General features: G+C 53.4%; 7 protein-coding genes and 1 long non-coding RNA gene across 12 annotated transcripts in view; 3 read left to right on the top strand and 5 right to left on the bottom strand.

The window, feature by feature from the left end:
* Positions 1-32,305, bottom strand: part of Gng7 (G protein subunit gamma 7) — a 60,513-nt gene extending 28,208 nt beyond the window's left edge. For 2 of the 3 annotated variants that reach the window (XM_032907438.1, XM_032907437.1), the window contains exons 1-2: positions 18,869-18,998; positions 15,705-15,759 (exon numbers count right to left, since the gene is read on the bottom strand). The gene's annotated coding sequence lies outside the window, so the exon portion shown is untranslated. Of the gene's footprint in view, positions 1-15,704; positions 15,760-18,868; positions 18,999-32,227 lie in introns of those variants that run through there. The other variant, XM_032907436.1, reaches the window with a different exon arrangement.
* On the top strand, positions 12,587-17,856 carry LOC116904674. Its single transcript, XR_004388376.1, has 2 exons — positions 12,587-12,737; positions 17,365-17,856. It is a non-coding gene; the product is annotated as an uncharacterized LOC116904674 (long non-coding RNA).
* A 5,612-nt stretch (positions 32,306-37,917) lies between the features above and the next one.
* Diras1 (DIRAS family GTPase 1) lies at positions 37,918-41,793 on the bottom strand. The gene is made up of 2 exons (XM_032907428.1): positions 41,729-41,793; positions 37,918-38,637 (listed from the first exon to the last, which is right to left on the bottom strand). The coding sequence occupies exon 2, from the start codon at positions 38,580-38,582 to the stop codon at positions 37,986-37,988; it is 597 nt and encodes a 198-aa protein (XP_032763319.1). The 5' UTR covers positions 38,583-38,637; positions 41,729-41,793; the 3' UTR covers positions 37,918-37,985.
* A 2,569-nt stretch (positions 41,794-44,362) lies between these two features.
* On the bottom strand, positions 44,363-50,627 carry Slc39a3 (solute carrier family 39 member 3). Its single transcript, XM_032907415.1, has 3 exons — positions 50,467-50,627; positions 49,216-49,547; positions 44,363-47,476 (listed from the first exon to the last, which is right to left on the bottom strand). The coding sequence occupies exons 2-3, from the start codon at positions 49,423-49,425 to the stop codon at positions 46,733-46,735; spliced, it is 954 nt and encodes a 317-aa protein (XP_032763306.1). The 5' UTR covers positions 49,426-49,547; positions 50,467-50,627; the 3' UTR covers positions 44,363-46,732.
* A 7,817-nt stretch (positions 50,628-58,444) lies between these two features.
* On the bottom strand, positions 58,445-75,220 carry Sgta (small glutamine rich tetratricopeptide repeat containing alpha). 2 transcript variants are annotated; one of them, XM_032907402.1, is made up of 12 exons: positions 75,157-75,220; positions 66,861-66,992; positions 65,507-65,613; positions 65,253-65,340; positions 63,867-63,966; positions 63,316-63,420; positions 63,003-63,141; positions 62,577-62,639; positions 61,893-61,930; positions 60,668-60,757; positions 60,345-60,467; positions 58,445-59,392 (listed from the first exon to the last, which is right to left on the bottom strand). In XM_032907402.1, the coding sequence occupies exons 2-11, from the start codon at positions 66,958-66,960 to the stop codon at positions 60,350-60,352; spliced, it is 948 nt and encodes a 315-aa protein (XP_032763293.1). In that variant the 5' UTR covers positions 66,961-66,992; positions 75,157-75,220; the 3' UTR covers positions 58,445-59,392; positions 60,345-60,349. The 2 variants fall into 2 exon arrangements, with proteins under 2 accessions (XP_032763293.1, XP_032763296.1); XM_032907405.1 differs by having other exon boundaries at positions 65,253-65,337.
* Positions 75,221-83,778: 8,558 nt separating this feature from the next.
* Positions 83,779-96,028, top strand: Thop1 (thimet oligopeptidase 1). The gene is made up of 13 exons (XM_032907391.1): positions 83,779-83,794; positions 86,565-86,777; positions 88,805-88,953; positions 90,128-90,235; positions 91,444-91,546; positions 92,062-92,222; positions 93,051-93,186; positions 93,402-93,768; positions 93,967-94,168; positions 94,778-94,964; positions 95,059-95,187; positions 95,369-95,505; positions 95,645-96,028. Exons 1-13 carry the CDS (start codon positions 83,779-83,781, stop codon positions 95,798-95,800), a joined length of 2,064 nt encoding a protein of 687 aa, XP_032763282.1. The 3' UTR covers positions 95,801-96,028.
* A 1,839-nt stretch (positions 96,029-97,867) lies between these two features.
* Creb3l3 (cAMP responsive element binding protein 3 like 3) lies at positions 97,868-106,718 on the bottom strand. Its single transcript, XM_032890686.1, has 10 exons — positions 106,612-106,718; positions 105,834-105,965; positions 105,127-105,424; positions 104,074-104,180; positions 103,142-103,279; positions 102,265-102,371; positions 100,412-100,480; positions 99,901-99,985; positions 99,299-99,395; positions 97,868-98,669 (listed from the first exon to the last, which is right to left on the bottom strand). Exons 1-10 carry the CDS (start codon positions 106,636-106,638, stop codon positions 98,296-98,298), a joined length of 1,434 nt encoding a protein of 477 aa, XP_032746577.1. The 5' UTR covers positions 106,639-106,718; the 3' UTR covers positions 97,868-98,295.
* A 12,177-nt stretch (positions 106,719-118,895) lies between these two features.
* Map2k2 (mitogen-activated protein kinase kinase 2) lies at positions 118,896-138,772 on the top strand. 2 transcript variants are annotated; one of them, XM_032907375.1, is made up of 11 exons: positions 118,896-119,203; positions 121,405-121,615; positions 129,642-129,788; positions 132,885-132,962; positions 133,898-133,949; positions 134,020-134,144; positions 134,256-134,469; positions 135,879-135,946; positions 136,726-136,787; positions 137,391-137,436; positions 138,507-138,772. In XM_032907375.1, exons 1-11 carry the CDS (start codon positions 119,112-119,114, stop codon positions 138,615-138,617), a joined length of 1,206 nt encoding a protein of 401 aa, XP_032763266.1. In that variant the 5' UTR covers positions 118,896-119,111; the 3' UTR covers positions 138,618-138,772. The 2 variants fall into 2 exon arrangements, with proteins under 2 accessions (XP_032763266.1, XP_032763272.1); XM_032907381.1 differs by having other exon boundaries at positions 135,882-135,946; positions 138,507-138,755.
* Positions 138,773-139,058: the final 286 nt, after the last annotated feature.

The raw sequence follows: 139,058 nt of genomic DNA, 5'->3' as shown, positions 1-139,058 counted from the left end.
CTACCTCTGTCACTGAGGGTGTCACCCAGTTTCTGCCACAGTGTGGAGGGGTCCTGAGGACATCTGGGTCAGACACCCAAACACGAGGGCCACACCATGTGGACTCCAAGATAGGAACGCCGAGACGGGAAGTAGCTTTCAGAGTGTTGGAATGGAAGTGGCCGGGGACAAAGCGGGAACTTTGGGCTAGCTTAATAGTCTGGGAATGGACCGGAAGGACAGGCATGCAAGACTGTATAAAGTCTTTTTTTGTTTTTCTTTTTTTTTTTTTTTTTTGGTTTTTTTTTCGGAGCTGGGGACCGAACCCAGGGGCCTTTGCGCTTCCTAGGCAAACGCTCTACCACTGAGCTAAATCCCCAACCCCTAAAGTCTTTATCTTAATAAAGCTGCTAGAAGTAGACTCGGGGGCATAGCCTTCAATCCCAGGACTCGGGGGCAGAGCAGGCAAATCTCTGTGAGTTCTAGAGATCGAGTACAAGCCGCACAGAGAGAACTGGGCTGTCTATATAAACAAGACACGCCCACCCGAGTCTTCCATTCTCTCTTCCTCAAGACCTTGGATCATCCTATTTCCCCTTTCAGACTGCTGACCCAGGTGCCCTGGCTGTGCCTCAGAACTCTTGGCTGCAAAGGAATCTGGAGACTTGAATTTGATTCCTGAACCCTATGAACTGTCCATCAACCTGTCTGGCCACCCATCCATCCATCCACTCACCCACCCATCCATCCATCCATCCATCCACCCATCCATCCATCCACCCACCCATCCATCTATCCATCCTCCCAACCCTCCATCCATCCATCCACCCATCCACCATCTACCCATCCACCTGACCATCCACCATCCATCCATCCACCCATCCATCCATCCATCCATCCATCCATCCACCCATCCATCCATCCATCCACCCCTCCATCCATCCATCCACCCTTCCACATATCTGTCCATCCATCCACCCATCCATCCATCTATCCACACCCATCCACCCACCCATCCACCAATCCACCCATCCATCTATCTATCCACCCACCCACCCGTCCGTCCATCTATCCATCCATCCATCCACCCACCATCTGTCCATTCATCCACCCACCTACCCACCCACCCACCCACCCACCCACACTTACACACATGAACACCCCATTTGTGTAGCACTGATTCTTATTGTTTCTGGACTTTGATCCCTAGTTTCTCTTTCTGAGCTGAGTGAGATCACAAGAACTCTGACGCCTTAAGTCACCTAGCAACCGCACACATATCCTGAGAACAGTCAGGAAGCTTCTCGAACAAAGTGTAACTCACACTCCCACACTCACTGCCAAGGCAAGGAGAAGATAAAAACCAACCTTCCCTCCGGTCTGACTGAGTCTCCCCCCCCCCCGCCCCCACCCGGCCAGGGCAGGCTGAAGAGTGACCTGCAGGCTGCATGGCAGGTGCAGGATTGGGGACCTACTAGGGTACAGGAAGCTGTGGTTTCAGCATCTCTGAGGACCAACTGAGGGAGCACTGTGTCAGGGCCAACTTGACCTCTGTGTCACTTAAAAAAGTCTGACCCTGAGCTGCTCTGAGGATTTCCCACTGTCTTTGTGGAAAAGTTTTGAATATTTTTTTCTTTTTAAATCAGCCAGGTGTGTGATGGCCATGAGGGTTATTCCAGAACTCAGGGAATATATGTGAGACCATCTCAGAAACGTGTGTGTGTGTTCGTGTGTGTATGGTTATGTGCAGTGTGCATGCGCTTGTGTGTGTGCACTTGCAAAGGTTAGACGATGACTCACAGAGTCACAGCTGCCCTTCCCCAGGCACTGATCTCAGGGGCCTGGCACGGGGAAGCCACCTACCCACTGAGCTGCCCATCTTCACATCTCACAAAAGTTATTATTTTTTTTAGGGAGAAATTATGCGAAAACTATGACCTTGAGTTTGTCTCTCTCCCTCAACTCCTTGCTAAAGATTTTCACCTAAAGAAGCAATGAAGGAGAACATTCTATCCCCAGGATTCAGACAGGAGGGACACAGATGAGTCGTAGAAGGAGCTAGACCGGTAAAAAGCTAGAAGAAAACCATCAATCACAGTGTCGTTTGCCTGTCAAATGTAAAAATGTAAAAATCACAACAAATCAATAACAAAAATCCTAAGGAAATATATTTACAGAGTTCTTAGGAAACCTGCTGAGGCAGTTAAGTGTGATAGACACACACTCCTCATTCGAATACTCCGGAGGCAGAGGCTGAAGGATTAGAAGTTCATGTTCATTCATCAGACAAACAGTGATTTTACAGGCCAGCCTGGGCTACATGAGACACTGTGACCAAAAACTCAAAAGTAAAACAAACTCACTTAAATACAAGCCAGGGACTTCCTTCTGTGAGGACTGTTTCTGAGGGCAAAGATGGAGGCTGCCCTAAGCAGACTTAGGTGAGCCTACCATCCAGCCACCCAACACACGCACCTGCACACGCGTGCGCGCGCGCACACACAGACGCACGCACCCATGCACGCACACACACACGCACCCATGTACGCACACGCACGCACACACACACGCACCCATGCACGCACACGCACCTGCACACGCGCGCGCGCGCACACACACACACAGACACACGCACGCACACACGCACCCATGCACGCACGCACGCAGCAAGTGTGGCTGCAGAGTCATGGAGTGGGACCTTATTCCTTAGACTGTGGAGTCTTACGGGGATATGACTTGGCCGGAGGGACGCCGACATTTATTTATGTACTCGGCAAGGTCTGATGTAAGAGAAAGTTCTAGAAGCCGAGCAGGATGCAGCCATCCTAGCGCTTAAACTGAGGCAGTGAGCTCCCCATTTGCTGCAGATTGGGGTATACAGCAAAACGCTGCCCTAGAAGCACAAACCTAGGGGCCGGGGTGACGGCTCTGTGGAAGCCCTGCCCTGCAAGGATGAGGGTCTGTTAGAGGCACCAACCTTAATTTTCAAAGCTGGGTTTGGGGTCGTTGAGGTGGCTCAGCGGGTTAAGGGCGCTTGCAGGGCCAAGGCTCAAAACTCTGGGCATCAGGACCCACGTGGTGGGACTCCAATAGGTTGTCCTCTGACCTCCATAACACATTAAAAAATAATGGTGAAGGGGGTTGGGGATTTAGCTCAGTGGTAGAGCGCTTGCCTAGGAAGCGCAAGGCCCTGGGTTTGGTCCTCAGCTCCGAAAAAAAGAATCAAAAAAAAAAAAAAAAAAAGGTGTAATTTAGGGTGTTTAAAAAATATTTTTGTATATATGTGTGTCTTTGTGCACACGGGTGTGACAGCCCAGCCCCCACAGGGGTCGGATCCCGTAGAGCTAGAGTCACACGCAGTTCTCAGACCCCCAACCCGCGACCTGGGTGCTTGGAATTGAACTCAGGTACTTTGCAAGCAAGGCTGGCTCGCTCAACCGTTGACGGGAGCATTACCAGGAGGGTGACAGAGGGCTTGGGCTGCGCGCGGCGGGGTGGGGGGAACCCCTAGTCAGGTTGGGTGGGGCGGTACTCGTTCATCATTTCTTCCCTTTAAATGTCAGCCACAAGCTGTTAGAGCGAGGGCCCGCAGGCCCAGCACAAAGAGACCCGGGGCAGCCCCAGGCTGTAGGAGCTGTGGCAGGGGCTACTGTCATTTGCGGAGAGGTGGCGGGTCCAGGCTCTGGGGTGCAGGGGTGGTGGGGAACAGAAAAGGCTGGCGGAGCCTTCCGGCTGCCACCGGTAACAAGCACCTGGCAGGAAGGCCTCGGTTTTGAAATCTGGAAAAGGGTAACCAGGTTCTCGGGTGCCCCGAGGTGGAGCCTGAGCCGGGAAAAACCCGGAGTCCCCAGTGACGCAGCACATTCCAATCCGCACCCCAGCCGGGTCAGGTGACCCCCCACTCCGCTCTTCCCCGCGGGATTCGGCATCTGGGGCCACGGCGAGGCCTCCCGGTGCTCACCGGGACCCTGCCAGCCCGGGAGCGACCTGTTACTCTCCCCCGAGTGACGCAAGTGCTTAATCCAGCAGCGGCTGGCTCACGCGTCCCTGAGCAGGTGCACCTGTGACAGCTTTGGTGCTGTCCCACGCTACCTCACGGGACAAGGGACACCCGCAGGGCTGGACACTGCCGCCCTAGGGAGAGTCAGAGAGAGTCTCAGGGTCCCTGCAGGGTCCCAGCCAGCCCAGACTCATAATCTCAGGTACCGCCCTCCGGGCAAACCCTGAACAGTTTCTTTCGTGTGAGTTTTTTGTTTCGGTTTTGGTTTAAGTTTGCAGAGTACAAACGAGCCATTTGTAGGCGCATGAGCCAGTGGTATTTAAGTTCACTCCCAACACTGTGCAAGCTCCAGTCCTAAAATACCACCCCCAACGCCCCCCCCCAAAAAAAACTGTTCGTCCTGGCTTTCACTCCGCCTCTATCCAGCCCCCGGCCCCACCCCTGGCGTCCACCAATCCACTTTCTGTGTCTAAGTTCCCCAGTGTGGGGCTTTGGTGTCTTGAGCATTGTGTCCTTAAGGTCCCCCAACATTGTGTAGTTATCAGAGGGTTGCGTGTTTTTATCAGAGCGTTGCTCCTGTTTATGGCTGCATAATACTGCATGAAGTGAACGCTGGGAGCTGGCCTTTCCCACTTTTGCCTGTTGTGAATCTCTGTGTGAGCACGCAGGCAGGGTTGAGCCTCCCAGGACCCTGGCCCTCCCAAGGTCAGGCAGAGAGTGTAAGGGGATCCCTGCGTCATTCACTAAGGGAGATGTATCTTATTGAAGTCTGCTGTTATTTTAGTACATTTGTTGTTGTTTTTGTCGTTGATGTTATTTCATGGACCCATGTAGCCCAGGCTGACCTAAAATTCCCCACATAGCTTAGGCTATCCCTGAGCTCTGATCCTCTGGCCTGTGTATTTTCATTACTAAGACCACACATGTGAACATGACTAGGGAGGACAGGAAGGTAGGGTGACCCTTTTTTTTTTTTTTTTTTTTTTTGGTTCTTTTTTTTCGGAGCTGGGGTCCGCACCCAAGGCCTTGCGCTTCCTAGGTAAGCGCTCTACCGCTGAGCTAAATCCCCAGCCCCTGGTAGGGTGACCCTTGAAGAATTTCTGACCTTGCAGTGTTCCCATGAAGCTTTGGGAGCCTGCCAAGGCCTCCTTAGGACACTGTCAGCTTCGAAGACAGCACCAGTGAGCACTTCCTGCTCTGGCCAAGGGCCACAGCCTGTCCAGCTGCCCGTGTGACCTGGACTGTATGTGCCCTGTACCTCCCTGTCAGGGGTCAGAACAGGAGTAGGGTACAGGGCTCAGGCTCAGGGACTAGAGGCTGAAGTCTGTCCCATGTGAGTGCTTTGACTCTCAGGTCCTTAGGACGTGCTACAAAGGGAAGACAGGCAGGACTGGCTACCCAGGCTCTCTGAGGGCTAAGAGCGCGCAGGACGTGAGTCCCAGTGAGCTCCAAAGTAAGACTTTGTCTCCCCTGTGGTGGTGCGCACACCTTTAATGTCAGCACTCAGGAGGCAGAGGCAGGAGGATGGCTGCAAGTTCGAGGCAGCCTGATCTACAGGAGAGAGTTCCGGGACAGCCAGGGCTACACAGAGAAACCCTGCCTCAAAAAAATAAATAAAAGACTGTCTCAAAAAAGTAAAGAGGGGGGGCTGGGGATTTAGCTCAGTGGTAGAGCGCTTACCTAGGAAGCGCAAGGCCCTGTTGGGTCCCCAGCTCTGAAAAAAAAAAAAAAAAAAAAAAAAAAAAAAAAAAAAAAAAAAAAGTAAAGAGATCTTGCCTAGGAAGCGCAAGGCCCTGGGTTCTATCCCCAGCTCCGAAAAAAAAAAAAAAGTAAAGAGATGGCTCAGTGGTTATAAGCGCTATCCTGAGTTCAATTCCCTGCAAGCACATGGTTGCTCACAACCATCCAGAAGGGGATCTGATGCCCTCCTCTGCCATGCAGGCATACGTGCAAACAAAGTCTCATATACATAAATAAGGGAATCTTTAAAAAAATATAAAGTAAAAAGAGGGCTGGGGTGTGGTCAGTGTGAGTCCCGCCTAGAATCTCCTCCTCCCCTGTGAGGGTCTGGGGGCGTGGTCAGCAGTACTGTGTGTCCTAATGCAAGGTCCCAGTCATCTCCTGGGCCCGTAAAAGTGTCCCTTTCCCTTTCTTCATTGTTTTGGATTTCAAGGTGCTGTGGTTGAAGTCCAGCACCTCACCTCCTGCACTAGGCAGCAGTCACTATGAAGCCACATCACAGCTCCAAGACACCTTTTCCTATTTGCATGGCCCAGGCCCCAAGGGAGCTGTGAGATTTGTCTCGAAGGCTTGGTTTCTGTCTGGCTAGGGCGCCCACAAACACCTGCTTCTAAACTATAAACCTGAGTCAGGACAGGACAGAAACTCAGCCTGTCCCCAGCCCTGTGGCCAATGAGGGAGCCTGAGAGTCCACCTAGCCCTCCATCCAGGGACCTCTTGGTCCTCCTGTCGCACAGGACCTTGCAGAAGGCGGGGCACCTCTGTCCTGAAGTCTCCCCAAAGGCTCCCCAGCCCTCCTGAGCCCATGCATGGCCAGACAGCAGACTGGGGAGGGATGACAGGGCTGACTTCAGGGGAGAGGAATTCCGCCCAGCCAGTGTCTAGACTGTGGGACGCAGGCTGCAGGGACCCGGCGGGAGCAAGGCCAGCGGCGGGATGTGCTGCCACCTGGTGGCCACACCACGCACAACCTTCGGATTCAACACTGATCACTGTCAGGGGGCCCAGGCTGTACGGAGCCCACGGAGAGTTTTTGAAAACCTTCAGGTATTTCACAATTTAATGATGCAACTGATGAACGAAATTTTGGGGTCGCTGCTCCGTGGGTGGAGCGCGGGCTCGTCCAGAGCGCAAGAAGCCCTGAGTTCCACCCCCAGCATTGCAAAAACCAGGAGTGGCAGGTCACATGCCTGTCATCTTAGCATCCCAGATCCTCAGGCAGGAGGATAAGGAGGATAAGGAGTTCAAGCTTAGCAGGATGCTGAGCCCAGTCTCTGATGCCTACCCGTTCCGTGCAAAGAGCTCCTGAATGGGACAGCCACATGTGTCCCCAGACATCACCCACAGTCCCCCCAAAACTGAATTAACCCTTTAGCCAGAGGATTCCATTGCTCTAAGGGAATCTGTGGCCCACAGTCACCTAATCTAGCTCCTGAAGATCAAGCCACACTTCTCTGTGTGGGACTGGTCAGGACCACACCTGCCCCTCTGAGATCTCAGAACCCCAGGTCTGCAAACCAAGGCCTGTCTGTCTGTCTGTCTGTCTGTCTGTCTGTCTGTCTGTTGTTGTTGTTGTTGTTGTTGTTGTTGTTCTTCTTCTTCTTCTTCTTCTTCTTCCTCCTCCTCCTCCTTCTTCTCCTCTTCCTCCTCCTCTTCTTCCTCCTCCTCCTCCTCCTCCTCCTCCTCCTCCTCCTCCTCTTCCTCCTCCTCTTCCTCCTCTTCTCCTCTTCCTCCTCCTCTTTTTCTTCCTCCTCCTCCTTCTCCTCCTCCTCCTTTTCTTCTTCCTCTTTTTTTTTTTTTCCGGTTTCTTGAGCCAGAATGTTCCTGGCTGTCTGGAATCACTTTGTAAACCAGGCTGGACTTGAACTCAGATGACTGCCTCCTTCTGCTTCCCAAGTGTGCTGGTACTAAAAGCGAGTACCACTACTGCCCAGTTCTGTTTGTGCACTGATACAGGGTCTCATGTAGCTGAGGCTACCCCTCCTGCCTCCAGACTCCCAAGTGCTGGGACAACGAGTGTGTCTGTCCTACTACATCCAGTTTTCACGGCTCTGGAAACAGAAACCAGGGCCTTGGGCATGCTCGGGGGCACTCTGCCCTCTGACATGGAGGAGGGGGACAGATACCAGGAGTCAGGCTTGGGGTTATCTAAAGTTAAGTTTCAGAAGGAAATCTGCCGTGTACACAACCAGCTGCAATAGGGGAGCCCTGGACCCCTTGCTCAGCCCTGGGCTCCCATGTGGCTGTCCACACAGACTAAGAAGTCCAGCTGCTGCGGGACCTCTGTCCACCCGGCTCTCTTTTGAGACAGGGTCTCATGTAGCCCAGGCTGGATTTGAACTCCCCATTCAGCCCAGGATGACTCTGAGCTGACCTCCCTAGTGCCCTGATTCCTGTGGAGATGGGGGTGAAGCCCAGGTCCCCTGCCTGCCTGGCAGGTGCTCTGCCCTCCGAGTCCCACCCACATCCCTCTAATTTGCATCATTTTCTCAATTATCTTTTTTTTTTTTTTTGACATCCTGTTGATCTGGTGGCTTGAGTAATTCCCACAGTTGACACTGTCCTGATGTGGTCTGAGGTTGGCTCAGGTTTGTGGTCACAGAGCATCACAGAAGAGGAGGTGAGGATACACCCGGCACAGGGACAGGATGGGGGTGATGTTCTGTAGGAACCGTGCCCAGAGGTTGGGTTTCATTTTTTTTTTTTTTTTTTTTTTCCGGAGCTGGGGACCGAACCCAGGGCCTTGCGCTTGCTAGGCAAACGCTCTACCACTGAGCTAAATCCCCAACCCCTGGGTTTCATTTTCTTAAAATCATTTATTGATCTTTAATTCCACACATCATAAAGTGGACTCGCAGTGGGTAACGTCACTTAACGGAATTGAACCCACTTCTCCCAAGACAGTTCAAGCTGGTCCTCCCAATACTCGGGAAACAGAGGCAGGAGTTCAACTTCATCTGTGCCTCGGAGAGGGTGTGGGGGGCGATGGATTCTGGGAGGGGAGCCGAGCGCCGGGCTGTGGCTGGGAGGGTGACTGGGTCCCTGGTTACACGTGCATCCGAGGCTTCACACGCCAGGTGCAGCTACTGAAGTGTGCAGTTCGCCGCTCTTCACACAGCTGCGGGGGCGGCGGGGGTGGCAGGCGGCAGCTTGGTCTACCGATGTGTTCTCAGGCTCAGCCACTCCCACACAGGGTCCAATGCCTGGGGACGCAGGTATTGAGATGAGCCAGGAGTGGTGATCAGGAAGGGCCCTGGGAACAGGGGCTTGCACTGGCGTTTCCATAGCAACGTGGTTCCCGGAAACCAGAAACCAGAGCCAAAAGTGTCCATCAACAGACATAGTCCATCCCCTCCGGACTCCTTGGTCATGAGAAAAAAGTCACATGACACTTGTTCGTGGAGGGATTTCAAGGCTCAGTGGCAGGAGCCGGACACACAGCAACACACCTGGATCCACTCCCAGGATGCCGCGGGAGCCCTGGGACGCAGAGACAGAACCGGGGAGAAGAACGGGCCTACGAGAGGAGGGCGGAGCTTCAGTCTGGGTATGGTAAGTTCCAGAGATGACGGCAGCGAGGGCAGATGTATCCTTATAAATGATCTTCACGCTGCTGATCTAAGACGGCGGGCGGGCATGAGAGATTTTATGCGTTGTGTGTATTACCATGGATTTAAAAAGAGAAATATTGGGCTGGAGAGAAATAACCTCTGAGAGATGGCTCAGAGGTTAAGAACACCTGCTACTCTTCCAGAGGTCCTGAGTTCAATTCCCAGCAACCTTATAATGAGATCTGGTGCCCTCTTCTGGCCTACAGACATATATGCAAGCAGACCGTTGTACACATTATAAATAAATCAAAAAGATTTGCTGACACACAACTTTAATCCCACCACTCGGGAGGCAGGTGGATCTCTGTGAGTTCGAGGCTAGCCTGGTCTAGAGCTAGTTCCAGGATAGCCCGAGCTACACAGAGAAACTGTCTTGAAAAAATAAAAAAATAAAAGATAACATGGATCCTATATCCTCCACCTCACCCCGTTATCCAGCACGCTTAGCCAACACCTGTGGGTTCAAGGTGACTCGATGTCAGGGCTAAGGGAGAGCACATTCTGTCCTCAGTAATCTGAGAACCTGGGACAAGGGCACCCTTTAACCACTATGAGCCCCCATTTCCTTGTTTTTCAGTCAGGAATGTTAGATTTCTCTCACCATAAGACTAGAATATCAATGTCACTTCCTCTAGGAAAGTCACCTTGAAGCTCTGGGGTCTGACCCAGGTTGTCTCTGCCTACCAGGGGACTCCAGATGGACTTCTAGGGACATTGTGGCTGTCACACTGGTGGAGTATCTACTTGGAGCTGCTCAGCACCCTGCAGGGCTCAAGACGTCCTGCCCTTGAGACCAAGTGGGTCCCCTACACCAGGAGCAATAGGAGTCCCCATGCCTCTGGCATGGTGTCCCAGGACACAAGGGTGTGCTAGGAGTGCCATAGCTGCATCTCTCCCCATCTTCTCCGAGCAAAGCCAGAGTCTCTGACTTCAAGGATCCATGTCCACCCCTACCCTGTTCTCTGTCCCTCCTGCTCTTGCTGGACTCCTGGGCTCCCCGGGGTCATGGGGGCTGTGTGCCCAGCACAGTTCTGACTCAGCACAATGTGTCAGGGCGATGGGGACAGCATGTGGCATTCCAGGAAGCCGTGGGATCCTTACTCCTCCTTGGGGTGTGACAGGCAGGCTGCCCAGAGGCTCCATTCACTCCCTGTTCTTAACACATCAGGTGTGGTCCTGCCCAGGGCCATGGGAGGCTCCTCAACCTCTCCTTCACCTCAGCCGTCAACTTCAGTTGCTCTGTGCCTTGCTTCTTTTTTTTTTTTTTTTTTTTTTTTTTTTTCGGAGCTGGGGACCGAACCCAGGGCCTTGCGCTTTCTAGGCAAGCGCTCTACCACTGAGCTAAATCCCCAACCCCTGTGCCGTGCTTCTTAAGACAGGGTCTCAGCCAACCTGGGGCTCACCTGTTAGGCTGGACTGTCCGGCCAGGATCCCAGGCATCCTCCTGCCTCCATCTCTCCAGTGCTGACTAGGACTACCACAGGTTCTGGCTGTAGCCAGCTGTTTTGCATTCACGCTGGAGATTTGAACTCAAGTCTTCATAGTAGCCCAGCCAGCAAAGACTACACACTGGGTCACCTCCCCATTCCCAGCTAGTAACCAGAACTCGTTCATGGGTAACTTGGGATAAAAATCAGGCAACTAGAGGGCAGAGGCCCAGCACACGCACGCACACACACACACACACACACACACACACACACACACACACACACGCACGCACACACGCACACACGTACACACATATGCATGCATGCACACATGCATGCACGCTGGGATGAAGCAGACACCCATGCAGGCTGCAGGCTGGGCTCTCTGCGCTCAGCTGCTTGGAGCTTAGGATGTCCCTGAGCCATAGGGCAATGAGGGGAGGGTAAGAGGGTGGTGACACATCAGGATGTGTTATCCAGGTGGGGACCCAGCAGCCGCTGTGAACTAACTCCAAGAGCACAGTGGGGGCAGCGATGCAGGGCACCTTGGCTGGGGACCCTGGATGGGGACAGATGGCTGGAGATGGAAGAACCCTGACTGCTCTTTCAGAGGGTCCCACACGGCCACTCACGCCACTTCTGGCCGCTGCCGGTACTGCATGCCCCTCCCACACACGAGTAAGAATGACCTTAAACCAAGGCAAGGGTCTAGCTCTGCAGACGCTGTCGTGGACCTGGGGTGCTGTGGGATGCCTAACACCCACTTCGGGTGAGCTGTGTCCAGCTCTGCTGGCTCCCCTGTGTCCCTACCACCCCTGCCACATCACATACACGCCTGTCACCCCCATGGGTACTGAGTCAGCAGAGGCTAGGGCCCAGCAAATCCAGGAATGACCGACTCCTGCATCAGCACCACTCTGGGGGAAGCTGATGCTTCAGGTGGTTGCTTAGCAACAGCATCCACCACAGAGGAAACTTCTAGCTCTTTCTGTGCAGACTTCTCTGGGTCTCCATTTTCAAAGGGTAAATTGGGTGCATGGGGTTTCAAGGAGGGAGCTGTTTGCTGGGGCTTGGGAGGGGACCAGAGGGCACTGCAGAAAATAAGAACAGTGATCCCGAGATGGGGGCGCAGCTCGGCCAGCAGGGTGATGGCAGCTCGGTTGATAGGTGTTTGTAGCTCAGATGCCTGGCATCCATGAAGCCCTGAGCTCTGTCCCTAGCACATGGTGGCATACACCTGTCACAAAGCACTCGGGAGTTACAGACAGGAGGATCAGGAGCCTGGGTCATCATCAGCTACATAAAGAGTATCAGAAGCTAGCCTAGGCTACAGGAGACCAAGTCTCAAACAACAAAGAGGCTTCCTCCATGGCTAGGTGAGATGTCAGTACAATAGGGGCAGTCCCCACCCCCAGAACTGTGGGTGTCTGGGGCTGGGCCATTCTTTGTCAGCGTCTTCATTAGCCACTCTCTCTCTGTCAGTGCTCTCCCCCAGTTCTGCCGGGCAGCCTGTCCTCGGCACAGATGCTCTGGCTCAGGGGTTCCCAGGAACCCTGGAGACTGTGCCACCCAGGCACCTGCTTCTACTGAAGTCCTGCTCACATGGAAATGCACACGCTGAGCCATGAGGGAAGGAGCCTCCCCCACCCCGTGACCACCCTTGAAGTCCTCAATGCTCTGAGAAGTTTCTGGAATTCTGAGTTGCAGACTGTGCAAGGAGTCAGTTCTAGGCACTATGGGCGACATCAGGGGACACTCCTGGTGGGTCACAATGTGAACACACGGTGACACAGCACTGTCTGTGTTTGTTGTTCTGGCAGCTGCTGTGACCGTGTGAGCCAAGCACTGCATGCGGACCTGTATCGCGGTAGCGCGTTCCCAGGACTCCCGATAACAGCACAATTTTAACGTGCCTGGGACAGACCCGGAGGGCGACCAGCCTTGAGCCACCTGCACCAAGGCAGCTCCTGACAAAAGGTACCAGTTCCCACATAATTGCCCCCAAATCGCAAGAAAAAATGGGAACCTGAATAAAAAACACCTCGTGCTGGGGCCACTCTAGGGCTCTGAGCTCATGTGGATCCCTGAGCGTCAGGGTTTTATGGAGAAGGGTTCCCGTGAGGCTTCCAGGCCATGCCATTTTCTCATGTCATCCCCGGCCCCGCAAGGTGCTGAGCTGACTGTGTCCGCCTTTGTGACTCTGTGACAGGAGCTTCCCGCCCACCCGCTGTTGCCTTGGGTGGCCACATGTTCTCGAGCTTCGTTTTGTCCATGGCGTTGGGGCACATGGAGTGGTAATTGTCACCCCAGCCTTCTCCTTTCCTTTTCCAAGCTCTGTCTGAGAGCCACACCCATTGACGCCTTCCCTGCGTGCTGCGGTGCAGAAGCGCACGGATCTCTCCTGCCTCTTAGTGGCCACATGTGGTAACAGCAGATATTGTTTACTATCCCCGCCAAACTTGCACAAAATGATGAGGGAGATGGCTCAGCAATAAAAACGCTGAGGGCTGGAGAGTTGGCTCACTGGTTAAGAGCACTGACTGCTCTTCCAGATGGTCCTGAGTTCAAGTCCCAGTAACCATGTGGTGGCTCACAACCATCTTGTAATGGGACAGCTACAGTGTACTTATATATAATAAATGTTTAAAAAAAAAATATGATTGGGGTTGGGGATTTAGCTCAGTGGTAGAGCACTTGCCTAGCAAGTGCAAGGCCCTGGGTTCGGTCCCCAGCTCCGAAAAAGAAAAAAAAAAAAAAAAAAAAAAAAAAAACTGGCCACCAAGCCTGAAGGCCTGAGTTCGACTCCCCATTGAAAGGAGAGGCCCGGTTTCAGTAAACTGTCCTGTAAATTTCCACGTGTTCCAGGACATGCACACACGCCCGAATAAGAACATGTAGTGCTTTATTTTGTAAAGTGCCATACTGGACTGAACTCAGTAGTTAGAGCACCAGCTGCTCTCATAGTGTATGCTGGTTAGTCACCAGGACCCACATGACAGCTCACAAACACCCATAAATCCAGTTCTAGGGGAGCAGACACCCTCACTCAGACATGAATGTAGGCAAAACAGCAGTTCACATAAAATAAAAAAAAAAAATTTAGGGTTGGGGATTTAGCTCAGTGGTAGAGCGCTTGCCTAGGAAGCGCAAGGCCCTGGGTTCGGTCCCCAGCTCCTGAAAAAAAAGAACCAAAAAAAAAATTTAAAGATGCTTGGGTGTGGTTGTACATAACCCAATCCCAGCACTTGGGAAGCAGAGGCAGGCAGATCTCTGCACTTGATCTTAGCCAAAAGGCCGAGAAGCGATGCAGGCAGGTCTCTGAATTGAGAGGCCAGCCTGGTCTACAGAGCAAGTTCCAGTACAGCCAGGACTACAGAGAAACCCTGTCTTGAAAAACTTAAAAAAAAAGAAAAGAAAAGAAAAGAAAGAGCAAAAAACCAAAATTTAGGAGTTATCTGGCATCCCACTCTGTGAGGGGACCCTGAGAGAGAGACTGCTTCTTCTGCAACAGAAAAGTCATGTCAGGGGCCCCTTGATAGGTCCCAAAGGTCAGGGCCTCAGACCTGGATAGAGGGTTCTCTGTGGGGTACACTGAACCCCGAGTGCCACCCACAGCCTCCTGTCTGCCCCACATCAGAGGCTCCCCAGTTATGCCCGCCACAATGTGCCCTGATGTTACACAGGGTTCCCTGACAACGTAAAAGCCAAATTTAATCTTTCATTTTTTTGAGATAGGATCTTACTGTGTAGCCCAGGCTGGCCTCAAACTTACAGAGATCCTCCTGCCTCTGCCTCCTAGTGCTGGGACTAAAGGTGCATGCCACCATGCTGGGCTGACTTTTTAAATTTTACTTTATATTTTAGAAAGAAAGGTGGCCCTGGCTGGTTCCAAATTCAAATTCACTTTGTAGCTTGAATTCCTGATTGTCCTGCTCCCACCTACAGGTGTCAGGAGACAGGAGCACATGATTGTGCCTTATCCCATTTCTCTAGCCCGGCGGTAGGAATTTGTTTAATTCCACACTCAAGGGTCCCCAAGAAAGAATTAGTGGCTGCAGATCAAGGAAGGCTGTACCGGGTAGTAGCACATGCCCTAGTACTCAAGAGGCAGAGGCAGGAGGATTTCTGCAAGTTCCAGGCCAGCCTGTTCTACATAATGAGCCACTGTCTCAACACAAAACAAGAAAAGTCCGGCCTGGCTTCAGTCTCCTGCCATGTGATCTTTCCAACAGGACACACTGCCCTCCCTCCCGAACCTTCCCTCTAGAACTGAGAGTCCGAACAAATGTTTTCTTTATAAAGGTTCCAGCCTTAGGTAGTTTGTAACAGTTCCAGGAATCAGATTAAGACGAAGTATCTCATACACAAGCGTGAGCCTCAACAACCCTTTTTCCTCCTAAAGCAGCTGCAGCCTTGGGTGCTCGGACACAGGCACAGAAACAGACTAACTGCAAGTTTTCAACCGCACCATTAGCCAGAGCGAAACTTTCTACAAAGTATCAGTCTTGGATGTTTCCTCACAGGCACAGAAAACAAAGCCAAATTTCAAATGCATGTAGGGACCGAACACATCCAGTTAGGTCTAAGAACGAGCCTCACAACCTGTGAGGTCGGGAAATGGGGTGCAGGAAACAGAGGATGTGGGAAACGGGGTGAGCAAAACAGGTTGTGGGAAACGCGATGCAGGACCAAAGAATCTTGGGATGGAGCCAAGACAGCTGGACAGGCTGACTGCATGACTGCGACCTTTGCACCCTGACCCTGACTGGGGTCAAGGTCACCCTACACAGCACCACGGCCTCCCTCAGAATATCTTGATGTTGCCAGACATCAAGACCCATCCCCTTCCCCGTCTCTGCACGATCCTGACAGCCCGATGCCCCCTCAGCCACCTTGACGCCCAGTCTTCAAAGCTGCGAGCGAAGCGCGGAGCACAGCACCTACCTGCTCTGAGTCCCACCGTCCCAGCACCGAGGTTCCAATAGGAAGGCTTCACACCCTGGAAGAGAAATACTGTGCATTAATTTGGCACCGCAGGGTGCCAGGCTGGTGTCTGGGTCTGTGTGGACGGGAGGTCACACCCGGCCCAGGCAGCGACAGGAACCCTCAGCCAGCTGCTCCGGAGGCCCCGGCAAACTAGGGTTTGGTGCCTGCGTGGGCGACTTGATGGGAACAGCAATCTGCTAAAAGGATGAGGCGGAATTCATAATTAATCTCCCGCGCATTTGAAAGGGAAATCACGGGTGGGAGTGGGCGAGCATGAGACATGTGTCTGCAGAACTGGAGAGAGGATCAGGGGAACAGAGGCTGCCCATCTTGGCACTGCAGGGTCAGAAGTCTGGCCTCTGCCTGGGCGCTCAGGTTCACGGTGTGCCTCTTCTGCCGCTGTTGCAGGGACACGCGTGAAAATTCCCAGTTGCAGGCACGCTCAGCACTCACAACCTCTTTGAGGATTAAACCAATTCATTTCTACAAAGCAGGTTGTATACAGTGGGAGCTCAATAAATGCTGGGTTTGCCCAACATGATTCAAATCCCTGTATCCCCAAGACTGTTTTCGAGTTTGTTTTTTTGTACATTTATCCGTCCGTCTATCTATCTATCTATCTATCTATCTATCTATCTATCTATCTATCTATCGAGAGGGTTAGTGGTTCTGGGACTCAACCTCATGACCTCAGGCTTGACAGCAAGACCCTTTTATCTGTTAAGCCCTCTAGCCAGCCCTTATTTTATTTTAATTTTATTGAGACAAGATTTCATTATGTAGTGACTATGTATAACTGGCCTTAGACTCACTATCCTCCTGCCTCAGATTCTTCGGTGATGAAATCACATGTTGTTTTTGTTTTGTTTTGTTTTGTCCTCACTAGGCTGGTTTATATGGTGCTGGGGCTACCCGGGGCCTGGTGCATTCTGGGAGAGCGCTCTACCCTGAGTTTTTGCATGGTGTCACAGACAGCTGTGATGCCGGCCACTGCCTGCAGATGGCAGCGTCGCTGCAGGAAGCGGCCAGAACGTTGCAGGCGCCGAGGCTAGTTCAGGCAGAGACTGGATGGGTGATGAACGTGCCAGAGCCGGGCCCTGGGTGTCTGCCATCCAGCTGTCCCGCAGTCACACTTCAGGAAACTGAGTTTCACACGTGCTTAGACACAGACTGGACAGCGTCATTTAGGTGGAGTTGGGGTGCGTTTTGTGTGGAGAAGGAGTTTATCTCAGAAGCTGGGGTTCCCGGAGAGATACTACCTGTCCACACGGAGTGTGTGCAGGGGCCTATGCTGAGCAGAGAAAATGTTCCTAAATAATTAACTCAGGGTCCCTCCTAAGCGCCGTGGCTTTGGCCTGGTTCCCTGTGGGGCGTGAAGCAGCCCCACTCTGCCAAGAACTCCCGGGTGTACCCAGACACCGCTGCGCGTCGCCAAGCTGCCCTGGTGCCCTGGATATCTTGTCTCTGCCCTCTTTTAGAACCTTCGGGTGGTCTCCCTTGCCCGCGCTTATTCTCAGCAGTCTCAGACGACTCCAGGTCCCCTTGGACGACACCAGACTGACAACCCTCCTTGTTCCCTAGACTCTGACTCATGATCCCTTCCCGCCCTTGTCTGCAGTGGGCAGAGAGTATCGCCTTGGAGAATGAGGGCTGTTGGAAGGGACATGAGAAGACACCCAGCAGCGACACGGAGACACACCCTCAGCCCTGTATCCTCCAGACCGGATCTAGGGAGCATCCCCAGGGTGGTCACCCTGGCCGCAGCATCACGGACTTCCACCCACTCCGCACCTAGGGTAACAGCCACGCGTGTCCCCGACATCCCAGGGTCCCGTCGTGGAGACTGAGCAGGAACAGCCATGAGGAGGTGACCGTGAGAAAACTTACATACACATGCTCACGCACAGACATGCGCATATACTGGCCAAGTGCATGCAATCCCCTCAAAGTCCAGAAGGGGCATCAGAGCCCCAGGGAATGACGTCACAGACGTTAGGGATCCTTGTGGGAGCCAGATACCAAACTTCAGGTCAGAAGCAAAAACATATGTTTTTAAATCCTGCGCATTGCCACCATTCCCAGTCAGACCCACTAAATTTTTTTAAGTACATTTTTAGCTCGTATAAGTCCCAACAGCCGTGGTCCCAAATTTCATCTTCCCATTAACCTACTGTGATACCTAAATGGACAAGATGCTTGAAAGACTCGAACAACCAGGTGGTGGTGGCAGCAGTGGCGGATGAGGCGCACGCCTTTCATCCCAGCACTCAGGAGGCAGAGGCGGGAGGATCTCTGGCCTATAGAAGCTAACCTGGTCTACAGAGCGAGTTCCAGGACCGCCAGGGTTACACAGAGAAACCCTGTCCCAAACAAACAAACAAACAAACAAACAAACAGCCTGCCCAGTGCACCCTGGGAATAGACTTAAAGAAACTTAAATAACTGTTCATGCTTAGGAAGGCCCATCGATCACGCATCTGCTGGTTTATTGGAACCAGGGTTCCCACTATGCAGTCCAGGCTAGCCTCGAATTCAGTTATCTTCCTGTCTCAGTGTGATTTTGGTGATAATCTTCACTGTCACCTTGAGAGTGGCAGTGAATCAACAAGGAGACAAGCCCGTCTGAGAGGAAGTCTACATCTGGTTAACTGATGTGGGACCCAATCTGACTGGTGGCGCATCGCACAAGCTAAGGTCCTGGCCTGGCTGAGTAGGAACGAGACAGAACACAAGCTGAGCCCCAGTGGTCGGTCACCTCTCTGCTTCCTGACTGAGGACCCCGCCCACCTCCGCCGCCACGCCCACCTCCCGCCGCCACGCCCTCCCTGCCAAGGTGGACGTCAGTAACTCCCCTCCCTCTCTTAAGTTCCTTGTGTCACAGCGACAACGGGAGCGGAATCTAGGAGTCTCAGTTTCCCAATGATTAGCCCATGGGCGCTGTGCACACGGTCCTGGGTCTTCTTCCGTGGGTGCTGTGGGTCCCGAAGATGCTTAACAGAAGCCCCCACCCCCTACATGCCAGGTACTTCCTGAACTGGGGCAGGCCAGTGTCCCCTGGAAGACATAGTCACCGGCAGGTGAGACCGTTCTTCCCTGCACATCTCTCAAGGTGACAGGCATACCTCTGAAGCAGGTCGCGGCTCCTCCGCAGGGAGTGAGTGGGTGGGTTGGGCTGTCTGAGCCCCCTTCCCTTCCCACGCTGACATGGGCACGTGGCTCAGGCACCGGTCTCCTGCAGGCTCGATATAGCAAAGCAGGGCCCTTCTTTTGTGCCACATGAAGCTGTCAACATCATCACCATAGCAACCATCTAAATATGTCACCCAGGAACACTGATTGCCGAGGCAGGGAGCAGAGGGTGACGGTTCCACTCTGGATGGGGTGCGGGGTGCAGGCAAGAGAGCATTGACGCACCAGAGATCAGGGTGTCAGGTGACCAGGACCCAGAGCTGGCTGTGTCATGGCCATGAGTGGACAGGGCAGAAGGACAGTTGAACTTAAGGACTGAATGCCCCCCATTCAAAGTATTTTATGGGTTGGGCACCATGGTCAGGTTGAAGTCCTCCTGCCTCAGCTCCCAGGGTGCTGGAGTGACACATCCACGTCCACAGTGCCCAGTTTCCTGTTTGTTCTTGAACATTCCTGTCCCCACCCTCCAGCCGGCAGCTGGCAGGGCCCTTGCAGCCCGCTCCACTTAGCTGGAGCCCTGCGAAGTCAAGATGAGGTCTCCCTAGGGTACCAGGCACTCTTCAGGTGCGTGGGGGTATCCTGGACCCTGCCAGTGCCAGGCAAGTCCCTGGCTTCTGCTAACTCCATGCCAGGAGCTCCCCGAGCGTGACATGGCCTGGGATCCGGAGGGAAGAGCCACCCCACAGTGACAGTGTGTAGAGACAGACACTGGATAAGAAAAGAATTCAATTCTATCCCAAATGAAAAAGAGCTGGGGCCGGCAAGGTGGTGGGGTCGCCAGGCCTGATGAATGACTCAGGACTCACATGGTGGGGAGAGAATCGACACCAAGAATCACCTCTGAGTCAGGCACTCACCATGGCGTGAGCAGACATACTGCAGAAGCAGGAGACAACTGAATGTAAAGAAAAGCTGTATCCAAAGAAAGATGCCTGATGGTAAACACTCACACACACACACACACACACACACACACACACACCACACACACATGACACACACACCATAAACATCACACATACACCACACACACACATACCACACACACATGACACACACACCATAAACATCACACACACACCACACACACATGACACACACATCATACATATCACAATATCACACACACACACACCACACACACATACCACATACACATGACACACACACCATACATATCACAATATCACACACCACACACACTATACACACATGACACACAAGCTACACACCACACACATATATGACACATACCACACACACACCACACACATGACACATCACAGACACCCACACCCACACATATCACACATCACACACATATCACACATCACACACATCATACACACATCACACACACACACACACACACACACACACACTCCAGCTTATAATCAGGGCGGCAGTGGCTGTGGGCTCCTACAACAACAGTGTTTCCTTTGGTTTTCCCTCATAGTGCTGGGGTTGAACTAACCCCATGCACAGCAGAACTCACAGCAGAGAGTGACCCAGCCCCTCATTGGGGGATTCTGGGTAGAGACCTCTCTGGACAAGATCAGTAACAGAATATCGGGCAGCTCCCAGAGCTACTCTGGCCTCCTTAGCACAGGCTATGACCTTGCCTCAGGCCAACATCAAGACTGTCAAGAGAGGGTCTCATCAGACCCTGACCTGCTCTACTGTCCGAGGAGAGCAGACAGGGCTATCCTAAGACCTGAGTCGTGGAGACACCTTTGCCCTGGGCTCAATTAGCTTATTCTCAATCTATTCCAAAATGTAAAATTCATTTTAACAAAAAGCAGAAAAAGAAGATGTGCAATTAGCTTCCAGAAGAGACTCTGAAATGGGAGTGTTCGGTTCCCATGACAGCTTTAATGACAGGATTATATAAAATCCAGAGAGGCTAAAAACAGAATATGCAAATTAAGAGGGGTGGGTCCAGGGAGGAGACAGCTAGGGGAGATGATCCCCCCATGCAGGGGGGCTGTGCTGGAGGAAGCTTCCTGAGCACTGAGGGTGGATCAGGGCAGCCCGGCACCCTCACCCATGAGCCAGACACTCCTGGGCCTTGTACAGGGCGCAGCTGGGACTAGACAGCAGCCGCTGTATGGGTGGAAAGAGCTAGAAAACCAGAGCCGATCTGAATTATTGAAAGAAAGAAGGTTCTGGAATGGTGGCCGTGCAAGCCCGTCATCTTAGCACGAAGGAGTGGGGAGGCTAAGGCAGGAGGATTGCTGTGAGTATGAGGCAGCTTGGGCAACATAGCGAGACTCTGTTTAAAGAAAACGAAGCAAGCGACAATAACTGAGCCTCGTGATACAGACGGAAGCCGACTTCTTAAATAAGAGGGTGACAAGGCTAGCCTCAGCCACAGAGCAAGTTCAGAACCAGCCTTTGTGTCCGAAATAAAAAGCAAAAGGGGCCAGCGAGAGGGCTCAGTACTTAAAGGAGCTTGCTGCCACAGCTGATGACAAAGGTTCAGCTCAGTCTCCAAGACAGGTCTTACTCTGTAGCCCTGACTGTCCTAGAACTCGCTGTATAGACCAGGTTGGACTCCAAGTCACAGTGATCCTCCTTCCTCTGCCTCCTGAGGTGGGAGAGTGCCTGCCTGGTATGCATGAGGCCCTGGGTTCAAACCCTAATATTGGAAACAAACCCACCAGAGCCACTGTATTCAATAGTGCAGATTTGGTCAGAACTCAGACCAGGTCACATGTGGCCTTCAGTTTGCTCCTGCCATAGCCCCCAAGGCACAATGGCACTAGGTCCTTCACCGCTGTCTTGGGCAGGTGTGGGCAGCATCGGGAGAGCTGAGAAATAGGGACCTGGCCAGCAAAGCCACAAGTGTCTCCTCTGAGGCCCTGCGGAGTGTAGTGTGGCCTCCTTGTACGTCAGAGCACCGTTTCACAGAGCAGCTTCAGCCGGAGTTCACCAGCGACGGCACAGCCCTCAGCGCGTGAAACACAAAGCCATATGCACATAGACCAGGTATGATGGCACTCGCCTGCCTGTCACCCTGCACTCAGGGGCTGGGCTGTCAGCCCCTCATACCCTCGTCCAGTCCCCGGGGAGCTAATGACATGTGCCTGCGCTGGGGACCCACAGGAGTGACTCTGCAAGGTCACCCTCTGAGCCTGCTGAGCTGTTGGCCCTGGCTCTCTCCGCATGGCTGGTTTTCCACAAAAGGCTCTCTCAGGGCAGAGTCACTGTCCCCTGGGGCCCCTCCTCCACCTGGGCTCGGCAGGGAGCTGAACACAGTTCCTAGCCCCCACTTAGTCCAGGACGATGACGCCTGCCCCATCCTCCCTCTGTGGCAATCCGAGTCTGTCTGCGGCTGAGGCTTCAGCACTCGGCATTAAGTTACCAAGCCTTCCAGGGCCTGACACACAGTCCTGATGGCCACCGTGATTTGTGGAGAAAGGAAGGGCTGTCAAGCCACCCCAGAGGCTGTGGACTCTAACCTCCAGCAGCAGGGACCACGTGTGCACGTGGGCGTGTGCTTCACGTCCAGCCTGCAAGCTGACTGTGTTCCACACTATCCAGCACTCCTCTAAGCTCTAGAAGATGCCGTCAGAGGGGTGCCTGTCTGGCAAGGACAGGGTGGCTTGGCCTCAGGGCCATGAACTTGAGGACAGCCCCAAGCAGAGCTGGAGAGACGACTCAGTGGTTCAGGGCACTGATGGTTCCTGAAGAGGACTCAGTTCCCAGCACCAACATAGCAACTGACTGACTCCGTTCCAGGGGACCCAGTGCCTCCTGGCCGCTACAGGTACTGTATGCAGCATGGCACCCAGACAGACAGACATGCAGGCAAACACCCACGCACAGGAAATAAAAAGAAGTGTATGTTACATCCTGTGTACTTACACATATGTATGTAAAGGTATATTTACTATTAAAGAAGGGTTGAGGCTGGGGCCCAGTGGATGGAACACTGACTTAACCTATGTGTCGCCTGGGGTTCCGTTCCCCGCATGAGGACCAAAGCACCTCGTTCTTTTTTTTTTTTTCGGAGCTGAGGACCAAACCCAGGGCCTTGTGCTTGCTAGGCAAGCGCTCTACCACTGAGCTAAATCCTCAACCCCGCACCTCGTTCTTTTTCTCATGGGACATTTGAGGTTCAGGGATGTCATGGTTCATCACGATGACACGCACCACCAAGAGGTGCTATCCAGGTGGCTGTCCTTTCTTGTCCTATCTGAAGGCTTCCCACCCCCATCTCTCACTCTGCTCCAGAGCACAGGTAACTGGAGGTAAGAGACACAGAGTACAATGCATCACCCAGGCCCGAGGAGGCTTAAGCAGGAGGAGCAGGAACTCAAGGCCAGCCTACAAAGGACATCTCGACTTCCTATATGCCCATCCCCAAAGCTAGCAACTGGTGAACTTCCCTGTAAATAGTCACCTTGAGCAACCCTTTCTCAGTGAACACCGTCATGTGACATCTCTGGAAGCAACAGAGGACACTGGTCACGCACAATAGCCCAATTGTGCAGCCCAGCTACACAGAAAATTGGCCCAGCATCAGCGGGGCACCTGAAGAAGAGCTAATTCTAAATCCAGGCCTTTCAAAACCTTTTCAGATCAGTGTTTTGCAAGGGTAGATTTGGCTCTCAGACTTGTACGAGTACAAGCCAGCTAACACCCTGTAACACACAGCACCAGTGTTGTGGATTGAGAGGGCCTGCTGTCTGTCGTATCACAGCTCCCTAGGGTGGGACTCTTCCAGGGGTCCCTGGGTTACATGTCCACAGCCTCTCCAGTGATACCCCCAGATATCCATAACATCCCACTTATGGATGACCCCAAAGAGTCCCAAAGAGCCCAAACAGAAGATCGGCTAAACTGCTCCTGGAGAGCACCCTACAATAAGCATCAAATGTTTGAATTGTGGGAAGCTGGTGCTGCTTGTTACACAGTGTTGGCTGACTGATACAGCCCCTGAGATTCAGATCCACCCTTGTGAGACTCCCATCCTTAATGGCAATCCGGAATACACAAAGAGCTGCTCACATGTCCTTACTGTAGTATCCTCACTCCTCAGAGTTTCTCTACTTAGCCAGGCTTGAAAATTGAGCATTTTTGAGAACTCTGTTGGTTAGAAAATGACACCAGGCTGTTATATATACTGTGACACTTCTCTTAAAACAGAAGTACGCTAACACCTCCCCATCTGGTTGAGATGAGAATAAGCTTTTTAAAAATCTGGAGCTTTACACACTTGGGGACAGTCACACTATCACACGTAGAAAGTGCCATAGAGACTACGTCAGACTATGCGCAGCTGCAAACCGTCTACACAGTCTTCAATGAACCATTCTCAGACACAGTCACAAGCGCGAAGAAAACACATCATCCCCTCCCCCAAAATACAACCAACGCATCCATACCCTTCTGGAGCACAGCGCGCCCAATTTAGCTGTGGCATCACCCATTCAAGCACCTGGGCTGTGGGAATCTTGGCTTTGTGCAATCACTGAGCTCAAGAAAACCCTCGCAAGGGACCCCAAGTCCACGTGGGTCTCATGTAGCTCAGGTTGGTCTCAAGCTGGCTACGGAGCTGAGGATGACCTTGAACTTCTGATCCTCCTGCCTCCATGCCCCATGTGCTGGAATGGCAGATGGACACCACGAAATACAGCCACAAAGAAGGACTTGGAACAGTATAGTGTCTACAGTGCCCAGGGCAGAGACAGCGGGTTAATTTAGCTATTAAATATCCTGAGAATATTCTGGGAGACACCTCAGAGGTCAGCACGCTTGGAAAAAGGGTCTTCAGAAGACAACATGGCAGATTGGGAAGAGTCCTAAACTAACTGGCAGCGATCGGTCTAACAAGACAGACAAGACTGACACACAGGAACAGTAGCAGAGGCTGTGAACCCACAGAAATTACAGCAGCCATAACCTGAAGACCCCGAGGCTTGCTAGGCCGGTGCTTCACCCTGACCACGCCCCAAGCCTCTCACTGTGGGGATTCTAGGTAGGGGCTTCACCCTGACCACGCCCCCAGCCCCTCACTGTGGGGATTCTAGGCGGGGCTCCACCATGACCACGCCCCCAGCACCTCACTGTGGGGATTCTAGGCGGGGCTCCACCATGACCACGCCCCAACCCCCACTGTTGGGGATTCTAGGCGGGGCTCCACCCTGACCACGCCCCCCATCTGCTCACTGCGGGATCCTAAACTAGGGCTCCAACCCTTACCAAGCATCCAGCCCTGGACTTTCAAACTGAGGAAATAAATTTCTGCAGTTTTGAGTGCCCTCAGACTGTGCTCCTGAACAGGGCATCTGCTGTGGTTTGGAGATGTGGCTTCCGTTTCACCCACTGCGACTCATGTGTGGATGGCTTGTTCTCAAACTGATGGTACTGAGGGTAGGTAACGGGATCACGGCAGCACTCGTTTCATCCGTGGGTGAACCCATCGATCAATCATAGGCGAATGGGCTGTCGGAGGCAGAGCCTGGATGGAGGAAGTGGGCTGTGGAGGAAGTATCTGGCTCGCCTTACACTCCATCACAGTAGAAGCCAATGGGCCTAGAGTCCTGAAGCCACGAGGAAACCTAGCTGCCTGTCTTGGCTTGGCACAGTGGCCAATCCACACTAAGCACCCTGTATAACCCCTCCATCGACGGCCTTTCCCGATGCCTCTCCTGGGTAGATTCCCATAGCCCCTCACAACCTGTGGGGCCCAAAGAGCCTTGACAGCACTGATCCTGCACCCCGAGTTCCAGGCTCTGCAGCTGGAGGGGGTGATTTTCACGAGGGACACAAGGGAGACACACTCAGACATAGAGATCTCACATTGATGTCCCCAAAGCTCCCTCCCCCGTCTCTCACTCTTGAATCACTGTCAGTTCTGAAGGGAGGGACAGATCTGTGTCACTGCCCCAGAGGAAACAGAGCCACTTAATTACTTCTCTAGCCATGCTGCCCGCCCGGGACCCTGGTCCATGTCCCCAGTCAGGGGAGGACCTGGCCTGAGTCCAGGTCTGTGCCTCTGAGTCAAAGGTGACCAGAGATATTGTCACTCTAGGGAGCTCCTGGCACGGAGTGGGTCTTGAAGGCAGAGACAGTGAGTGCTCAGGACCCTGCAGGACCTGAGATGCCACAGCCTTAGGAGGTTTGCACGCCACAGTCCAGGCCTTCCCTCAGCCTTCACCAGGCCACCTTCCCCATCCCAGAACCGACAGCATCACTAATGGCCCCTCCGGTTTCTAAAGGAGTCCTGCTGCAGCTTCTACCTGTGGGTCCCTTAATCCTGTCACTGGTTTAATAAGTATTAACATATTAGATATACAGGGGCTGGAGAGATGGCTCAGTGGTTAGGAGCACTGACTGTTCTTCCAGAGGTCCTGAGTTCAAATCCCAGCAACCACATGGTGGCTCACAACCATCTGTAATGGGATCTGATGCCTTCTTCTGGTGTGTCTGAGGACAGCAACAGTGTACCCATATATAATAAGTAAATAAATAAACAAACCTTTAAAAAGCATATTAGATATACAATAGTCATATTAACTTATTACAGGGGCACAGTTTCAATCTGTGAGAGTAGCCCAGGCTGGCCTCGAACTCAGAGACCCGCCTACCTCTGCCTCCCGAATGCTGGGACTAAAGGTGTGTACCACGAAACCCATCTTATATTTTACTTCCTTTATATCTTGCCCTCTTGAGTTCCATTTCCTGAGAGCACAGTAGTCATCCCCTCAGACCACGTCTTCACTTCTCTGTCAACTTCCTTCCAATGATCCCGATGTTCCCTGGAGTCTCCCGCTTGGACATTTCTTCTCATGGAATTGCATAGTCAAGTAGCCTGGGTCTCTCCAGCGAGCTGGCCAGTGAGCCCAGTGATCACCCGTGTCTGCCCTTCTAATGCTGGGATCGCAGACATGTGAATTCACACCCAGCCTCTACATGGGTGCTGGGGTTTGAACCCCAGCAACCTGTGCAACTCAGGTGCCTTAAGCACTTGGGGTGGCCCCCAGGACCTGCTTCGCCAGTGCTGCAAAGGTTCCATCAAGACAAACTGACGGGGGCACATAGCCACTCCCATCGTGGGGACAAAACACAAGCAGAGGCAAATGTCTGGAACTGGCTGGTTCCACAGGAGTAGGGGCACAGAGGACAGAGAGGGGAATTCGAGCCCGAGGTTGAGAATTGGGTGGAAAGACAGGGCTACAATGGTCTCATCTTTACAGAGACCCCAAAGCTGCAAGCCACCTCAAAAGACCCACTGATGTACAAAGAAAACTCCAGGGGTTAAAGATGACACAATCTGTGGCTAATGGCCCCACTGGGCACTTCCTTCTGTGTTCTCAGACCAAGTAAGATAAAAACACTCACCCTCAAACAATAAACAAAAACAATCTTGTATCCATGGCCCCAGCGAGGGGTATGGAGAATGGCCTGCAGGAAGAAACGGCCCTTTAAAAAACTTCAAATGCATGAGCGAACCCACACAACCAGGGCTCCACTCACAATGGAAGAGCATCAGGCTGGAAAGCAACGGCCCCAAGACGCACTCTTAGCCTTTGGAAGGGATCCTGTGGATCAACTGGGAAAGCTCTTGGCACAGACCAGCGGAGTCCAGGGACTCAGCACCAATGAGGCCCAGGAAAGTCCCCCAGACACCCCAACTCAGGATGCTAGTACTATACCCAACCACTGTGGGTTGACATGAAGGAGACTGGGAAACTGAAGGGGCTCTGGCCACACCTTTTATCTGGCCAAGTAGTACTCCCTCTCAAACTCCTGCTTGGAGTTCTAGGCCCCAGACCCACCTCTCTGCCCCAAAGCGATTATCCTGTTAGGTTAAATACTGTTCTGCATGCGTGTAGATGGTCTATACTCAGTGCCCTGCACACATTTGGAGGCTGGAGGATGATGCTGGGTATCTTCCTCTATCGCTCTCTGCCTTGTTTCCTTGCTTCCTCACTGAACCCAAAGTGAGGCTGGACTTCAGCAAGCTCCCCTGTCTGGAGTGCCACAGTGCTGGGGTCACTGGGGTCTGTGTGGCCATGCATGGCTTATATGAGGGTCCCTGAGATTTGAACTTGCATGCTCATGCTGGTGCAGTAAGCAAGACGGAGCCTCCCTCAGCCCTATTTTAGATTTTAGACAGGATCTCATCATTGTAGCTCAAGCTGGAACTCACAATCCCCCTGCCTCAGAGACCCAGTGTTGGGATGACAGGCAAGTCAATGCCCCATTCCTAGTGTGACCCTTAGGCACACTTGCACACACACACACACACACACACACACACACATCACACATGTATGGGCACCACACACACACATGCACACCACACACACATGGGTACCACACACACCACATACACTACATAGACATAGGCACCACACACACACACACACACACACACACATGCACACACACACACACACACACAGACACACACACACACACACACACACACACACACACACGTGCGGCGTGGTCACTCGTCCAATCACATGATCTGGGACTTGGCATGGGTTCTGAGAACAGAACAGGCTGACAAGGCGCCTTTGTTGGACTGGGAAGGAAAGAACGTTCGCAGAGCAGAGGGCAGCAGGAGCAGGAAGCTCCACTTGGCTGGGGGTGGGGTATGGAGGAGGCAGTAGGGTCAGGGTCCTCAGGCGGACCGACCGCCGAGGTCCTAGTGAGACTAGGAAGCTGATCTCCGATCTGCGTATTAGCCGCCATCGACTAAACCCAGCAAGAGGCTGTGGCTCTGAGCTCCGGGGCTTTGGGATGAAAAGGACCAGCACAGGGAAATGGATAAATTCACACCTTCACCTCAGAAAGAAAAGAGAGAAAGGCCTCAGGCCAGTATAGTAAGTTATTATGACCAGGACAAGCTCACTTCAGAACAAGTCAGAAGCAGTCCAGGTGTCTACGAATGTATGGTGGAAATACAGCATGGTTGGTCCACACAGCAGAGCGCCATAGTGAGCTGGAGCTCAGCTCTGAGGAATCTGAGGAACGCAAGGACATGGAACTCAGTGAGATAGAGACCAGGGCAGAAGGCCGCACAGCCTGCGACTCCATGATGGAAATGTCCAAACCAGGAGAAAGCGGAGCCTGGAACTGTGTCTGTGGGTGCTGGGCTGGGGCGGTGCAGGGTTGCCGGTAGAAGACATCTTCCTGGGGTGAGAACGTGGTATTAGCCTGTCATGTACAGATCATGGCTGCACCTGGAGACGAGCCCAGGAAAACCCTGAATTATTATGCTTAAAATGTTGAATTTTAAAATATGCAAATCAGACACGAATTTAAAATAGGAAAAGTGATCAGATCATCCACTTTCCAGAGTCCTCAGGAAGAAGTTGGCAGGTGTTTTAAAAGGCTCTCCGATGTCCCATCCCCAGCCACCAGAGGAGACTAAGACAGGACCGGTCCTTCCAGGAGCCAGGGAGAAAGCGGCCAGATCACAGGGAGGGGGAGACCCGAGGGAGCAGGTTGAGGTGTCTCCTACTCAGTCACAAATGGTGGCTTTCACCTCCCAGTGTGGGAGCGGGAAGGAGGCAACATCCAGGCCTCGTTGCCACAAGCACCTGGAATTGCCAAGGTGACACAATAAAGGACTCAGGCGTGGGACAATCTTCCACGGAAGAGAAGCAAGCAAGGGGTGACTTGCCAAGCCCCTGTCATATAGTCACAGCAGCCAGAGAGAAAACAAAAGGGTCTGGACTTTCAGCCCGCGTCAACCACAATGGATGCTGCAGTGGCCAGTGGCTGTGGCAGCCATTCTTTCTAGAAAGTTCTAAGGTCTCACTGTGTAGCCCAGGATGGCCTGGAACCCACTAAGTAGTCCAAGCTGGCCTCAAAGTCACAGAAATCCACCTGCTTCTGGGATTATGTTATATTTGTGAGGTACTGGGGACAACACCGGGGGCCTGGTGCATGCTGAGCTGTGTCCCCAACCCAGTGAGCATCATTTCAGTCGCTATTTCTAGACACAAAGAAAAAAACCTGTGACAACGTCTTGCGGGGGCAGCTTTCTTTCCTGTTACTACTTGGTGTGCCAGAGCAAACGACAGTTCTGTGCCGTGTGGACAAAGATGAGCCACCCCACTGGGCGTCCCTCGCCTGGGCACAACGGACTCACCAGGGGACCCCAAGGATCCTTCACGAAAGAAGCTGTGGGTGTGGGCAGACTTGGCTCAATCACTCACAATTTCAAAGCCACACAGAACTGGGTGTGATGACCACTCCATTAAAGTCCAACACTCAGGAAGCAGAGGCAGGGGGATCTCATTGAGCTCCAGGCCAGTCTGGGCTACACAGTGAGACCCTGTCTCAAAAAAGGAAGGAAGGAAGGAAGGAAGGAAGGAAGGAAGGAAGGAAAGCAAAATGAAAGAAATCAGAGAGTAGGGGTTGGGGATTTAGCTCAGTGGTAGAGCGCTTGCCTAGCAAGCACAAGGCCCTGGGTTCGGTCCCCAGCTCCAAAAAAAAAAAAAAAAAAAAAAAAAAAAAAAAAAAAAAAAAAAAAGAAAAAAAAAAAAATCAGAGTGTGGGCAATCTACACAGGGCCAAGTGTGGTGACCTCTACCTACCCTGTCACTCAAGAGAGAGACAGGAGGAACAGGAGAGAGAGGTAGCCTAGGCTACAAGGAGAGCTTGTTTCAAAAACAAAACTGGACAGGCCACCTGGAAGAACTAGGTGTCATAACAAATGCCTTGTAATCCCAGCAGTGGCGAGCCTGAAGCAGGAGGATGGACATGGCTTTCAGCCCCAGTGCCTCCCTGGGGGATTCTAGGCAGGTGCTCTCCACCCCTGGGCTCTGCCCCAGTCCACACACTGCCAACCTGGCTGCATAGATCACAGGTAGATTTCCTTGTCTCTGGGCTACGGGGTCTGGGCCTATTCATTCTCTGTGGGACGCTCTGGGCCCCTCGAGGCGCTGTGCAGTCTTAGGCTATACCCTGCGCACCAGGACCTCCCGGATTTAAAGCAGCTACACATGTCCCTGGATGTTACCCAGTGTTCCCTGCACAACGGAGTCACCCAAGCTTGGAGACAATCTTACACTAAACTGCAGGCTGACTGTGGCGATTTTGAGACAGCATCTCACTATGCATTTGTGGCTATCCTGGAACTCACAATGTAGCCTAAGCTAGCCTCAAACTTTCCATTTCTCGGACTCAGTTTCTTAAGGACTGGGAGACCATGACTGCCGCCACCAGGGTGGAGGGCACCCCAAGACGATATGGTGGGGGTCGAGGGGGATTTCCTGTAGTCTTTCTATGACAGCTTGCACTAGAATGGGCTTATCACACACCTTCTCTGGCCAGTACTGCAGGGAACCTACCTAGGGCTAGCTGCCATTTCCCTCACTGGGGTGGGGTGGGTTGGGGGAACTGAAGAACAGCAGGTGACAGACAGAAGCAGAGTCCCAAAGCCACTGAGAGCACTAGACCTGTCTGCAGCTGCAAACCGTGAGCTTGGTGCCTGGTTCCCTGACACTTGGTCACAGTTTCAGTATAACAGGAGATCCCCAGCCCTGTCACCCTCTCTCCCACCTCATCCCCCATCCTTACCCCAAACCCCACAGTGGAGAGCCACCCACACACCTTAACACTATTGCCCCTAACACTCCCACAGGAAGTTTCTGAAACAACCAGTCAGCTATGAGATTGTGCACCCCAAGATCTAAACCTATGTACCCTGAGTCCCTGAGAGGGACACACAGGTACCTCCCCTGCTCCATGTTCTTGTTTCCAAGGTGTTCGTACCATGTGCAAACAGACAGCAGACAAGTAGTGCCACACTCCTCCCGGACTGCACCCCACCCTTCCCGAATTGCACCCCACCCCTCCTGGACTGTACCCCACTCCTCTCTCACTGCATCCCACTCGACTGTACCCCACTCCCCCCTGACTTCACTCCATTCCTCTCTGACTGCACCTCATGCCTCCCCTACCGCACCCCACTCCTCTCTACACCTCATTTCTCGCTAATTGTACCCCACTTCTCCTGACTGCACCCCACTCCCTTGACTGCACCCCACTTCTGTCACCTCACCCCATACCTATCTGACTGCACCCAACTCTTGTCTGTCTGTACCCCACTCCTCCCTAGCTGACTGCACCCCACTCCTCCATAACTGACTGTAACCCATTCCTCCCTGATTGCACCCCACTCCTCTCTGCGACCCAACTCTCTCTGACTGCACCCCACTCTTGTCTGACTTCGCCCCACTTCTCTAGACTGCCCCCACCCTCTCTGAGGCAGCCCACTCATCTCCTACAGACCCGGACTCTCTTCAGCACGCCGAGCTCACCTGCCTCCAGCCAGTGTCTCAGTAGCCGCGCTGCCAAACGCACCGCGGGGCCTAAAGAGGGCTCTTCCATGGGGCGGGGTTTCCCGTGATGAGGGCGGAGCCTCTGTAGCATTCGGACCAATCAGAAGCCAAGATGGCGGAGGTTGGTCCAGAGGAGGAGCCTTGGGCCGAAAGTCTGGTAGGCTTAGCTTTGCGGGAGCAGGGCGGGGCTTTGGGCACGAGTGGGCGGGGCAAAACCAGCAATGGCACCTCCACGGGCCATTCACAAGCTGGAGGGCGGGGTTATGTTTCTAAAGACTGGCAAGCAATGGCGCAGTGGGAGGGGCCTCTCTGAGGAGACTGCCTAATCTTAGGCCTGTGTTATGTCAGGCGTTTTGTTTTGGCTTTTCAGTTTATTTTATTGGCGTGTATTCATTGTACAGCATAATGGGTTTCATTATGACATTTGCATACATTTATATCCCATATTCATCCTCCGCGCATCATTTTAGCAATAAGAAAACACCAACTAAACTCCACATCTCAGCCCACATCTAACAAGACAGCAGGGGCCAGTTAGAAAACCCAGGAGAGGGGTTGGGGATTTAGCTCAGCGGTAGAGCGCTTGCCTAGCGAGCGCAAGGCCCTGGGTTCGGTCCCCAGCTCCGAAAAAAAAAAAAAAAAAAAAAAAAAAAAAAAAAAAAAAAGAAAACCCAGGAGAGCCAGGACTGGGAAGCTCACTTGCGGTTTTCCCCAAGTAGGGACCCAGGATAGAAAGGAACTATTAATTTTTCATTTGCTTGTTTATTTATTTTTTTCTGCATTCCGATGTTTATCTCCAGTTTTTTCTATTTTCTCTGTTACTTGGGTTTTTTGGGTCTTGCAGTACTGGGCTTGGGTTATACCTTCAGCCATCTTTTTTTGTCTTTTTTTTTTTCCAGGGCTGGGGACCGAACCCAGGACCTTGTGCTTCCTAGGTAAGCGCTCTACCACTGAGCCAAATCCCCAACCCCCCTTTTTTTGTCTTTTATTGTCAGACAGGGTCACAGTATACCCGGGCTGGCCTTGAATTCACTGTGTAGCTTAGGATGACTTTGAACCTCCAGTGGGTGCAGGGGCACCAGGGAATCATTCTGGGAGCCCCAGTCCATGGGTCTGCATTCTCCACAAGTTCTCTTGGTGACCTCAGAGACATCTGGAACATTCCTGCAGATAGCAGTTGTCCCAGGGAAAGACCAGGGCAGCCCCTCGGTGGGTGACCTCAAGATTCTGGTCTGGAGAGACATTCTATGACAGGCAGTCTGCTGGCTTGGCTCCCTGGGCTCATGTCATACACACACACACATGCACATGCATACATGCACACACATACATGTACACACATACATACACGCACATGCACACACACATGAGTGCCCCCACCACACACATGCATGAACACATGCACAGACAGGCACACACATGCACATGCACACATGCACACATGCACACACACACACACACATACATGCACAAACACTGCACTTCGTGTTGTACAGAGAAAGCCCAGGACCTTCCTGCAGCTCTCTTCCTTCCCAGACTGGCACATTGCATCCAGGCTGTGTCTGGACCCTACTACTGTAGAAACTGGAGTCATGGTTTGTAGTCTGCCTGGTAATGTTGGAACTCCATATCCTCTAAATAACTCAGATGCAGACTTGGGCTATGTTCCAGCACTTGAGAGAATGAGGCAGAAGGATTGCTCTAAGTTTGAGGTCAGGTTGGGCTACATGGTGAGTTTGAATTCCCTGTAAGCTACATGAGACCCTGTTTCAAAAACTAATGTTGGACAGTTCGCTCAATGGTTAAGAGCACTAGCTGATCTTCCAGAGGTCCTGAGTTCAATTCTCAGCACCCACATGGTGCCTCACAACTGTCTCCAGTTCCAGGGGATCTGACACCTTCACAGAGACACGCACACAAGCAAAACAGTAGTGCACATAAAATTTACATAAGTAAATAAATAAATACAAACATTAAGAGGGGCAGGCGAGGTACCGCAATAGGAAAAGTATCTGCCGCGAAGTCTGAGAGCCGGAGTTCCATCTCCGGGAAGACCAAACCATTACGTCATTACGTCCTCTCATCAGCACACACATACTGGATCGTGTGTACATGAGCGCGCGGGCACACGCATACACAAATTTCCCAAATGTAATTCAAAACAAGATCCACAAAAACTATGCTTTTACGACATGCCATGCGATTGACTCTAAGTCGATCCAGAAGGCCGCACTGCGCCCAATGGCCACCAGGGGGAGCGCTGGAGCTGCCCGCCATGGACACACCCCCTTCCTCTCTGTCCAGAGTTCATCATGCTGCCCCAGACTAGTCCAGTTATTCACTTTATGTGTAAGGATGTTGTGCGTGCGTGCACGTGTCTGTGCGCGCACCGTGTGTGTGTGTGTGTGTGTGTGTGTGTGTGTGTGTGTGTGTGTGTGTGTGTGTGTGTGTGTACACGAGACACCATATGCAGATTATACAGAACTGGAAATGGCATCCAGGGCTTCATCCACAGCAGGAGAGCACGGCCAAACTTCATATTATTATATGAAAGATAAACACACCATTGCTTTTCCGGCCTCCCACTGGAGGATTCTCGACTGAGGCTCCACCCCTGAACACGCCCCCAGCCCCTCACTGGGGATTTTAGGCTGGGGCCCCACCCTGAGCACGTCCCAGCCCCTCAATGGGAGATTTTAAGCGGGACTCTACCCACGACCACACCCCCAGTCCTTGGTACGTATGATTTGTTTTTTTTTTCCTTTGTTTTGTTTTCTCTCATTCTGGTCTTTATTTCTCTGGTTCTGTGAGGCTTATATTTTGGGGTTTTTGTTGTTGTTGTTGTTTGTTTGTGTCTGCGTAGGCACTGGTGGATATGCCCGTGGCAGAGGCCAGGGGAGGGTGTCGGTGTCCTCCTCTTTGACTCTATGCCTATATCTTCCAGTCAGGGTCTCTCCCTGAACCTGGGTCTCATGTTTTCTATCCTAGGCTAAAAGTGGAGTGATGCCTTTTCCTCAGCTTCCTTGGCTAGGGTTACAAGGAATCCTGGCTTGTTACAGGGAGCTAGGAAGTGAACTTTGGTTCTCTACAAGAGCTGCAAGCATTTTTAATCACTGAGCCACCCCTCCAGCCCTTGTTGTTTCTGTTGGATTCCTGGCAATGTGCCTCCCTATTTGGCCTCCCGTGCTGGGATTAGAGGCAGGGGCGGGCAGCCATGCTCAGTTGTATGTGGTGACTGAAGGTGAGGGGCTGAAAGGCAGGCGCCCTGCCTGTGCATGCTGTGGCTGTGCCTGGTATCCAGGTCAGAGCCAGGTATACAGTGGTGCCATTACACCCAGTGAATGGGCGAATGCATGAATTAGTGAACGAATGAGCTCACCCAATCTGTCCTTCAAATGGCAGAGGGGAGCTTGGGGAGGGGAAGGACTGGGCAGAAGACATGGAGAGATATCAAGTGAAAAGCTGAGCTACTGAGACAGAATCCAGGCAGCCTTGCAAGGCCCAGAGGAGGACCAGACACTGCTTTCATGGCCCAGGAAGCTTATTCCTGACCTTGGCTGTGACATCCGCTGCATCCCACCCCATCCCCTCCCCCCATGCCCATCCTCCATTTCCAGCCCTCACCTGCAGCGGGCAACTCACAACCCCACAGAAGCCACGAGGCACAGGGGAGGCAGGATCCACATGTTTATTGCAGGAAGACAAGGTCTACAAGAGAACGTACACAGACCCCACATGGGACGGGGCTCCCACATGCGGGGGGCAGGGGTGGGTCACAGCAAGCGAGGCCTGGCGGGGTCCCCAGCACCAGAGATGCCTGGGCAGGTTGGCCAGCAGCCAGGGTGGGCTCCAGCCTCCCCTGCCACCCAGCCCAATTCTCCCCAGGATGGGCAAGGCTGGCCAGGAGAGGCCTGGGGTGGCCCAGAGATTGTGCTATCAGGGTGTGTCCCTGAGAAAGGGCTGTGACCCCCTGTCCAGCCAGGAGCCACTCCCGAGGCTTGGGAGCAGGTGGCAGCTATGGGGGCCCTGGACTGGCTGGGGGTCAGGGCTCAGCTAAGCTCAGGCTCAGGCTTCAGGCTGTGACCTCCCTGTGCCTGACACAGAGAAAGGAGCACAGTGAGGTCTGGCCCACTTGGTCATCTGGCTTCGGCCTTCTTTCTGCCTCTCTGTCTCTTAGAGTCCATGTCTCTGTCTCTCTCTTCTCTCTCTCTCTGTCTCTCTCTCTCTCTCTCTCTCTCTCTCTCTCTGTCTCTCTCTCTCTCTCTCTCTCTCTCTCTCTCTCTCTCTCTCTCTCTCTCTCTCTGTCACACACACATCAGGACTCCGCTCGCCTGCCCAGGCCACTGACTGGTCTGCAGCCGCTGTGAAGTGATGACCTCGCATTGAGGCCTCTGTACTACATCCTTGTCACTTCTGAGCCAGGAGCCAGCTCACCACAGCCTGGAACAGGACCCGTTGACCGTCGGACAGGCCTGTGTCACCCACCCCTGAAAACACAGAGCCACACAGACATACCACAATGTCTAGGTGCCCTCCACAGCCACATACACTGTGGTCTCACTAAGAACACCAAGTGGTGCAAGAACACCCCATCCCCAGACAGACACACACCCATCCACACACACGGTCACAGAAACACACACTTCTAAGTCACCCTCATGTGGGTGGGACACAGGCCCAGGAGCCGCTCGGGGTCCCAGACAGTCTCGCAGATACCATGGGGGCTCCGTAACTCAGGGCGGACGTGGGGAGCAGGCTCTGGAGTACACGTGACCAGCAGAGGGGCTCAGGTACTGTCAGAGCCCTGGGGCAGCAGCCACTGTTCCATCACCTCCCACAGAGGGGCTGATAGTCCCTCACCTGGGCACCCCATCACCAACGCCCCAAACCCCCAGTCGGGGTGGCCGTGGAGGCACCACTGTGCCAAGGTCTCTGTCTCAGCAGAAGGCAGTGTCCAGGCAGCCGCTCCACACTCCAGGCTCAGGGTCCCCATGCACCTCCCCTGAAGGGCAGTCCTGGGCTTGTGCTGTGGGTGTCCGCCATTCCAGAGGCGGTGCTCTGGGCGGGCATTGCTGCAGGCCCTGTGTTTATTGCCTGGGGCCTGAGGCCCCGCCCGCGGGCCCATCCACCCTGGTGTGCAGACAGGAGAGGACAGGGGTGTTCTGGACCCAGGGAAGGACACAGGTCAGAGGTCATGGGGAAAGGACAGGATCGGGTGAGAGAAATAAGATATTAGTGAGGGAAGATGAGGTCAACGGGAACTCCCCGGAGGTCACAGTGATAGAATGTGAGGGGCAGGGACAGTGGACATGGCTGGGAACACCCGGGGAAAGGGACAGAGATGGAGAGGCAATATGGCCTCTCTGGTCCTGACTGGGACAAGCAGTTCCTTAGCCGGGTCCCTGTTTTCAAATCTGCAGGGATCAAACCCCCAGTGTGTGGTTGTGGGGTACAGATAGAACGGGGGTGGGGGGGAGCAGAGAGAGACACAGAGGGAGAGGTCGGCAAAGGATGAAGCCATGGAGGTGTGAAGGGCGGGGATGGAGCCCGACCCTACTGTAGGCTGGTGGGGATGGGAAGAGGGAGGAGAGATGGCGGGAGTGGGAGGAGGGATGGGCAAAACGAACTAAGGAAGGAGGAGCAGGAGCAAAGAAGGGAGGGACAGAGAAGAGAGAGGAGGGGGAGGGAGGAGGGAGGGGAGCAGGAGCCCGGGAGGCCCAAGCCGGCTCTGGCGGGCTCACATAAGCGCGCACTTGCCCTTGATGCGGTCGGCCCTCTTCTGCTTGTTGGAGCGTTTGCCGTCCACGCTGAGGCTGACGCTGCGGCGCGTCTCGAGCGTCAGCAGCTCCTGGAACAGCTCCTTCACGTTGTAGTTCATCTTGGCCGAGGTCTCCATGAAGGCGCACTTCCACTCCTGCGCCACGGCCTGCGCCTCGCGGGTGTGCACCTCCCGCTGCGTCTCGTCACACTTGTTCCCCACCAGCATGATGGGGATGTCCTCCACGCTGCCCTTGATCTGCACGATCAGCTTGTAGATGGGGCTCAGCTCGTCCAGCGACTGCTTGCTGGTCACCGAGAACACCAGGATGAAGGCGTGGCCCTTGGAGATGGACAGCCGCTGCATGGCCGGGAACTGGTGGCTGCCGGTGGTGTCCGTGATCTGCAGTGTGCACACGCTCTTGTCACAGCTGATCACCTGCCGGTACGTGTCCTCTATGGTGGGGATGTAAGTGTCACGAAACGTCCCCTTCACAAAGCGGAGCACCAGGGAGCTCTTGCCCACGCCGCCTGCGCCAAATACGACCACACGGTAGTCATTGCTCTGTTCTGGCATCTTCTCTGAAGCCGGCTGGGAGGACAGGGCCGGCTGCTAGAACCCCAGACCGACCCTGTTGGAGAAGGGACAGTAAAATATGTCAGACCACATGAGCCCAGGATAGCCCCCTGACCCGGTGGCCGGGTCACGGCGGTGCTGGTCTTTCCTCAGCCAAGTGTCTCCCAAGTGGCCCTCACAGCCACTCTGGCTGACTGCAACTTCAGGAGGGCTCCCTGTCAACCTCTCAGCTTCTTTCTCTCCGAGATCTGTAAAGCCCGGAGCTCTCCGAGCCGGGCGGCATAGGGAGCTGCTGAAGATGGTGCAGCTGATGAGGCCAGGATGCAAAGATGCCCACGTCAGCAATGGGTCCCACCTCAGGCCTGACTTCCACGGAGCCCCCAGGTCTGCACCGGTGTATGTGCCTCACTCGGAGCTTCACCATCTTCCTGCCCCATCCTCACCCCGTCTCAAAACGAAACAGAACAAAAAACCAAGATGGTGTTGGAGAGCCGGCTGCCCGGTGACAGCATGGGCTGCTCTCACAAAGGACCTGATTCTGTTCCCAGCACCCGCTCACAGCCACCAGGGGATCTTATGCCTTCTTCTGGCCTCCGAAGGTACACACATGTAGTGCCCAGACGCACATACACAGAAGGAAAAAATAAATAGAAAAGAATGCAATGAGCTGGAGAGATGGCTCAGTGGCTAAGAGCACCGGCTGCTCTTCCAGAGTCCTGAGTTCAAATCCCAGCAACCACATGGTGGCTCACAACCATCTGTAATGAGATCTGGTGCCCTCTTCTGGTGTGTCTGAAGAAAGACAGCCACAGTGTACTTATATATAGTAACTAAATCTTTTTTTTTTTTTCTTTTCTTTTTTTCGGAGCTGGGGACCGAACCCAGGGCCTTGCGCTTGCTAGGCAAGCGCTCTACCACTGAGCTAAATCCCCCAACCCCAATAACTAAATCTTAACAACAACAACAACAAAAAAAAAAAAGGAACCCCATTGTGAAAAATCAGACGTGGCAGTACACAGCCATAGTCCCGGAACTGGGGAGGCTGAGGCAAGGGCATAGTGAATTGTGGGCAACTCTGGGTTACAGAGCGAGACTCTGACTAACACATCCTCCGGTCACTGAGGTGGCCCACACCTTTGGTGCAGTGCAGAGGAAGAGGCAGGAGTGTCTCTGTGAGTTTGAAGCCAGCCTGGGCAAACTGGGCTGAATATCGAGACCATGTCTCCAAAAAACAAACAAACAAAAAAGCAAAGAGAAAAACAAGACAGTAAGCAGGTATCAGACCTGCGGCAACTGACACAACAAACACGCCCAAAGAGCAGCCCAGGGCCTCAGCCTCAGCCCTTCATGTCCTGAAGACTGGCTTCCAGCCTGGCTCCGGGAGCCTGCCACATGAAATAGCCTCCTAAAAGACTCTGACACTGACACTGACACTGGGGACATCCAGGAATCGAATGTGTAAATCCCGAGTCTCTAGAAGCAGTTCCTGGGACAAGGGGACTCTCAGCTCAGCCTTGAAGCTGAGTGGGGCCTCCCTGTCCCTTCGCCCGTGCCTTGGCTTCCTTCTCAGGCCGCCGTGTGCTCAACAGAATTCCTGGCAGGGATTCCTTGGGTTTCTCTCCTGTTTTTGCTCAGAGAGGTTCATGGGTCTCAGAGGGTCACACAGCATGAGGACTCCTAAAGTAGCAGAGGTGGGGAAGACGTGTGTGGAGGGGAGATTAAGGAGGCCTGTCCCTACTACTGTCGTCCCTCAGAGTCCTTTCCCCACCTCTTTCCCCCTCAGGCACATACAGAGAAGGTTCAGAGGACTGCCCTGGAGTCAGTGAAGGGGCAGCTGTGTCCTTGGGGTTCAATTTTGTCTTCTATGGGATGACAGGCACCCAGGCCTAGCCTGGGAGAGGGGACCAGAAATACGGTTAGAGGTGAGTGCTTCTAACCCAGCCTGCAATGAGCCCCAAAGCTATGGCAACCTGTGGTTCTGGGGTGAGGAGGAGCGCCCTCCATGGGGTCTGAAGGTATATTCGGAATTATCGAATGTGCCTAAATAAAAGGAAAATGCAACAACTGGAGCCAATGCTAGTGACACCCAGAACTCTCAAGCTGGACACTTACCCGAAGCGTCCCTGGATTCTACACAGGGGACTTCTTGGCCTGGGGAAGAGCTGGGGGTGCTGGCATGGCGCTACTGTCCAGCCCAGCACTCTTAGTGTTTCTCTTGGAGGGTAATGGGAGGGGATACCCAGAGATAGCACCCCACTGCTCTGGGGGGATCTAAGGCGGCACATGGAGGTGGGATGTGTGCCCCTCAACGTGACCCCATCTTGGTGGTGGGCACGGGGGTTGCAGTGCCCACTTAGATGGGTGCTGAGGTTTGGGCCCCTGACTAAGAGAGTCCTGTGCAATCCAGGTCTCCTTCCTCTGGGGATCAGGGAGAGGGCCCTGAACTTGCAGTGAGAAGAGCTTTGCTCAAGGTCATATCTAAGAGGTGGCATGACTCAGAGGGACTTAAAACTGGGCCCTGCTCAGCTGCTGTGTCCAGGGGGCTCAGAGGTGCTCGGCCACCCCGTCTGAGTCACCCCAGCCCTGGGCCAGCCTGGCCAAAGCCTCTCAATCCACAGAGCAGCACAGGGCAGGGCCCTGGGACCATGAAGCCACCTCAGCTGCAAAGAGCCAGGATGGCCTTGGCCAGGGGGAGTCTGGGGGCAGGGGCACTGACTAGTGTGGGTGGCTGATCTAGGGGCTGCAGACTAGGGGCTATGATGAAGAACGGGCAGCTTTAGGGACTCAAGGGAATGGTGGGGCTCCCCAGGAGTCAGGAGTGGTCTCAGAGGAAAGAAGGAGTCCTGAGAGAGGGGCTTGGTCACGAGGGTGCAGGGCTCTATGGGTGGCAGTGAGGGACCCGGGCCTTAGCAGGCAGTTCGCAGAGGGCATGTATGAGGGGACCAGGGCCCAGAAGGTCCCGAGTGATGCTCTGCGTGGCCAGGCAGGGGTGGGGCGACCGGGAGCTGTCCATGGTGACCGCTGGACTCCCGGGGACAAGCAAAGCCTGGCGTGGTGGCCCGGGAGGGTGGGGCCGGAACAAAGGGATCATGGTGGCTTGGGGACCCCTCCCCACCCTTTATGGCCGCGGCTGCCCCGCCGCCTACCTGGGCCGCTGTGGTCCCCGCCGCTGCGCTGCTGTCCGCGCCGCCGCAGTCCCGATGTCCCCGCCCCAGCTGCGCTCCGCCCCGCCCGCCCCGCCCGCCCCGCCCGCCGGACCCGGGCCCAGGCAGCTGCAGCCCCAGGTCACGGCCAAGCCCGCCCTGGGTGTCCATCAGCAACCCGCGGCATGCAGAGCTCTGGGCATCGGGACACCCACACCCACGCGCACCACGTGGCCACCTGCACCGCAGGGAACGCGGGTGGGTGACAGGACCCGTCATGTGAGGTCCTGGAGACACAGTGACCGATAGTCAGGGGTCGCACTGAGAAAAAAGAGAACTGGGAATTGGGGGAAGTGTGACACAGGTCAGATTAGCGAGGGGCAGAGGAGGTGGTGGGGAGGGTGTGAGTTGGGTACATAGATCTTCATAAAGTGTCAGCCACACCAGGGAGTCGGAGGCAGGGGAATGGCTGTGAGTTTAAAGCCATTCTGGGATACAGTGCAGAGACCTCTGTGGGAGATAGAAGGAAGGGTTCTGGGAGAAAGGGAGGGAGAGAGAAATAAAAGACAAAATAACAAAAGAACTCCATTATTGGGGTTGTAGCTTGGAGGGTCAATGGATCCGCTGCAGAGGCCCAGTCTGATGGGGTTGGCCTGCCATCCCAACATTGGAGGCAGAGGCAGGAGGACCAGGAGTTCGAGGTCAGCCTCCGCTACATATTTTCTGGAAAATATGAGACCTTGCCACAAACAAACAAACAGAAGGAAGAACGGAAGAAAAGATAAAAGCCCGCTGTTCTGGTGTGTGTGTGTGCCCTTGCCCAGCTGAGGCCCTGGATCCACCCACACACTGGAAGGAACACGTGACAAAAGTTTACTTTGTATCTTTAAAGATTCTGCCCAGCCTGACAGCCTAGGGCGGATCCCTGAGACCCACTTGGAAGACAGCAGGACAGCTCCAACAACTTGTACTCTGATTTCCACACGGAGAAGCTGATAAAGAAAATGTTATTTAAATTTCATTTTAATTATTAGATTTATTTATTTGGATTTTGTGTATGAATGCTTTGTCTGCATGCCAGATGCACTCCGACACCAGAAGAGGGCATTGGGTCCCCTGGAGCTGGAGTTACAAACAGTTGTTAGCCACCATGCAGGTGCTGGGAATTGAACCTGGGTCCTCTGGAACAGTTGTTGACTACTGAGCCAGCTATCTGAACCCTACCTAATTTTACAGTGTTTTTGCTGTTGTTGTTTGTGGTAGGGTCTCCCTCTACAGACACCCAGGCTCACCGGCTCCTTCCCTGCTCACTTCCAACATGGCACTTCTCCCTGGGTCACAGCACATCTTCCTGGCTTGGACTTAAGGATCTCCACGGTTGGCCTGGCTCTTTCTTGGCTATTCATGCCCACTCATCCTAGGCTGCCTCAAGCTGCCACCTGAAGAATTTACCTCCTTCTTACCCTGGCCCTGGGAGTGCCTCAGAAAGTGGCTCCATCCTCCTACCCTGCCTCAAGATGGAGTCAGCCTAGTGGGAAGCCAGAGCTCTGCTCTGGAATACCCTGTCCTACAGAAGCCCCAGCTTACAGTTTCACCTCACCCTTGGAGTAGCTGGAAACAAACCCATAGGGTGGCCCCCTTTCTTGGGTGCTGAGGATTGGGGTGGGGGGCTTGGGACTAGCGGGCAGCTTCCTCAGTCTGTGACAGCTGCCTGGGTCTCCTGAGAGATGGGGTGGGGACCTCTCAGCCCAGCTCTGACCAGCTTCTTGGCTTTCCTTCGGGCACTGGCCCAGGCTGACTCACTGGAAGGAGCCTGGCCACACGAGGATGCTATTTATAGATGCCAGGCCAGGCTCTGGGCGTCAGGAGTCACTGAAGACAACCTTAGTTGCTGCCTCCCTCCTGCAGTAGCTCCTGTGTGGGGACGCTGTACTCTGCCCTGCCATACGGAGCTGTATCAGGCAGATGCACTGGAGTTGGGACTTAGGAAGCTGAGACCGGCCAGCCTGCACTGCGTTTTGAAGTTCAAGCCTGTCCATCACGTCCTACCCCCATCACTTCTTTTAAAAGCCATGCCATGTCCCCAGCAGCAGGGTGGGCGAGGAAAGACCTGGGGGAGGGCAGATCTGCCTGTAAAGTACCTGCCTGCACACACAGGTGGCTTGATCCAGCTGTGGGAACATGGGGAGCGGGTGGGACAGGAGGATTCCTGTGGTGTGCTGACCTGGTGAACTAGATAAATCTGCCACTCCATGATACTGACACCGTGTCTTAAAAACCAAGGTGAGGAGTCGGGGTAGCTCAGCAGTTGCAATACCAGCTGCTCTTGCAGAGGACCTGGGTTTAATTCGCAGCACCCACATGGTGGCTCCCAAACTACCTGTAACACCAGTCCCAGAGGATCTGATGCCCTCTTCTGCCTTCCATAGGCACTGTGTGCTCACTCACATGCTCATGTAGACACACACACACACACACACACACACACACACACACACACACACACACTGTGTCACCATACAGCCCTCGGCAAGCAGCCTGGACTCTATGGAGACCAGATATGCTGCTGTCTTCTGGTCTCCTTGAGAACAAGGGACCATGTGGTGTAAGACATCTATTCACAAAAAAACAAAATAGTTTAAATCTCCATTTGTTTATTTATTTTGCAATAGGGCTCACTCATAACCCTGGCTGGCCTGGAACTCACAGAAATCCTTCTGCCTCTGGGGTGCATGGATTAAAGGTGTGGACAGCCATGCCTAGTTTAAAAACTGTTATTACATACATTGGGGGTGTGGGACGAGCACACACAAGTGTGTGCATGTGTGCCACTGAGCACCTGTGGAGATCAGAACAGTGAGGAGGCAGCTCTGTTAGCACACGGGTCCCTGGAATTGCACTAAGGTCTGCCACTCGTGGTGGCGAGCACCTTCGCCCACTGAGCCCCTCACCGGCAGTGTCTCTGGGTTTTTCTTTCTTCTGTGGGAGCACTCACTAATGATGCCTGGGCGTTCTGATGTCACTTTTCTCATCACTGGGGGGTGACTTACAGGTGGGACTCCTCCCCAGGAGGACTGCGCATGACATCTGGGCACACGCAATTGTCCTCAGCCATGGAGCTCCTGGCTCAGAGCAGGTGGACTCCAGAGACAACCTGGGGGGTGGAGGGACGCCCCACAGAAAATACCCTAGCCCTGTGGGACAATACCAGGCTTGAAAAGCTTCCTTGGGCAGGTGGGATGCAGGGCAAAGATCGGTCAGGTCCCTCCCATCCCATCCCACAGGGCAGGATGCCAGGAGCTGGCTGTGCCTGGTCCCGCCTGCACTAATAACTTGTTAGGGGAACACAAACAAGCCATAGGAGACGCTGACATGCTGTTATTACAAACACAGAGCAGCAGTGAAGCTGGGCCACCCGCACCACCCTCTCTCTCCTGCCTAGCTGGGTCCCTGCTGTGTCCCCCACAGGAGACAGTGCGTGGGGGCGGCCTGGGCCCTGCAGCACCCTGGGCCTCCTCTTCCATATCCATTCATGACAGCTGCATCTGTCCTAGCATGGCCCAGGGTCTCCTGGTGGCTGGGGGCAGGGGCTGTCAGCTAAACTGACACTCAGTAAGAGATACAGAGGCCCCCCAGTGGCCGGTGAGTTGGCACTTAGGATGACTCTCAGAGACCCGGAGGTCTAATGGGGAGGGTCCAGGTCCTCAAGTTGCTGTCCCCAGGGGCAGAGCAGCTGGTGCTGGGAAGGAGAGATTTTATGCCATTTTATGCACCCATGGGGAAGGTGCAGACTCCCTGTTGGGATGGTCAGACAAGGTACCTGGCTCTTCTTACCCTGGACTAGTCTTTGTCACCTGAACCCATACCTACAGGGTCTTGGTGGCCCCAAGGGAAGCTGGAGAACCCTTTGGATGCCCCGCCCCCAACCCCATAGTTAAGTCGGGGTGGAAGAGAAGTACAGTAGGCCAAGTGGCATTGTGGGCAGGTCTCCTGCATGGTCAGGGTTTGACGTCATGGGGCTCAGCAGTGGCTCCTCAGGAAAGAACCCCAGAAACTGCTAGGAGAGGCTTCAGCCATCGGCAGAGTGGGCCCCTCACTGGGAGCCCTAGTTCCTGATGTCTGCAAGTAGAGTGTGAACTCAGGTTTATTACAGCACTAAGACATGGGGTCTGAGGACAGTGCCCAAACCCCAGCTGTCCCCAAGGCCCTGTCTCTTTGTGCCTTGTATCATCTGAATGTAGCTGGGTAGGGGCACACTGGACAAGTCATTTTGGTAACCTGGCCATGGTGACAGGGCACTAGGGAGGAGTCTGACATCCGGCATCCATGTGTTGAGGTGAAGCCTGGTAAACAGACCCCAGGCTAGGGGAGGTGGTAAGCTGTGGCAGGCTTCTGTCCCCAGAGAGTCCTCACTCAGGCTGTCCCAAGATGCTGGCGTTACCACGGTGACACGCACCATCCTCGTTGCCAGGTGCTGAGTCTCCCCGGCTCCTGCCTTTCCCTGTGTGCGGGGGAGGCCCCCCCACTCTGGTGATCACAACAGAGCAAGAGAACAAGAGGGGCCATTCCTGAGGGCCAGGCAAGCATCTGGGCTGTCCCCTTGCTCATATGACCCACATGTACTGTTCCTTTCATAAACTGTCACCTGTCACACAGGAGCAACCAGAAAAACTCAGGGTGATGGGGGTGAGCAGGGCCTTGGCTCCAGGGAGAACATGGCAGGACCCCTGGGGTTGTTGCTCCCCATCTGCAGTCCCCACCCCTGGCTCCATAATTGATGGCTCAGGAGCAACAACAAAAACGGGAAGGGTGACGGGATATGAGGTAACATGGCCACACAGGCTTTGGTAAAGAACTTTTAAGACGTTTTTAAAAGCAATGTCTGTAGAGCCAGGTTCTGGAGGAGGGCAGAGAACGGTGACAGCCCAGGAGGCCCCTGTGTGTGAACCGCGGCCCTTGAGCATGGCTGGCTAGGGACGCGCTCTGTGTCCTTTGGGGATTCAGGGCTCACCACTTGAGAAAGACCATGCCGGCCAGAACTGCGTAGCCCAGCACCAGGAACAGCACCTTCAGCAGTTGCTCGCTCCTCTCCTCCAGTTCCTTGGCCAGGATCTCCAGGAAGGTGACGAACAGGAAGGTGCCACCAGCCAAGCCCTGCAGCAGCGCCGATGCCACGCTGCTGGCCACGCTGCGGGCACTCTCGATGCCCAGGCCCAGCCCAATGCCCACCGGGATCATGGCGCTCACGGTCACCGCCAACTTGGCCGCGTCCCTCAGGGGTACTGCACTTCGGGCCATGCTGATGCCCAGGGCCACAGCCACCAGCGTCTCATGGACCGCCACACCAACGAACAGGCTGACCACACGCTCACCCTCCTCCTGCAGCCCCAGCGCCAGGCCCTCAAACACCGAGTGTGCAGACAGCGCGAAGACCAGGCTGAGCAGCCGCAGCGGCCCAGGGCGGCCCAGCTCCCTCAGCCGCAGCCCTGCGCCATGGCTGTGCGCAGTGGGCTCAGGGTACAGGCCGTGGCTACGGCCGCCCACACCCACAAATGGGCTCTCGTACTCCGAGTCGCTGCCGGCATCTGAGCCAGCGTTGAAGGTCTCCAGGTCTATAAAGGGAGGCCGCTCCCGGCGGAAGGTCAGCACCAGCTGCTCCACGAACACAGTGAGGAAGAACCCCACCATCATGAGGGTCTCGGCCAGCGGGTAGTCAGTGCTGATGTGGCCCAGGCTCAGTACCTGCTGCAGCTGTGGACACAAGGCCGGGTGAGCTGCAGGCCTCCCTTTCAGGCAAGGACACTCAGGAGGCTAAGGCAGTTGGATGGCAAGCTCCAGGGTACCCGGGCCCCAAGGAGACCCCACCTCAAGCAATCAGACAGCACAGAGAACAGGACATACTGATGCATGATTCTGATCCCAGCACTCAGAAGCAGGCCATGGCCACACAGAGAGACTCTGCTTCAACTGGACAACAAAAAGACACTGCCCAAGTCATACCAAGGTTAAGCAGAGAGGGCCAGAGTGTGACACAACTGTCTCGCATGGCTTCCATTCCCAGCATTGGAAAACCACGTTTATAACCTGGAAAAAAACCTCCAAACCCCCTTGGTACTGACTTGATGGAAGGCAGAAACCAACTCAGAAACCCTCTGCTGTCTGCATGAGCAAACCCCACACACGCATTAATATTTATAAAAGGGAAAACAGTGCTGAGCGAGAAACACCAGACAAGGCTGCTGGCTGGCCTTGCCCGGGCTGTCCCCAGAGAGGACTCCAGCTGTGAAAGACAGCACTGGATGCCTGGAGGCCAGCCCTACAAGGGGGAGCTGTCACGTGTGCACCTGAGGCCACCGAACAAGTTCAGGCCCAGGAGATGAGAAGCTAGATGCTGGGTACATCACAGCAGCATGGGGGACTCGGGCCCAGGGTCCCAGCATGAGGAAGCTGTGACAAGAAGCTACAGAGCAAGACCTGGTCCCCTCGGACTCCTAACTAGCACAGACAGTAAGCACTGTAGCCCGTGGTGGGCTGGGCTCTCACCAAGGGTCCCAGGAACAGGAATCTTGCTCACTTCTGGCCACGGATGCCCCGGCCCCAGGTCTTCCGTGCTCACTGCAGCCTTGGCAGAGGCTTTCTCGGGCTACAGGACTGAGGTACCCAAGTCCCTAATGGCCAGGGCAGCTGCTGGGAGGCCAGGCTCACCCAGGTCTCATATGACTCCCTTCATAGTTGCAGAGCTGGCAGCCCTCACTAACTCTGCAGTCTCAGTCACAACTGTGACTGGAAGGAGGTTCTGCTGCCTTCCAAGCTGCTCATGACCCATGCAGGCACATTCATGGTGACAGGCTGGGGCTCTGACCACAGCCACTGAGAAACGGGTCCCAAGGCTGGATTACAAGGGGCCAGGATGTGAACCTGGCCACCTCCAGCTGCACAGTGAGATGGGGCCATAGGCCAGGAAGTGTCCTGGGTCCAGAGAGGATCCGACAGGAGTAATTGCACATGGCCTGTGTACTCCAGAGTGGGCGACTGCTCTGTCTGAAATGCACCGCCCACTAGGCTCACCTGTGGAAAAGGCCCAGTGCCCAGGTGAGTAGATAAGGCTCAGAAAGGGAAGCCCTGACATAAGGTCACACAACAATTTGCTTTCTCCCCCGTCTTCCTTGAGCATCTGTGTTGAAACGCATTGGAGCTTGGGATGCACTGATGCGCTTTGCCACACAAGCATGAAGACCTGAGCTGCAGCCCCAGAACCCCCTGGGAACCTGGGTGTGGTAGCCGTTCAGCCTGAAGCACAGGCTGGGCCAGGGCAGGGCAGGGCAGGGCAGAGGAATCCCTGGGGCTCACTGGCCCCCTCTGCCTCAGCAAACTCCTGTCCCAGAAAACTGAGGTGAACAGGACTACAGAAGACACCGACCTCTGGCCTTCACACTCACTCGCATGCACAGCACTCGAGCCCCCCTCCCGGCTCCCCACCCAGGCCTCACCTTGTCCCTCACTGCAGGCAGCAGTGCATTAAAGCATGTAGCCAGGAAGACGCCACCCCCAAAGGTGTTACAGAGGGAGAGGACCTTCTTGGAGCGGTGTGCCTTCTCGAAGTCGGCCTCGATGACCTTCACTGGCAGCAGAGAGCCCAGCAGCATGAAGAAGAACACACCCACCATGCAGAGGACCTTAGCCACCAGGAGCTGTGACATGGTGGCCGCCTGGGTCGCACTGGTCTCCACAGGGCCAAAGCACAAATAGAGTCACACACCAAAGCCTGTGGGGGCTACCGGCCCCAGTTGCAGGACCGGATTCTCATAGCTCTGCTCAGCAGCTGTGGGGACAGGGCAGACATGTCGGCTGTGTGGTCACTAAGTAGTGGTGGTGACAGTCGGCCTGCTATTCTACTCTAGAACTCATGGACATGGACACACACTTGTCTAACTGAAGGTGAGGACAGAGGGCTGGGGAGGTGGTGGAGACAGGGACGGGCATGTGCTACAAGTGTGAGAACCTCAGACAGGAGGCTGCCTGGGGCCTGCTGACAGCCAGCCACAACCAACCAGTGAGCTCCAGGCTCATGAGACCCTGACTCCAGAACTGAGGTGAAGAGCAACTGAGGAAGACACTGGATGTTGACCTCTGGCTTTCAGTACACGCACGGTCACACACATGCACACACTCACACACATGCACACACTCACAAACATGTACACACATATATACACTCACACACATGTACACACACTCACACATGCACACATTCACACACACACACACTGTTACATACTCACATACATCCATGCACATGCAAATTCACACACATGCCCACACTCAAACGCACACACGCATACACACATTCACACTTACATGCACACAGATACACATGCATGCAGGGCACAGGAAATTGAATCCTATTTAGCACCTGACTCCCTGCTGCTAGGTGCTTGGTAACCACCTGAGCCGAGTGGCTTCCAAGTAAAGTACGGAACACTCGTGGGGTATTGCTGCTCAACCTGCTACCCCAAGGTTAGGCCTTACACAGCTGGTGTGAACTCAACTCAACTCACACCAGCCTGCCAGTATCTTGATTGCCAAGATGGTGTCAGCCCCAGGGTTTTTGCACAGAGCACTCCCCACCCCATCCCACACCCCTGGACCCCCCAACATGTACCCTTATACTCTGTCACTAGAAAGGCCTCCTGCAGACCTCCTGACTCCTGCTCCCAGCTGCATCCCTCCCCAGCACCCACCTTGAGGCTTGGTGCAGAGCAGGTGCAGGGCGACAGCTGGCTCAGTGGATGTGGTGGCCAAAATGTGAGGTTGTTCTTACGTATTCTCCTGCGTCAAGAAGCATGGGTCATTAGGAGCCGAGCTGCTTCCTGCTTGCTGCTGACCGCACCCCCACTCACCCTCAGCAGTCAAAACCATCTTGTCCCTGCCCCAGCCCTGCCCCTTCTACTGCATCAAGAGGAACTGTATGGGCTGGAGAGATGGCTCAGGGGTTAAGAGCACTGACTGCTCTTCCCAAGGTCCTGAGTTCAAATCCCAGCAACCACATGGTGGCTCACAACCATCTGTAATGGGATCAATGCCCTCTTCTGGTGTGTCTGAAGATAGCTACAGTGTACTCATGCATGAAATAAATAGATAAACCTTAAAAAAAAAAAAGGAACTGTATATATCTGAGTTGTCCTGGAACTTTGGAGGTGGAGACATGGGACCCCTGGCCCCGTCAGCAGCTCTAGGCTCAAGTGGCAGACCCTGCCTCACTATGTAAGTGGAGGCTGAGGTGACAATGGTTAAAACACTGGGGGCCTTTTCAGAGGAACTGGGAACTTTGGTTCCCAGCACCCATGTGAAGGACCACGACTACCTGTGACTCCAGCTCCTGTGGGTCCAATGTCCCTTCTGGCCTCTGCAGGCACCAGGCACATATGTAGTGCACAGCCATGAAAACACACATATATGTAAAGTTTTAAATTATGGGAGTGATCAAGGAAGACACTGACATTAATGTCTGGGCTCCCGTGTGTGCGCGCACACTGTCTGAAGGGATGCTCCTATCATCTTAGTATATAGAAGGGTAAGGCGGGATTAGCTTGGACAGTGAGGAAGATCCTACCTCAGAATAAAGTAATACAGCAAAAATTAAAAATAAAATTCAATTAAAAATGGAACAAAAGAATGAAACCAAGCTCATAAGGTGCTGGTGCCAAGCACCAGGACCTAAGGAAGAGAGAGAATGGATTCCCACATGTTGTCCTCTGACTTACCCCCACCACACCACCCTCCCCAATAAACACACAGACTTTTAACCCCAGCACTAGGGAGGCAGAGGCAGGTGGATCTCTGCATTTGATGCTAGCCTGGCCTACAGAGTGAGTTCCAGGACAGCCAAGCTTACAAAGAGTAACCCTGACTTGAAGAGAAATATAAGTAAATAATAAAATAATAAAATAAAATTATAGCAGCGGAACAGCTCAGTAGTTGAGAGCACTGGATGTTTTTTCATAAGACCTGGATTTCATTCCAGCCCAAAGGGATCTATTCCCCTCTCCTGGCCGCTTTGGGCACTGCACACATGTGCATAAACACATACAGACTCATAAAATAAACTTAAAAAATAAATTTTAAAAATGAAAATAAAAGACGAAAGAAAATTAAGTTCATTAGGATGAAATAAATAAGGCTAAAATTAAGTTAAACTTTAAAATTAAAATACTACAGTAAACAGCTTCGAAAAAATACTATAAAAAAGAAACATTATAAAGAACATAATACAATTTTTAAAAATTGAAAACAAAAATAATTTCCTTAAAGTCCTGCCCTCCGCTTCGGTGAACACAAGGCAAAGTGCATACAATAGGCGTCCAGTTGATGCCAGAAGACCGGATGGGGTAGGGATACCTCGGGTGCTCTCAAAATCGCGCCAGTCGGGGCAGGGCTGGCGGGGCGACAAGCTCGGTCTTTCCTTAAGCATTTATTGAGCGCCTACTGTGTGTTTCACGCAGACTCACACTGGAGCAAGGACTCTGTGAACAGGCAGGCACTGTCCGCCAGGCTCCTTGGCTCCGCCACGCCCCTGCTCAGCCATGCCCAGGCCACGCCCAGACCCCTCTTGTACCTCTGACAGTCCCTCAGGCCTCCAGCCAGTGCCACCTGCCGCCAACTGCCCCGCGGTCCAGACCCCGCCGCAGCGGACCAGCCGAGACCCCCGGGCTGCGAGCCGCTGCCTACGCCCCGCCCACGTCGGCGTCTATTGGACACTGTCAGTGCCATTCGACTGCACCCATAGTCTATTGGCAGGAACTACTGCCAATCATTCTGCAACGCCTACCGGCTCCGGAAAGCAGTTTCCTCCTTTCTAAACTTGAAAGCAGCTACCAAATGGTTCCGATAGGAAACATGTACTTGGTGACATAGTTCCGGAAGGAGGGCCTACATCCCGGAGCTGTCCAGGGTCGCGTGGTACTGAATGAGTGTGGATGGAGGCTTGGCAGGAAGCGATTTCCTCCAGCGAATGGAACATCCCTTCCTCGTGGCTTAAGAAGAAGATACAGGCATCCATCAAATATTTGTTGATAGCCAGGACAAATTCAAGCTCAAGGGGTCTACTGTGCTCCTCAATCACTAGTTACTAACATTGTAATTTACCTACAGCCCAGGAAGTGTCTCCTGAAGTAACATGACACCTGAGTAGAACCTACAGACACCACACAGTATGCCTTATTTTTATATTTATTCATTGGTTTGAGCTACGGTCTTGCTGGGAAGCCCAGGCTGAATGGCAATGCAGGTAGCTTAGAATCCATCTGCATCAACTTCCCAAGTGCTTGGCCACCGTACCTGGCCTCCTGCTGTATCTAGAGCACCTCATGCAATGTAAGTGCTATGTAAACAGTGGTTTTACCGTGCTACAGAACAAAAATGGTGAAGAAGCTTCTTCTTCTCTGCAGATCAAAGCTTTACAGAACATTTTATTTTTACACATGGTGATGTATGTTGGTCATCCCAACACTCAGGAGGCTGAGGCAGAAGACCTACATATTTCAGGACTGGCCGAAAGAGTGAGACACTGTATCAAAACAATCATGTGTTAGTTAGCAAGGCACACTAACACATGAGCTTACCCTGATGTACCTGGCCTGAGCTTCTAATATTTTCATTTATTTAAGTATTTATTTAATTCTTGAGACAGGGTGCCTAGCTGCCCTAGAACTCACTCTGTATACCAAGCTGGCTTCAAGCTTAGAGATCTACCTGTGTCTGTCTTCCAGAGAGTTCAGAACAGAAACATGTGCCACAGTTACCCATCTTAGTTACTTACTTGTTTTAAAGATTTATTTGGTTTGATTTTCTGTGTATGAGTGCTTTGACTGAAAGTCTATGTGCTGTGTGTGTCCCTGGTGCCCAGAGAGGTCAGAGGAGAGTGTTGCATGGCCTTGGAGCAGAGTCACAGGTGGTCCTGAGTCACAATGTGGGAACCAAACGTTCATTCTCTGCAGGAGCAGCCAGTCCTCTTAACTGCTGAGTTATGTGTCCAGCCCTGGATTCTTTCTAATTGCTAAATAATATTCCATTGTCCAGATTAATTCGATCTGCTTGAATGTTGCTGGAGGTCCGGGTGTTTCCAGATAAAAGTCATTTCTAAACTAGCATATTTAAAGCCATTGCGTGAAGAACAATGAAGTCTGGGGACTTTCTCCTTCCTGGCTCCCAGACAGTACAGATGGGGTCCAATGTTTACTCGTTCTATGGCACAGCCACACCCCTGTGAAGCAAATACAATACGGCTGGCAGCACCATGTGACTAATGGTCTGAGTTCATCAACTGCCATTATAACATCCCGAACCGATTTGTTTGTCCACCAGTTTCGTTTTATTCAGACAGGGTTTCTCTGTGTAGCCCTAGCTGTCATAGAACTTGCTTTATAGACCAGGCTAGCCTCAAATTCAGAGATCTTCCTGCTTCTGCCTCCCAAGTCCTGGGATAACATACCTAAATTATCTTTTTTTTAAAGGCCTAGAAGAAATAATGGCATATGCCTGCCATCCTAGCACTTGGAAAATTGAGGCAGCCTCAGTTAATTCCTAAGATCAAGTTCAGGCAAGGCCATGTGATGCCCTACAGGGAAGGGCTAGGGAGATGTTGAGATGTGTCAGTATGTCAAAGGAATTTGGCTCACAAGACTAGTGAAGTGAGTGCAATACCTGGAACCATCCAGGGTTGGAAGAGGAGAGACTCTGACCTCCAAACACATGCCACATGCCACACATGTGCCTGCGCCCTCACTGTGCAAGCCTACACAGAATGATAACAATTTCAACATTTACTTCATAAGTGTACGATTAGCCAGGCATAGTAGTGCAAACCTTTGTTTGCTCCCAGCATTGAAGACAGAGTACAGGCAGGTAAATCTGAGTTCAATACCAGCCTGATTTACATAGCGAGTTTCAGGACATTCAGGGTTACATAGAAAGATTGTAATAGTTTGAGTACGTATGGCCCACATACATTCATGTGTTTGAATGCTTGGCCATAGGGAGTGGCACTACTGGAAGGTATGGCCTTGTTGGTGGAAGTGTGTCATGTGCAGGTGGGCTTTTGAGGTTTCCTATGCTCAAGCTCTGCTCAGTGTGGAATCAGTGTGTCCTCCTGGCGCCTTCAGATATAGAACTCTGGGCTCCTCCAGCACCATGCCTGCCTGCATGCTGCCATGCTTCCAGCCATGATAATGGACTGAACCTCTGCTCTGTAACCAGTCCCAATTAAATGTCCTTTACAAGAGTTACCTTGTTCATGGCATCTCTTCACAGCAGTGAAACCCTAAGACAGAAAAACTGGTCTCAAAATGGGTTGGGAGTGAGTGGTTCCCAGCTGAAGCTCTGGCATTTGAGATGTTGAGGCTATCCTGGGCTACAAGATGAGACCTATCTAAAGATTTTTAAAAGATACAAACTGGCAGCTCACAACACACAACTCGAGATCCAGGGGATCTGATGGCAGATGGTGACCTCCAGGCTACCAGGCATACATGCAGACAAAATACCCATACACTCAACTAATAAAATCACGTTTATAGATATAATTGGTTCTGGGAGACAGCTCAGTGGTTAACAGCACTGTCTTCTCTTGCAGAGGAATTGGACTCAATTCCCAGCAACCACATGGTGCCTCACCACAGTCATAAGTTCTATCTGACATCCTCTCACAGCCTCTGTGGCTCCAAGCAGAAGTGATATGCAGACAAAATCACTATATATATATATATATATATATATATATATATATATATATATATATATATATATAAAAAAGAGAAATGTGCAGGGACAAAGGAACGCAGTCCATCGGTTGGCTGGGGCTGCAGAGGAGTTCAACTGTAAGTACTGTGAAAGTCTGTGGCTAAGGTCACATGACTGTTTATCAGGAAGGAAGGAGGCTTCGTCTAGCTATGAGCAAGCATGCAAACTGTTGACGTATTTTGTTTGAATTTTGAGACAAGGCCTAGGTCTGTAGTCCAGTTTGACCTTTGGTCCTCCTGCCTTAGCCTCCCTAGTGCTGAGATGGCAAGAGTGGAGATGGTTCAGTAGTTTGGACGTTGAATGGAAAGGGAGGGTAGGAACCAGCCTCCTAAAGGAGCTCACAGCCCTACGAATGACCTTTTCGGCTGCACTGCACACGTTCATATGCAGGCCCCAGCTACCATAGGCAAAGTTTGTTGTCTGTAAGTCTGCACCAGCCAGGTCCTGTCACGGTCACTCTGTGACTTATGAATGGGTGGCCAGCTGAGCCACTTCAGGCTGGAGGGTCTTTTTTTTTTTTCCCCCACTGTCGATGCCCAGAAGAGGGCATCAGGCCCCATTACAGATGGTTGTGAGCCACTATGTGGTTGCTGGGAATTGAACGCAGGATCTCTGGCAGAGCAGTCAGTGCTCTTAACCACTGAGCCATCTCTCCAGCCTGAGGGACATTCTCTTGTTCCTGCAAGGACGACCTGCTCCAAGAGTGCAAGGCTCGGGGCTGGGGATTTAGCTCAGTGGTAGAGGGCTTGCCTGGCAAGCACAAGGCCCTGGGCTCGGTCCCCAGCTCCGAAAAAAAAAAAAAAAAAAAAAAAAAAAAGATTGCAAGGCTCAATCTACGATGCAGGCCTGATGGCTAAGCTGTTTTCTGATGCTGCAAGAATAGATGGGGTGTCAGGAGGCCTGGAGGCTGATGCGCAGAGAGCCCCCTGCTGGCCACACTTGGAACAACCCCAACTTCTCTAGGTGGAGTTCTTGAAATATTTTGTCAGTGACATTCGGAGGCCCAGATATCCATCGACTTTCCTTTCCTTTGAGCCAAGGTCTCACTATGTAGCCTGGCTACCCTAGAACTCACTATGTAGGCAGGCTGGTGCTGGAATCCAGAGATGTACCAGCCGGGTGTCTCCCCAATGCTGGATTCATTTCCTTCTGTGTGTGGATGTTTTGTTTGTGCACTCTTTGCAGCGCTACAGGGGGCCAGAGGGGGCAGCACACCCACTGAACCACAGCTATGGTTGTGAAGAGCCACTTAGGCACTGGGAACAAAACCGGAGTCCTCTGAAAAGATGGTTCTGGGGTTGGGGATTTGGCTCAGTGGTAGAGCACTTGCCTAGGAAGCACAAGGTCCTGGGTTCGGTCCCCAGCCCCGGAAAAAAAAAAAAAAAAAAAAAAAAATGAAAAGATGGTTCAGTAGTTAAAAGCTCTTCCAGAGGTCGTGAGTTCAATTCCCAGTAGCCACGTGGTAGCTCACCACCATCTGTAAAGGGATCTGACACCCTCAAGACTAGACTGCAGCTGTTGATTCCTATTTGAACGGAACTGCTGATATTCTGACAACAAAGAGTGAACTCCTGCCCAAACAACTATTTCTAAACATGTCCACTTCACCCATTTTTTCTTCTACTACCTCTGGTGGGTAGTTGGCTAAAGAGAGGGTGGGGAAAGATATGGACAGTGACCTCAGAAGAGGTTAGGCACTATAGGGACCCTCAAGGGGCCAGCAGAGATGTACCTGCTGTGAACATCAGAGAGCTGTTAGAATTCAGAAGCACAGGCTGAATGAGCTGATCTTGGCTAAGGGTGGCCTTGAACTCTGATTCCCTAAGTCCTCTGAGCCCCTGACCTGTTGTTGAGCCTTCTTTTGAGTGCAATGTTGAACTTCAGATGGGCATGGAAAACTTGGGCCTCTCATGCCAGCACTCAGGTTGAAGCAAGGCCCTGAGCTCATGACTTAGCCTGAGCAGTACCTAAGAGCATGTCTCAGGAAACCCAACTACTATGGGGCTGCAAGGCTCTAAGCAGAGGCCAAACTGCAGTCAACTTGGCTTCTGTTGACAATTCTTGGAGCCAAGATGCTCTGAAATGAGGATCTTCACACAGGTAGGACAAAGTCCTCAAGGGTGGGCCAACCGGAGGTAAAGGGGGCTTACCATTGCCTGATGACCTTAGTGCCACCACTGGGAGAGGACCAACCATACACACCCTGTAGCACAGGTTTTCTCCCCACAACTTATTTTTTTTTTTTGTTTTTTCCGAGCTGGGGACCAACCCAGGGCCTTGTGCTTGCTAGGCAAGCGCTCTACCACTGAGCTAAATCCCCAACCCCCCAACAACTTATTTTTAAAACAGGGTTTCTCTGTCACCCTGATGGCCTGCCTCTGCCTCCACAGTGCTGGGTTAAGGGCATGCACCTTGCCCAGCCAATTAAAAAAGTCATCATGGTTTCTGATTCAGGGCACAGAGTATATCTGGTTGGGTATGTGACAGGTACATAGATGAAGGCCAATGCCCTCAAGTTCTGGGGTGCCCGTCACAATTCTCACTACTACACCCCAGCTTGGCCAGCCAAGTATCTGCATTGCCAACAAGGAGGATGGCTTAACACTGTGGACTGACTGTAGTTACACCCAGGCTGAGGTCTTTCTGGCCACACTGCCTGCCCCAGTAAGCCTGTCATCTATGGAAACTTGACCGCAGGTACCCACTGAGTCCCAAATGCTCCCTGCAGTGTGGTCCTCAGCAGGGAACAGGCAGGCGGCTGGCTTCTTGGTTGCATGGCTAGGCCCCAGGCCTCTTTTCCCACAGTGTGCAGGCCAAACACTCAAGAGCCCATGCCAACTGCATCTGAGGTCTGCTGTTCCCTGCCCCTCCATGTTGTGTGTTAGCTCTCAGGGCATTGGGGCTCAGAGGCAGACACAGGAGCAGAGCGTCGTCACTGTCTTTATTCCCGAGGTGGGCTGTGCCCACAGGGCCCATCTTCCTACTGGCTACCTACGACACACTCTGCTCTGACACTCCCTGCCACAGCCTGGTGCCATCATGGCCCCTACCAGGTCAGCTCTCTTTCGATCTCACCACCTGTTCCCAGGGCCAAGAAGGGGCGTGGGAATACCCATGTCCACTGGACAGGCTGACCCTTAACAGAAATGGTGCTGGTGGCTGTTTCAGGGTTGATGGCACAGTCCGAGGGCCAATACTCCAAACTCCCTGTAACCCCACACACTGAATCCCCATGAAATCGAGAACAGGACGGGCACAGATGGGTCAACGTCCGTGTCTGCTGCCTAGGCGAGGATGGAGCAGGACTGGACACAAAATAGGACTGGCTGATGGCTGTGAAGACGGAGGGAAGCTGGAAGAGGAGACATGGATCGTCGGTCCACACGCTGGGCACAAGTCACAGGCCTCAGTCCTATGTGGCACAGGCCACTGGAATAAGGCAGGCAGGGGCACCTGCTGGGACCTGCAATCCAAGCGTGGGTGGGCATGGGATGCTGGCGCCCTGCTGGGCTGGCAGTGGATGCTTGGAGGGTTGGAAGGAGGGGGATGAGAGTCAGCTACTCAAGTCCCTCTAGGAGGAACCTGCAGTGTGGGGCTCAGTGACCCCACACACCCACCACAACCCCTCCCCCTGCAGCCTCCCTAGTGGCTGGAGGAACTGTGCTGGTTCGTAGTCAAATGCAGACTCTTCCAGGAAGTGTGGAGCCAGTTACGAGTACAAAAGACAAAGGGGCGGGATGAAGAGAACACAGGGCGGGGGGATGCGTCCGTCTTAACATGCAGGTCCAGTTTCTCTCTTGAGCAGCCCGATGGAGAAATTGCTAAAATACCAGGAGGCCGCGCGCGGAGCAGAGGGGCCACTCGGGTCAGCTGCAGACAGAAGACGGACAGTGAGAGTCACAGCCAGACAAGGAGTCCATCGAGGGACAGCCAGGGACTCCATGGCTTCAGCAAAACTTTTGATATGCAGCACTCTAGTGGAGGAGGCAGGGGCATGCACTTTTGGCAGCTCGAGACCAAACACCAAAATGACACAAAGCTAACCACCAGAACTGGGGAACCATATAACTAGTCAAGCAGTGGAATAGGAGGCAGGGACCACAGACGGGGCACCCCTGGAAACCGCCAGTCACACAAGCAGCTTGGAGAACTTAAAGCTCCAGGCCAGGCAGTTCCAAAGGTGCTGAAGCTGACACCTGAGAACGGCCATGACCATACATGTCCACGCACACAAACACATGAATAAAAGAATACAAACAGGGGTTGGGGATTTAGCTCAGTGGTAGAGCGTTTGCCTAGGAAGTGCAAGGCCCTGGGTTCGGTCCCCAGCTCCGAAAAAAAGAACCAAAAAAAAAAAAAAAAAGAAAAGAAAAAAAGAATACAAACAGAGCTGGGGCACAAGCAGGGGTACAGCCCCGCCCCGGAATCCCCCACCTAGACCTTCCCCCCCTGTAAGGGGCTGGGGGTGTGGTCAGGGAGGAGCACCCGCACATATGAAGCCCTAGGTTCACCTGCACTACTACTGAGATTAAAAAAATGACAGAAAGGGGCTGGAGAGATGGCTCCATGGTTAAAAGCACTGACTGCTCTTCCAGAGGTCCCGAGTTCAAATCCTAGCAACCACATGGTGGCTCACAACCATCTGTAATGGGATCCGATATCCTCTTCTGGTGTGTCTGGAGACAGCTACAGTGTGCTCATACACATAGAATAAATAAAAATATTTACTAAAATGATGGAATGGTAAAAGTGGGGTCACCACTCCGTTCTGGACAGAAAATCCCCGGGTCCTCACAGGAAGGACCCAGCACAGGGGTCTCACCGTTGTCACTCTTGCTGCTCCTCGTGGCTGGCACTGGGTGTCCGGCTGCGCACCACCTGGCTCCGGATTTGCTCCACGAACTCTGGGTTCTGCTGCTGCATCTGCTGTGCAAACTGCTGGCCCCTGCGATACCCAGGACACAGACTGTGCTTCCCCACTCCTGCTGGGCCCTCCTTACTAGGCCACCCTCCTGCACCCTGCCTTCCTTGCTCAGGCTGTCTCTCCCATTCTCACACACACACCCTCCTGCTGACTCCCTCACACACCCGAGTCGTGAGTGCCAGCCCCTTCCCAGCCATCAGAGCCATCCAAGTAGTACTCACGCCTGGATGAGACTGGCCAGGTCACTGTGCTGTGGGCTGCTGCCTGGGGTGCCCAGAGGGTTATGGCCTCCAGAGATCATTCCCGACATGCTGCAGGGGAAGAAACTGAGCACAGGGCCACAGCCACTGCCCGCTGCCCCCCGTAACTCCCGGTCCAGCCCCACTGCCACGCCCCCCTTCTTTCTCAGGTTCTAAGCTGGGTCGACACGTGGTGGCCATGGCTGACACTGTGGGGAGCTGCCAGGAAGTGAAGTACAACTTGGACACCCCATGGAGAACAAGCCAGGAACACCAACAGTGAGTGGTGGTGAGAGAATCCTGTATGGCTGGAGAGGAAAACCTGCCCCGCTACTCTTCTCCAAGGCAGAGCTGCCCCAGGGATCCCAATCTGGGAACAAGACTAACATCACCATGTTCACAGTGGTCAGAACGAGACACACTGAACAGGAGCATGGCTCTGACTCACACTGTAGCACAAAGGGACACCAAGAATGCTGTGTCAGTGTGAGAGCCAGGCCCGAGGCCTGCATTCGATGAGGGTCAACGGAGAGACAACATACAACTGCTGGGGTTGGGATGTGGGGAGAAGCTGGACAGTGGTTCATGGGGACAGAAGGCTCTCCGAGTAAGACAGTAGTAGCAGCTGAGTGACACTGTGGCAGCCCACCATGCCAGTCTCATTCGACGTAAATGCTGGGCTAGTCCACTTCATCCAACAGGCTAGTTCAAGGTCAGCTTAGCCTACGGAGTTCCAGGCAAGCTGGAAAACTCAGGCTTTCTCTCATCAAAATACATTAAAAAATAAGGATTAACTAACTAACTAACTAACTAACTAACTAAATAAATAAATAAATAAATAGGGAATGGTTCTGCAGTTGGAGCTCTGGCTACTCTCATTAAAAAAAAAAGATGAGGGGGTTGGGATTTAGCTCAGTGGTAGAGCGCTTGCCTAGGAAGCGCAAGGCCCTGGGTTCGGTCCCCAGCTCCGGAAAAAAGAAAAAAGAAAGGAAAAAAAAAAAAAATGAGGTTCACATGCCCCGCGCAGTGGTCACAACCATCTAACTCCAGCACCAGGGCACCTGATGCCCCATCTGGCCGCATTGGGCACTGCACACATAGTACACAGACTTACACACATCCACACACATAAAGTAACGTTAAAACACCAGAGACACACTGCTGTCACTGTGTTGTAGTGCAGAAGCACCAGGGCAGGGTCACTTACAGCTGCTGGAGCTGGGGGCTGTTCATTAAGCTCGAAGCCTAAGAAGAACAGAAGGCATGGGAGTCAGCAACCTCGGAGGCAGGCAGGCAGACAGACAGACAGACTCCCTGGGCAGTCTCTCACAGACACTAATTCCTTTCTCTGCAATGCTGAGGAGGGCTCTGGTCCGCACACCTCCCACATGCAGGACACCAGAGCTGTGCCCAAGCTCCTGCGGGGTCACACCCAAGCTGGTCTGAACTGGTCATCCTGTCTCCGTGCCCCAGTGGCTCTCAGTCCTGTAGCACCATGCCGAGCTGAAGTCAGCCTAGAAACAGCTATGTGTGCTCCCGAGAAGCCCTGGACTATGCGGATGCTGCTTCAGTCACACACAGCAGCAGGCAGAGGCCACACCCCTCCTAGGGGCATGCCCACCCCCTTCTCCCAAGAGCCCTGCTCCAGACAGAACACATTCAGCAAGGATGCACAACAGCTCCTCCTAGCTGATGCGGCGGCCACAGTGCTGGTATAGAGAGCACGGTGAGACCACAGCTGTGGCCTTGCAGGAACCCAGCAGGCATACTGTGCCGCAGGCTTGCTCTTCCTGCAGTGAGGCTCCCGATGCACTCCCCGTGGGCCCCGGATGTCCTCAGATACCTCACCAGGAGGCAGGCCTGTGGCAGGGAGCTAAAGGTGCGTGCCTACCATAGTGATGAAGTGCGGGTTGTTCAGCAGGCCGGCAATGTCTAAGCTGCCCACGCCGCCCGTCTGCAGGAGAAGCATCAGTCAGTGATCTAGTCTGGAGCCAGGCTGGCCACTCTGGTCCCAACAAGGCCGCCCATCACTGTGAACACAGGGCAGGCTGCACCGTGTCTGTGGCCATCGCACCTATTACCACCTCACAGACCAAAAGGTCCCTGCTGCATGGGCCCGGCTCCATGACCCACCAACCCAGCGTCCTGCCCTGTGTCTGAGGACCCATGAGGAATGTCTGAATGTCATCCTTGCAGATATGTCTACCCACAGTATCCCAGGTATCCTCACCAGCCTCAGCACTACCCTTCCCACGCCCAGAGCAGGGGCTCCAGCCTGGCCCCCGCCCCCGTCATCCCCCTCAAGGGATAGGCTCACAGGGCTCGGCGCCTCCCGTAACTTCAGCTCTGCGATCTTGAGGTTGGACTTGTACGTGTCGTTGTCAGGGTCCAGCTCCAGGGCCTTCTTGTAGTACGCCACAGCCTCTGCATGCTTGTTCAGGCTGGACAGCGCAAGGCTGGGAAAAAAAGAGCTCCAGGTGAGCCATGATGGGGGCCAGATGGGACCTAGTGCCAACCCACCCTGTCTAGGTTGGGGAAAACAATGACTTCACACGGGAGGACAGAGAGCCACACAGGGAAGGGCTCTACACTGGTGTGGGGGGACCTGGACCACAGCTCGCTGCACTCACCCCATGCGGCCGTAGGCCTTGCTGTACCCGGGATCAATGCCAATGGCACGCTCGCAGTCCTGTACCGCCCCCACGTAGTTCCCCAGCTTGCTGTAGGCCGCAGCTCTGGAGAGAGGAAGCCGTCAGTAGCCCCAGGGCCTCCATAGCAGGCCTTGCTAGGCGCTGGTCTGTGGCAGGAAGGTGGGTGCTGTAGCCCACCACACTGGGACCACAGAGGCTCAAAGCCCACACAGGACTCGGCAGGTGTGCAGGGCTCCGTGACACCCTGCCTCACACTAAACCGAGCTGGAGGAGATCACAGCAGCTGAAGGGTAGCCTGCCTGTCAACCAGAGCCACAAGGACAGGCACATCTGCGCCGTCCATCTGTCTGCTGGACTAGACTGGCTACACAGCTCAGGATCCCGTGTGAGCGTCATGTCACCTCAAAATGATGTCACTCCTGACCTCTGCTCTCAGCGCTGAGCTGTGGCTCTGCAGTCGGAACCCCACACCCACTGCTCACCCCATCGCTCCCCCATCGCTCCCCCGAGCCCTCTGGCCCCACCCACACCTGTTACAGAAGTAAACGGCGTTGGCAGGGTTGAGCTCAATGGCTTTGCCATAGAGGTGCACTGCTGCCTCAAAGTTTTCCAACTTCATCTGCTCGTTACCTGCAGGGAGAGACAGGAGCCCAGGCTGGCCCATGCTGCCCATACAGCACCTATCTCCTCTGGTCTAAGAGTCCCAAAGGGAGATTCAATCCTCAGGTGACACTGGGACTATTTTCAGGTGCGGGGTCGTGCATCCTAGGCTGTCCTCAAACTTATGATGCAACCAGCTTCTGATCCTCCCCACCCCCACACCCCTATGTGGAGATGACAGATATGACACTAAGCCCGGTGAATGTGGTACTGGGGACAGACACCAGCTTCGTGTGTGTCGGGTACATGGTGGTAGTGCCGGGTGCATGGTAGTTCCCTGCAGCATCTGGTGACGACAAAAATCCAGCTTACGCAAGCTTGTTTTCCAGCCAAACACATCCCATGCAGAGCCATGGATAGGGAGGGCCAGCCTGGGTTAAATGCCAAGCCCCCCTGCTCTGGGGGTCATTCCTGGCCTTCAATAAAAGAACTGCTTGGGGTCTGCCTGAGCATGTGATTGGGGTCTCCTGAGACCCACTAGCCACAGGCCATGGGGCTTTCTCTGTTCCTTCTGGGTTGCCTGAGACAGGGTCTCTGTGTAGTCCTGCCTGTCCTGGGACTGCTCTGTAGACCAGGCTGGCCTCGATCTCACAGAGATACTCCTAAGTGCTCTGGTTAAAGGTGTGAGCCACCACACCACGCTCTTTCTTAATTTTTTTTTTTTTTTTTTTTTTTGTTTTCCGGAGCTGGGGGATCGAACCCAGGGCCCAAGCGCTCTACCACTGAGCCAAATCCCCAACCCCTTTCTTAATTTTTTTAAAAATATCTTTTCTGTTTTGTTTTGTGGATAAAGTCTTATGTAATTCTGGGTGGCCTAAATGCACCATGTGGATTGGGCTTGTCTTGAACTTAAGAGATTTGCCTAAGTCTGGCACTTTAAAGCTAGCTATACATATATTTTTCTGAGTGGGGTGTGTGTGTGTGTGTGTGTGTGTGTGTGTGTGTGTGTGTGTGATGTATGCAGGTGCAGTGAGTGTGTGTGTGTGTGGGGGGGTATATGCAGGTGCAATGCCCACAGACACTCCTGACCCCAAAGCTGGGTTTAGCACCAACTGTGAGCTAGCTGCCCAAGAGAGTACTGGGAAGCCACCCAAGACCCCCGCAGGAACAATGCATGTTTCTAACTGCCACACCATCTCTCCAGCTCCCCCCGACCCCACGCACTTCTAAAAGCAGCCCCACCCCCGCCACTGGGACCTCGATGACCTTGGCTATATCCCTTCAGCACTTTGCACAGGCCCCATGGCCTCCCTCACCTTCTGTTTTAAGGCGCTCTGCCTCAGCTGAGTCTTCCTCAGAGGGTGGTGTCCTGTCAGGGCCCCTCGGGTCCTGTGGCATCTCCTGCTAGGGGTAAAACAATCCCACTGTGCCCTGCCACACCTGCCCTTGCAGGATGCCACACAGCCCAGAGCACTGTCAAGCCTCAGCACAGGATGGCTGGTGACCTGGTCAAGTCCAAACACCCACGCACGTTGTCATCGTGACCACAGTCAAGGGAAGCCGGGCTCACCTTGCTGGCAGTGGCTGCTTCAAATATCTCTGGCAGGGTCTGCGGGAGAGCAAGGTCACTGTCCTCCAGCGTCACCCCAAAGGCTGTTTCCAGACACTGGATGGCAACTGTGTGGGATATGAGATAAGCCAGCCTCACTGGAGCCCACAGGAGGTTCTGGCATCTTCCATTTTCCTTGAGATAGACGCTCATGTAGCCTAGGGTGCCCTTGAACTCTCTACGTAACAAGCAGGTCCCAGAAACCCTGATGCACTTGCACCCATTTCTGAGTGCTGGGATAACAGGTGCACGCCCTTACCTGGCTTGAGCCAGGACTTCACATAAGCTGGGTCACTGCTCTCCCCACCAAGCCCCAGCCTGGCTGTCCTGTGTCTCCAAACAGGCCTTAAGCACCTGGCCGTGTACCTCAGTCCTTCTCAGTCACCCCCAGTCAGTCTCTCAAGACACACAGGCCCACTAGTCTGCTCCTGTCGCGTTCCTGAAGGCAGAGGCCTGAGCGGGGTGTACCCTCTGTAGGGTCACAATGCTGGGGCTTGGTGTGACCTCAACTATCAGCAAAGGTCTGTCTTTGGGAACAGTGCAAGGGACTGTGGAGAGGTTAATGTCCCTATGGCCTGGGGCAGCCACCCTTCTCAGAACTGGCATCCATGCTGTGGATATGCAGTTCTTGGAGACAAACTGTCATGCTGCAGGGAAGTTGGCTAAGACAAGAAGTGAGTAACTCAAGTTTCTGGAGCTTCTAAACAGAGCAGATGTAGGAGGCCCTATCATACACATAAGCAGGAAGGCTGCCCTGAGCTTCAGAGAGGGAGTTTCAAGAAAGGCCTGCCCCAAGCCTGCAGTCTGTGGCTTGGGGAGCTGCCACCCACGCTGGGATGGTCTCTGGGGTCACAGTGGTCTGGAGTGGTTTCTGCTCCTGTAAGTGACTTACTGGGCTTTTCGGTGCTGTCTATGTTTGGTTTATCCCCATCAGAGGCAAATGCATGTCACATCTCCCCAGGAATATGCTGACAATGGGGGAAGTACAAGCCATGCCCTCAACAAAGGAGGCCCATACCGGGGCCCACCGGCTACTGAGGCTGCCCCCAGGAACCACTGTCCTGTGAGACATGGGTCACGTGCACATTAGGGGCCGAGGAGCACGGACACGTACCTCCGCTGCCCACAGAGAACTGGGGACTCAGTCTGCCAGAGAGGAGAGCAAGGAGAGCCAGGGCACCAGCGAGGTGTCAGGTACCCACCACTCTCACCGTGAGCCAAGGAAGGGTACAGGTGCCCAGGCTGGAGCCCACAGGCAGGCTGGCTGTGGTGTCTGAGCCCTGGCAGAGGCTGGCAGGGCAGCAGCCCAACTTACCCTCTAGGCTCTCCTGGGCGTCGGACGAGAGCCCACCGTGCCGCAGCTGGCCATGTAGGAACTGGATGATGGCATAGGCCAGGCGCTTCCTGTTGTCCATCTCGAGGCTGGTGAGGTGGCACTGCTCAGGATCTGTGGGGAGAGCCCAGAGTGTCAGGCGAGGAGCCATAGATGAGAAAATCTGTCCTTGTCTCATGGGTCCCTGGCACCTGACCACTCCCAGCAATGGTCAGTCCTAGTGTCAGGGCCACTGTGTGGAGCCTTCCTTCCTCCCCCATGACAGGTGGGGACACCCTGGGCATGGAGCCGCAGACTTGCCTGTCACACAGAAGCGACTCCATCACTGCAGCATGGTGCTGGGGAGGAGAGCACACCTTGAGCTGACAGTGCTGCCTCTGGGCTCTCTTTCCTCCACTCAGCCTTCTGCAGCATCAGCCAGTCAGTGCACCAAGCATGGCGAGCAGGGCTGTTTGCTAGGAGCCCAGCTTGTACCCACCCTATACCCAAAGCTTGGGAGGTGCTGCAGCTCACAGCCCTGGTCTGCAAGGCCCCTGCCAATGCTGTGTGGTGACACCAGGACAGTTCTGGACTCCAGAGGGACAGCTATATATGGCTCTTGTGACCACCTAGGAGTGACTTCAGCCCAGGGAACCTTCAGAGGCAGCAGGTGTCTTCAGTTCCCCGGAAATGAGCTGACCTGGCACCAGGTGAGCCAGCAGAGAAGTGGGCACAGTGTCGAGGCCACACCCCTGAGCCTCAGAGGGAGCCATTAGGGGTGGGCTGGCACTGACAGGCGCCCTCGGAGAGAGTGTGGACAGCTGCACAGCAGCAGACATCACAGGACAGAGGCAAGGGCACAAAGACAGACACTTGGAAGCTGGAGGGATGGGGCTCTGCCGTGCCAGTTCAGACTTGTGGCCTCTAGTCTAAGACAGAAACTGGCCCAGAGTTTTGGCACCTAGCATGTGATCACATGACAGCCACCATAGTCCTACATGTAATCGAGAGGCCAGCTCAGCTCTGGGTCAAAACCATAGGCATGGGACTCTCAAAGCCAATGAGTAAGAGGCCCTGTGGGCCTCTAAGCTCCACGTCATAGCCTCCTGTGTGCGGCACCTGCGAAGCGTGGCTTATGGAAAGCTCACAGCCACTCAATCGTATGCCCAGCTCAGCACCCCATGCCTCAGTTTCCTTCTGTCACCTATAGACATGAAGCCAACAGATATTTATAGGTGGTGGGTGAACAGGGTGGCAGATTCTGGAGTGGAGGCAGTGATGTGCGTACATCCTTCTGTGGCCCCTGTTCCCACCAGGATGAGTGACTTCAGGCACTGGTGGCTGCTGGCCAACTACTACAGACATGCTTGCCTGGCCTGGGCGGCCCAGCATGAGGCCATGCATGCCCGCTGCACCAGCTACTGCTGTGCTCTCAGCCCCTCAACTAGCACCTAAAAGAACATTCTAGAAACATTCTTGGACCAATACCTGAGAGGAGAGGAGTCTGACCTCAAGCTAACATGAAGAAGCATTTTGGGAGACTGCTCCCAGGCCGGCACCCACAGCCCTGGATCCCATAAGCATCACCTGCCACAGTGTCCCCATAGCTTCTAAATGGAGAGCCTGAACCACAGAAGCCAAGTATGACTGCCTGCCTTTGGAGACAGGGTCTTCACAGAGATGACCAGGTTAAAGTGAGGCCAGAGTTAAACAAGTTAAAACAAAACAGAAAAATGTAGATGGGCACGTGGCCCAAGCCTGTGATCCTCAGGTGTCTGAGGCAGGAGAGCAGTGTTGAGTTGTCAGTCTGAGTTGACCAATAAGGACTGGGATGGTGTGTGCTGACACATCTTTATTCCCAGCACTGGGGAGGCTGAGGTGAGCAGACTGCTGGGAGTCAGAGGCCAGCCATGGCGACATGAGGAGATCCTGGCTCAAGACAAGTAAGAAAACACATGGCTGAAGGCAGAGAATGTCTCAGAGGCTAAGCTGCTCTTGCAGAGGATCTGCACCCCCAGTTCCCCGCACCCACAGATCCAGCCCCAGGAATCTTACACCCTCTGCCCTAGACACAGGCACACAAATAAACAAGCTTTTAAATCCAGCAGAGGTGGCCGCTCAGTCCCTAGTTCTTGCCTGGCAACTTTTGGCCCTAGCCTGAAAACATTACTATAATGTATATTTGAGACCCTCCTCCATGGGGACCCTGTATGAAGACAGAGATGGAATGGACCTGCAACAGCCGCTCCCCTCAGAAGCCACCTGCCCGCCACCCAGGATCAAGAGTGAGCTCTGGGGGTTGGGGATTTAGCTCAGTGGTAGAGCGCCTGCCTAGCAAGCCCAAGGCCCTGGGTTCGGTCCCCAGCTCCAAGAGTGAGCTCTGCTCCATCTCTAGAGGACCCTCCGTCCTCCTGCCAGTGCTCTACGATAATACAGCTAGCTCAGACCTGGCCTCAGGGTCCAGCTATAAGGACAGATGGACCACCAGAGACACAACCTAGGGATCAAACAAGGGCAGTGGGCTGAAGTCAGAGGCCAAAGCTGGACCTTTAGCTCTTCCAAAAGGAAGCCTCTCCACACAAGCATCCACTGGACAGGAGCCTGCCAGGCAGGACAGACCCACCTGTCCTCCCAGCACTCTGGAGCTGAGGCAGGGACAGCAAGCTCTAGGCTGGCCTGGGTCATGGTGAGACCTTGACTAAGTGGGCCAGAAAGGTGGCTTAGTGGATAAGCGAGCTTGCCCAAGCCTGGGTCCCACGGAGGAGAGCTGACTCCTGAGCTGTCCTGACTGTCACACGGACAGTGCTATGGCACCCACACATACACGCAAATGTAAGCAATAACTGGAGCTGGGAGATGGTGTAGTGGGCACAGTGCTTGCTCTGTAAACATGAGGACCCGAGTTCAAAACCCTAGCACCCATGTATGAAGCTAGGCATGGAATACACTTATCACCCAGGGCTAGGGTAGAGACAGGGAACTCAGGGTGATGTCTGACCAAGGAGCACCCAGTGTGGAGTGGGAAAAGATCACGGATGTATGTCCGTCCTGTCAGAGAACATCTGTCTTCCATGGAGGACATGGAGGTCCTCTGAGTGAAGAGGTGGGGCTTGCTGTTGCGTTACCAGACCTGATTTGCGGGTCCACAACATGGGTCTGTGAGCCAGCAGGCAGTCACCACTCAGGAGGGAACAGTAGCCCTAACAAGACCCCACCCCACCCAGCTGTGACCCAATGACCCTTTAGGCCACAAACTGCCTCCACTGGGGGTGTCCAGCACCTGACATCCATTGACTTCCCTCTGCGGTCATGAGGGCCCAGTTCTCTCATAACCCAGGCCTGTGGGTTTGGCAAAGTTCTGGCTAAGGGACAAGACTCTCAAAGGCCTATTATCTCAGAACAGTGTGGGTTTCATGACTGCAGCTGCCCACCACCCAGGCATGGTCTGGGCTGTGGGGAACAGGGGTAGGAAGGCAGCACCACCTAGTCCCAGGGTTCCCCTGGGAGAAGAGTCCAATACCCCTCACTGCTCATGCACATCTCTGTCCCTCCTGTTTGTTCTGACACACAGTGTGGCTACGCAGCCTCAGACTCACTGTCTCCACCTCAATCCAGCTCACTCAGGACGGAACCAAACCCTAAACCTTGGCACACACAGGCCAGGTGGCTAAGTGGGAAACAGACCCTGCTGGGCAGGTGGGCGACCCTGCTTCAGATCCCCAGCACCCACCCAACACACTGGCTGTGCTTGTATGAACAGACCAGTGACCTTGGCATCAGGTGCGTGAGGGGACACAGGAACATGGCTGGATTTTGCTGGCCACCAACCTAGTTCCAGCGTCAGAGGTGCTTGCCTCAAAGGAAGAGGCTGGAAAAGTCTGAGGCTAGCCCACTCAACAAATCAAGGTCCATCCCAGTTTGTGCAAATCCAAACCCAACCCAGCACAGCTCACGAGTGTCCTTACCTAGGCCCCTGTCCAGGACAAAGAAGCTGAAAAGGCAAGCGAGCTCACAATGAGGGGCATCACCCCAGAGACCTTGCAGGCCCTGCCCTTGCCTTGCCTGACTGCACCTAGCCTCCTTCCATATACAGTAGCTCCCCAACCCATACTCCCTGTCCATCTGCAAGGCAAGAAGATGTCATAGCACACAGCCCCAAAGACCTTGGGAGACCCTACACGTGTACTTGCTGTGGAGACAGAGGTTGTGGCACTCCAAACCTCCCAAAGTTCAAGGTCGGCCTCCCCCACACCAAATTAAAAACCTGAGAGCTGGGCTGGAGAGATGGCTCAGTGGCTAAGAGCACTGACTGCTCTTCCAGAGGTCCTGAGTTCAAATCCCAGCAACCACATGGTGGCTCACAACCATCTGATGCCCTCTTCTGGTGTATCTGAAGACATCTACAGTGTACTTTTTTTTTTTCTTTTTTTTGGAGTTGGGGACCGAACCCAGGGCCTTGCGCTTTCTAGGCAAGCACTCTACCACTGAGCTAAATCCCCAACCTACAGTGTACTTATATATATTATAAATAAAATAAATATTAAAAAAAAAAAAACCTGAGAGCTACACCACCCAGTCCTACACCCTGTTCCCACACCTGTGACAGCCTCAGGCCTCATCTCAATCTGTGTACCCAGAACACTCTCGAGTTGCTTGAACCCCAGGTCCCATCCACATCACAGTAGTGGCAAGTGCCAAACTGAGAAGGCAGGTCTCTAAGCTACGTGAAGTCTCCTGGGGAGAACAGCCCCTCTCCTTATGAAAACCTAGCTGGGCAGAGGCTGAGACTCAGGCCTGTGATCCCAACACTCAAGGATGCTGCTCAGAAGCTTAAAGCCAGCCTGGGCTGCACAGAGTTTGTCTCAGAAAACAGAGCAAGCGGTAGGGACAGCTCACTGCTCAGCACTGCTGCTTTTCCAGAGGGTTCAGTTCCCAGCAACTACATGAGCCATTTACAACCACCTGCAACTCCAGCTCCACAGGACCGAACACCCTCTTCTGGCCCCCGTAAGCTCTGTGCGCGTTCATGCACTTCACGCATGCGCACACACAAAATCAAGAATAAATCTTAAAACAAAAAGCTGAGCATGTCCACACATGCCTGTCATCCCAGCACTTGGGAGGATTAGGGGTTCAAGGCTAACCTTGGCTACAGTCAGAGGGCAGCCTGGAGTACATGTGGCTGGTGTGTGACACTCTGCCAGGAAATGCTATGATGAACCCTTGGCCTGAGTCCTTGGCACTCGGAACTTCCTGGGTCCCCAGCTCCAAACTCAGGAGTGCAGGATCATGTCAGGAAACGCTCCAGACAGGCAGCCATTGCACCTCCAGCACCAGCCAAGCCTGAGTACTTGGCAGGCCGAGGCAGGAGGACTCCCGTGAGTACAAAAGTGGCCTGGCTGACAGACTGTCTCTGCCTGCTCCCCTAACCTCTCAGCTTCCCTGAAGGTCAGTGTGGCAACCGCTGGCCTTGACCACAGAGTCCCACTGAAGTCTGGTGAAGCTGCCTGGGCTTCACTGGTGAATCCCAGTGGCTGACTGTCGCTCAGTGAAGCCCTTGCATGCAAGAGACCCTGTCTCCAAACAAATACCAGGAAGGCCTGGCACATAGCTCAGGGGGAGCCAAAACCTTGCCACAGAACACCAGCTGGGCCCTCAGACAGCAGCTCCAGGGTGCAGTCCAGTAGACGATCCCTTATCCTACAAAACAGGGTGCATACACAATCTTGGGACCAACACAGCCTACGTAGAGGCCTCGATGGTAAGGAGCCACTGGGCTTGGGCTCCATTTTAACATCAGCACTCAATATGCACCATTGGCTAGGCTCGAATTTAGGGCCATCCCCCAAGTCTGCTTTTGGAGTTCTAGAATTATAGGTGTGCTTCACTGTCAGCTACCAGTGCACTGGTGTGTGTGCACGCTCGTATGCGTGTGTCCATGTGTATCTGAGTGTGTTTATGTATGTATATGTATGGTGTGTGTGTGTGTGTGTGTGTGTGTACCTGAGTGTATTGGTGTATATGTGTCTGTGATGTATGTGTTTATTATGTGTGTATGGTGCATGTGTGTGTATGAGTGATGTGTGTATATGTGGTATGTACATGTATGTGGTGTGTATATGTATGTGTGTGTGTGCCTGAGTGTATTGATGTATATGTGTCTGTGATGTATGTGTTTATTATGTGTGTATGGTGCATGTGTGTGTATGAGTGATGTGTGTATATGTGGTATGCACATGTATGTGGTGTGTATATGTATGTGTGTGTAGTATGTGTGTGCATGTAAATGTGTATGTATATCTGAGTGTATGTGGTGTATATGTGTCTGTGATGTATGTGTGTGTATTTGAGTGTGTGAAGTGTATGTGTGTCGTGCATGTGTGTGTACATATGAGTGATATGTGAGTGACTATGATGTGGTTATGTGTGGTGAGTGTGGGGTGTGTATGTGTATGTCCACACACATGTGGAGACCAGAGGTAGATCCCCTCCAGGCAGCATGTCATCTTTTAGAGATAGTGTCTGTCCCCGGGACACAGGGCTGAATGAGGGAACGAGGCAGGTTGTCCAAGAGCCCAGGCTGTCCCGAGAGCCCAGGATCTGCCCACCTCCTACCTTCCCTGCACTGAAATTCCAAGTGCCTCCAGCACTCTTGGCTTTCTCATGGGTGGGTGCAGGCACGTTGCTCACTGAGTTGTTTCCCCAGTAGAAGCACCGTTCTGTGGGCAACGTTCCCAACCCCATCCAGTGTCAGTGTCCCATCAGAAGCCCCTTCAGTTATACCGGTCACTAACGCCCACACGCATCGCCCAGGGTCCCTGTAGATGAGAGCGAAAGACCAAGAAAAGGAAAGACGGATCAAACACATAACCAGAGATCGGGACAGAGCAAAGCAGGAAAGTCATCTCAACACTGGTGTCCTCACCAGGCCATCAGACCTTTGCTAATGAACCGTTGCTAATCAACCTCTAGGTGACAGAGACACAGAGACATGACTTTGTTTTTGTCCTTGCTAACATTTCATTTTGGTTTTCGGTTTTTCAGGACAGGGACTCTCAATCTGGCTGTCCCGGAACTCATTGTTTAGACCAGGCTGACCTTGAAACCTGAGATCCTCCTGTCTCTGCCTGCTGAGTGCTGGGATCAAAGTCGGGCACCACCATGGCCTGGCTTTTGAGACAGGAGGATTTCACCATGTAGCCCAACATGGCCTTGAACTCCACTCCCAACTTTCTGCCTCAGCCCCCTACAATCTGAGATGACAGCCAGCAACCCAGCCCACAACTAAACGGAACCACACTAACATACTTTTGAAATTGATTATGATGCCAGGTGTGGTAGTGCCACATCCAATCCTGGGCAGAGGCAGGAGTTAAGACCAGCCTGGTCTACATAGTGAGTTCCAGGAGAGTCAGAAACAGATGAAGACCTTGTCTCAAAAAACAAACTAGCTAAAACTAATTAGGCTATTCATTTTCAAACAGGGTCTTACATTGCCGTCCATGTAGGTATCCAAGGCTAGGTCTTGGGTATCCCAAGCTGGGCCTGAACTCCCAGTGATCCAGCTGCCTCCCTCATTCAAATGAAAGACTGGATTATACACAGTTATGGACCAAAGGTCCAGGCTATTCCTTAGGGCCTTTGCTTTTGGTTGTTATTTTTGTTTTCTAAGACAAAGTATGTAGTCCTTGCTGGCACGGAAGTCACCACGATCCTCCTGCCTCTGCCTGTGTGTCAGCACACCTGCCTTACCATGATTTAAGAGAACAGCTCCTCAGAGAGGACAAGCGACCCTGTCCTAGAGTGCACAGCAGGCAGACAGCTGCTGGCCCTCTGCCCTTCAACCCCACACGCCTACCTTTGGCACCCGAATCAAACACACCCTCCAAATTGGAACGAGCACCGACAACCGCTCAGATGGTGGTGACAACGTCCATTGTACAGAAGAGGAAAACTGAGGCTGTGGGCAGGCAACAGGCTAATCAAGGTCACCAGAGTGAGGAATGGCGATGTGAGAGGGTCTTAGACCCGAAGGGCCCAGAGGGGCCCCGAGGAAACTGAGGTCCGCCCCTCACACCTAAACGCTGGACTTTTCGTGAGAAAAAGCGACGGGGCGTGTAGGAGGGTGCGGGACGCCGCCTGCCTCAGTTTCCCTTCTGAGCCGCCCGCTCACGTGACCCCGAAGGGCGAAGAAGTCCCGATCACAAACCACCTTTGTTTCAGGGGTTTCCAAGTACCGCGAAGCTACACCCACAGACACCTACGCCCATCCGGGGCGCGGCGGAGCCCCCAGCCTCACCTCTCAGTCGACCGAAGACCCGACCCACCGACGGCTGCGCCTGCGCACCGCGGCGCAGCCAAGCCCCGCCCTCAGGATCACCACGCCTGCGCAGAAAAAAACATTTCCTGTGTAGATTCCTTTTGCGCATGCGACCAAGTGCACCCTTCTCTCTAAAACAGAAGTGACATCACTCGAAGGCGGGCACAAGATGGTTGTTATGGAAACTGCCCTCTGGAGACGTCACGAAGACCGGAAGTTAGTCTGACGGGCAGCAAGCGGGTCAGGCCTAAAGCGCTGTGGGGCGGCGGCGGACCCCAGAGGCACTAAGGCAGACCACGTGGTACGGGGTCGGTCACGTGATTTAGCTGCTTTCCTCAAGTCTGATTCAAAGCCTCCAACTGGTGCTATGAAGTTTTTGGTTTTGTTTTCTTAATTTTTTTTCTTTTTTCTTTTTTAAAATGCCAGCCTCACTAGCCCAGTCTGGCCCTGAACTCTTCATCCACCTCGCCAATCTTAGAAACTGGCATATCCCACTTTCTGTGAAAGCAGTGTTGATTACCACTAAGCAATCTACTTCAGTCATTTTATTTTATATTTGAGGCCTATTTACAAATTTATCTTGTCCATACCTCAACTTCTTTCTGATGCCTAAAAGAAAAAAAATTAATGATTATCAGCCAGGCAGTGGTGGTGCACACCTTTAATCCCAGCACTGGAGAGGCAGGAGAATGGCTGTGAGTTTGAGGCAAGTGTGGTCTACAGAGCCAGTTAGTCAGTTCCATGATATCCAAGGCTACACAGAAAAACCTGTCTCAAAAGATAAAAATGGTTTACCTTTAATTTTGAGTTGTGTCTTTGTGTGGGTGTCTGCATGGGAATACAGTGCCTGCAGAGGCCCGAAGAGGGCATTGGAATTCCCAAGGCTAGAGCAGTCCCATCCAGGCCCTTCTGAAAGCTATAAGCACTTTTTTTGTTGTTGTTTAGAGACAGTGTAGGGGCTGGAGAGATGGCTCAGTGGTTAAGAGCACTGACTGTTCTTCCTGAGGTCCTGAGTTCAAATCCCAGCAACCACATGGTGGCTCACAACCATCTATAATGAGATCTGATGCCCTTTTCTGGTGTGTTTATATATTATAAAAAAATAAAAAAAACCCACAGTGTGTCACTCTGTAGACTAGGCTGGCCTCAAACTGCACTACCCAGCTTGCTATATAGTCTTCACCAGTGAGCTATCTCTCCTATTTTTGTTTTGCTAGGTCTTACTATACAGCTCAGGCTGACCATAAACTTGCAGAAATCCAAGAGGGCTGTCGTGGTGCTCACCTTTAATCCCAGCACTCAGGAGGCAGAGGCAGGAGGATCTCTGTGAGTTCCAGCACAGGTAGGGCCACACAGAGAAACCCTGTCTTGGAAGCAAAAAAGAAAAACATGAACTTATGTCCATCCCCCTGCATCACTGTCCAAGTGCCGAGATCCCCTTTTTCTGCTAATCCCCTATACACACACTCTACCATTGATATGGTGCAGTTATAATTACAACACTGGGTGTCCTGGGTTGGTTAGGGATGTGAGGTGTGCAGTAAGTCAGGATAGAAAACCTGGGTAGTGGTGAGGGACCTGAGAGAAGATGTGGTCCCATTCACAGTCAACTGCAGCCACTCCAGGGCAACTACCAACTCTTTAAGGCTTCTCCTCTTTCCAGGCTGATAACATACTATTTTCCAGAAATCTCACCAAGAATTCCCTTTACAGGGAAAGGATATAGACTTAATGAAACACCTGTGATTTCTGATTTTTATCTCATTAGCTTAGTTTTAACTTAGAATCACTTAGCAAGAGTCTTCATGAAGTGCCTAGATGAAGTTGGTCTGCTGATGGGGTAGCCGTGATGTGAGAAGGCCCGGCCCATTGTAGGTGGTGCCATGCCTTAGGAAACAGGCAGGGAATGACACTGGCATTTGTCTCTCTCTGCTTTTGACTGTGGATCTGTGTAGCTTGTTCCAGGTCCTGCCTTGACTCCCACTGCCCCCATCCCATGACGGTCTATACCAAATCATCTCATCGAATCACAGCTCTGCTTCTTGAACTAGCCATGTCTTAGTCAGGGTTCTCTAGAGTCGCAGAACTTATGGGTAGTCTCTATATAGTAAGGGATAGCTTACAGTATGTAGTCTAACTCCCAAGGATCTAGTAGTGGCTCTGTCCCAGAGAGAGAAGCTCTTCCTTCTTCCAATGTCCTTATGTAGGTCTCCAGCAGAAGGTGTGTCCCAGATTAAAGGTGTGTCCCACCACGCCTGGGTCTGGGACTTGCTTTGTCCCAGGTGACCTTGAATTCAGAGATTTCCTTGCCTTAAGCTCCTGGGATTCATAGCCACTTTGCCTCAAGATCTCCATACCAAGATCCAGGTCAGAAATTTGTCTCCCAACCTCGAGATTAGGATCAAAAGTAATCCTTCCAATTCTGGATTGTAGCTCATTCTAGATATGGTCAAGTTGACAACCAGGAATAGCCACTGCAGGCCACCATAGGCATAGTGTCTTTGAGCGTTATGCAAAGTTTACCCTTGTGTTATTTAAGTGCTGGTCTCTCTGCCCTGGTATCTGTGTCAATCTCAGGACAGGGCATTGTAGTGCTTATACCAAGAGTTTCCTGTGACAAGTCTGTGTGAACAATTCTTACTGTTTATTCTCGGCCTTGTCAGTAAATGCTCATCACCCAATGGCTGAGAAGAACAGAGACTAGTGTAGGACACGAGTCACCCAGAGGAAAGAGAGAGGGAGTAGGGAGGTTCAGATAAGTGAGGAGGATGGAAGATTTAGAGCCAAGAGGAAGGAGTCGGGAGAGAGGTCATGGAAACACACCTGAAGCCCAGAGAGCCAGATCAATAATAATATGCAACTATGGTGGGACCGGCTGGGAGGTAGCCAGAGTAGCATAGAAAACTAAGGCGTTTAACCTAAGGCCACTATTGAAATGGAGTTTTATAAATAGGGTTGTTTTTTTTTCTGTGTGATTATTGGGGAATAGTATAACATAATGAAATACAGCCACTGGATTAATTCATTAGTAACATTTATATTAAGCATAATTCAGACTGCAGACATGGCTCAGTGGTAAACACTGACTGCTCTTCCAGAGGTCATGAGTTCAACCACCAGCAACCACATGGTGGCTCCCAACCATCCGTAATGGGATCTGAGGCCCTCTTCTGGTGTGTCCAAAGACAGTGACATTGTATTCACATGCATAAGATAAGTAAATAACCCTTTTTTAAAAAAGAATAATTCGGGGCTGGGGATTTAGCTCAGTGGTAGAGCGCTTACCTAGGAAGCACAAGGCCCTGGGTTCGGTCCCCAGCTCCGAAAAAAAGAACCAAAAAAAAAAAAAAGAATAATTCATTTATAGGCCACTCACAAATTCTTTCCTCATCTAAGTCATGAATCTTTGTGTAGGTCCTAGCCAAGTCCTGAAAGATAAGGTCACACACGGTAACAGTGCAACTGTGTCTCTGTTCCCTCACTGATGATGAATGGAAAAATGTGAAAGAAATAAAAACAGACACAGGAAACCGAATGCATGAAAACCGAACTAAAGTGAAAATTCTCAAGCAATGAAAAATATGAGTCCCACATAGTGACTCCTATGAGCACTGGGGAGACTGAGGCAGAAGGACCATTGGGCAGGAGCTACCGGATGAGGTCACATCTCAAATGCCACTGCCCACACATGCACACAAAGAAAAATAGGAGTGATGTCTTAGTATTGTATTGCTGTGAAGAGACACCATGACCATGGTAACTTGTAAGGGAAATCATTTAGTTGGGACTGGATTACGGGTTAAGAGGTTTAATCCATCCTTTTTTTTTTAAAGATTTATTTTTATTTTGTGTATATAAATACACTGTGGCTGTCTTCAGACACACCAGAAGAGGGCATCGGACCCCATTACAGATGGTTGTGAGCCACCATGTGGTTGCTGAGAATTGAACTCAGGAACTCTGGAAGAGCAGTCAGTGTTCTTAACTGCTGAGCCATCTCTCCAGCCCAGGTTTAATCCACTTTTATCACAGGCAGACATGGTGCTGGAGATGGAGCTGAGGGCTCTATATGCAGATCAGCACGCAGCAGGAAGAGAGAGAGTGTCATTGGACCTGGCCTGAGCCTCTCGGACCTCCAAAGCCCACCCCTAGTGACACAACAAGGCTGATTTGTTTTGTAACGTGGCAACATGGTGTGGTGGAAGGGGTGCCTTAGTGGGCACATGCTGAGGTAACCCCCCCGCCCCCAGGTATTAGCCATACAACAAATCTAGTATAAAGTGAAATTTATTTGGGACAAGGCAAGTAGGAGTGGGAAAGGGAGTAAAGGCAGAGAAAGAAAGGGGACAGAGAAGGACAAAGAGTAGGAAAGAGGTCAGCTGAGAATGGGAACAAGTGGGGTGTGTGTGTGTGTGTGTGTGTGTGTGTGTGTGTGTGTGTGTGTGTGTGTTCAGGGAGAGAAAAAGAAAGGAAGAAAGGGAGAGAGAAAGAGAGGTATAGAGGGTCCTTCTCTGTCAACCAGACTTGTACCTGGCTATTGCTAGGTAACTGTAGGGAGGGACCTAGAAGAAATACTAACAAAGGTCACATCTCCTAATTCTGTCACTTCTGGTAGGGAACCCCAATGTCACTCAGGATACTCCAGGACCAAGTTCTCTGCACAAAGGAGATGTGTTTGCCTCAGAGGGACAAAGGGCAGGGATAAGGGACAAAGACAGGAGATAGAGGATGAGGGAGAAGGGGAAGGGCACAAGGGAGAGAGAGAAGGGGAGTTTGTCCCTGGAGAGGGACAAAGGACAGCCTCTGGATGGGGAGGAGACAGAGGTGGCCAGTAGGAAAATGGAGGTTTACAAAGGTACAAGGGGTGACCCTGTGTTAGGATGAGGCGTTTCATTTTAATTAGGGCAGCCAAAGGGAGCTTCTCATCGCTAGCCTGCAGTACTCTGAGAGCTGGACCTTGGCCCCAGGAAGACAAGCTGTCAACAAGAAGTCGGATCTTGGGGGCTAGCTTAAGGAGTATAACCTAACCGTTGTGGTTATTTGTGTTTGTGTGTTTAGCAAGGCAGAGGGACTGGGGGAGGGAGGCAAGGCTTAGCAGAACCATATTTGTCGGGGTGCTTGGGCCAGCCAGAATCCCTTCACCTAGGAGACCACTATGGGAAGGGACCACTTTTATTCAACCCACACACACACACACATAATGGGAACTCCCCAGTCTGATACAAAACCTGACCACCAGTGCTGAATTCTCTAATCATCTTGGCTAGGAGCTCAGTGGGTAGAGCACCCTGCAAGTATGCATAGAGCCCTGGGTTCCATTCCCAGGACTGCAGAAACCGGCTGTGGTGATGCATGTCTGCCCTCCAGCACTCTGTAGATGGAGGCAGGGGGGTCAGGAGTTCCAGGCCATTCTCTTAGCAAATTCTGGGTAAGCCTGGGCTATTGAGAGCCCTGTCTTAAAAAAAAGAATAGCAGGGGCTGGAGACATGGCTCAATCGCTAAAAGCACTGGCTAGTCTTCCAGGGGACCAGGGTTCAATTCCCAGCACGCTCATGGCACTTTAGAGCCATTTGTTAATTCTGATTCCAGATGCCATCTTGTAGCTGCTGTGAGCCCTGCATGCAGGTGGTGCAATGGACAAAGCACGCAGGAACATAAATGCAAATGTGCATGCGTGCACACATTCACACGAACACGCACGAGGCACACGCACAGCAGAGGCAACTTGGTTCAAGGGGTAAAAGCATTTGCCACCAAGTCACATTTCAGTCTGTGCCAGTGTGCATGTGTGCACACCTGTACACATGCCCTGTGTGTTGAAGCATTGTGTGACATGTTTGTGGCAACCTGAGGTTGAGGCCCAGGGTCCTTCTCGTTCATTTTCCACCCTGTATCTCAAGTCAAAATCTCTCATTAAAGGAAGAGCCTGCAGATTCTGCTGGTCTAACCTAGGCACTTGCCCCTTCAGGCCTCCCCTGCCTCCTCCTGCTGTCAGCTTTTGTGGGACTTGGAGATTCAAACTCCCCAACACTGCGAGTGCTTTTCCTGCAGGTACTTCAACCCTGGCCTAGGAGCTTGTTTTTGTTTTTGTTTTTTTCGGGGGTTGTGTGCAGTGTGGGGTTGGGGGATGGTCAGTTTCAGCTGTCACTTTGATTGGATCTGGAACCAAAGATGGTCTCTTTGATTGCCTGTGGGAGATTTTCTTGATTGTGTCAGTCAGTTGAGCCAGGAAGGCTCTCAGTCTTGATTCTGGACAGGACATTTCCTAGGCAGACCCAGGGCTGTGCAGTTGCGAACAGATTGTCAGTATTCGAGTACCGCCATTTCTAGACCTCGGAACACGTGTGACGTATTGCTTCTCGGCTACTGCCCTGATTTCCCCACAGGGCCGGTACTTGAGATGTGCGCTAAAATAACCAGTCTCTCTATTACCCCACATTTTAGAAGTTTGTCTATGTGCTTGTGTGCATGCACTTAAATGTATGCTGTATGTGTGCGCACCATGGGCGCACAGCTCCTGCCCAGGCCAGAAGAGGACATGGGATCCCCTGGAGCTGTGAACTGCCATGTGGGTGCTGGGACATGAAGTCCCGTCTTCTGGACTTGTGTTCTTACTGTCAGTGTTTCTGCTCAGATGGTAGGGCAGCCGGATACACGGGATCCCAGGAACCACGCAGCTCGGAGAGGAAGCCTCCTCAGTAGAGGGGTTGTGGTTCCCAGGGGAGGGGATCCCCAGCTGAGCTCAGGAGCTCAGGAGCTCAGGAGCCTCTGCCCTGCCCTTTGTCTCCCGCTTCTTTTCTTCTTGGGTCTTCCGATGAGAAAGTCACACCAAGCAGAAAACCTCGCGAAAGAGATTTATTGGAGGGTCCAAGGTGTGGAGAGAGGAAAGATGCCCTCTGCTCCTAGGAGTGGACAAGAGGGAATTGAACAAAAGGCAGAGCTTATATAGGATTTCTTAGGAGGTAGGCTTTTCAGAGTAGAGATTTCCAGAGTGAGGATTGGTGGGATTTCAAGTCGTAAGCTTGGGGAGTTCAGGGATTGGTGGGTTTTCCTGCTCAGGGATTGGTGAGTTTTCCTGCCCAGGGATTGGTAGGTTTTCCTGCTCAGTGACTGGTGGCTGTTTGTCTCACCCCCTTTACCCTGCATTGGGCCCATGGGTTAGAGTGGGATGTCCTTCAGGCCACAGCCAGCTTTTGCTGAGGCACCAATTCTGTGGGGCTGCTCGGGGAGTCTAGAGATGAAGTGCTGTCACTGTGGGATAGCTTCGGTAGAACAGCTCCTGCAGTGGTGTTTTTGAGGGGCAGCCTCTGTTGTAGACAGCTCCTGTGACAGCTGCAGGCTGAGGAGTTGTCGTGGTGCTACCATTTTGACAGGAGCGGTCAACAGCTCCTAGGGGGGCATCTTAACGTGGCCTTAGGCTAGGGCAGCCCCGACTTTGAGGGCTTTTGTAGTACGCTGCTTATGAATTACAATTGTCTATGGAGCCATCTCTCTAGACCTCAGGTTTTGTTTGTTTGGCATGTGTTTTTTTTCTAGACAGGGTATGTAGCCCAGGCTACCCCTGCAGGTTGCAGGTTGGGTCATTTTTTTAAAGATTTATTTATTTTATGTATGTAAGTACACAGTTGGTCTCTTCAGACACACCAGAAGAGGGCATCGGAGTCTGTCACAGATGATTATGAGCCATCATGTGGTTCCTGGGAATTGAACTCAGGACCTTTAGGAAGAGCGATTAGTGCTCTTAACCACTGAGCTATCTCTCCAGCTAGGTTGGGTCATTTTTATTTAACTTGGACTGAAATTGCAGGTGTATGTCAGCACACTAAGCTTACAAAAACAAAACAAGCAAAAACTCGTGGCGGTTCTCACTTGCATTACCAGAAACTAGGAAACTGGGGCAGGAGGATTGCTATAAATTTGAGGCCTGCTAGCACTGTACATCAAATTCAGGCCAGCCTGAGCTACATGAGACTTTGTTTCAAAAAAAGGAAGAAGGAAGAGAGGGTTGGAGGGAGGGAGGGAGAATGGGAGAGAGAGAGAGAACGAACACGAGGGAACGAGGGAAGCCTAGAGCTCAAGGTCATCCTTGGCTACATGAGGAGAGTGAGGCCCTGACTGAAGAACACAAAGAAATGAAATAAACGAACAGACCAAGCACAAAAATGCACACAGCCTGTATAAAGTAAAATCCTCCCAGAACCGCCAGGCAGAGAGGGTGTTAGGTTTCCATGGAAACAGCACCTCGAGGATGGAGCGTAAGGCTCTGCCCGCTCACCCTTGACAACCAATCGTGGGCTGTGCTGTGTTCGGCGCATGCGCAAAATCTCACCATTGGCAAGGCAACCTCAGGATGACATGGGCGGAGCCGGTATGCACTGGCGCCAGACTGGTTGTTCCCGCGCATGCACACTCATGTAGACGAGCTGCCCTCGCGCGCACGCGCCTTCTTAGCGTGCTCGGAGCTAGCGGGCGGCAGGCGCCTCAATCTGAGAGCCGCTGCGGAGGAACCGACTGAGGTGAAGCGAGCTCCCAAGGAGACCCGGACCGCACAGGCGTGAGGACCAGAGGAGGGCGTGCCCGTCCCGCGCGCAGCCTGCCGCCATGAAGCCTCCCGCAGGTACCGGCCGCCCCTCGCCCAGGCCCTCGCTTTCTCAGCTCCCTCGGGCAGATGGAACCTGTGGAGTTCCCGACCCTGACCCGTTCGTCTGCAAATGAATGAACTAACTTTCCCATGACTTCATCCTCTTGACAAAGTGGGTTTAAAAAGAATACTTTTCTCATGCTCCCTGCTATGCTAACTAGAGTGAGATAGACCCCCACACAAGGAAAGGCACGGTTACTGGAAGGCTACCTGGAGATGGTGGCGTGAGACCCTGGGTACCAGGACAGTGTGCCATCTGGCTCTAGAGAGGACCTAGTAATACTTCCAACTAGGTTCTTTTGTATTTTTAGGATTTGTTAATTTTATGTGCGAATATCTGTGTGTGAGTACGTGCACGTGTGTAGCATTCATGAAGACTAGAAGAGTGAGACGGATCCTCTGCACCTAGAATCAGTTACAGGTGGTCGGGAGCTGCCTTGGGTGCTAGGAACCAAAGTGGGGTCCTCTGGAAGACTCCAAGCAAGCATACACGCTTGACCACTGAGCACCCTCCAGGCTCTCAAGTCAGCGAAACGGGGACTTAGACTCTGGTCATCCCACTTTGGCAAGGATGGTTGAGAGAGAGAGAGAGAGAGAGAGAGAGAGAGAGAGAGAGAGAGAGAGAGAGAAGCTTTCTCTTGCCAGACCTGCTGGGTGTGGGGGGGTATATGTGTTGGGGGGGGCGTTCTGTATGGTAGAGCTGCCTGGCAGGAATCCCTCTGTCCTCTATCAGGTGTAGACATGGCTGTGACCCAAGAAGATGGAGACTTGTTTGGATTTTTTTTTTAAACATTAGTGTGTGAGTGGAGGATCCTCATGTGGAGGTCGGACAACAACTTGTGGGAATACGTTCTCTCCTTCCACCTAGTCAGTTGTGGGGATTGAACTCAGATTGTCAGGGTTGACAGCAATCACCCCTAACTGCTTAGTCATCTTCGAGTCCCCTGGACTTGCTTAATCCGGAGAAGGAAACTGAGCCAGTGCCAGCCTGTCTTCCTAAGTGTGTAAGACCAGGACTAGGAGGATCCCACCTCCGGATTGCAATTTGGCAAGATCCTATCTTCAACTATGAACAGAGGACTGGGGAAACAGCCCAAGGGGCACCATGTGACCTTGTCCTGTATCTGAGGTGGCGTGGGGTGTGTGATGTCTCACACTCGCACCCGGACATTTCTCATGCCTGCAGATCATCCCCCAGGTGTGACCAGGATCACGGGAACAAGAAATAGTGGAATTACTTGCACCTTAGGAACTCAAAGTGATTGGGAATGGAGGTGGTAATCCAGGTGTTTGCAGAAAGATGTTGAAATCCCAGTTCTCCAGAATTTTTGAACTGTCCCTGTTCTCATGGCTGGCCCTGCCCCCACTTGTAAAGTTCCTCTGTGTGTGTGTATGTGTGTGTGTGTGTGTGTTGGGCAGGTATCTCTGTGTAGCCCTAGATATTCTAGAGCTCACTCTCAGGCTGGCCTTGAACCCACAAAGATTCTCCTGCCTCTGATTAAAGGTGCTCACCACTGTGGCCCAACCATGGCTTTTCATTCACACGGCATCTCATGGTCCCTAGGCTAGCCTCATACTTGATGTGTAGCTGTGGATGGCCCTGAGTTCTTTCTCTCCCCGCCCCCCCCACCTCATTTCCCAAGTGTTAGGATGATGGGTATCCCCATCACACCTGATTCCTAAGGCGGCGAGGATGGAGTGAGGGTACCGTGCACTCCAGGCACCGAACATGCTAGACAAGTGTGCTGTCCACTTAGCCACAGCTCCAGTCTGTATTTTTGTTTTCATTGGCTTGAACATGGCTATACTGCGTTCTCCATTTATTCCAGATGTGGAATCCCCTTGCTTCAGCTTCCCGAACAAGCTCCCTTCCCCTTCCCCAGTCCATGCCCTGCTGGGCAGCCCCCGTTCTTTCCTCATCACCCCATCTCCAGGGTCTCTGCTGCTGTCTACTGAAGGCTGGAGAGCACTACGCAGGTCTGCTCTCTGGGGATGAGCGGTCCCACCTTCATTTACACGGCTGTGAATTACACAGCCATTCTGGGTGGGACGGGCGAGATGGCCCTGCCTGGCCGCCTTGCCTGTTGGTGTTGAGCAAGTGTAGCTGGAGCTGTGGGTCAGCGCCAGCAGCTGCTGGTGCCACCGCACCTGTCCTCAAGCTGCTCCCCTCCTGGCCGTCCCTAAATGCCACATCACTTGCTGGTCCGGCTTCCACACCTGCCTCTGTCAGCAAGGCCTAACGTGGGCAGAGATGGCTTCAGTTATAGCTGGGGTGCCCCAGGGGTGTGGAGGGCACGCCTAACATGAGTGACATTCTGCTGGGTGGCTTGGGGCAGCAATGGTATGGAGAGCAGGGGACCAAGGGTGCAGCTGGCTGGAACGTGTGCTTACAGGAGGGTCTTTGCCAAAGCGGCAGGATACTTTAGCAGTAGCAGACCATCCAAGACCCCCAGGTGAGGGGCTGGGAGCCTGGTCAGGATCGCAACATAGACACAGGATGGAGCTCTGCTCTGGGGTCACGGTCCCTGTCTAAGCGTACACACACACACACACACACACACACACACACACACACGTGTTTGCGCGGAAGGGCTGGAGCATGGCTCTGTGCTGGCCTGTACACAGACCCCCCCTCATGACATCGTTACCTCAGCAGGTCCCAGGAGGAGGCTGGTGAGCAGGCTCTCCTGGGCCGCTGGCTCTGGACCTGCTGAGACTGAGTGTCCTGCTGTTGTCATTCCCACAGCCTGTGCTGGGGACGTGGTGGATACAGTGTCACCATGTTCCACCGTGAACCATCTGCGCTGGGACCTGAGCGCACAGCAGATCAGGGCTCTAACCACGCAGCTCATCGAGCAGACCAAGTGTGTGTACGACCGTGTGGGCGCCCAGGAGTTCGAGGACGTGTCCTATGAGAGCACACTGAAGGCACTGGCTGACGTGGAGGTCACCTACACAGGTGAGCGCAGGTAGAGTGACAGTCATCCACTCCACAGGGCTCCTCCCTGCACCAAAGGAGCCAGCTCCGGTGCCCTAATCCTTGGTGGCACCCACGGAGGTATCTGTTTACCAGGTGCCGGCTCAAACAACCTTGTCTCCACTTGCTTTCTCTCCTTAAGGACTTGCTTATGTTTAGGCCAGGCTTTGTGACTTAATCCCAGCACTGAGAGTCAGAAAGATGGGTCTCTGTTGCCTGCATTCGGTGTGTGCAGTTCTCACAGCGGCCAGACAGGGGCGTTGGGTCCCCTGGAACTGGAGTTCCAGGTGCTGTGAACAGAACCCTAGTCCCCTCGGGTGCAGCCTGTCAGCCTGTGCTGTCCGCTGACCCATCTCCCTGGTTCCTGTGTTTCTCTTCTGAGTCAGGTCTTACTGTGTTGTCAGGCTGGCCTCAAATTTGCAGTCCTCCATGCTTAGGCTCCCACTGCGGCAGCTCACCAGCTTTTGTTTTGTTTTGAAATACCGTCTCTGTGCCTGTGAGACCGTTCTGAGTCCTGGTCATCCTTCTGCCTCAGCGTCGCATAGGACACACCTCCACACTCTCAACATCAGGTCTGCTTCCTTCCTGTCAGCGCGGGGCGTCCTGCTGCTGGGAGAGCTGTGTCTACAGCAGTTGTCCTGCCTCAGCCTTGGGGCCACCTAGGGCTGCTCACATCACCCTGTCCGTATCCCGTGTCACCTTCCACTGTTCTGTGACACAGCCTTGGTGTTGCTGCCACTTACCACAGCTTTGCCTCAGGCCCAACACACACAGCAGACAGGAGCACCAGGCGCCCAGGCTGAGGACGGCTGAGGCCTCTCCCCACCGGCTCTGCCATCAGCTTCCTCTGCCTCCTCTGGCTGGCTGGAGGGAAACCTCACACACCCTGAGGTGCAGCTGCCTTCCACTCCATCTCCAGTCCCCAACCTCAGTTTCCCCTCAGGCATCAAGCAGTGTTCTCTTCCTCTGGTCTCAGGTGGGAACCACCCTGTGGAGCCCTTTGGTCTAGCCTCGCTGTACCAGGCATCCTTTGATGTCCCTGCAGGCGTCTCCTACAGCTCCTCCTTCCTTCCCTGTGGCAGATGTAGAGATCAGAAAGAAAACGAAGATGAGCCCCAGTATGCTGTGACTCCAGTACTCGCAGGCCACGGCTGGAGGATTGCCATAGGTTCAGGCCTCACCTGGGGTATAGCAAGGCCTTGTTCTAAAACAGGAGAAAAAAAAAAGAAAGCAGTCTCGGCTGTCGACTCTCAACTCCTCAGCTCCCCCACACGGACTCTGTGGAGGCCCGTGCCCTGCGTGCTCCCTTCTCACCCTCAGTGTCTTTCCCACCCCTGCTGTGCATTCTGAGCTAAGACCCCAGTTACTTGTTCATGGGCAGCTAAAGTACTGAAGGGACCAGGTCCCTTCCTGCACTCACTTGTGTCACCCAAGTGTCCCTCTCCGTGGCTATATAGGGTCGTCACCACACAGAATGAGCCTGTGTCCTTTAACCTTAACGCCTCCCATCCCACACACCCCACACATGGTTTCTCACCTCTGGATTCTTTCATGAAGTTCCATGTACCATGACCTTTGCGGCTGGGCTTGGGCCGGTACTGAGTGTCAAAGCTTCATTTGTGTTCATGGCTGTATAGTGCTCCAGCCTGAGGGTGGGAACTAGTTCCCCACTTGTGGCTATTTGAGTCCTGCTGTGGCACGTGCACAAGGTTGGACAGTGACCTGTGCATTTGGCTCCATGCCTGGGGAGGGACTGGATCACGGGGGCAAGTAGAGTAATGTTCAAACTCGTGTGGCCCCAAATCCAGCATACTCCTCCTGCCTCCGCTTTCCTGCCTGCCCAATCGTGACAGGTCAGCCAGTGTCTGCCCTGTAGTCCTGAGCCTCCACTGTGTTGTCACCAAGTGTGCCCCTCTGTCCCAGTGCCAGAAGCCGGCCATGTGCAGTGGTGTCTTGGCATCAGCAAGTGGGTCTGCGCCTCTCACCTCGCGCCTGTGTCTTACTCTCAGTGCAGAGGAACATTCTCGACTTCCCCCAGCACGTGTCTCCGAACAAGGACATCCGCGCAGCCAGCACAGAGGCTGACAAGAAGCTCTCAGAGTTTGATGTGGAGATGAGCATGAGGCAGGACGTGTACCAGAGGGTCGTGTGGCTGCAGGTGGGTGGGCATGTGTGGCAGAGGGCCAGAGGGTGGTAATGGGCGGTGGGGTCTACCTGCTGCCAGCCCTGATGCCACTGTCCACGCAGGCTGTGCGTGTGAGCCACTTTAGGAATGCAGCCTGAAGCCCTGAGCATATGGAGAGAGCGGGTGCTTGGTGAACCGTGCTGTCACAGCACAGGCTGAGGCCTCAGTGAGGTCAAGGTCTTTGTTGTTGTGGAAATACCTGTAATTATCACACTGTTGTGAGATTGATGCAGAGCCAAGTGTCCAACACTTGGCAGGCTCCGGTGACAGGATCAAGAGTTCGAGGCCAACCAGGGCCACTTGGGAGAAAACAGGATATCATGGTTGCGTGCCTCTTGTCTGAGTACTTACTGGGAGGCAAGAAGTTCAAGGCTATTCTTGGTTCCATACTGAGTTGGAGGCTAGCCTGGGCTACATGAGAACCTGGGCAGTAACTGAAGAGGGCCGGTTTCCTCAGCAGTAAGGCCCTGACTGAAGCCTCCCGGTAGAGCCGGGTCCTGGCTCAGCCTGGTTGCCTGCTTACATCCCACCACCGAAAAAGAAAAGAAAATGCTGGCTCCTGTTCAAGCGCTTCACTTGCCCACCATTCACAGCAGATGGTGTCTCTGTGCACTGGGGGCCCCGTGTCCAAGTCTGAGACGCCTGTGGTCAACACTGAGCATCCCGTTGTGTGGCTCGACAGAGGTGTTTGTAGCCTGCACTGACTGGGACCCAGGATAGTGTCTCGGGTGTCAGAGCTGGGATCTCCGGGAGGCTCCGTGCCTGGCTGTGTTGAACATTTGTTTCTTTACTGGGGAAGGGACCCTGGAAGTGTTTCTCTTCTCCCACTTCTCCCACAGTTTGTGGCCCAGGGGTTGGCCAGAGTCTGTGGGCTTGTCTTCATTCACCTTTACCCTTGAAGCCGCCTGTGTCCCGATCAAGATTGTGGGGTTTTGTTTGTTTTAAGATGTTTGTCTCTCTGCGTATGGGTGTGTTCATGTGTCCTGCAGCCCGTGGGGGCCAGAAGCAAGCACTGTGCTTCCTGTAGCTGGAGTCAAGGGTGGTTTTGAGCCACGGTGGGTGTACTGTTCCTGCTGTGAGAGCCGCAGAAGGGGACAGGCTTCCTCCCCACTGGAGCTTAATATGAGCTTTGGGTGCCTGCTTCCAGGAGAAAATCCCGAAAGACTCACTGAAGCCCGAGGCAGCTCGCTACCTGGAGCGGCTCATCAAGCTGGGCCGGAGAAACGGGCTCCACCTACCTCAGGACACACAGGAGGTGAGTGTGCCCGTTCCAGATGCACTGCAGTCACAGCCCGCTGAAGTCACAGCCCGCTGAAGTCACAGCCCGCCGACAACACCTGTGTCCCCTCCCTGGGACCTGAGCCCAGGGAGGTGAGCATCTCAGCCACCCTCAATTCCCACAAAAGTGCTTGGCTGAGCCAGTGCTGCCCAGCGTGGGATGCGGGTCCCCGTGCGTGCCTTCCCTGGGCCAGCTTGAAGGCCCTGGCCTGCGCAGAGATGGGACCTGGCTGAGGCAGTGCAGCAGGCGAAGCAGAGGCCATAGCTATGGTCTATTGGAGGGGTGAGGACAGATGGCCTGAGTGCCGCATAAACACAAGAAAGGCATAACCGTGTGGTGCCCTGCTGGGAGTGCCTTGGAAGGAAGGCATGCTCCTGGGTGAGTCCCAGCCCACAAGGTTGCCCACACTGAGGCTGCCGGATGAAAGCCCAGGCCTTTACAGATGCCACTCTGCCGAGGTGGCAACTCCCACAGAGGCTAAGGGAAGCTGGATCCTCCCTATGACTGCCAGCTGGGGAGTGCAGACCCAGCTCAGTGTGCCCTCCACAGAGTTACCAATGGTCATTGAGAGCTCACATGCCTGTTGTAGTATGGGACAAGGACAGACAGGTGGCCGTGCTTGGACCTGTGGATCCTAGCATTCTCTGCTTCAAGGCCACACCTGGTCCCCGTTCCAGTGAGCACTCGTTGACTGAGTGGCTTTAAGGAAGTGCCTGGCATCTCCCAGCCTAAGTCTATACTCCACAGAGACTTCACGAGCCCCTAAATGGCCACATATGGTCCCCAGCAGCTGTTTCAATGTTGTCTGCTGGGGAGTCGGTACTGCAGTTCCTGGAGCTGTACTGTCCGTGTGCTGGCGGCAAGGGCCTGCAGCCCTGACTGGGGCCCATGGCCAGTTCTCCTGTTCCCTCAGCACAGCAGAGTGTAACCCCCAGTCTAGCTCCATGTCTGTTTGAAAGCAGGTCCCTGGGCTGTTTCTAGTTGAACCATAGACCTTGTCCTTAGCAGACCGAGGATAGCCCCATCCCTATCCTTAGCAGACCGAGGATAGCCCCATCCCCGTCAGCATGGTGCAGAGCTCGGGCTGCAGGCCTCCTCCCCAAGTTGGAGGCCTGAGGGAGAGGGCACACGTGCAGAGGTGCCTGGGGTGCAACGGGCTGGCTCACCCCACACTCTGTCTGCAGAAGATCAAGAACATCAAGAAGAGGCTGAGCCTGCTGTGCATCGACTTCAACAAGAACCTGAATGAGGACACCACCTTCCTGCCCTTCACGAGAGAGGAGCTGGGTGAGTGCACGTGGAGGAGGAGGAGGAGGAGGAGGAGGATGTCCTCACCGCTCCAGATGATGCTGGAGGCGAGAGCTGGGCTCTGCTGACCCAGATCTGTCTGCAGCAGGAGCCCTGAGCTGGGTCAGCCGTGTTTTCCTCGCCGTTTGCTGTGAGCAGGTGTCTGGGGCCACAGGCACCCTGCCACACAAGGCGCTTTAGTCCAGGATAAGGGGTGGTGAATCTCCGTCGGGCCTGGGACCTTGGGCATCAGCACCTCTGTGCTGTTTGGGGCGCCTCCCTGTCGCCATGACACCTTCACTGTCAGTTACGCTCTTAAAGTCTGGGGTCTGAGGCCACCAGCGTTTCTGGTACAGGAGGGCACTGTCATGTCCCATCTCCTGCTCAGCACTGTCCTCACTGGCTCATCCTGCCAAGGTCACCTGCAGCCCTGGGAGGTCCCTGTAGGTTCCAGGGTCAGAGTTGCTGAGCTGGCTTCAAGGCTTTGGGCTGAGCAGCATCCATTGCACCCACAGGCGGGCTCCCCGAGGACTTCCTGAACTCCCTGGAGAAGACAGAGGACGGCAAACTGAAGGTCACCCTCAAGTATCCACACTATTTCCCACTGCTGAAGAAGTGCCACGTGCCCGAGACACGACGTCTGTTGGAGGAGGCCTTCAACTGTCGCTGCAAGGAGGTGGGTCTGCGGACACTGTCCTGCTGCAGCTGCCCTCTGTAGGCCTGTGCTCAGGCTGGCACAGGGACACCTGCTGGCCCTGCCCAGACAGTCCCCACTTAGCTCTTGAGCAGGAGAGGCAGTGTGGCTCCTGGTGGTACCATTCTCTTGGCTTTGTGTCAGCCAAGGGGTTGTAGGTAAGTAAGTGGTCTGAGCTGCAGCAGGGCAGAGCAGGGAACAGGGCCTCTTTTTACTCCCTTGGTCTTTCGAGTACCTGGGGCCTGTGTCCCCCGATGTCCTGATGCTGCAGTCTAGGTGGGCACTTGACAGCTGTGGATTGCTCAGAACAGAACAGGCTGAAGTGTGGCCTTAGGTCCCGGGCCACAGCTCCACCTCCCAGTGGCTTGGGAAGAATGATTACTGTCAGTTAACCCACCAGAGTGCTCAGGACTTATCCTGAAGTCTCCCCTGGCCTCCCAAGATTCCCCTATGTGGCTGGTGTTGCCCCTGAGGGTGTGTGAGTTGCTATGTGGTGCTAGGAGTGGGGGGAGATGGCCAGGGCCACCGGCGTGCTGGCGAGGCTGTCCTGGGCCACTGCTCACCCATCCTCTGGCCGCCTCTTCCCTGGTACTGGCTTCCATCACTCTAAGGGCACCCCGCTTTTCTCTCAGGGCGACCAAATGGAGCAGGGGCTTGTTTCTGCCTGTCTGCTCTCGGGGCAGGCCCACTTTCTGTGATCAAATGGCTGCAGCCTACACCCAGCCCAGGACAGCTGTGCTCACCTCTCCGTGCCTGCAGCTCTGGCTGGGGTGGTGCAGAGCTGGAGTCACCATGCCTGTGTCCCTGCAGGAGAACTGTGCCATCCTGAAGGAGCTAGTGTCCCTGCGGGCGCAGAAGTCCAACCTGCTGGGATTCCGCACACACGCAGACTACGTCCTGGAGATGAACATGGCCAAGACCAGTCAGACAGTAGCCACCTTCCTAGGTAGCCGCTCCCCTCTGCCGTGGGCACCCACCTAGCCTGGAAGGCCATGCCCAGCTACTCGCACACACTTGCCCTGGCTGTGGCAGCTAGGAGTCTACCCTGACTCTCTGGGGTTCCCCATGGTGACACACATGGACCTCGTGTTGCATGTGGGTGGGTGTTGTCTCTTTCCTGGGCAGCAGGGGTAGCAGGGGCTGACTGCGGTGCCTCTGCAGATGAACTGGCCCGGAAGCTGAAGCCGCTGGGTGAGCAGGAGCGTGTGGTGATCCTGGAGCTGAAGGAGGCAGAGTGCGCCAAGCGCGGGCTGCCGTTCGATGGGCGCATCCACGCATGGGACATGCGGTACTACATGAACCAGGTGGAGGAGACACGCTACCGCGTAGACCAGAACCTGCTGAAGGAGTACTTCCCCATGCAGGTGGTCACGCGTGGACTGCTGGCCATCTACCAAGAGCTGCTGGGGCTGACCTTCACGCTGGAGGAAGGCGCCGCCGCCTGGCACGAAGACGTGCGGCTGTACTCTGTGCGTGACGCCGCCTCTGGAGAGGAGATTGGCAAGTTCTACCTCGACCTGTACCCCAGGTGGGAACGGGGACCTGCCAAGACACACGGGGTCACTGTTGTTCACAATGCCCAGCTGTTTGAGCGGGGGCAGGCGTGGGAAGCCTGGGGCTCCTGTGGGGAGGGCCCACAGCCCCAGTAGCCGCTGAAGGGGACGGAATAGTGGCTCTGGGCGCCCCGGTGCCCCGGTCTCTGCCCTGACTGTGTCTCACTCCCCAGGGAAGGGAAGTATGGCCACGCGGCCTGCTTCGGCCTGCAGCCTGGCTGCCTACGGCAGGATGGCAGCCGACAGCTGGCCATCGCGGCCATGGTGGCCAATTTCACCAAGCCCACACCTGACGTGCCTTCCCTGCTGCAGCACGATGAGGTGGAGACCTACTTCCACGAGTTTGGGCACGTCATGCACCAGCTCTGCTCACAGGTATGTGCTGTGGGGCCTCCGGCCAGTGTGTCGCTGGGCCATGCCACGGCCGAGAGCTCGCAGCAGCAGTCTCAGCACTGTGACTCCTGACCCAGCTGGGACTAGACACAGGCTAGCCCTGGGCCTTCTCCCCGTATAAATTGTTTTCCTTACATTTGCTAACTTTGTGTGAGGGGTGTGTGTATACCTTGCACGTGCAGACCAGAAGTCAGTGGACCCTCACCCTCCATTTGGGTCCTAGGGTTTGAACTCGGCGTCAGGCTTGTTAGCAAGAGCCTTCACCCTCGGACCCTGCCGCTGACCTACCTCTTCCCTCCCGTGCTGTGTCTGACAGAGGCCTGCAGTGGTCCATTGCACGCACTCCCATCTCACCTACACTTACATGCCAGGATGACTCTGGGGACACAGGTCAGCCCAGAGCCTCTCCCAGTGCTGGGCTGACAAGTACAGTTTGCACGGGAAGGAGACTGGAGCAGAGCCAGGGTCGCATGAATCTCAGTGTGAGGCTGGGGACACAGACAGGGAGATGGCCCAGCCTCTGCCCAGGGGCTGAGGCCTCATGGTGGACCACCAGCATGCCTGAGACCTATCTGCCTGGGCCTGCTGTAGGCAGAGTTTGCTATGTTCAGTGGGACCCACGTGGAGCGGGACTTTGTGGAGGCACCGTCACAGATGCTGGAGAACTGGGTGTGGGAGAAGGAGCCACTGATGCGCATGTCCCAGCATTACCGCACAGGAGGCGAGGCCCCTGAGGACCTCCTGGAGAAGCTCATCAAGTCTCGCCAGGCCAATGCAGGTAAAACTGCGCTGTGCACTCGGCCAGATGAGAGCCTTAGCAGTGGCGCTTTCCAAGGCCGAGGCTGACCTCTGACCTCTGACCTCCCCCCAAGGTCTCTTCAACCTTCGGCAGATTGTCCTTGCCAAGGTAGACCAGGTCCTGCACACACAGACAGATGTAGACCCAGCTGAGGAATATGCCCGGCTCTGCCAGGAGATCCTTGGGGTGCCAGCCACACCAGGTAACCACCCACAGCCCATCCGGCCCTGCAGGGCCACCATCATCCCCGCTCCCCACCCTGGGGGGACCTGCAGGAGAGCCAGGCCTCACCCAGGAAGGCCATGCACATTTTCCCCTGCCCAGCCAAGCTTCCCCAGGACAGGCCCTGCAGCCTGTCGTCACTTCGCCCTCTGTCTGCCCAGGTACCAACATGCCAGCTACTTTTGGCCACCTCGCTGGTGGCTACGACGCTCAGTACTATGGCTACTTGTGGAGTGAGGTGTACTCCATGGACATGTTCCACACACGCTTCAAGCAGGAGGGTGTGCTTAGCCCCAAGGTGAGTTGCTCTACACTGCCCTCAGCCACGCTGGAAGAACAGCACAGGTTGCACGAGGCTTCCAGCCTCCGCCCGAGCACTGCGGTGCTGACCCCAGCCGCCCACTCCACCCTCTGACCCCCCACCCTCTTCTCCCCAGGTTGGCATGGATTACCGGACCAGCATCCTGAGGCCGGGGGGCTCTGAGGATGCCAGCACCATGCTGAAGCAGTTCCTGGGCCGTGACCCCAAGCAAGACGCCTTCCTCCTGAGCAAGGGTCTGCAGGTAGAGGGCTGCGAGCCACCTGCGTGCTGAGCGGTCCCCAGCTCGCCCTCCTGTGCCTTAGCCTGCCGGGCGGCAAGGTCAGCAGCCCTTGGGCGTACGGATGAGCCTGGGGCAGTTTCCATCCTCGTCACCCCCCCAGCTCCAGGTCCCCGGCTTCAGGCTGCTGTGCTCTCCTTGCACTATCCCCTCCCCAAACTGATGTTGGACATTAAATTTCACACAGGGGCGCACTGCTTGGTCCTCCCTCTGTTGCCCATCCTCAGTCCTCTGGGCTGTGAATTCCATCATGCGTTATGGGACAGTCTAGTAGCTGTCAGAGGGAGATAAGGGATGGTGCCAGGATCACCTGCCCAGTGTGTCACTCAGGGTCGTCACTGTGTCTGTGCTCAACTGCCAACTTCTTTCTGGACCTTTCTAGGGAATAGTTGGGAGCAAGACTTGGTGAGGGCTGCCATCTGCTGGCTGTGTACAGTATTGCTTCTCTAGCTTCCATTCCATCTGCACAACAAAGACAGGGCCCTGTGGAGCAGAGGCTGCCTCTGACTTGCCCAAACCTCAGACAGTATGAACACACACCACTGAAAAACTAGAAGTAGCCAGTGATGTCAGTCCTGAGCACCACGCCCAACCTTCCAATCAATGTGTTTCGCTGTCCAAAAACACACAGGCACCCTTCAGACAGTGGACACGCCCATGTGGTATAGAGGGGGTCTGATGGCACAGTGAGGCGGGCTGCTCCGGGCTACCGTAGGCAGTGTGGCTCACGTCTCAAGGAGCAGTTGGACTGGCAGACGTCTGTCACTTTCTGCACCGGCTGGAATTTGAGTCCCCAGCACCATGGGAACAGTTCTTAGGGTCATGTCCCTTGTAATGTCAGCACTGGAGTGGAGCAGGGACAGGAAGATGCTTGAGCCTTGCTGGTTAGGCGTCCTAGGTCAGTCTCAGAAGAATGGTCAGGGGCTGGAAAGAGAGCCCAGCAGGTACAGCACAGCTGCTCCCTCAGAGGACCCAGGTTCAGTTCTCAGCACCACATGGTGACTCACAGCTGCCTGCACCTCTTCTTTCTAGAGGGTCGAATGCCCCTTTGGGTATAGACATGCATGTAGGACGGCTGGGGAGGTGGCTCCGTGGTTAGAGCGCTGACTGCTCTTGCAAATTCAGACTCTACCCGTCACATCTGACAAAGCTGCAGCCACATTCAAGCAGGTCCTGCTTCCAGATTGACTGACTTGGATTCAAATGGTGGTCCTGATGCTTACCCTGCAGTCACCCTTACTCACCAAGCCATATAATCCACCCAAGTCTGTTTCTGTGTTTTCCGGACAGTTTCTCAGTGTAGCCCCTGCTGTTCTAACTTTGTAGAACATATTGACCTTGAACTCGGAGATCCTCCTGCCTCTCTGCCTGCTGAGAAGTGTGGCCACCCTCCATGACTTGAGATTGTTTTTTCCCTTTTTTGTCCTGTTCACATTGTCTCAGGCAATGACTGACATCCTCCTGGCTGTTGTGTACAGCCCAAGAGGTCACCATCATCCCAGTGAACTAGGTCCATTCCATGCCCCAGCTTCCTCGCCCATAAAATCAGCAGGGGACATGGTGGGCAGCAGCCAAGACCCTCCTGGAGAGAGAAGTCAGAGCTGATGCCCCACAGGGCCCTCCAGGCTCTGCCACTCTCCAAGGTGCTGAACGCAGTTCTAGGCTACCTGCAAGCCCCGTCCCAGGCTGCTACCTATACTCTCAGGGAGAGAGGGAGAGTGCGTCTGAGTGTGAGTATGTGTGGTGTGTGTGGGTAGGGTGTTCCATTCAAGCTGGCCTCTAACTCCTTGTGGACCCAAAGATGACCTTGAACTCGTTTTTTGTTTTGGTTTTTGAACTGTGATCCCACTGTGCAGATGAAGCTGGCCTCAAACTCAGAGACCTACTTGCCTGCAGCCTCCTGCCTACTCATGGGCTGACCTTGAACCATTGGTACTCCTGCCTCTACCTCCAAGTGCTGGGGTAACAGGGTCACCCTGCGCCTGGTTCCTCTGCTGCTGTGGATGGAACCCACGGCGTCACACACACTAAGCAAGGGTTTTATCCACCAAGTCCCAGCCCCAGCTTTGTCAAAATATTTTATTGAAGGTCTCAGTCTTAGGAAAGTGGGTGGTAGCACACACCTTTAATCCCAGCAGTCGAGACACAGGCAGGTAGAGCTAGCTCAGGATTTGAGGCCAGCCTGGTCTACCAGAGTAAGACCTCTCTCCAAGAGGACGACGGAAGCTCGTGGGCTGGACCTTGCTGTTGGGAAGCCCAGGTCCCCGTAGGCTCAGCGTCGTCCTAGTGGTCAGGGCAGAGTAGGCGTTCTATGGTTGGGCTTAGGGTTCATGTGTTAAGTGTCTGTCTGGGTAAAGGGCTCTGATTCTTGTTCTACACCAGGGTCTTCATGTTCTTGTACCTGGAAACCCCACTTGCACTGATATGGGGGTCAGCTTCTCAAGGAGGCTGTGAGTTCCCAGGGCTGTCTGTCGGCCTGCTGCTCCCTGTCATAGCACCCCCAAAGCGTCTTGCACCACACGGACCCTGAGCCACCTCGGTACCCAGGACAGCCATATCTCCTCCCCTGGTATCTCCAGCCCCATCTGGCCAAGCAGTGGTTCTGAAGCCACCCAGTCCAGCAGAGTGGCCCGTCCCAGGTCCTCTGTGGAGTTGGCCAGCACCAGGGTGGTGTTGTCTAACTCTTCTGTCGGGTCGTCCAACATTGGAATTTCTAGAAAATTCCCCCAGTCTGCACTGAGGCCGCCAGAAGAGCCTTTGTGGGGTGTGCCAACGTCAGGCCAGGGTCCTGGGACCTCGGGTCCTGGGGTGACGTCGGGAGCCACGCGGGATGCAGCATGGTTGTGCAGGGTTCTGGAAAACACTGGAGAGAACTAGGGAGTCAGAAGAGGCAGACATGAGGCAGAGCCTGAGCTATGTAGAGTCTCACCTGCCCTAGGTGGGCAGGGCATAGTGGGGACTGTCCCCCGGGTTGTGTGACACATTGTATGCACTATGGGTTTGGGGGTGCCACACACTGCCATGTGGGTCAGAAGACTGGCAACACCCTGTTCTCTGCCATCTTATGTACATGAAGCTTCGACTCCAACTTGCGTGTTGGCAAGTGTCTCTACTCTGAGCCATCGGCGTCAAGTCTCCTGGTGTGCTGTGGACTTTGGAGAGGCTGTGTGTGCGTGTGCACGTGCGTGCATGCATGGGTGTGGGGATGCGTGTGGTGTGTGTGTGCACGTGCGTGCATGCATGGGTGTGGGGATGTGTGTGGTGTGCATGTGTGTGTTCACATTTTTGGTCAGGGGTCTCACGTAGCCCAAACTGTCCTATATAGCCAAGGACAGCTCTGAAGTAATTCCCAGTGCTGGATGAGAGGCCTGCACCATCACACATGGTATCTATGGTGCTGGGAATGGAAGCCAGGGCCCTGCATGGCAGACCAGTGCCCTGCCCGCTGCACCCCATCCTCACCCTGGGAATCAGAAGGCTGGCACTGCCTACCTCGCACTGGAACGAAGTCGCCAGGGCTGTCGACTTTGTTGGCGGTAAAAGGGCTGATGGAAGGGAGGATGATCAGGACGAAGGACAGCAGAAGGACCTGCCAAAGATGGTGTTGGGTCACCCCACCATTCCCCTTCCCTGTGAGCACCTTGAGCTCACAGACAGGGAAACCAGTGTCCCGCTATTGCAGGGTGGGTCTCAGGAGGTGGATGAGACTTCTTATTTTATTTAAAACTTTTCAGATATACAAGTTGGTTATTGGAACAGCCTTGCTTTGTAGCCAGGCTGACCTGTAACTTGAAGCAATCCCCCTGCTTCTGCCTCCTGGGATTTATAATGAAAACCCAGGCTACAAGGCTTTGCTATTAAAACACACACACGGGGTTGGGGATTTAGCTCAGTGGTAGAGCGCTTGCCTAGGAAGCGCAAGGCCCTGGGTTCGGTCCCCAGCTCCGAAAAAAAAGATCCAAAACACACACACAACAACACACACACACACACACACACACACACACACACACACACACTCGACTCTCATTCGACTTAGACCAAGGACTCCACTAGTCTTGGGGTCCCCAAGAGTGCCTGCAGGCAAGACTCACCGCTATGCAGGTGCCTGCATGGGCGGGCTTGCTGGTTGACTGGACCACAAGAGCCTGCAGGTGTTTGAGCTGCTCCAGAAGAGACCTTGCAGGGAAACATCCAGGTTGAATCCTTGGAGTCTTCATCTTGCTTCCTGGCCCTTTCCAGAACCCTGAGCCTTGATGGTGTGCAGGCTCCAACTTTCCTAAGACATACTCTCTGCCTCTCTCCTTCCTCTCTGCCTCTCAGCCCCTCTGATCCTGCCCCAGGGCCTTTGCACAGGCTGTACCCTCTGTACCAAGGACATTGTTTCCACAGATATGTCTGCAGCTGGTCCTCACTCAGCCCAAAGACTCCGTATATGCCATTTTCTCTCTAGCCAACCCTCACACAGTTGTCAAAGCCCCAAATCCAAATGCCCTCTGACAGGCAGAGGACTAATTGCTTAAATCTTATAGCCATCACTATCATTTTGTTCCTCCTTGAGAAAACCCTAGTCCTGCCCACAAGCCCCCATCAACACACACTCACAAATTTTGCTTTTCTAAGTGCAAGACCTTCCTCTGCAGCTCCTGGTTCTGGGCGGTACACGCTGACATCCTGTAGGGACAAGGACCCAGTGACACTGAGAACATGTCTGTCACCCACCAGTCCCATGGACGCCTCCTGCTTTATACACAGGGAACCCAAATCTAGAAAGAGCAAGTGACAACCTGAGGCCACACTGCATCTATAACAGTTGTTTGTGTGTTCTGTGGTGTGTGCTTGCCTGTGGCGGAGGGGAGGTGACACTAAGTGCCTCTGTTAATCTCTCTCCTCTTTTTAAAAAATATTTGTTGTCGGGGTTGGGAATTTAGCTCAGAGGTAGAGCGCTTGCCTAGGAAGCACAAGGCCCTGGGTTCGATCCCCAGCTCCGAAAAAAAGAACCAAAAAAAAAAAAAAATTTGTTGTCGTGTCTCTATAATACCCTGTCTGGTCTAGAGTTCACAGAGATCCTCTTTCCTCTGACTCTCCAGTGCTGGGATTAAAGGTGTTGGCCACCATGTTTAGATTTTTCTCTATGGGTGTGTGTATGGGTATTGGCCCGTTTGTGTGTGACAGAGCAAGTGCACACATGCACACATACACATACACAGGTGCATACAATACCCGTGGTGGCCAGAGGGTGGCGATAGATACCATGAAGCTGGAGTTACAAGCAGTTGTAAGCCACTCTGTGGGTGCTGGAAAGTCAACCCAGGTCCTGGTGGTGAAACCACTGTGCTGTCTCTCCAGCCCCATGCACAGGTGTGTGTGTGTGTGTGTGTGTGTGTGTGTGTGTGTGTGCGCGCGTGCGCACGTGCGCACGCGCCCAGGTAACCACAGCAGAAGTGGGAGTTAGATTCCTTGCAACTGGCAACCCAGCAGCTGTGAACCACCAATGCTTGGAATCCAACGTGGGTCCCTGTGAGAGAGCAGCAAGTGCCTGTAACCCGTGAGCCTTATTCTTTTTTTTTTTTAAATATTTTATTTATTTAATGTATATGAGTACATTGTAGTTGTCTTCAGATACACCAGAATCCGTTACAGATGGTTGTGAGCCACCATGTGGTTGCTGGGAATTGAACTCAGGACCTCTGGAAGAGCAGTCAGTGCTCTTAACCACTGAGCCATCTCTCCAGCCCCGAGCCTTATTCTTTTGATCCTAGCATCCCTCACTGACCCTGGAGTCACCAAGTCAGCTTTACACTCGCCCACCAATGAGCCCCGAGGGATCCCCGAGGCCTCAGTTTCTGGAGCGTTGGCAGGGCCGGGCCATTGTTGCTTCAGTGCACAAGTGCCAGAGCTGACCTGAGGTCCACGTGTCTAGCAGTGCATCATTTGTTAGCAGTCATCTCTGCAGCTGACCAGGGGTGGGATCGGGGGAGATCCTGCCACGCATGGCACCCCTCCTGTGCTCTGAGGACTCCCTGAGGATGGGCTGATGTTTTCTGCCAGTGTCATAAAGGCAAGGACAGACCCCACAGAGAGCTGTGCAGATCACACAGCCTTCCCTTGATCAGTCGTTTCCCTGCAGGACTCAGAACCACTGAAGGCCTGAGAGATGGCTCAGTGGGCACAGATGGCAAAGATGCCCGTCACCAAGTCTGACTCCCATAAACCCCACAGGAGAAGGAGGGCGCCAACGGCCATAGGTTTCCCTCCAGTTTCCACAGGTGCATGGTGGCGCATGTGTGTCCACACCCACACAAGTAAATCAATGCGTGGGCTATCCCTAGCTGTGGGGGGAGACAATGTGTCCCCTAGTGGGTCATCAACCCCAATTCTGTTAGGCTGCAAAAATGTTGACTATCTCTGCCTCGGCTTCTGTTAGGAATGTACGGCTCGTGGCCCGCCCACCTTACCGGTTCTCCAAACCATCGATGTATTCTTTTTTCTTCTTCCTGCTTTCTTGAGCTGACTGTTTGTTCCGGATCTTTCTGCGGATTTTTTTCAACACCCGTTCCTCATACTGCAGAAGAGGGAACATGTTGTCAGCCTCTGCTGTCCCCAACCCCACACCCAACCAAAGATGTTTCTTTGCATGGGACAGGATCTTATGTAGCCCAGGCTAGCCTCAAACTCATATGTAGCCAAGGATGTTCCTGAACTCCTGATGCTTCTGCCTTTCCCTCCTGAGTGCTGGGGTGACAGGCATGTGCCATTCCGCCAGGTTTCTGTGGTGCTGTGGATTGGGAGCACAGGGCCTCTTGCATGCTGGGAGAGTTCTCTGCACGCCCTCCCCTCTCCCTACATCCTTGCTCCATCTCTAGAAATCTTCAGAGCTCTGATACTTTCCTTTGCCCACGGTGGAGACACCACTCTGAGAAAATATATGGTCACCATCTTGGCTGTGTCTCAGGCCATGGTACCACGGGCTGGCACTACCTAGGAACAGCACTGTAGCCAGCAATATAAAATGAAGGCTGGAAAAAACCTGATAAGAGCATCACTTGGTGCCACAGTGGTGATGCACACCTTTAATCCCAGCACTTGGGACACAGAGGCAGGAGAACCTCTGTGTGTTCGAGGCCAGCCTGGTCTACAGAGTGAGTGTCAGGACAGCCAGGACCACACAGTGGTTCCCATCCCCAGTGCCACAAGGCACATGCCTGTCCCCGAAGCACTTGAGAAGTGGAGGTGGGGGATTAGTTTGAGAACAGCCCAGACTATAAAATGAGACCCAGTCACACAAGGTAGGTTCCAGTTAACATGTGTGCACACACCCCAGGGCTCACGCACCTTGGTGAGGGGCAGCTGGGTGGGAAGGGTCACCCCCTCTTTAGCCAGCAACTTCTTCTCATCCTCTGTCAGTACCAGCTCCTGGCAGTGCCCACTCCCAGGTCCCAGCAGCTGGGAGGCGGCCAAGGGATGCTGTTGCTATGGGAAATGAAGGGGCTTTAAACAGAGACACAGACTCCAAACCTTAAAACAGGGGAACGGGACATGAGAAGGGACACAGGTCCCATCACCCAAGCACTTTGAACTACTGAGATGCAGGAACTCAGGTTCAAGACCCACCGGGGGAATTTAGCAAAACACAAGTCTCCAAAAAATAAAATGAGGGCGGGGCTTGGGGTGAGAGCAGGGCTCAGGGTGATGCATATTGCTTGATTGACAGGCACAGTGGTCCTGTCTCTTCAACACCTAAATAAGGTGAATGCTACCCCTTCTTCCAGTAGCCTCTGTCTTAATCCTCTCCCCTGGCAGGTAGCGTCCTGGACTGGTCTTTGAGTCTTTATCAGTGGCACTCGCTTCCCCTCAGCTTCCATTCTGGGATCTCACAGTCGAACCACCCAGCTGGCCGACCATACCACCTTCCCCGCCTCCCTCTCTGCCCCCCAATCTCTGTCTCTCTCTGTCTCTGTCTCTCTCTGTCTCTCTCTCTCTCTCTGTCTCTCTCTGTCTCTCTCTCTCTCTCTCTCTCTCTCTCTCTCTCTCTCTCTCTCTCTCTCTCTCTCTCTCTCTCTCTCTCTCTCTCTCTCTCTCTCTCTCTCTCTCTCTCTTTACCAGAGAGCTCTTGCCAGCCCAGGGCAGTTCGGATGCACTGTCTGGGGCCAAGATGCACCCCAGGTCCTCTCTGTGCCTCTTGTCCCAGGCCATGCAAGGCAGACATGGAAGGTTCTTCCTGACATCCAGGACCTGAGACAACCGGGAGACATGGGGATGCCTACCAAGTCCCCGCCACCACCAGACAGCAGCAATTCCTTCACAGTGAGGTTGAAGCGGGAGGGCGAGCCAGCCTGCTCCTCCGGGTACAGGGTGTCTGTATTCCACATGTCTGGCCAGGTGAGGAAGGGGACAGAGAGGAAGCCAGGCAGTTCAGTCTTAGTGGCCAGCTCCAACAAGTTCTCACAGCTTCAAAAGTACCCGCCCTTTCCCTATCACTTTAACACAGGGTCTCTCTGTGTGGTCCTGGCTGCCTGGACCTCAATCTGTAGACCAGGCTGGCTCAAACTCAGACACTTGCTTCTGCCTCCCCAGGGCTGGGACTGAAGGTGGGTGAGTGGAAGGGAATGTGTCCCTGTGCCTCAGTTTCCCCTCTGCTATACTCATCCTTGCTTGAGAGTCTGTGCCATGGGACTAAAAAGGCACAGGGTTCTGTAAGGGACTCACGGCTAGTAGGGTATTGAGTGGCTGTCACCCAGCAATACAGGACTAGGGGGTTTGTATCATTTGTGACCTGTACCTCTTGGTGGCCAGGACACAGTATGCTTGCTTTAACAGCACAAGAGTGTGTAGAGCTATGTGACCTTAAGAAAGAGGCTTCCCTGCTCTGAGCCTGAACTCTATCAGCTCACCAACGGATGAATGCTCACCTTGCAGATCTTCATACAGGGCTGGGGGCGGGGTCAGGGGTGGAGCCTAGCCAGAGGCCGTCCTAGTCCTAGGTCCCTGTATCTTTAGCCGAGGCTCTGCCTAGCTAGGGGTGCTGATCGATGTCCCTGAAGTAAATCATTATTGATCTGTGAGGTGGCCTCTGATAAGCTGTCCTTCTCGGGCAGAATCTGTACCTGTGCCAGGGCTCCGGAATCTCCCCAGCTTTTATTGAGCACCTACTGAGTTAGTCACAGTTGGAGGAACCCAGATTCAGGCCACCCTCTGGCTTTGTACCCTGGCTGTCTGTTGTCTGAGCCATCTGAGGATACTTGTGTCTTAGGACTGAGTTGGTGGGCTCCTCTCCCAAGGTCCCCAGCCGTACTGTGTCTCCCACCCCCAGTACTTACCCAGGTCAATGGCCACCGAGGACTCATGGACTTGTGTCCTTGGAGGCTCAGGGCATGCTGTGCTGGGAAGGTAGGAGGGGCAGGGCCCCTCGCCTTGCTTGCTTGGATGACACCTGGCTGCAATGTTAGCAGATCCAGTGCCACTACCAGGAGGGGTGTCCTGGGAATCGGAAGGTAGATCCTCAGAGATGCCGCTGTCACTGTCAGCCGGGGACCATATTGGGGAGCTGGGGTCAGAGTCTCCAGGTCCCAGGATGGAATTTAGGAATTCATCAGAGTCAGAATTTGGTAGAACTTTCTAGAAGAGCGGCGGAGAGAGCAAGACAGACACAGGTTTCCTCAGATTAGTACCATGACTCTGGGCAAAATCCCTGACTCTCTGTGCTGCCATAGGGAGGGAGTTATCCTTTCTCCCTGAGCATCTGAGATGCAACAGCAGTTAAATGACAAACAGGGGAAGGGACCAGCAGGAGCTCTGTGCTCTGGGTTTGAGTTTGAACTCAGGTGGACGTCGTGGGACTCTGAGTAATGAGCACCAGACCCTCCCTCTGACTCCCTCCCACCCCCGACATCCATTACACGGAGTATCTAGCTGCATATTGAAAGGTTGGTTAAACAGATGTGTGATGCTTAGAGGCTACCCAGTTCAGTGGCGTATCCTGTGCCCCACCCTGGCTATGGCTGGAAATCTCCCGGGGGACCCTCACCTGTTCCTCTCTGGTGAGGATCCAGCTCTCGGCCAGGTCTACATTTCTCAGGATGCCATCCTGCCGGTCGAACAGGAGGTCAAGGACTTCCATGCTATCTAAGGGAGCCATGGCACAGGCAGGGGACGCCATCTGGATCAAGGAGAGAGAAAGACTCCGTCCGTACACACAGCACCCCAGCTCCTTCTAGGCCAAATGTGGCTTCTGTCCAGCCCCTGGGCTGGGTCTCTGTGAATCTGCCTAAAGTGTAGCTGAGGTTGGGCCGGAATAACAAGAGAGTCTTTGAAAACCATGGTGGCACAAGGCCATCAAATCAGGAGGCAGACGCAGGAAGGTGGCAAGTTCCAAGCCAACCTGGTCTAGCAAGTCTCAAAACAAAAAACGAGCAAAACAAACAAATCTAGAGTTCCGTGTGGCTGCTGGGCCTCGGTTCATACGCACTGTAGTCAAATTCTTAAATATCTGTGTTTGTAAAAACAAGTATGGAGGCTGGGCTTGGTGACTCACACCTTTAATCCCAGCATTCGGGAGGCAGAGGCAGGCGTATGTCTGTGAGTTTGAGGCCAGCCTGGTCTACAGAGAGAGTTCCAGGACAGCCAGGGCTACAGAGAGACCCTGATTCCAGAGAAGACACTGGTGCCTGGATCAGCCTGTCTTGAAGTCCCTGGGAGGCTCTATGGTCCCAGTGCTCCCCTCTCCAGCCTCAGCCTTCCTGCCGGTGTTATGGGGTTGTCAGCCTTCGACCCCCCAGCTCAGCGTCTCCACCATGGCCTCTCACCTTTCCCGTCGATATGTCCCCATCCATGAGTCCTGCGCCTATGGCAGCCTCGTTTCAGGCCCCTGTCACTGCCTGCCGCAGCCTTTGCCACGTCTCCTCCTCCCGAAGGATGCTGAAATACAGGCCAGCAGCTTCCAGCCCAGCTCCCCACTGTCGACCAGGAGACAGGCAGGATCACAGACCAATGGTGAGTGGCAGTGGCAGAGGGAGGGCGGGATGACCACTATCTCTGTGTTTTGTGCTTTTTCCAGGGAGCAAAGTGCAAAGTCTGGGGGTGTTGAGTCTGTGTGACCTCTCCCCTACTTACAGCCACTGTTTCTGTCTAGCGTCACCGGATGTTGGGTGCCCAACAAAGCCCAGGGTCCTTGGGTGGGTGGCCAGCTCCTGGGACAGAGAAACATGGCAACCACAGGTGTGTGGAATTCATGCCCTCATGCAGAGTGACAACTGCTGACCCTGCAGGAGCGAAGAAGGAGCCACCTGCCCACATCCCCCACTGTCCCACATGTTAATCAATTCTTTCTGGGATCACCAGGCCTGCATGCACTTAGTCAACAAATATTTATACAAACTGCACTTTCCCTACCCCAGGGCCTTTGCACCTATATTCGTCCACCTGTCCTGTCCCTGTAATTGACTCCGTTCCATTGCTTTCTTGTGTCCTTCCTGGCCCAGCCCAGTCCCACTCACTATTCTCTGAGGATGACTTGACCTACAGATGAGCTCCTGCCTTCACCTCGTGGCTTACATGGAGCCGCACACGGCTCGGTGTGCATGTTAGGCAAACTCTCTGCCCTCAAGCCCTGTCTGCCACATCCATCTGCTTCCTGCTTTCCTTCCACTTTCTGCCTCTCTGTGCTGCACCCTCATCCCTAACCCTGAACCCTCTCTGCTCCAGCCACAGCAGCCTCACTCATTGGCCAGGATAGACTCTACAGGCCATTACTAGCTGCTCTTGTCCAGAATAGGGTGGGTATACAGTTGACACTCAATTGATAACTTGCTCACTGAATAGCTCCTGTGTGCCAGCCACTGGCTTAGGCATGACCAATCAATCCACGAGCGCCCTGGACTGCATTGGGTAGAGAGATGAGTACGGCTTGATAAACAAGTGCCACTAAGAAACCAAGTGACTCCATAGCAAGGAGTGAGGGTCACCCAGAGTCCTGGAGGGGAGGCTGAGTCAGCTGAGGGGAGAGCAGCTGGAAGGTACGTCAGGCCGAAGAGATAACCTGTGTGAGGCCTGAGGCAGGACGGACCTTCGGGCATTGGAGGAGCATGGAGGACTGTCCTGTGGCTGGAGCAGGAGGAACAGGGAGGGACAAGGAGTAATGTCACTCTTGAGGTGACATTGTGTTGGGGGAGGGAGCATAAGCAAGCACCTATGCGATAAGTAAACACATTGGCAACCCCTAACTGCAGCAGAAAGACGTAGAGCACAGGGCCGAGACCCTTGCTTGAGGTGAAGGGATGGGGAGAATTCTCTGAGAAGAGACATTTGGATTGAGGTTGAGGCCTGGAAAGAGGTGTCAGAGGGAGGGAGGGAGGGAAGGAGGGGGAGAGAGAGAGAGAGAGAGAGAGAGAGAGAGAGAGAGAGAGAGAGAATGAACTAGTTCAGGGGAGAAAGGAGAGGAGGAAGGAACCAAACAGAACAGGGTCCAAAGGGCTTTGTGACCTCTTGAGGAATTTAGCATGGACCAAATCTAGCAGGAAGCTGGTGGGACTTCAGTGGATGGGTGTGGTGCCCAGGGCAATGTCAGGAGAAATGGACTTCCTGGTGTCTATTCAGCAGGAAGCCAGAGGGAGCAGAGGCTGGGGACAGTGCTTAGTGCCCTGCAGGGCCCCAAGTCTGCCCAGAGCACATTGCAGGCCAGCACACACAGTGTCCTGTGGGCTCCTGTGGCCCTTGGCCTCTGCATTTCTTTCAGTCCCCAAGGGCATCCGTGTGTGCTTCCTAGGGTAGTGTTTGACTTGGCCGGAATGTGTGATCACAAGGGAATCTCCTTTGGGTCATGGCTTCTTGCCACACCGGTTGGAGAATGGCCACCTGCTGGCAGAGGTCTGTCCTTGCAGCTCCCCCAGCACACTAGATAGGAAGGTTTTAAATCTTCCTGTGTGTGGGGCTCTCCCTTAATACAAAGGCAGAGACAAGTGGATCTCTGTGAGTCTGAAGGCAGCTGAGTCTACACAGTGAGTTCCGGGACAGCCAGGACGAGGTGATGAGACCCTCCCTGTCTCGGACAAAAAAGAAAAGAAACACTAGTCACTGGGCAGCGAAGGCACAGGCCTTTAATCCCAGCATGTAAAGGGCAGAAAAAGGCAAATCTCTGATTTTGAGGCCAGCCTGGTCTACAGAGCAAGTTCCAGAGCTACACTGAGAAACCCTCTCTTGAAAAAAAAAACAAAAAAGAAAAAATAGCAAAACTCAACCAAATCAAAAAACAAAAACAAAAAACAAACAACAAAATCCTAATAAAAATAAACAAAATTATAGCAAAAAGAGAGCCAGGGGCAAGGTGTACCTCAACAACATAGCCACACAGACCCCTGCCTGGAATCCCCAGCAAGGGGCTGGGGGTGTTTCTGTGTCATGAATTCTTCCCCCATCTTGCCACAGGAGGCACAAGGAGCTTCACCCCTACTACTGCAAACGTTGGACAGTAACTAATTAATTCAGAACTCACTAAGTCCTCCCTTTGCTGGCTACTCTACCACAACAGGCATCTGCACACGCAGTCACCATCTTGTGCCGGTGACGCTTGGAGGCCGTCGTCTCCATCCCTCCCTGGTAGCTTGGTCCCTTAGTCCTGACTGTGCTGGGTGTGCCGGGACAGACTGCACTGTGTAAGGGACAGAGCACCTGACTCACCCCGGCCCCTGCTTCCAGGCCAAGCCACACCCAGGTCCGCTGTTCTGGGACCTCCTCACTTATCTGCTCACCCGAGCCCATCTCCGCACCTTGGCATTTGAGGCAGCTGCTGGCAGAGGATGAAGAGCCCCCCCTTCCCCCCAGGTGTGAGTAACTCCCTTGTGATAGTGACAGGGGTGTGACTGGGTGGCCACAGGGGACTCTGCTCTCTCTTGGGTAACTCTATCACCCAGCCTGTCTGGTGGAGCGTTTTCTAATCAGTCCTGTTCCAGGAAGGTGTGTGGTGTGTCCCCCACCCTCACCCCCACTCCGAGGGAGCTCTGGCCCTCAGGGGCATGCAACAAGCACGATAGGTAACCAGCTACGCCACCCCTCTGGCCCCTGTGGGCTAGGTCTGGCGAGAGGGGAGAGGACTTAACTCAGAAATTCTTCCCTGCTCCCCACCCCAATAGAGCACCCTGATGTCCCCCAAAAAAGTTCATTTCAGAACTAGGCAGGAGGCCCACACCTGTCATCCCAGTTCTCAGGACGTGGCAGCAGGAGGGTTTGGAGTTTGAGGGACAGTGGGGTAGCCTGTGGTAGGCAAGGAGCTGTGGACAAAGTTACTGAAGAGGGCAGGGCAGACAGGTGACCAAGGGTCTGGTCCCAGGGACCACAGCATGGGATTGTAGACTTGTCCCTGCAGGGTCAGTCCCATGCTGGGGATGATTCTAGAATATTCTCCAGGAGACAAGGTGAGGACAGATATGAGAGGGTCCATATGTCGGGGCGGGGTGGGGGTGGGGGTGGGGGTGGGGGTGGGGGAGATGCCCAGGGTCCGCCATAGCTGACAATATGAAGGTCACCAGCTTCTGTCCAGGTCTGCACCGGGGACAGCATCAAGCCTGTTCATGCTTCACTGGTCCTCCCCAGACTGGGGATTACTCTACAGTCATGGGGTACGCAGGTAGAGCGAACCCTGTTGCCAAGCAAAAGGGCCCCGGAGATGGGATGCCATTCTAACCCCGCCGGAGGCTGCAGGAGCTTGGGGACACCTGGTACTGCCTCTTACTGCTGAAGGCCAGGGACACACTTAGCTTTGTCTACGACAGTACTGGGATGACAGGTGTGTCATTACACCCTGGCTAAGATGCTCCCCGTTCAGTCTGTGCACTATGTGCACGCAGTCCCTGCAGACGGCAGCAAATACCCAGGAGCTGGAGTTATAGAGGGTTGTGGGCTGCAGTGTGGGTGCTGAGAACCGAACCCCGGTCCTCTGTAAAGGTAATGAGTGCTCTAACCACTGAACCCCAGCCAGTCCTGTTTCCTTGGCGCTTAGCTTAGAACCCAGCGGCTTGTTCCACGGCACGCAGGAGCTGTACAGATGCACCATACACTTGCTTTGGCTTCTCCGTGAGACCCTGACTCTCAGGGGCAGGCCTCTGAGGTCTGTCGGTGCTCAGTGAGGGTGTACATGGCACAGATTGGATTTTTTTTTTTTTTACTTTACTTTTGTTTGTTTGTTTTGCTTTGCTTTTCCAGACAAGGTTTCTCTGGTAGCCCAGGCTGTCCTGGACTTCACTCTGTTGACCAGGTTGGCCTTTGACTCAGAGATGCCACCACCACCTGGTTTATTTGTACTTTTGGGGAGGTCACAAGCGGGAAGCGGGACATGGAAGGACTGGGAAGTGAATGTGATTCAGTGCATGATGTAAAGTGCCCAGAGAATCAGTAAAAATCTTACGGTTTAAAAAAAAAAATCTGCCAGGGATATGCAGGCACGTGCCTGTCATCTGAGCACTTAGAAAGTGGAGGCTGGAGGATTGCTGTGAGTTCAAGGTCAGTCTGCGTTAGACTGTGATTAAGGGGTGTACCACACCCCATGGGGAAAAGGGTTAGGGGCAAGACAGAAATACACTTGCCCTGGTTACTCCAGTCCCAACAACTGCCCTTCCAAAAGTTCAAAAACTCACCTCAGACCGTGACTTAGACAACTTTAAAATTTGGGGAGATGGAGAAAGGCCCAGTGGCTTACACTGAGGATCAGGCAGAGGATCTAAGGTCACTTCTTAGGACGTAGCCTGGACCTCCACACACAGAGACACAAAGTAAAAAACAACGAAGAAAATCTCTCAGTCAGCTGTGGTGGCACACGCACACCTTCAATCTCGACACTCAGAAGGTAGGGGCAGGTGGATCTCTGTGAGTGAGAGGCTAGCCTGGTCTACAGAGCTGGATCGGCACAGAGATGGGGAGGAGGGGGAGGGGGAAGGAGAGGGGGAAGGGAAGGGAGAGGAGGGGGATGGGAGGGAAGGGGGAGGGAGAAAGAGGGGAGAGACTAAGTCATTTTTCAGAGACTCAGGAGGGGAGGTGTAGGTGCTGCCCACACTGCTGGAGGCCGGAGCACAGCAGTCCTCAGACCGAGCCCAGGGTCGGTCCTCAGTGCCACCTGGTTTGAGGCAGGGTTTCTGCTCACAGGTCACCCTCCTGGCTCTACCACCCCAGCTCCTCCAGGAATCCTAGAGTCACAGACGTGCATGGTCTATGTTTGCTTTTTGGCATTCTGGGGTCTTGAACTGTAGTCTGCAGGTTGTGGGGCTGGTGCTAGCCCATGAGCTGTCCTCTCCTGAGCCTTCTCTGTCGTGCCGAAGAACTAATCCACAGGAAGAGCGGCCACCTTTTTAACCCACGTACCACAGCTCCTCACATCCACCTTCAGTCTTCCCACCTTCTCTCATGGTACCTGTTGGTCCAGATAGACACAAGTACAAAAACAGAAGACAGACAAGTGCTTCCTGTGTGGACAGAGCACAGCACAGCTGGACAGAGGTGCACCACAACCCTCAGGACAAGCCCCAAGCAGACAGCCTTCGCACATTCTCTTCCCTGCCCACGTTGTTCCGGAACCTTCACCTCCTTCTGACTTACTCAGCCGCAGGGTGAACTGATTCACAGCAGACTGGGCTTTGCCTCACGTGACAGGATTGGTAGAGGACCATACACCCTAGGAATATGCCCCTGCCTGGCTTGGGGAACATGACGTGAGTGTTTGTTGACTGATTCTTGAGAGTTGGTGAAAGAACATGTCTCTTCTTTACTCTGGAAACAGAGTTCCACCTAGGGGATTGTTCTGTGGGAGGTCAGGGCTGTGTGTGTTTATGTGGTAGGCGTCTAACATACAAGACTGGCAGCCACACAATACATCGGCAATAAAGGCTTGTGTGAGGGCACTCGGATAAGCCACAATTGTGCCTGTGGTCCCAGCTCTCAGGAGAGGCCGCTAGGAGAATCAGGAGGTCAGGCTCACCCTTGGCCTCACAGGGAGTTAGAGGCTAGCCTGGTCTATGAAAGAACCTGTTTTGGAAGAAAAAAAGAATAGGCTGGGTGTGGTGCACAGCCACACAGCTTGGTTTGGTCAAGGCTTCGTAGTGAGACCCTGTGGAGTGGTTGGTTCCACTCCACAAAAAAAAAAAAAAAAAAAAAAAAAAAAAAAAGAAAAAAAAAAAAAAAAGGTTTGGTAAATCAGTCACAAAATACACAAAATACACAGTATTCCTACTGGAGCAGGGTGATCTCATAGAATATTTGTGAGAACAGTGGACAAATGCTTGAACCCACAATGAGTGCTGGGAGCCTGGGTGCACAGCCCTTCCCGGCATGCTTTAAGCCTTGGTTTCATCCCCAGTACTGAAATGAGACGCCTTCCCTGCCAGTCTTGTAGAGACGGGAGGGGCAGGACCTGTGTCCAGGTCCATGTGATCCAGGCCATGTGTTTGGTTGGTTCCACTCCACAACCCTCCCCCCCGCCCCAACCTCCCAGAGCTCTCTTCTCTCCATCAGTTCTCCTGTGGTACCTGCTTTGTCTGCTGCCAGTCCTGTAGGCTGAATGCAGGCACCAACCCTTGGTGTTTAAAGTCCATAAAATTCAGTTTTGCATCGCGTCTCGTATGCCGTGCAGAGAAGAGCAACGTGAGGAGGAAAGTTTTCCCTGACCCACAGTTTGAGAGCACACAATCTGTGTGGCTGCTGATCAGGAGGCAGACAGAGGAACTGGGTCACACCTCCCTTTCCTTTGCTATTTAGTCCGGAGCCCAGTCCACAGGATCGAGCCACCCACATTGTAGGTGGGTCCTGCACCACAGTTGAATCTAGGAACTCTCAAAGACATGGTCTAAGATGTGCTTCCATGGGGATGCTAAATCCTGTCGACAATCAATGGGTGACACCCCAGCCCCACCCCTTGTCAACTCCTTGGTTTTGTCTTGAGACAGGGTCTCACCATGTAGCACTGACTGGCCTAGAATTCACTCTATGATCAGATTGGCCTCAAACTCAGAGAGCTCTTCCTGCCTCTGACTCCCATGTGCTAACAGCTCACTGCTGTCTCATAATACAAAGTGCATTCAGTCCAGTTCAAAAGTCCCCATAGTCAGCCTGATGTGGTACTACTGTATATCTTGAATCCCAGCACTCAGGAGGCAGAGGTCAAGCCATTCTGATCTTCATAGTGAGCTTCCATAACAACAAAGGCTATACCAGAGACCCTGTCTCCAGAAGAGGAAGTTCGGTAGTCTTTTTTTTTTTACATTTTATTTATTTATTATTTATGAGTACACTGTAGCTGTCTTCAGACACACCAGAAGAGGGCATCAGATCTCATTACAGATGGTTGTGAGCCACCATGTGGTTGTTGGGATTTGAACTCAGGACCTCAGGAAGAGCAGTTGGTGCTTTTAACCACTGAGCCATCTCTCCAGCCCCAGTTCTGTAGTCTTTAAACAGTCTCAACATGATCTGCAAAGATAAGTGCCATCTCCCACTGTGACTCCCCATAAAGTAAGTACAGCATACATTCACCAAGTGCACATTTCTTCCCAAAAGGGACAAACTCAAACCCAGCAAAGAATTATCTCAAGACCAATGCCCAGTGGAACAAACTCCAAAGCTTCCAGGGCCATGTCCAGCATTTGTGACTGAGAATAGAGTCATCTGGGCTCTTCAGGGCTTAGTAGCCCTGCCCCCTCCAACCCAGTTGCCCCTCGAACTCACACAGCCTCTCTCATGCCACGCTCCTAGCACTGGAGTGACAGGTGTGCTGGAAAATGAGCTTCAGGCTTTCTGTTACAGCCATATGCACTGAGCCATCTCTCCAGAGGCTGGAAGGATTTTATGCTCCAAATGCTTCCACAGGCTGACCAGTTAGTTCCAGAGACCTAAGAACCACATTGCTGCAACACCCCATTCCTGGTACCAATTTTCTGTGCCTGTCTCATTGCAATGTCTAAATATCTAATAAAAGCAACTTAAGGAGCAAAGTGTTGAGGCTGCAGTGATTGCTCAGTGGTTAAGGGTACTGGCTGCTTTTCCAGAGGACCTGGGTTCAATTCCCAGCACCTAGACAAAGGCTTACACCTATCTGTACCCCCAGTGCCCGGGGATCTGATACATGAGTCATGCAAATTTCACATACTTACATGGAGGCAAAACACTGATATGTGTTAAAACTTTTGGCTTTGGTTTTTGAGACAGGGTTTCTCTGTGTAGTCCAAGCTGTCCCGGGACTCACTTTCTAGCCTTGAACTTGGAGAGATCTGCCTGCCTCTGCCTCCTGAGTGCTGGGATTAAAGGCACCACCCAGCAGGATCGGCTAATTTTTGTTATTGTTTTTTTCCATTGTTTCCTGTAGCTCAGGCTATCCCCCGACTCAGTATATAACGAGGACCTTGAAATCATGATCCTCCTTCACCCACATCCTGCGTGTTGAGGGACAAGCACCACTTGGTTTATGTAGTGCTAGGATAATTCTAGGGCCTCCTGTGGGCAGTGTGAGCTCTACCCACCTAACCCCACGTCCCACACCCATTTGGAGCTAGGTTTCTGTACATGGGCTGGGCTGGCCTGCAGTCCAAGCTGCACCTCAATAGTTAGACATGTGTGTACACCTTCCCACCCACCTTTACTGCCCTTTGACCTCACTGCTCCTAAACAGTGACTGCTGTGTCCTTTTCATTCAATATAAATGGGGCTAGAGGGTCAGTGAGAGGGCTCAATGAGAAATGGTGCTTGTGGTTAAGGCAGCAGACCTGAGGTCCATTCGTGACCAGTGTGGAAGGCAAGAATTCCTGCACGTGGCTCTCTGCCCTGCACGTATTCTGTGACGTACACACGTTCTTCACACCTGTACACCAAGGACTAAAAGTTAAAAGCTCCAAAAACATGAAGTCTACTCATATTTGCTTTTGTTTTTACGAAGGATTGGATTTTGCTGGGATGTTAATCAGTACAGCAGGGTCCTGGAGTATCCACATAGGACAAGGCTTTCCAATGAACTCGGCCACCACCAGGGAGAAGTAACACTTCCTTCTGCCCCAGCAAGACAAGTGTCACCTTGAGTTAGCGTGATCGAGAATACTATTACATATTTCTCCGTGTGTCTGGAGCAAGGTTCCCAGAAGAATGTTATTGGAACCGGTGAAGTCAGGATTCAGGAGGGATCCTGTGCCCCAGCCATAAAACCTCATGTGAAGACTATCAATGCGGGTCAGCACCCTACCACCCGGCTCAAGAATGCCCAGGGTACATATCAAACCCACATCCACCAGGGCCGCAGAGCCAACAGAGACATCCTTTTTGTTCTTAGACTAGGTCAGAGCCCCGGGGACCATGGAGGCTACAACTTATTGTTATTATTATTTTTTTTTTATTTTTTTTTTTTTTTTTTTTTTTTTGGTCGTTTGTTTGGAGCGTTGGGTAATTGTTGGTTTGTTTTTTTTTTTCTTCTTTTCTTTTTTTTGGAGCTGGGGACCGAACCCAGGGCCTTGCGCTTGCTAGGCAAGCGCTCTACCACTGAGCTAAATCCTCAACCCCTATTGTTATTATTTTATCGTTATTTAGTACTAGGACTTAAGCCCAGGGCTTCCTGGAGCTCTACCCATGAGAACTTCCCCAGCCCCCTCACTGCGGGGATTCTGGGCAGGGCTCCACCCTGACCATGCCCAGTCCTTAGCTGCAGGACTCTAGAAGGCCCTGTATACTTCTGGTTGCTGTTTTGATGGTTCAGGGTTTCGCTCTGCAGCCCCAGCTGGCCATAACTGGTTATGTAAACAAGGTTGGCTTTGAATTCCTGGAGATCTTTCTGCCTCTACAGGCCTGATCCTGGGCTTGAAGGCGTGAGCCGCCAGCCACACCTGCTGACTCAGGTTGACAGGTCTTGCTTGACCAGTGTGGCCCTTGTTTGCTCAGTGTAAGCTAGCAGCCTTTGAGCTCATGAAGTGCTTGCTTCTATCCCTCAACTCTCTAGGATGTGAGGGTCCTTCCTAGTTACAAGCTCAGATAAACCGTGACCATTGCACTCTGCCCACTGTGGGCAGAAGCCCAAAACGGAAACATGGGACATGCCCAGCACAGAGGGGAATGGCTCCACAGGTGTGCACTGTCATAAAAGTTCTTGCAATTGCACCTTCCAGACGGTGCGTTTATTATGCTCCATTGTGAATCAATAAAGATTACATGGAGCTGAAGATAAAACTGTATGAAGGAGTGTTCCTGGGGCTGTTGGAAAACAAGTCATTCCAACCCCAGGGCTAGAGACCCCACATACATTTGAAGTGCAAGTGTCTAGTTAGCTGGGCGGGAGACTCCTGATGAATGAACAGCTGGGGATCAGCAGGTAGAGGAGCTTGCACCCAAGCCTGAGGACCTGAGTTCAATCCCCAGGATCCACATAGTAGAGGGGGAAGGCCGCTACCAATACCTGCTCCACGTATAGCTGGTGGAGGACTTTGAATGGGGAAACCGCTATTATTTGGTGCTTTGAGGCCGGGACTTCTGTCTGCAATGATGTGTGAAGCCATATGTAAACCAGGTCTCTCCCCAGCTTCGCCCCAGCAGCTGGCCCATGAACAACCTCATGAGCTTGATTGGGGAAGGCTTCAGTGGGCAAAGTGCTCATCTGGGTTCCACTGTGCACTAGCCACAGAAAGTGGTCCCTTGTTGGGTTGTGCCCCCATCCTTGGTTGTTTTTTGAGACAGAAAACAGAGTCTTGCTGTGTAGCCCAGGCTAGCCTTTAACTCTAGACCCTTCTCTTTAGTCTGCGACTTGAGCGCTCTTGGATTACTGACTTCTTTGCTTAGAGGCAGAGCCATAGCCCAGAGTGATCCTCCTGTGCCTGCCTCCTGAGGGTTAGGATTAAAGGTATGGGCCAGTCACCACACCTGGCACCTTCCTTTGGTTTTAAAATGGTTTGTTCTTGGGCTGGAGAGATGGCTCAGGAGTTAAGAGCACTGACAGCTCTTCCAGAGCTCCTGAGTTCAATTCCCAGCAACCACATGGTGGCTCGCAACCATCTGTAATGGGAAATGATGCCCTCTTCTGGTGTGTCTGAAGACAGCTACAGTATACTCACATTCATAAAATAAATAAATAAACCTTAAAGAAATAAAATGATTTGTTCTCACCACATTGTAACAAAAATAAATTCTCAAAGACACTGAACTAAATGAAGGCTGGCCAGGCCCTGGCTAAAGTGTGCTTGCCTAGATTGGTGGGGACTCAGCTTTACCACTTGAGGAAAAAGAATGCAGAGAACTCCCTTATGAACCAAGTCTGACAGCACATGCTGTCACTTAGAACAAACTTCATGGCCACCACGGGCTGCAGAGTGAGGTAAAACAAGCCAGATATAAGTGATCCCAAGAAGTGTTCAGATTCAGACACTGATGGTGACTGTCAAAGATGAGGACCAAGGGAGTTCATGTTTCACTCATACCTGAGCTTCAATGTAGGGCAATGAGAAAGGTCTGAAGGGCTGTGGGACTGTCACACAACAGTGAAAACATACTAGGGGCTGAGACCAGAGGAGTGCAGGGAGCCAAGGTGAAGCCTGGACAATACGGTACCTTCCAGACCAGTGTGGGTGGGGTACTGAGACACTGTTTCAAAATTAAAAAACAAAAACAAGCAACAAAACAAAAACCAGGGAGTATTGTTTAGTGGGTAGCGCTCTCGCCTTTAGGACACGAGGCCCCACCAAAGCAAAAAACGGGTAAGGTAGTTCAGGCGTACCATCCCAGCAAGGAGGATCAGGAGCACAGGAGTCTCATACAGTGACTGGGGCGCCAAGTCTAGGAATATAATAGGAAACTAAACAAGTATGATTTGACTGATGCTGGTCGCCGAAGTCCTGTAATGTTCTTGCTGAGAGTCTATCTGCAAACCCTAAAAAGACTGGTCTAACCCCTCGGGGTTCTGCTCGTCTGGAACACCACCCGCGTTTAAGACGCACGCGCAGCCGAGCGTGGGAAACCGATAGTACAGCCGATTGCACCGCTGTGGAAGTAGTCCAGTGCCAGTGGCTGCCATTTCTCCTACAGGGGCAGGGGAGGCGCCGCGCGCAAGCGCCTCACTTGGGGGAGGAGCCGCGCCGAAAAAGATCTCGCGAGAGCCCGGCCTGCGATCTTGTGGCCGCCCCCTGTTCCCGACCTCCAGACTGCGCTGCAGCGTCAGCTTCACTCTGTCTCGGTCTTCTCTCGCCGGCGCTCCCGGCTTTGCCGCCTTCCACCTTCTGCCCGGCCTAGGCCGCAGCCCCGGGCCCGGTTCGCGCTGCCCCCTATGGGCCCCGGCTGAGGTGCCGCCGCCGGCCGCAGAGCCCTGATGCTGGCCCGGAGGAAGCCGGTGTTACCGGCGCTCACCATCAACCCTACCATCGCTGAGGGCCCGTCCCCTACCAGCGAGGGCGCCTCCGAGTGAGTGGGCGGGGCATGTGAGGATGGGGGCGGGCCAAGGAGTGAAGGGGGCGTGGCCCTAAGTAGGGGTGTGGTCTGAAGGGATAACCGCAGGGCCTGTCAGGAAAGGGGCTGGTCCTGAGAGTGGTGTGAATTGAGGTGAGGAGCGTCGACTTTGACGACTGGAACAAAGCCTGGTTGGGGGTCCAGGCCATGTCGGTGGGCGGGAGGGGGGAGAAGGCGGGACCAGAGGAGCGAGTCAAGTGGTGTGTCAGCTTGACCCAGTGGAAAAGGGGCGTGGTCTAGGGTGAGTGGCCTGCGCGCATAGGGGGCGTGGCCTTCGAGGACCCGGACAAAGCCTGGTTGGGGTCCAGGCCAGGGGATTGAGGTACTTGGTGTAGCATCCTGAGGGGAAAGGGGCGTGGCCCAAGGGGAAAGCCCTGTGGCCCGTGAGCGAAGAGGGGCGGGGCCTCCTTGATAGTAGCTTGTTTCTAGAAAAATGAGTCTAGAGAGTGGCAGTGGCTGAGGCTGGGTAGGGATGGGGACAAGGGGTGGGGTCTGAGAGGATTGCTCTGTGGGAAAACCTTTGCTGTTGAGGGGAAACTGAGCGGTAAAGGGGAAGGGGTGGGTCCTGCGGGTATTGGGGCAAAGAAAGGGGAGATAGAGTTAAGACTTGGAGTAAGGAGAGGGGCCTGAAAAGGGGCAGGGCAATTGGAGACCAAGAAAGAAGGGGTGTGATACCTGAATATGGCCAGGAGAGTCATTGAAGCTGTGAGGTGTGTGGCGAGCTGGGATGGTTAGAGGGACAGAGCCTAGGACGGGGACCGGGTGAGTGGAGCAGTTTAAGGCATGAAGTGTCTGGCCGAAGCCTCAGGAGGCAAGGCTGGCCTTGCAGTGGCAGAGGGAAGGAACCTGTTGGAAGGAGCAAGGGGGAGGTGGGAGGAGATCCTGGCTTGGGGTTGGGGGGCATGCATGGTGACCTAGTGGAAAGTGAACGGTGCCCTTGGAGGTAACTGACTCACTATGGAGGGGCGGGATGAGGGGTGGAGGGGTGCAGTTGGGTACAAGGCATTTCTGGAAGAGGGTCAAGTAAGGAAGGTTTGTCAAAGAAGGTTGGGTGTAAGGGTTTTCTGGGAGGAGACAGGAAAGATGGACTGGACTTTCTGAGGCGAAAAGAGGGGTGTCCCAGGCGAGGTCAGGTTAACCTTGAGTGATGCTGGATCAGAGAGGCTTCTGTTAGGAAAGACTGGGTGAGGCGCCCCTCTGTGGGAAGATCAGCATGATGGAAGAACTACTTTACACAGTGCCACAGTCTGAGGTTAGGTTGGTGGAGAAGTAGGAGAGGTATGGAGGGTCCCAGAGTGCGTGAAGACAGCCTGGGGTGCTGTTCCAGGGAAGAAGGGGAAAGGCTTTCCAGCGTGGCATGAGTGGGCCTGAGGCGTAGGGGTGGTTGCCTATGAGACTCCTGCCCATGGTGGAAAATGTCAGAGAAGTGCATGCTGTGCCCTGAAGATTGGAGGTCTTGGAGGTTGCATCCTGCTAGCCAAACTAATGGGTTAGAACAACCACTGGGAGACATTGGGGGCATTGGGTGCTTCCCAGAAGCCGAGAACAAGGCAAAGAAGCAGCCAGAAGGTGCTGAGGTGCCCATGGGATGTGTGTGCAAGAATGGGGTGTGGCGGGCAGGTGGATTGTCTGAGGGCCTCACCTTCCCTTGCATAAAAATGGAGGTGGGTACAAGTTTCTTAATTGTAAACGCCAAGCACATGGAACTGAGGCAGGAGGATCAGTAGTTCAAGCCACACTAGGCCACCGAGTGCATTCAGGGGCAATCTGGATAAGGTTTAGACTCTGTCCCAGTGAGGGGCTGAATGTGGATGTGCCTAGTGTATGGTGGCCTCAGGTTTGATGAGGGTAATGACATACACAGGTAAATCCTAGGCACGGCTGCTGAAGCTTTAGCCTCCTCTCTTAGGCCTAGTTCTTGACTCCAAAGCTACTTGACCTGCCTGCCCCTCAATACAGATGAGGTCCCGGCCTAGGCCTTGGCCCACCTCTGCTTCTTCCCTAGTCTGGTGGTACGAAGGCTTCTCTGAGGCAGTTTGTTGTGATTCCTCCAGGCCTGAGGATCAGCCTCTGTGTCTAGTGACATGTCCATGTGTCGTGAAGTGCAAATGTGGGGTTCAGGTTCTTGTCTCACCCTCTGCTCCTGGGCATTGCAGGGCACACCTGGTGGACCTCCAGAAGAAGTTGGAAGAGCTGGACCTGGATGAACAGCAGAGGAAGCGGCTGGAGGCCTTCCTTACCCAGAAGGCCAAGGTTGGTGAGCTCAAGGACGACGACTTTGAGAGAATCTCAGAACTGGGTGCAGGCAATGGCGGCGTGGTCACAAAGGCCCGGCATAGGCCCTCCGGCCTCATCATGGCCAGAAAGGTGAGATGGTCAGGGTGGGCATCTGTCTCAGGGTTGCACTGCTGTGCTCAGACACCATGACCAAGACAACTCTCATAAGAACAACATTTAATCAGGGCTGACTTACAGTTCAGAGGTTCTGTCCATTGTCATCAAGGCGGGAACATGGCAGCATTCAAGCAGGCCTGGTGCAGGAGGAGCTGAGAGTTCTACATCTTCACCTGAGGCTGCTAGTGGAAGACTGGCTTCCAAGCAGCTAGATTGAGGGTCTTAAATCCTATACCCACAGTGACACACCTACTCCAACAGGGCCATACCTTCTAATAGTGCCACTCCCTGGGCAGAGTAGACACAAATGATCACAGTCCACTCTCTGGCCCCCATGGGCTTGTTCAAACATAAGTCAGTGGGGGCCACACCTAAACATAGCATAATACAAAATACACTTAGTCCAACTTCCAGAGTCCCCATAGTCTATAGCAGTTTCAACAATGTTAACAAAGTTCGAAGTCTTTTCTGAGATTCATCCAATCACTCAAGTGTAATTCCCAAAGCAAGACAGAAAACAGCTGTGCAAACTTCAAATTCTTTGTCTCCATGTCTGATGGCAAAAGTGATCTTCAGATTTCCAACTGAATCCCAGCAACAAACTGAGCTGGTTCCACGCCCTCTTAGCAGCTTTCCTCTGCAGACAGCTCACGTCTCTGGCATCTCAAACATCTTGGGGTCTCCAAGATAACTTCAGTGTTACAGCTTCTTGTTTCAATGTCTGGCATCCACACATGATCATCTGGGGTCCGTCCACCAAAGGGCTTGTGATCACAGCTCTGCCCTCTGTAGCACTCTAAGCTCAGGTTGATCCATTCCACTGCTGTTCTTGGTGATCATCCCATGGTACTGGCATCTCCAATACACTGGGGTCTTCCCTGCAACTAGGCTTCAGCAATAGCCTCTCACTGACTCTCTTCATGGTGCCAAGCCTCAAATCCATTGCATGACTCCTTCAGTCCTGGGCCATCAACGGCAACTGAACCTGAACCTTCACCAATGGCTGTCCATGGCCTCTCTCAGTGCCAAGCCTCAGCTGTTCTTCATGACCCCTTCACGCCTTCAAAACCAGTACCACCTGGGTGACCCTCACACATACCAAGTACAGCTGCAGCATGAGGAACAACCTTGGCTGTCTCTGGAACACAACTTCTTTGTGCTCTCAGAAAACACTTCCCAGAAGATTTCATCTCAGTGATGCTGGTTTCTTGTTAATTACTAACTTCTTAGCTCCAGCTAACCAGTTGTCCCAGTGGTTCCTTCTAGTTTTCCAGAGCCACATGGCGGCAGCTGCCTTGTTCAGCTGCTTGCTGGGGCTAGAACATGGCCCCCCTTATTCTATTACCAGCTTTCTGTTTTCTGACTCCCTCTCTGCCCAGGCTTGACTTTCTAGGAACTTGCTCTGTAGATTGACCTTGAACCCAGATAACTGCATGGCTCTGTCTCCTGTAATGTGTACCGCCACACCTCAACTTAAGCTTCACCTAGAACCTACTTTGTCCCAAACTGGTCTTGAACTCAGATCTTTTTGGCTTTGTCTCTGGAATTAAAGGTGTGTCCCACCGTGCCTAAAACTAAATTTAGCTAGGTAGTATCTTTCCCAAAAGTCCCACTCCTTTAATCTGCTATCTCCTGGAACACAGGATTAGGCTCCAGTTCACTTCCTGGTGCCCTTTTAACACTGGAACCTATATTTTGTATTTTTTCCATTCTCAGCTTGCTCTTCATGAGACTTAACCAAAGAACAAAGTCTATGATGGGCGTCTCTGAGACTTTTTTTTTTTTTTTTTTTTTTTTTTTTTTTTTTTTTTTTTTTTTTTTTTTTGGAGCAGGGCTTTGCGCTTGCTAGGCAAGCGTTCTACCACTGAGCTAATCCCCAACCCCCAGTGTAGGTACTCTTAACACTTCCTTTCAATGCAATAAATCTGAGTCTCTTCACCTTAGCCTTAGGCAGATTCTTCAGACAAAGGGAAGAAATAGTCATGTTTTTCACCAAAATACCATGAGAACAGTCTCTAGGCCACATATTGAAATTCTCCACTGAAACTTCTTGTTCCTTACAATTCAAATCACTGTCAGTAACAAAGACTTCCATATTCCTGCTAGGATAGACCATCAAGCCCCATTTAAAGCATTACGATGCTTTCCAAATCCAAAGTCCCTGAATCCACATTCTTCCAAACACATGATCAGGCCTCTGATATCAATACCCCAGTCCCTGGTACCAACTTCTGTCTTAGTGTTTTACTGCTGTGAACAGACACCATGACCAAGGCAAGTTTTATAAAGGACAACATTTCATTGGAGCTGGCTTACAGGTTTATAGATTCAGTCCATAATCATCAAAGCAGGAACATGTCAGCATCCAGGCAGGCCTGGTACAGGAAGAGCTGAGAGTTCTACATCTTCATCTGAAGGCTGCTAGTGGAAGACTGACTTTCAGGTGAGGGTCTTAAGCCCATAGCTACAGTGACGCACCTACCCCAACAAGGCCACACCTAATAGTGCCACTCCTCCTGTCCTCATCTGTGGTTGGTCATGTGATGTGGGATTAGAGTCTTGCTGTGCAGCCCTGGCTGACATAGAATTTGCTCTGTGGACCAGGCTGGCCTGAGAAAGAGAGACAGGGGTTGGGGATTTAGCTCAGTGGTAGAGCGCTTGCCTAGCAAGTGCAAGACCCTGGGTTCGGGTCCCCAGCTCTGAAAAAAAAAAAAAAAGAGACTTGGCCTCTGCTGGCTTCTCTTGCAGCATGCGGCGCACTGGTGAGTTGTAGCCTGGCATGAGGCAAATACTCTTCCCTCCCAGGACAAGACTTGCTGGGCTGCTCTGTGAGCCATGGGCAACTGGCTAGGGAAAGGCCCTGCATGGAGTCTGCATGTCTGCCAGTCAGTGGGCAGAGCACTGGCCTGGCACACACAGAGCCCTGGGTTCCATCCATCCCCAGTACCAGGTAAACACGAGTGGAGTGCATGCCTACTGTTCCAGGAGGATTAAAAAGTGCAAAGTCGGGCTGGGGATTTAGCTCAGCGGTAGAGCGCCACCTAGGAAGCGCAAGGCCCTGGGTTCGGGTCCCCAGCTCAAAAAAAAACCAAAAAAAAAAAAAAAAAAAAAAAAGTGCAAAGTCATCCTCAACTACATACTGAGTTCAAGGCCAGCCTGGGCTACCTGAGACTGAGCATGGAAAAGAAGCCAAACAGTCATTCTAGTCCTTGGTCTGCAGAGAAGCAGGACTGATGTGGCCCATGCACCCAGCAGACAGCGAGGTTCTGTTTGGAGTGGTGCTGGGGACCAGCCCAATGTCTCAGTACACTGGGCATCTCCGTGGAGAACAGGTGGTACCTGTGATGATGGGATAGCCTAGCGCTTGGTGAGTGCTCAGGGAAGATGGGCATTCGGAGCCTCACAAGTCCTGAGGGCTACTCAGGAGCAGTGTCCCTGCTCCTACCTTCTGCTGATGGGAAGAGGCCACCCTGTTGCAGCGATCACTTGCTTTGCTTTGATTTGAAGCTTACCGCATTGCAGGTTGCCATTCCAGCCCCAAGGAGGCTAGTGTGTGAGTACAGGAGGCTGGTGTGTGTGTGCACGCTGGGTAGATGAAGATCCTCGACCTGTAGGATTCCAAGCAGCTGAAGATGGACCCTGGTGCCTGCCTGCTGGCTTAGTGCCAGGAGTCTCCTCAAGGCATGGGATAGTGAGATAAGGACACTGCCAGTGGTGACACCTGCACATCATGGTGCTGGCATGTTGACACACCTGACCTTTCTTGAAGTCTCTAGCAACCTATTGAGCAAGGGGAGCCACTTCATACCTGCCCAGAGTCCTCTGCAACCCCCAAGATTCCCAGATTGCAGCCTTGGCGTCCTGGAATCCACTCACCTCCTGCCGAACTCCACTGTGACATTTAGAGGGCTGAAGGGGCCCGAGTTACCCAGTATCTCCCTCATCTTCCAGGCCGTGACTTGCTGGCTGCAACAGAGAAGGCAATTGTGTGGGAGCTGAGCCGAGGCTCAGGTCTGGATGCAGGTCACTCCTGAGCCTTGCTCTGCCACATGTGAGTCATCGTCTGCAGCAATTGGCAGTATAGGAGGCCCAATATCAATTTTTGCTTTTTGTGACTGGTCCAACCTCTATTGACATCTTTGACCCCCCAGTCTTAGGCCCCCTCTGGCTTGAGCCTGGCAGAACTCGTGCGGGACTGTGGCATACCTGGGCTGGAAGCTGGTTCTCCACAGCAAGTGGCATCTTTGCTGGAAGCTTATGCAGCCAGAAGGCCATGTCTCCATACCAACTACTCCCTGACAAGGCCACCGAGCACAGAACTGCTTACCTATGTGTTGGAAGCTGGTGACAGGCTGATGGCCCAGTGAGAGTGAGGCTGGAGCTGGCTTAGGATCGCATGCTAACATTTGTCAAAGGCAGAGCCTCTTGGACCTGCTGTGGTTTAGGCACTGCCATCTTGCAGACTGTTTCTAGTCACAGAGGAAGTGTCTTTGCACCTCATTTCCACATCTCCCTGATAGCGGAGGATGGTTCTGCTCACAGGTCAGCTCCACTACCAGCGCTGGACACAGAGACCTGCAGTCAGGTCCATGCAAGGGAAACATCAGGTTGCTCACGCAGATCCAAGTCCTCTGGAGCAGCAGAGATCCAAGTGTCCAGCCTGTGTTTGAACTGCACAAGGTGGCCACCATGCATTAGACCACAGATAGGCATCTGCCTTGTGAGTCCCTCTTCCAGCCTCAGCATGGAAGGAACCATCTATTCCCGGTCCTTGCCTGACTCCCTGTGCAGTCCAGGCTCCCAAGGTTGTAGCACATTGACATTCCGTTTACTGCCCACATTCGCCTCCAGCCCATCTGCCTGACTACCCAAGGTTTCCAGTGCAGACTTGGATCCCCACGGGCCCCGGTTATGTGGGCACCAAGAGATGCTGTCCTACCATATGGCTCCATGTCCAAACGTGGAGTTTGCAGGAGGCAGGAGAGGTGATTCTGTACTTGTCAAGGTTGTGAAGTCTGAAGCACAGGAGGTAGGTTCAAGCCAGTCTGGGCTACTATGCTAGGCCTGGTTAAGCATTTAGGGTTTTAGAATGTATGTGACTCTCAGATGATGAACGCTCAACCTTTGTGTGGAAAATACTGTCTCCAGTATTAGGCATGCTTTGTGGTTTGGCTTAGTGTGGTTTTGAGGCAAGATCTTTTTTGAGACTGGGTCTCATTACATAGCCATGGTTGTTCTAGAACTCATTCTGTAGACCAGTCTGGCCTCAAACTCACAAAGATCTGCTCGCCTCTGTGTCTTGAGTGCTTGAGTGTGTCACTTTGCCACTCTGAGACTAGACCTTGCTCTGTTGCTCCCACTGGCCTGGACCTCCTCATCCCCCTGTGTCAGTCTTAGGGGTTGTCAGGTGTGTGTCCCCACCCTGGGCTCTTATTGTGTGATTTTACTTTTGTACACTTTAAGATTTTTTTTTTTCAAAGAATCATTTATTTATTTTATGTATGTGAGCACACTGTCACTGTCTTCAGACACACCAGAAGAGGGCATCAAATCCCATTACAGATGGTTGTGAGCCACCGTGTGGTTGCTGGGAATTGAACTCAGGACCTCTGGAAGAGCAGTCAGTGTTCTTAACCACTGAGCCATCTCTCCAACCTATGATTTGACCTTTTAAAAAAATAAAAAGTGTGTCTATGAGTGCCCAGAGGCCAGAAGGAGGTGCTGGCTCCTCCACTGGTGGAATTACAGGTGGTTTTTAAGCAGCCACACATGGTACCAGAAACACGACTCTGGTCCCTGTGAGAGCTGCAAGTGCTCTTTACCACTGAAGCCGTCTCCACAGCCTGTTGTATGGTTTTGAGTGTAAAGAGTACCTACATTGGGGGTTGGGGATTTAGCTCAGTGGTAGAGTGCTTGCCTAGCAAGCACAAGGCCCTGGGTTCGGTCCCCAGCTCCGAAAAAAAGAAAAAAAAAAAAGAGTACCTACATTGTTGGTTTCCAATGAAATGGTGCCCTGGACAGCAGCCTCGCCTGCATGGCTGTTTGGAGGAGTCCCCAGATGCAGGCACCTCTACACCAAACTGAAGGGGAAACTGAAGGCTTCTTTGGAAAGTCAGTTGTGTTGGATGGTGTTTTGCTGGGGCAAACACATGAGGGAGTGTTCCTGAAAGGCTAAGGCAGAGTCGGGAAGGAACATTTCACTGAAGGAGACACAAGAGAAAGGATGCTCTGCTAAAGCAAGCATGTGAACGGATACGTGGTGAAGGAGTCTTCGCTAACAGCACGCGTGTATTGGTTCGCCTTCCATTGCGTAGCTGAGCTGCATTTGTTGAGACTCCACAGAGAGAAGCACACCAAGAAGCTTGAGGCGGGGTGCTTGTGCTGCAGCTTCCTGCTGCTTCCTCGGACTCGGACTGACTGGCACAGTGAAGTCAGCTGAGACAGAGTCACATATGGGCAAGACCTGGGGGACACGTATAAATAGGACTCGGCGGGCTGTGAGAGGGGCTTGCTGGTAGGGCTGCCTCTGCAACATTGGTCTTGCTGAGAAGGGATCTTCTGTGTCCTTGTTGACCCTGGCCCCTCCTGCTGACTTGTGCCGAGGCCTGGCTGACTCTGCCAGGTTGTACACCACTGCTGATACGAGTTTGCTGTCCTGACTCGACTGAACTGGACTGCTGGTGTAGCAATGAAATGTTTGCAAGTGGATCTACTGCTGCCGCCTGCTAACCTGTGAACTGCACTGCCGATTTCCAGACAACACAGATGCGAGTTGCTCCACAGAACCTGTCTAACCAGGGCCACTTCTCCCATATCCTTTCTTTTTTACTACCTCTGGTGGGTAGTGAGCTAGAAGGGAAGTTAACGCATCATTAAAGTAGGCTTTGAAGAAATTAAAGTTACACCAGACCCTTTTTGGCATGGGAGTGAGTGTGTGACCTGGGGAGGAAGGAGAATCATTAAATGTTCCTTTGGCCTATTAAGATAGATGGCTGTGCTGGGAACCTTGTCCAGGACCTGCAGGATTGGAAACTGATGGCAGGGGCAGGGCTGGATCTTAGCAGGACCTACAGGATCCACAAGGTCACAGACACTTCCTAAGCCTCTCACCTGTCCTGAGCTCAGTTGGCTCCTTCATGTCCCAGTCCTCCCTGCTGGGTGGAAATGCCTTTCCACCTGACCTGACCACCCTTCCTGAGCAGTGGTTACACCAGGATACTTAGCTGTGGTTTCTGGTGGGCCCTTGCAGGGGTTTCCATTGCAGTGCGTGTCTCCACCTCTGACCCCTTCCTTGCCCATGCAGAGACCACCTCTGCCTCCAGTCTGCCCTTGTGCCCATGGCCTACAGTGGAGCCGTAGTCGGCTTCATTTCGTTTTCCTGTGGGAACCTGGGCCTGCCTTGAAGGCTCTACCTGTGCCTCCTGCAGATAAACCATTCTCTGATGGTGACATCTGGTTTCTCCGGGCAAATCTACCGATGTGGGTCTGCTATGTGGCTCTCACAGGCTTGGCCACGGCTGCTCCCTGCTGGACACTGGACCCACTGGGCACTGGGTTCCAGGCGTGTGGATTCTGGTTGCTCTCTCACAGTGCCTTCTCTGTATGGCCTCCTCCCTGGAAGGACAGTGAGCAGAGGCGTGACATTGCTTTGGCTAGAACTTAGAGTCCTGAGTGGCCACCAAGGCCTTGCTGTGGGAATGGTGGTCCTGGAGGAAGGGTCTGAAGTGTTGATGTTGCCTGTGTGCATCCCGTAGCTTGGTGTGTCTTTTTTCCCACAAGAATACAATAGTGACATTTCCCTTTTCAAAGTCTTCACTTTTAGACCAGTTTTACTGAAAAGCAAAAGCATGGCCTCACCATGCCCCGTCCCACTAGCCCTGTCACCCGCAGACCCTGCATGGGGCTTCCCTTCTCGGGTATCTGCCCAGGACTGGGTCTGTAGGGCTCGTTAGCCACCTGCCCTTCCTCTTCAGCAGCCGCTTCTTCTTCCTCCTCACAGCTGATCCACCTGGAGATCAAGCCAGCTGTCCGCAACCAGATCATCCGGGAGCTGCAGGTGCTGCATGAGTGCAACTCGCCATACATCGTGGGCTTTTACGGGGCCTTCTACAGCGATGGCGAGATCAGCATCTGCATGGAGCACATGGTGAGGGCCTACTTTCCCTTCCATCTTCTCACCCACTGCACCCAGCAGATGTGTGGGGCAGTGGTGTGTGGCATGCCTCTGTGGCCCCCCCAGTAAGCATGCACCCACTGTGGGAGTGGGCTCCTGCTCCATTGCTGTTGACTAAGCTCTGAGCTGGAAGGATGCAGTTAGGCCCATGGCCCCCAGCCTCAGACAAGATCTGCACACTTCCCTCTCTAGACAACAGTCTGGGCAGGATGAAGAATTTGGGCCAAAAAGAGACCCCAACCTGCTGTGAGTCTGAACCCTGCCACTCCCCAAAAATTTGGCAGCTCCTGTGGTCCTTAACCGTGCTTTAACAGTATGTTGACTGGAAGACCATTTGGGTGTGCGAAGCAGGAAATGAATTAGAGAAGGACGTACCAGGCTGTGGGCCCCTTACACCAGGCTGTTGCCCTGCTTCCTCCTTGATCCTACCTACCCTGATTGCTCAGAGAGAAGTAGACACTGAATGTATGGCTCCCTCCAGTCCCCTTATAGATGTGTGACCATTGGGTTATAGGCCTCCTGGTCCCCTGCAGGAAGGGGACTCCAGCCTAAGGAACATGATTCTCATTGCTAGAGTGGCTAGGGTCTGTCCTACAAGAGACAGGAGCCCTTCATGCCTAAGGAGTGTGCCTCTCACACTGGCTGACTGCATTTGTACAGGAAGCTCCCAGAGGCAAGAGGTTTACCTTGAATTTGAGGCCAGGTTGAGCTACATAGCAAGGCTCTATGTCCAAACAGTACTGAGCCAGGCAGTAGTACATGTCCCTCATCTTCGTAGGAGGGAATGAAGACCATGTGTGGCCCTGTCTCAATGACAAACAATGGCCACTTCACCCTGCGGCTGATGTAGTCTGGTGTTGAGTCACAGGTTACCTGGGATGGACATGTCCTGGGAGGACAGCCTACCCTTAGGGGGTGGGGGTTTGGGTGGCCATTTGGCTGGTCCTGCCCTGGCCCACTTTCAGTTTCCTGTGGAGGTTGGCATAGAAACAGGAGTGTGTTTGGCTCCAGAGGCTGAGGTTGGGGAGTGACCACACCACCAGCTCAGCTTGCAGTCGTGGGGTGCTGCAGAACTTGGGTACAGGCAGCAGTGGGCTCTCCTCGCTCGCTGTTACTGGCTTGTGTTATGGGGCTATCAAGAATAGGAAGATGATACAGTTGCCACCAGTGGCGTTGCTCCGTGGGTACCACACTACAGTGGCCCACATTGAACAAGAGTAAGAAAGGGCAAGGTGACACCTAGGCCATAGCTGTGTCTATGCTGGTGGCCTGCCCTGGGCTAGTAGGAACTCTGGTCTCTTCTGTCTGAAAGTTTGTGTGCACAGGGCCTTGTCACTGATCTGGAGTGTTCCAGCCCCAGCTTGAAAAAAGCTCCTGGGGGCAGAACTGTTCAGCCTACGTCTGGAAGCCGAGGAAAAGTGGAGAGAGCAGCTGGGGCCCTGCTACCCTGTCTAAGGCCAGACTTCCCTCTAGGCCACCCTCTCCTGCCGCTTCCTATTGCCACACGTAGACCCAGGTAGCACAGAAGGGAAGCGCTGCTAGGTGCCCTTAAGTGTGGACACCTGCTAGGAGCCTGCTCAGCGCTCACACTCCGCTACAGTGGGCCCATGGCAGGGAGAACAGGAAGTTCTGGGGTCTCAGCGTGGGCTGTCTGTGTCTGGATCTCCATAAGAAAATGTGTTGACAGGGCTGGAGAGATGGCTCAGTGGTTAAGAGCACCGACTGCTCTTCCAGAGGTCCTGAGTTCAAATCCCAGCAACCACATGGTGGCTCACAACCATCTGTAATGGGATCCGATACCCTCTTCTGGTGTGTCAGAAGACAGCTACAGTGTACTCATATACAAAATAAATAAATAAATCTTTACAAGAATGTCTTTCCTTAAAAAAAAAAATTAAAAAAAAAAAAAAAAGAAAAGAAAATGTGTTGATGCTCTTCATGATAGTGAGTTTCTAGAGCCCTGGAGGTATATACAGCGATTGGCCGGCAGCACCACAGTTCTCCATCTTGCCCCAGGACACTATGACCTGGCTAAGATCACCCAGGCTCAACCTAGAGATGACCCCACCAGAAACTCAGGCAAATCCGAGATGCCTGTTGCTGTCACACTCAGGAACTCCTGGGATAGAGTTGGGAGAGGCCAGGCAGGCTGCTCGGTACCCTATAGGGTCCAATGTGACCTAAGAGAAGTAATGAATGACCTTGCTGTCCTTCCCTAGTGCCCAGCCAAAGCCACCTCCAGTCTCTCTCCATAAGAACAAAATATAGAGTTGGACCATGGTGGTACAGGTCTTTAATTCCAGCACTCAGGAGGCAGAGGCAGGTGGATCACTGGGTTCCAGGCTAGCCTGATTTACAAAGCAAGTTCCAGGACAGCCAGTGCTACACAGAGAAACCTTGTCTGGAATAACTGTGAGACATAGACAGAAAGAGAGAGCGCACGCGAGCACAAGGGAACATGCGTGCCTGCGTGCAGGAAGGGGCCAGGGGTGAGGAATAAAACAGGATTCCAGTGACCCAGTGCCCAGCTGGACAGGTGCTGGAAGGATCCAGGGCAGCTCAGAGGAGACCCCTTCCTGACCTTAATTCCTGCGGCCCTGCTTTCTGTCAGGTCAGAAAGCTACACAAGTGTCCCTGGTAGTGAGAACCTGGTCTCCTGGCCCAGCTGGAGTGAGGACAGTGTTTCCTCATCTGTTAAATGGAATCAGGACCCTGCCCTAGGTGTAAGGAACAGCCAGAGTGGTGATCTGTGGACCACCTCGTGCCCTTCTGTGGGACACAGCCCTTGGGCTTCCGGTCTGATACTTGGCCTACCCCAGGAGAAGTCGCTGTGAGTTAGTCCTGTTTGGTCTGCCCAAGGACTTTCTGTGTTGTTCCGCACAGTCCCTGGTGCCAGGGACTGGGCTTTGACAGAGGTGGTTCTGTCACTCAAGCTCAAAACTCTGTCTCCCAGGCCATGTGCCTGCTGGGAACCTGGGAGAGCAAGGGCAGCTGGGGCTGACAGGGTAAGCCTGCCTGAGTTCTGGGTTGGTCTTCCTGACAAAGCCAGCTGCTGTCATCTCTGTGCAGGACGGTGGCTCACTGGACCAGGTACTGAAGGAGGCCAAGCGCATTCCTGAGGACATCTTAGGGAAGGTCAGCATTGCGGTAAGTTCGTTGGCTGCTGCTCCTCCTTGGGATATCATGTCCCATCCCCATCTACTCGAGATTCTCTGCCAGCCCCACCATGGCCTGTGTGTGGCCTGTGAGCACTCCTTTCTTCCCCATATAAAATGACTGTGTGGGGGGTTGGGGATTTAGCTCAGTGGTAGAGTGCTTGCCTGCAAGCACAAGGCCCTGGTTTGGTCCCCAGCTCTGAAAAAAAAAAAAAAAAAAAAAAAAAAAAAAAAATGACTGTGTGGGGCTGGAGAGATGGCTCAGTGGTTAAGAGCACTGACTGCTCTTCCAAAGGTCCTGAGTTCAATTCCCAGCAACCAGATGGTGGCTCACAACCATCTGTAATGGGATCCGATGCCCTCTTTTGGTGTGTCTGAAGACAGCGAACTCATAATAAATAAATAAATAAATAAATCTTGAAAAAAAAAGTGCCTATGGTGGAGCCCAGCATGACGGTGTGCACCCAGCACTCAGGATGGGCAGAGCAGCCTGGTCTGCACAGTGAGTTCCAGGTCAGCCAGGACCACAGAGTAAGACCCTGTCTTTTTTTTTTTTTTTTTTTTTTATTTCTTTTTTTTGGAGCTGGGGACCGAACCCAGGGCCTTGCCCTTGCTAGGCAAGTGCTCTAACCACTGAGCTAAATCCCCAACCCCAAGACCCTGTCTTAAAAGAGGAAATAAAAAATTCCAGGCATGGTGGCACATGTCTGTCACCTCAACAGCTGAGGGGAGGAGGGGTTGACACAGAATTGCGGTGAGTTTGAGACAGCCCCAGCCCCTCACTTTGAAATGCAGACAGTGACCATGTGCTTGCTGCAGGATCCTATGTAGGACTTGGGGACATGTGTCCTGTGGCTGGGGAGGCTCATCATAGCCTAACCTTGCCGCCCTGGACTCATAGGCTACCCAGCTCTGACCTCCCTGCAGGTGCTCCGGGGCCTGGCGTACCTCCGCGAGAAGCACCAGATCATGCATAGAGGTAAGCTGGTCCAGGCTGGTGTGGGTGGGACACAGTGGGTGCAGCCTTACCCCTGTGACACTGTCTCCAGATGTGAAGCCCTCCAACATTCTGGTGAACTCTCGTGGAGAGATTAAGCTGTGCGACTTCGGAGTGAGCGGCCAGTTGATTGACTCCATGGCCAACTCATTTGTAGGGACACGCTCCTACATGTCCGTGAGTATCCAAGCCCTTTGTGTACACGCATCCTCAGTGGGGTCTGTCTGTGCTTGTGTGTGGCCTCACCCTGATGCTACCAACCCCAGCTGTGTCCTGTTTCTTTGACAGCCAGAACGGCTGCAGGGCACCCACTACTCTGTGCAGTCGGACATCTGGAGCATGGGGCTGTCGCTGGTGGAGCTGGCCATCGGGAGGTACCCCATCCCCCCACCTGATGCCAAGGAACTAGAGGCCAGCTTTGGCCGGCCTGTGGTGGATGGGGCAGATGGAGAGCCCCATAGTGTCTCACCGCGGCCCCGGCCCCCTGGACGCCCCATCAGTGGTATGGGACATGACAGGAGAGGGATGGGTGGGGGCTCAGCTACCACCCTGATGGCCCTCTCTGTACCAGCTGTCCCCTGGACAGGGCTTGCTGTGGTCAGCAGTCCTCAGACGGTCCAGGGCTTTCTGGGGACAGAGCTACAGGCTGCACGATGTCATTCTCTGTCCAGGGCAGCTGCACCTGTTGCTGCCAGCTGGGCGCCGGGAAACTCCACTGGAGCTCAGGCCTTGGCTGCTGCTGGGTTTCCCAGGCATTTCTGCAGGAGGATGCGTCAATTGGGGTTGGGGTACAAAGGGAGCCAGCCACTGCTTGCAACCTACACATCTGTAGTCTAGCATTCAGGAAGCCCCAGGTGCAGGTGATCTGGTGACATCCCTGTTGCCTTGGAGGCACAGGGAGCACAGGCTGGAGAGAAACTCATTTCCAGGGGACCTGGGGAGGCAATCCAACCCTTGGAGTGGCTGCCTTGGCTACTAAGGGGCAGGAAGACCGTCTTGGTGTGGAACAGAGCCTCTGTAGAGCACCGACTTACTGGGATTTATGTCAGGGAATGGGTGGCTTTAACTGCGGAGACACAACAGAAACAAACGCTACCCTTTGCTTCCTGCAAGCCCTGTAGACCAGTGGTTAGCACAGCCACAGACGAGAGTGTCCGTTACCTCTGTCTGGTTCTTGAACATTCAACCACGCCTAAACAAAGTCCCATTCACAGATGTGCATGCTTGCGCTCACACTCTCTCTCTCTCTCTCTCTCTCTCTCTCACACACACACACACACACACACACACACACACACACACACACACACACACACACACACACACAAATCCCTCGCTCACTCGCTCTTACCCTGCTCCGAACCTTCCCTGTAGTGGAGTCTGTACTATATAACCTTTGTGTCTGGATCTCACCAAGCACCATGGCTTGGAGGTCCCTGCATGTGGCCGGCCCCGTTCCCTCTATGTGTTCTCAGTGTGTGCTGTATGTACTTCACATACCTTAAAGGAGCAGAGAGCCCCTCCCCACCCTGCGCCAGCACAGGCTGATCACCCTGACCCCAGGTCTCAGATGGCCCCAGTCCTTTGGTGAGCTGTGGTGACACCAGGCCAGCCCATGGGCCGGTTGCCTCTCCTGCCTAAGTCCCAAAGCAGCCTATGACAGGACGGGCAAACAGCACAGCTCAGCAGCTGGCCCTGGGGCCTTGGGCAGGGGTCATCATCCACCTGTTCCAAATACCAGCAGCTGCTCTGTAAGGTCACATTGGTGTCCCTGCTGTGTTGCCAGTCCCCTCCCCAACCTGCAAAGCTACCTCCAGCCTGTGAGTGCAGAAGTGAGTCCTGGCAGGAGGACCAGAGTCACCCTCTTGAGTTTTGTAGCCCCCACAGTTGTGTGTTCTTTGTACTGTCAAGTAGGTCATGGGATGGACAGCCGACCAGCCATGGCCATCTTTGAGCTGCTGGACTACATAGTGAATGAGGTGTGTGCCCTTGGCCTTCAGGTATTCGCTCCTGGAACTGGCTGATCCACCCTGGATGTGTGGGGTGGGGGTGTGGGCTGCTCCTCTGCTGTCCCAGTCGGTGGGAAGCCGTCATTGTCTCCATCATGCTCGGCACCCAAGTTACTCAGCAGCTCAGTCAGGAGGCTTGCATGGGAGGTCAGTGTGGACCAGCCTAGGCTAGTGCTGTGGCTTGGCTGGCTGCCCAGGAAGAAGGCTGAAGGCATGGGAGAGCTCCTGCCTAGAATCCTCCCATGAGAGGTGAGGGCCTGGGTCACATCCACAGACACAGAAGGGGGTTCCTAGGGCAGACTTAATTCTAACCTAGTACCCTTGTGTGAGAGGCTGAGGCAGGATTGCCTTGGGATGAGTCACATAGTAATTTCCAAAACAGTCTTAGCGCCAGTGTGTGTGAGAGACCCTGACTCCAAAGCAGCCAGTGTGGAGCAACAACAATTCCAGCGCGTCTCCAGAAGGGGGACAAGGTCACATGTGACTATGCACGGATGTACCCAGGAGTGAAGAACACTGGCATAAGATGGCCTTTGTGGCCTATGACAGGGCTACCACTGTTCCTGGCATTGACACTCTGGGGCCACCTTCACAGGGAGGACACCACCCTGTACCACAGGCGGCCCCGCCCCCTAGATAGTTTGATAGTGTTGACAAAAGCTTAACTGGGGGAGCCCGGCTAGAATGGCTCCTAGGAATGGCTAGCAACTCCTGCAGCCACCTAAGTGACCCTTCCCTGTCCTCCACAGCCACCTCCCAAGCTGCCCAGTGGTGTGTTCAGCTCAGACTTCCAGGAGTTTGTGAATAAATGGTGAGATGGGCCTGTGGGATGGGTGGGGCAGCCCCACATTCAAGCTCTGGGTTCCTGGGCTACTGAGTGCAGTCAGGGGTCAAAGTATCCCCCAGGGTCACACAACTGGTGATATTGCCTCCTGCTGAGAGTACACAAGTGGCCCAGCTGTGTCCTGAGCTCACCCAGTGGGCATGGGGGGTAGGGTTAGCTAAGCTGCTGGGCTCCCCAGCCCCTTGACATATGGTCAGTTGCTATGTGGATTTTCTGAAGCATGGGGCCAGGAGGCAGACCATGTGTACGTCCCAGAAGACACTGTGCCTGGTAGTGGCGCGTGCTGCCTTGTACCAGCCTCCCACCAGGGTCTCCATGGGGTGGGCAGTCTCCCTCCAGTTCACTAACTCATTAGGAATTGAGCGATTTAGTTGTGGGGTACAGGGGCTAGAGGTATACTCCTTTCACCCCAGCATTCTGGAGGACAAGGTCATGTCTGCTAGTGAGTTCAAGGCCAGCCTGGGATGCAGAAGACCAACCGTGTCACCCAAAATTTAAATGAAATGTTCCTGGTGAGCGTTGCAGGTGAGCAGGGCTCCTGAGTAACGTCTGCGTCTTCTCCTCCCCCAGTCTCATTAAGAACCCAGCAGAGCGTGCAGACCTCAAGCTGCTGACGGTGAGTGAGTGGAGGTGTCTCCTGGGCCAAGGACTGGGGCTGTCTGCCGGACGGGAAAAGTCTGGATGCTGCCAGTTCGGCAGTCTGATGTTAGAAGTGGTGCAGAGGTGAGGGTGTGCTTCGATGGCCACCTCTTGATTCTTAAAGGCCATGTCTCAGCCACCAAGGGCTTAGGCCACCTGTGAGGTTGAGGATTGACATGAAAACACCATAGGCCTGCACTGTGAAAGCTCCCCACCTACACGGCGGGCCAGCAGAGCCCGGAGACTCCCAGGCAGGTCTTAGCACCCCCCACCCCACCGCACACACACCCCCCTTCCTAGACACACCTAATCTGGTTTAAGCACCATCTGTCTATTTTTTAGGCCCCTAAGAAAGAGAGCCATGCTAGCACAGACACGTGTACCCCTGCTCCACCCCAGGGGCGGGGAGGTGAACACAGGTGCCTCCTCACTGAGAACAGCCTCGCATGCCCGCCATGCCAACACCGAGACAGCCGCTCAGGCACACCCATCTTCCCAGCACTCTGGGAGGTGAGACAAGAAGATTAAAACGTCAGAGTTATCTTTGACTACATAGAAGTTTAAGGCCAGCCTTGGCCACATGAGCACTGTCTCAAAAAGAAAAAAGAAGCAGTTGTGCAGTGCAGGCGCACACCTTCAGTCCCAGCCCCGAGGAGGCAACCCAGGCAGATTGATCTCTTGAGTTCGAGGCCAACCTGGTCTACAGAGTGAGTCCAGGCCAGCCAGGTCTACACAGAGAAACCCTATCTCAGAAAGCAAAACAAACAAAATGTAGACATCGGAGATAGGGAGTGGGGTGGATGGCCTTGCTCCCTGTGACCAGCCATGGCTTCATGTGTCCACTTGTTCCACCTAAGTCTACCCTGCCGAGGAGTCAGCAGTAGGTCAAGGGGTCAGCCCTCTCCCCTGGAGAAGCTGCCCCAGGCTCTCCCAGTCACAGCCTGGTGACTATCACTGTTGTAAAGGGCACCCCAGGATGGATCAGAGAATGCCGGGCCATGAGCAGGCCTGGGTCTCAGGCTATCACTGACACCCTGCGTCTTTCAGAACCATGCCTTCATCAAGCGCTCTGAGGGGGAGGACGTGGACTTCGCTGGCTGGCTATGCAGAACCCTGCGGCTGAAGCAGCCCAGCACACCCACGCGTACTGCAGTGTGACAGCCATCGCTCAGCAGTCTGTGTCCTTGTCCCTGTGGGCACAGCGGCCGCCTTTGGGGACAGCAGTGGTGTGTGTTGTGGCAGGGGACCTGTGCCTGTGCATTTGGAAAAGCAAACAAAGTGGAGAAAGAGAGAAAACTGCTGCTGTGCTCCTGGCCCATTGCTTGCTTGTGACCTCACTCAGCAGGTGGAAGAAGGGCCGGCCAAGGGACAACAAACAGTGCCCCTCCTCCCCTGCTCCTGCTGTGCAGACAAGGCCTCCATCCCTCCATCCTAGCAGGGCTTGTGGAAGCAGGGGACCTGTCTGGGCTGCAGGGAGCATAGCTGACTCAGCATAGTTCACAGGAAGTGCCACGCTTGCGCACTTCGGAAGAGACCCCAGTGGATCAGGGTCATGAGACTAGATAAGCCCCTGCCATAGCTTGCCAATACCCCACCAGG

This window comes from Rattus rattus, chromosome 1 (assembly GCF_011064425.1).
Source record: "Rattus rattus isolate New Zealand chromosome 1, Rrattus_CSIRO_v1, whole genome shotgun sequence".
In the NCBI taxonomy this organism is placed as follows: Eukaryota; Metazoa; Chordata; class Mammalia; order Rodentia; family Muridae; genus Rattus; species Rattus rattus.
Note: the sequence above shows the minus strand (reverse complement) of the source record. Positions and strands in the feature narration are given on the sequence as shown.

Bases quoted from the DNA above. Each gene is read 5' to 3' on its own strand.
- Diras1 (XM_032907428.1), bottom strand. From the start codon at position 38,582: ATGCCAGAACAGAGCAATGACTACCGTGTGGTCGTATTTGGCGCAGGC.
- Slc39a3 (XM_032907415.1), bottom strand. From the start codon at position 49,425: ATGTCACAGCTCCTGGTGGCTAAGGTCCTCTGCATGGTGGGTGTGTTC. The intron at 47,477-49,215 runs GTGAGGCCTGGG...TTGTGTCCACAG, and splicing joins TGCCTGCAGTGAGGGACAAG to CTGCAGCAGGTACTGAGCCT.
- Sgta (XM_032907402.1), bottom strand. From the start codon at position 66,960: ATGGACAACAGGAAGCGCCTGGCCTATGCCATCATCCAGTTCCTACAT. The intron at 61,931-62,576 runs GTAGGCACGCAC...TGTTCTTCTTAG, and splicing joins ACCCGCACTTCATCACTATG to GCTTCGAGCTTAATGAACAG. The intron at 60,468-60,667 runs GTGAGTACTACT...TGGGTATCGCAG, and splicing joins CTGGCCAGTCTCATCCAGGC to GGGCCAGCAGTTTGCACAGC.
- Thop1 (XM_032907391.1), top strand. The intron at 93,769-93,966 runs GTGGGAACGGGG...CTCACTCCCCAG, and splicing joins TACCTCGACCTGTACCCCAG to GGAAGGGAAGTATGGCCACG. The intron at 94,169-94,777 runs GTATGTGCTGTG...GGCCTGCTGTAG, and splicing joins TGCACCAGCTCTGCTCACAG to GCAGAGTTTGCTATGTTCAG.
- Creb3l3 (XM_032890686.1), bottom strand. From the start codon at position 106,638: ATGGATGGGGACATATCGACGGGAAAG. The intron at 104,181-105,126 runs GTAAGTACTGGG...TCACCTGGCCAG, and splicing joins CTCGGTGGCCATTGACCTGG to ACATGTGGAATACAGACACC. The intron at 100,481-102,264 runs GTAAGGTGGGCG...TTGTCCCTACAG, and splicing joins ATCGATGGTTTGGAGAACCG to GATGTCAGCGTGTACCGCCC.
- Map2k2 (XM_032907375.1), top strand. From the start codon at position 119,112: ATGCTGGCCCGGAGGAAGCCGGTGTTACCGGCGCTCACCATCAACCCT. The intron at 119,204-121,404 runs GTGAGTGGGCGG...TGGGCATTGCAG, and splicing joins ACCAGCGAGGGCGCCTCCGA to GGCACACCTGGTGGACCTCC. The intron at 137,437-138,506 runs GTGAGTGAGTGG...TGCGTCTTTCAG, and splicing joins CAGACCTCAAGCTGCTGACG to AACCATGCCTTCATCAAGCG.